This window comes from Liolophura sinensis, chromosome 1, assembly GCF_032854445.1.
Source record: "Liolophura sinensis isolate JHLJ2023 chromosome 1, CUHK_Ljap_v2, whole genome shotgun sequence".
In the NCBI taxonomy this organism is placed as follows: domain Eukaryota; kingdom Metazoa; phylum Mollusca; class Polyplacophora; order Chitonida; family Chitonidae; genus Liolophura; species Liolophura sinensis.
The window spans coordinates 13,503,248-13,625,143 of record NC_088295.1 but is presented as its reverse complement, the minus strand read 5'-3'; the positions used below and the strand labels follow the sequence as shown (position 1 = coordinate 13,625,143).

The following is a 121,896-nucleotide window of genomic DNA, read 5'->3' as shown; positions in this document are numbered from 1 at the left end:
TGTGGCAAGTTTTCTTCTTTGTTTAGCAACGACAATGAGATATTCCTTTAGCTTATTGATAATAAATATCTTGGCTCTTGTACGACTTGCAAAACACTATCGTATAAGGTGTCCCTTAAAAGAAAAGATGACGAAAGCATCAGGACTGGCGGTGTTAACTACCCTCATGGACTACACAGGACCAGGGCATTCTTCCACAGCCTCTGATACAATAGTTACAAAGTCAATGAGATAAAAATGTTATGAAGATAACTTCAAAAGGAAGTTATTCACCGTATGGAGTTTCACAAGTTTGAAAATTTACTCCAATGAGGATTTAAGCTCTTACATCTTCACAAGATAGGGTGAAGAAATTGTTCTTGTAAAACGTTCTTACATGTAGACCTCGCTATTTAATAGCAGGTATGTTACTGCCAAGTCAACCGCACTATCCTAAATCTAGTTTGCATTGAACAAGCTTGAAAGAGTTTCCAAATGTACACTGAACCAATTAAAGATGGAGGAGATCCGATCCTGAATGACAGAGTGCACCCTTGTACAGCTATAAACCTAGATCGCATGAAGCTCATACAGGTTGTCATTTGACCTCGGCAATAGATGCTCATAACGAAATGTCTCTGTGTACCCATCAATCCATCAATGAGTCGGCCTAAAGTCAGCAAATCGAGCACAGGCTCTCTGCGTCTTCCACAAGCAGATGACACAGGGAACAATCATTCAGGCTAGCATTAAACATTAATTTATATAAAAGAAATGAATTCGTTTCAGTCAGAGAAAACCACGTGCAGTTGTTTAGAAACGCCATACATTTATTGTTAAAAGTGAGATAAGATGATATAGCTCACACCATAACAAGAAATTTGATAAGAGCAAAGCTATAATGTCATACATATACATATATACAAGCACATTTCATATACGTAATCATATACGTTGAGTATATGGAACACATTTGGGAAAGGCACATTAAATACGGGTTGCCTTTTCAGCATTGTCCATGGTGATATATGCGGGGCTTTTTGTGGTAGCTGAGAAACGGAAGGATTATGGCATAAAAAGAGGAAAAAAATTCGTAGAGAATGTGTGCATTTTCAAGAATCTTAACGTGTAATTTTAAGGCTCGATTAATTTTCAAAAGTCGCAAGACACATGTGCATCCAAAGCAGGCTGCATTCCTTATTATAACTTTAATAACATATGCAAGGAAGTCTGATTTATATAACGTTAACATTAACATAAAACAATTGTCCCTTTGCGAGCTGACATCGAGGTTACAGAGAAAGGGTTCTTCAAATATTTAACAGAACCTCCATAAATTGACAGATAATATCAGTGTGAAGAATTGTCCTAGAATTGTTTCTCTTCTTTTTCACAGTTTCTGCAATTTGGACGGGTCTTAAACAGCATAAGGTTTTCCAATAACTTGTCCACGCTCTGCGCAATCCCCCAAGGCAAGGAGAAACCTTATATTACTTGTTAACCACAGCAAATGCAAACAAGGTTGTGATCGCACTATAAAGAAGAAAGTTCACTAGCACTCACTTTAGTGGGAAAGGTTACATGGGACAACAAATGCCCAAAACAAAGGACAAAATCAGTGAAGATTAATACGATAAAACAAATGCTTCTAGATTGTGAAGATTTTGTTACTAGATTGACACCAAAATGAATGTGATAATGAACTGTATTTTCTGTCCGTCCATCTTCAATTCATAACGTCATTGGCAATAACGTCGAGTCCTCCATAGCTAAACGGTCTTTTTGTGAGGCCAGTGTTCTGGTGTTCTGTAAATAGGTGATGCTAGGTTTGCCACTTTAGTAGATCAGGGTTTTTAGTATTCCCTTACTAACTTTTTTCTTCCTAGTAGCTACTAGTTTTACGTGTTTGTCTTGAGTTAATCAGTGTTGTTTTCTTCTGTATATCTGTGTTGCTAGCCTTATTCTTTCCTGAGTTCCCAGCTCAAGATCTTGTTGCCAGCTATGTTTCTCTCAGTAGATGCTACATTTGTCCTGCTCGTTTCGTCTTGGAAATCGGTATGTTTGGTTTTGTTTTAATCAGTGGATCGTTGCAAATAGCTTTGTCCGAATCGACTGACTGACATTGCTAACTGTTCATCTCGGTTGGTCGGTATTGCTAATTTTGTCCATCTCAGTAGATCGGTGTTGCAGATCCCGAAGGCTTACATCTCATCTCTTCGTCTGTATCGTCGTATATGTGAGCACTGAGCTGCAGTTTGTCCTCTAACCCTGGAATGATTCGGAGAATGTCTGATCGACGGGCATTCAAAGTGATGTGAACAGAAATGCACATAACGGCAGCCAGCTCCGAACACACAAACGATATTCCGACAAATACGAAAGACCATCCGTATTTGTAAGAGAACATTGACCCGTCTTTTGATTTAATCCCGTGGCCTACCTCATCATTTATGGCTGATATATACAGAATCATACCCACGGCCACCAGCAAACCTGAAAATATAGACGTAAGACACTCCATTAATTTTTTTTTTATATTTGGAATGTTTGGAACAAGCCAAAATAGTGTAAAAGAATACAACATGGAAAATAAAACCAGATCAGCGACGGCAGTGTGATAGTTGTCACATGGTCACAAGAAGAATTAGACATAAACAAGTGCAGATTGGTAATAGCAGTTCATTAGACTACACTGATCCAGAATTACTCAACATGCTGATTTGTCATCACATAATATGAATCCTACACAGTGGCTGAGATCTAAATTTAACAGCTGTCGGCGGTGGACATGAAACGTTTTCGTTAAGGTAGAAAATGAATAAATTTCAGATTAAATCGATGAAATGAAAACAAACGGCTCTCGTGAAACGCTGCGCAAACATGAATGTGCTAACCTGGATGAGAGCGTTTGGTCTGCATTGGTAGAAAGGTCAAATTCGACACCTTCAATGTGGATAAAAAGCCCAACCTACTGTCTATATATAGGCCTAAAACTAGTTTTCAAGGTAGACTACAAAATAACCACGTGAAATTCGTCGCATATGCCGGGCTATATAAAATGTATTAAGCAATGTCCATGCCCGGTGCGAGGAGGATCGGCTCTGGTTTATTTCCCGGAAATTGTGGCTGATCTAGCAGGCCATATGGACACACAGATACTGTATCGATACTGGCTTTGTCTTCGTATAACACCGCAAACCAGAGTGAGTGTCAAGCTGGTTTATCAGGGCAGCTGATTTGTCAGGGCAGCTGGTTTGTCAGGAGTTGTCACGCGACATAAGGCGATATCACAGGACGTTGTAAATTGACTCAAGTTAAATGACTTAGGTCGTCTCATTCTGACTGAAGCAGCACTGAACAGGACATGATTTTTGATAACTATATCCCTGTGAATTAAACAACATGGGATTCAAAATGTTCCCTGTTATTATCACATCTGTTTTAAAAATAACAAAATGGCATGCGATGTATACACTGGTATTATCGGACCTGCTTATAAAATAGAGCAGTCACATGGCATGTCACAGTATTACTTTATAATATATGAAGCTGGAACCAGCTTCATGTAAAACCAACAAAAAGTCTCTGTAGGAGAGCTGTCTACCATGCATGTATATTGTTAGCAATGCAGGCCAAGTGAACACTAGAGACACGCGAATTTGGCAGTTTTGGAATCATTGGACAAACGAGTTTTGGCTTAATCCCTGGCTGTTCGAGCCAGGGATTAAGCCAAAACTCGTTTGTCCAATGATTCCAAAACTGCCATATCAATGGGGTGACCGTGTCCCCTTGCCCAGTTATATCCAGCAATATTGATGTGCCTGTTTGTTCCAACTAAGCAGCTTTTATAGTTGTACTCGACTTGCATGTGATTCCACAAAGCCAGTTTTGACTTGAATCAAAATTTGAAATGTGTATTATGTGCATAGGGGGTAAAATTGGGAACACTTAACCAGTTAAGTTAAAATTCGAACCCAAATAAGCTGTGTATTCGTCGAGGTCTTCAGCTTTGACAGAACTAAAAATCGTGTATTTCAAACTCTTGGTAGTGGAAGAAAGGCTTACCAGAGAAAATGTACATGACGGCAGCTGCAATTATTGTGGCGTTTTGCTTAATTCCTCCGACCACACCTAAACTAAAACCCAGAACAACAAACACCAAAGCTGCCACCTGAGTCGGTGCTGACACTCGGATAGCTCCTGAAAACATGAAAATGTTAATGAGCATCATGTGAGTATTAGAGATAAACACTCATCACCATTTAGTGTGGATATGTATTGTTAGGGTGATCATCAGTAATCAACAGGTAGTCTCAGCCCGTGTTAGTTGTGTTTAAATATATGACGTGACAACGAAGTGTCGACTGAAATAGTTTGAGCACTTGTGCAGAAAATACAGAACAGGGTGTTTCTCGAGAGAAGGAATTCCATGTGAAAAACATGGACAAAAGCTAGCGTTGCATGTGGTTAACAAAAAATTGCTAAATTGCCGGTGAACTGGTTAAACGATGACAGTGTTGATAAAAGGGTCAGTGTACGTGAGTATTTTGAAACATATAGACAAAACATTGCAACATGGAGAATTAGCAGCAAACAAGCGATTTCCAACGTACTAATGAGCTATACTCGATGACAGTGACAAAGTGGCGGGTGTTGTGTTATTGTCATTTTCACCGTCAGCCAAATCTCATTAGGAACTGCTGTGTTGTGGTTAATGTGATATATCGATGAGAGTCTATGATTCCACGTTCACCTATCTGTCACTGCTCGTAATGGTTGATGTTTTTACACAGTTAAGACAATAACTCTTCTCATATAGACTAGGCTCCGGTAAGATAGAAACTTCGTCTTTAACATGGGTATGATATTAATATTTAGCCAAATGAAAATACGTTTCACCATATCTATTATATATATATTGTTCCTATGTGGTTTCAGGCTAAGAGGAACGGTTGTGATTTCCCAGCGGCACAAATATTCAGGCCGTAACAGAAATGATCATGGACTTCGCGTTATCCATATTCATGAAGACATTGGTAGTTTTCAGAAGCACTACTTTACGTGTTATCGAAATGGATATGGTTGCCTCGTCGTGTCGGTCCGAGTCTTGCTGGAAGTATTCTATGTGAGAACAAGCGGGTGGAAACTCTGCAACGGAAGCAAACATGGAATATCAATAAAATTAGAAAACTCATTGTCACTTAATGAAGTTTTACTATAAGGTTTATGTTTTGCTGGCAGTATTTCAGCCATGTCGTAGTGAACAACTGTATAATGCACAGGACCTGTAGGAGATGCACTTATCTCATGTTGTTTCGATCTGCAATAAAAGGGATGTATGTGGTATTTTGATTAACTTTGCTGTTTATGTAAACGGCTAAAATCAAATTATTATCCAGGTATACACCAACAGAGTGTCAAATTTCTCGTCGTCTTAGAAATTTAGGTTTTATTTGGTGTTTGGCTTTGGAAAAATAAAAACGAGTTGAGTCATATTTGGAGCACTGACATATTTTAGAGACCTAAAAGAGTTTCTGTCATTACGCAAGGTGTATTGGAGGCCAAGAGACGATGCATTATTTCAACGATGGCGCGAAGGCCATGCAGTGTTTCTGACACTATCAGAGAGGGTCTGTCAAACAATAAAAGTCTGATTCTGCCATTATTAAATCGGTTCCTTGCAAAGCCACAAGAGTTTGTGTTTCTGTCACTTTTCTGGCACTTCCCTTAACAGGCTACGGTGTTACTGTCAGTGTTTCATCGCCTTAGCCGAGATCGCAAAGTAATGCCTTCACCTCTACAGTGGTTCACTTGGAAATCGCTTTACACCCCATTCACTATTGTAACCTTCCATTGGTGTACGACAATAATCAAATAAATAAATAAAAAAATAAATGACAGCGATTCTGTTAGTTTGTTGTTTTCGCCTTGACAGCATTTTACTTTGAAATCACTTGGAACATCCGTTATCATTACAGATATTCAGTGTTTTTTCTAGATCACAAGATAACCCGTCACCTTAACATCAGTTTGCTTTGAAATCATTACAACAATTTTACGTCTATTGTGATCAGAGGGATCTTGTGTAAATATTACATAACAGCGGTTAATTGATTATCGTTTGTGTGTTATCGATACTAAATTTACTGCATAAAACCGTTCCGTTGCTGCTTATTCCACTTAATTCAATAATTAATATTTTAGTGTGTTGTCATGACCGGATGTGATTATGGCTTGTAAGTTGCCACTGGTTAAGAACGTACATTAACAGTAAGAACTAAACCCTAACTGAGGTATATTTACCCGTGGCCTGATTTCCTCGGTTACTCCTAACCATTTGCTAACATCACTCTGTCGTCGATGTTCTGAATGGCATCTGTGATGTAGTCTTTTATGTTGTATTCATGTATAAACACGGATTCTAATGGTGGACTAAGCAGTCCCGAGGCCTGATCCTTATGCATAGTTTTCATGTGATTGTTTATTAAATGTAATGACAACACTGACTTTTGAGTAATAATAAACCTAAGGTTTCTAATAAATTGCAATTAACGTGACAGCATTGTTTGATCATCCTACCTAAGTCTTGGTGCTAGAAATATTTAAACATTTTCATAGAAAAGATGCCCGATTTCATCGATTGCTTGTAAACATTTGCTAACTATTACACTGTCGTCGCTCCTCTGGTTTTACTCTCTATGTTATTGGCTTATATATTATAGAAATGGTTTGGTTTTATTTATTTATTTTGATTGGCGTTTTACGCCGTACTCAAGAATATTTCAGTCATACGACGGCGGGAAATGGTTTGGATTTTGAATTTTTGAATTTTTGAATTAAGTGCGGTCCATATGTAATGATCGCGTGGAACTGAATTAGTAAAGTCTTGTATACACATACAGTGTCAAACAATTTTACGTTATGTGTAATTTAGATTAGTATATAATAATTAAAATAAAAAGGGCATATCTTTATTTATTAACCTAAATGACTCTTACGGCACGTTGAGTGTCTGAAATCATTGTAGAAACACACACCTCTTTGTGTTAGATGGAATACATTAAATAAAATGGGCATATCTTTATTTATTAACCTAAATGACTCTTACGGCACGTTGAGTGTCTGAAATGACGTAATGATCATGCAATATTTGTGGTCATATGCATGGAGGCTTCTTACGTCATTGTAATCATTGTAGAAACACATACCTCTTTGTTAGATGGAATACATGGAGACGTTAATTGTAGAGACAGGCAATAATATGGAACCGTTTAACGGGAATCGTTGAAATCAGCGATTGTGTGGCAATACCATATAAGCAAAGGGATTAGAGGGCATAATAAATCCTGTTGGCAACGCAATAATCAGGGTCGTTATGGACCATGCGCCAATAATTGCAGTCATCATGGAAGAGCCATGTTCATTAAAGCTCTTGTTATTGCCCTCTTGTAAATTAAGCCCACAGTAAAGCTGGACCAAGCCGCCAGGCGGACAGCAAATCTTTGTTTTGACAGGCACGTAGTATTAGATAGGGTTCACAAATTCTAATATATACGAAATAAATCAGATATATGATCGAGATAAAGAAAAAGACGTCAAACGCCCAGATAAATCATTTTGACTTAGATCGCATGGAGTATGGTGTAGTGTTGGAGGAGACTGGATCCAAAAAAAAAACCGAGCAGGCTCAGAGCATAGTTCGTCTGGCTTTGAAAATCCGCTTTATATGTTTTATATTAACCGATACGGTGGCTTTGTCCCAGAACCGTTGTCTCGGCCCGGATAGTGTCGTGGTAACAGATGTTTCCAGATTAAATATCTAATCTCTTGATTTAATCGAAATTCATGCAGGGAATGTAGCGCTGTGATCCTTAGGCAATTTGGTTGACCGGTTCGCGTGGTGAATCCCACCCCATAAGGAAACAGGTGAAGACTTAACGGTGCTGGGGAGAGCAAGCTACAAACGTTGGCACCGAGTGCTTGTGTGCATATCAATAGCTCTTTGTCAAGGCGACATGCTGTAGCACAGTATTTCAATCGACGTATGATCGATGTGGATGATTTCAGCTTGATTCTCTTATCCCATGTATAGGCGGACCACTCGACCTTGGATTAAATGGCCGTTATATATGAGAATGTTTACTGCACTAACATTGCGGAGCATCACGCTGTTTCCGACGAGGGCTTTGTGCCCTTAACTCGACAGCTTTGGGGCCACCAATACATATATCGGTATTAAGTTTACTCTCATTGTCGCTTAACATTGATTTCCCGTAGGTGGTACAAGTCCACAGTGACGGGGAATATTCCACGTGCAGGGGACATTAGCGGGAGAGTGCCAGGAAATTAGATGAAGAGAAGCGGAATAATCCATTTCAGTTGTCCCATTGGAAGCCTATAATGTTGTAATATATTCATTCGGGCTATTAGGCTAACGTACCACTAATACTCTGGAGGAATACAATGGCGGAAATCTTAAGCTTATTGTTTTACACTTGAAGAAAGCTATTAAATTCTAGCCACTTAACTATACTGGATTTTCAGGCTGCTTCGTTTTTGTTGTAGTCTCATAAAAGGAAATAGCCGCAGAACGGACGCGAGAAACAATTCAATTTGGGTAACTTGTGAAACTTTGAATAGCTTCTAGAGATCTATATGGCTCTTAAAGCTTTTAACCCAAAGTAAACGTTTTCACAACACCAGTGAGGAAATGACAATATATATTCACAGGAACTCTGGAGAAACATACTGGTGGACATTTCCTCTTATTATGAATCATCCTGGATAAAATCTGTTTAACCTTCTGGAGAAACCCCAACAGCTCCTCAAATAAACACAATAATTATTGCTGTGATAAGTGCGAACTTACCTTCAAACATGACACACATCTTCCACAGGCCTGAGCGCATTTGTATCTGGGTCTCTATGGTAAAGTTCTCCATCATGACATTATTCTTGGTCGCCTCGGTTGTGTACAGCCAGAAGTCAGTGCTGACTCCCAGCGTCAGCGTGCACAGCGCCACGGCGCCCAGGCACAGCGATGTGAAGATGATGATTCGCGGGGAACAGTGCATCTCCGACATGAATCAACACTTGTCCGTATACCAACGCCAGGATACCGGGGTGTTCTAAAGCCAAAAATAGACTTTTCTAGACGCTAGGTTCAAATCCTATGAAAGATGCATCTCTTTCTTCAGAAGTTATTCATGTTTCACAAAAGTTTAAATCCATTTTTCGGATATATGGAGACTAAACTCCCTAATGCAAAGTATTAGTCGAACCATAGGGTCTAGTCTAACTATTTCCACAATCTGAGTCATGTACCTTTTTATTGTGTTCTCTGTTTCAAATTTTTAAATCCAGCTGTGCCGTCTTCAAAATTTAGTAAATAAGTTATACTCCAGCACAAAAGCTCCTCTTCAGTAAACAGCCATGCTCCCGCAATCGCAATGCAAACATTCAGTTTTTTCTACAAAATATGCAACTGTTTTAATTAAAGGAATCAAATGATACGGAATAATAGCGCACAACTATTTGTCAATGTCAGAATATTAAAACGCCAAGATCTGAACTTGCCATTAGAGATTATTCCATTTCCCTAATTATTTCCAAGGCCAAGAATCATTTGCTTTAGAACAGCAGTTCTCGTTATCTCCTACTATGGTAACATCTAGCTATCCAGCGAAGCAAATTCGGTAGCAACACGTGTGAACAGTACGGAAGCCGACAGGAAATGCTGCATGGCGCTATCTTGTAGTCACTCAGGTATGAAGAAAAGTCCCATACTGAGCACCTTAGTAGCTACACCAGACATTCAAGGGTGCTCATTGTTTCCGATAGAGGATAACCATGAACACATATCTAAGCCATGACCAAACTTAACTGTGGATAGCGCCTGCCAGTACGATGCGCACTTCTCCCTGCAGCAGACTATGATTCGTGAGCCCACCAAAGTTTTGCACACACCAATTTAATTGCTTTCTGTCACTTCAGATCGACGTCAGCACTACATCATTGTCTAGTACAGGAAACAGTTTTCACACATGGGTTGTTTGTATGCAAAAATGCTCAACACGTCCAGAAGTGGTGTCGGAAGACCTGAAGGCCCAAAATCCGCGTTCCAGCCCAAATTCTTCCTTGGAAATATACTTGTATGCGGGTGGTGGATGGAGTCCGGCTCTCAATGCTGGCTAAATGTTGGTAGCTGGATCAAGGCACGGAGACTCCGGCAATCAATATAACCGTGGCAGTACACAAAAGGGAGCTGCTGACTGCGGCCCGGCCATCGGCCGCCTATTTATGGAGTGTGGTATCCACAGTGTCCCGGCAGACCAACAGTATAGGTGTCAACCGTAATCACACATATGTCTTTATGCCCTGTAACCGACAGCTTAATATCGTTACGAGTTCTTCGCATAACAAATTGCCTATGTAAGAGTCCCAAATAGCGAACCCATTGCGTGCCATTCTAGTCCAAGGAAATTACGCCATAAAGCGATTAAACAGCTGTATCTGGCTCATGTCCAATGTGTATAGATATGGTCAAAGGAACTTAGCTAATGAGCGTTTGGTATGAAGGCTTTCTCCGCTGGTACAGTGACGAGGAAGACGCGGAAGGGTTTCCGGGGGTCCGTGCGGTTTAAATAATACAGAGAGCACTTACTGTGACGCTTAGCACTGCTATACAGCCAGCAGAATGATAGATGTGAGTGTTTTAGAATGATTATTGTGTATTGGGTATTTGTACAGAATCCCGGTTATTGTCATTTAATTTTACAACGTACGTGTATGGTCATGCTAATATAAACAGAATGCAAGGCGCCCTACAATTGGTATAAAGACCCTGCTTTCTTCCGGTTTTAATGCGCTTCGAAAAATTACGACAGGCGGTGGCGGAACGGGTGTTGCCCATTTATCACTTCAAACCGCTTAATGTTAGCTGTAGAAAAAGCTAGAGCCTCATTCTGTACATAAGACGTTATTGTGCTTACTTTTAGGTTCAGCTTGTAGGGAACCTATATGAAAAGGCATTTTTACCTCTACAATCGCGTTCTGTCCTTCCTGACGTTGATAATCAACAACGCACTGATTTTGCAAGGTATTGCCCGAGTGACACCCAAGTCAAGCATATTGGCTTATATTTTATTATGGTTATAAATATAGCTTTCTATTCGTACCTTAAACGAGAAGGTCGTACGAGAGTCTTTGAAAATAAATGTACATTTACTCACCGGAAACGGTTGTGGGCGTTAGTAGAAGTTTTCGTTAAAGGTTCCAACATTTGATTTGTTATATAAGGTAAAAGGGTTAGTTAAAAACTAATCTTCTTGTCATTGTTGGGAAGAAATACACAATTAGAGCACGTTCAGTTTAGTTATTGCATCACATTTTGCAGAAGATATATGTTTTCGTTCTGTCCATGGATGCAGAGAATACAAATTCGGTCACAGGACTAGTGTGTGACATGCTTCAAAGCTACCAATTACACAAATTAAGATTATGATATTTGAATCGGCCTGCTTTTGTATTTTGGGCATAAAAATGAAACGTTGATTATCGGTGGCAGGATGCAACACAAATGTTAAGGAATGCAATGATAAGGTTACATGCTACTGGCCTAGGTTCCCGTTCAATAAGACCTTATACCACAGGCGTGGTAATAACTATATTTGGCACTTGAAGCCGTGGGATGCCCACTTTGACAAAATGCAGCTTTGCAAGACTGTTGAAGACGAAAAGGAGAGAAGTCATTGGTTCCTGCAGCACTTTTTATGGCAATTTGAAAAGCAATTCCATTGAGGAAAATGATTCCGTAAAGGATTCCCGGATCAGATTTTTTACACAGTCTTTGTCGTACAACGCGCTGTATCTTTTGGAAAAGGTTGATCCAAAGTGAGGTTGCCTAGCAATCACGGTCAGAAAGACGTTAGCAACACATAAAGCTTGAACAATGACAACGAGTACATACAACACTATTTAATACACATGATAATATAGCTTTAAATCATTTCCTCTATCGTTTTATACAAACTGTTCTTTGAGGTTGTTTTTATAGGCAAAGTTGGAAATATTTGGCGTTTGCTGTCCTTGAATTCTCATTAACCCTCATACGCAGGACAGATTCAACTCGTCCTAAATAGGTTCAGATTATTCATGAATAAGATGGTAGTGGGGCATGGCTTCAAATAATAGTTCAATGCTGCTTTCACTTCAATTCTTAACAAATTTTGTTTTAATTTATTGTAACATATTTGTTGTTGGGGTCATAGCGTCTGTAAAAGGCGTGACTTATGGTAATGGTTTTCATTGGAATTTTATCTACATTTGTGACGATCTATTAACTTGACTATGGAATGGCGTGTTAAACTTTTACTCTAACTTGTAGACCGCTTTAAATCTCACGTACTTCACTTCATCCTTTCTGTTTGACGACGCTGAATTCCACATGCTGTTTGAAGGATCTAAAGTTGTTGACAAGCTTAGGCGTTCGGCCAGAATATTTCTCCGGAACATGTCGACTTTCAGGATGAGTATATGTCTTTAGGGATTTGAGACTCAAGACCATACCAAGCACAAAGCTCCGTGTTTTCGTCTCTATTACATTACGATTTGGGACCGGGCTTGGTCTGGTGTGGTATTTGTATCAGTTAGACTAATCATAAACACGCGTCAGTTCAGACGAAAGGTCACTAGCTCAACAATATTGACAATAACCCACTTATGGAGTCATTCGGCTATTTTTGTCAGACCCGTCAAATTCTGTTGCTATTCTTGGACTTATACTGCGACAAAACACCGAAGATCGAATCCTAATACAACCTGGAATTAATCATTCAGAAAATATCAGAAATGCATTGGTGTTTGAAGGGGCGTATATCGAACAGCTCAGGATATACAGAAATAGCGTAAATCCGCAAAATGAGATTTTTTTTCTTCTTAGAACACCGGGTGATAAATGCAGCAACTGTTAAAATTTGACATACTAAAAACTACCTCATTGCAGCCCGTTCTTGCTGCACATGGAAGGTTGGATCATTGAGCGTCACTGCATACGGAATCAGTCAAGAAGTGGGGCGTTTCAGACCAACGTTTGCCATCTATCAGGAGAGCTGGTGTGCAAAGCAAAAAAACAGGCGTCAGTATAGCAAGTGGCCAGAATATTTACACAAATCATTTTAGCATAAAAGGGGGAGTCCTGGAGCGGGATTCAGCAGCCTAGAATAGTGCCTATGAGACTACATGCTTGTACGGTTGAAAATGCAGTGTTCCGAACGGTTGAAAACACCGAGGTGTTAACGTGCTAAATGCAAGGTGGATAGATGCAAATAGCGGCAAACAATGGCGATGTCACAATAGCATTAGAATGAGATGAGATGAGTTTTATGGAAGTTACTTTCTGTATATTACTGGGTAGCAAAGTCTCGGTGTAGGCTTAATTATTCAAACCGGTCTCATAAGATTTTGATAAGTATTACCTCTACTTTTAAGAAGCTAACATTGATAAAACTTTAAGCTCTAACATTGCTCATAGTTTAGCAAAGTAAATACAATTAACATAAGGATATAATGACAACCAGCAAGGTAATCCACGTCTGTCTATAAACTGCTTGATAACGATAGTTTTTTTTTTACTTTTTTTTGTTTGATTGAAGGATCTAATGATAAATGTATAACTGGCCCAAATTACTCAGCGTTTAATGAATTATAAGAAATTAATACTCTAGTACATCTTGAATTGTTGTGTAAATGGGGGGTTTGACCTGTTGAATGTGTGAAGAATATGTATGTATTCAGGATCGTAATGGCAGAATGTGCCGAAACTGTGCAAGACGGCATGTCTGTAGAAAAAATAAGGTAACAGAGTGCATTTCAACTTTCTTAGTCTGGCTGCAATGATCGTGTTTTTTGCGTTTCATTTCTGGCCACCGTCCGTCATTTGCGAGTGTCATCAATGGCAGTTAATCTTCAAGCTTTACTACTCAAGCCAGTCTGACAAGGCTAGCGACAATGCACATGCGTTCATGAATTGCAAGAGATCCGATGTGAACGTATGAGTACGGCGAGTCGCTCTATTAATTGAAGATGTAAATAGTTGAAAACACTACAAGGTCATGTCGATTTGAATTTCACACCTATAGGAGGTTAAGTCGATTCATCATAGGTTTGACGATTGGGCGTATAGATGTCAGTTCCAGGTAGGGTTACGCTTAATTATGCTACCTGGGTGGTCATCGTGATGACATTTTCTACACGTTATAGGTGATAAGAACTGTCTGGCCCTTAAAAGTATGCAGATTACAGGTAGAAGCGACAAATTCACCGAAAATGCGCCTGCTGTAGAATGGTAGAAACCCCCAATGACAGATGGGAAAGTATAGTACTCGGACTGTCAGTTAAATAGTATTTGGATATGTCATAGTCGTCATATTCATGGCTGCTCAATACTCCTTAACCAATCATCAACGTACTTGGGCTTGGGAAAGTACTGCGCCTAATACCGTGGCTACATCATCTGTAAGGTTTCGCCAATGATGTGCGAAGTCGTGCCATCTGATCGTGAATGTATGAATTGTCTGTCATCAACCATCAAGGTGACAAGACCCTGCTCAATTAGAAAGATGAGACCGATGTAAAATATTAAGGCTTACAGATCAGCGAAGGCAGCATAGATTAGAATTCTAGGGGATGAATGCACTTGATCAAACATGTACATACATATATATCACAGTCAGGAGCCTATCCTCATTGCGGTCGCTGAGCATTATGTCTGCACGTATATGTTTGACATCAACCTGCGGATGGTCATGTGTTTTCCCAGGGCTATGCCCAGTTTTCTCCCACCTTTACCGATTGCAAAGGGCTGATGTACAAAACTAGTGAACGGCAAATTTGCGGAGATCATGAACGGCTGTATTACGTACGGAGATCATGAATGTCAGATTTGCAGAGGCTTTGAATGGCTGTATTGTTAGGAGGTTGTGAAGGTTCAATGTACATACGTCATAAATGGTAGATGTGTGCAGGCTGTGAATGGCTGTATTGTAAGGAGGTTGTGAAGGTTCAATGTACATAGGTCATAAATGGTAGATGTGTGCAGGCTGTGAATAGCTGTATTGTAAGGAGGTTGTGAAGGTTCAATGTACATACGTCATAAATGGTAGATGTCGGAGGCTGTGAATGGCTGTAGCGTAAGGAGGTTGTAAAGGATCAATGTACACAGGTCGTAAATGGTAGATGTGCGGAGGCTGTGAATAGCTGTTATGTAAGGAGGTTGTGAGGGTTCAATGTACGGAGGTCATGAATGGTAGATGTGTGGAGGCTGTAAATAGCTGTAGCGTAAGGAGGTTGTGAAGGTTCAATGTACATTGGTCATGAATGGTAGATGTGCGAAGGCTGTGAATGGCTGTATTGTAAAGAGGTTGTGAAGGTTCAATGTACGGAGTTCATGAATGGTAGATCTGGGGAGGCTGTGAATGGCTGTAGCGTAAGGAGGTTGTAAAGGTTCAATGAGTGAGTGAGTGAGTGCTTGGGGTTTAACGTCGCACTCAACAATTTTTCAGTCATATGACGACGAAGAAATCCTTAGGGTGCATGTACGTGTAATGTGCCTCCTTGTTGCAGGACGGATTTCCACCGCTCTTTTATTTAGTGCTGCTTCACTGAGACGACTTACCGAAGGCAAGTAAGTCGCCTCGCCCGAGCCATTATACTGATACGGATCAACCAGTTGTTGCACGAGGAAGTTACAACTTCCTCTTTTAAAGTCTTAGGTGTGACTCGATCAAGGATTGATCCTGAATCTACCGGCCCCAAAGCGGACGCTCTACCAAAGGTGTCAATGTACGGAGATCATGAATGGCAGATGTGTGGAGGTTGTAAATGGCTTTAGCGTAAGGCGGTTGTGAAGGTTCAATGTATGGAGGCTAGGAAGGGCCTCCAAGTTTTATGTTCCATGGATGTTATGAACGACTAGTGTACGAATGTGGTGATAGCAAGATGTGTGTGAAAAAATGAATGTAAGGATGTTATGAACACCTGAATGTACCAGGACTGAATGGTTTCATATAGACACGAATGAATGGTTTCGTGATGAAAGAATTATAATGTCTGTGAAGGCAAGACGCAGCTGTTGTGATCGTTGGGTTGAAACACAGGCGTACATCATGGTAAAATAAATCGATCGAAGTTTTCTAGGATGAAGCGCCTCCGTTCTTTGACAGTCAAGTGGCGAAAAGAAGAAAGATATCTGTAACAGATGGCCAATACAGGCAATTTTAGTTATTTACTTCATTGTTTATTTATTTCATGTTTTATGTTGCACTGAAGTGTATTTCACTTTATGCGACTGCGACCAGCATTATGGTTGGAGCAAACCGGCCCGGGCCCAGTGTCGTGCTAACAAAGTAGTCTCCCCTTACAGCTGGCGCTTTCATTGAGCGTTCATAATTCTCTGCAGTAAATTTCGTCAATTTGGTCGAAATCTCACAATAGCTCACTGACAGAAAATGGAAGTTGACATAATGTTTAAAGTTAAATGTTTTCCAACAAAACGTACATTATAGTGAGATAAATGTATAAATGAAGATAAAATGTTTTGCAGGGTGAAAGAAATAAGTGTGTTGGAGTCAAGTGGTAAAAAAGAGCAATTTTTTAAATTCACAATCTAGTTCAGATATCGTTCAGATTTTAGTGCTTTCCAATATTATGGGGAATTTTGTGTTTTCTCACAAAGATTACGTGGTTTACATTCGCCTCTATACGTCATACAGGTCAGAGGTTACATGTGTTAGTCCTTTCACCTCCAGTATAGCATTATATCTATTTAAAGCGGTAAACCCAGCTCTTCAAATTGGCAGTGTTCATTACTGCGTGAACGTGTTGAACACGCACATGAGTATATTTGTTCTAAATTATTCAAACGCCCAGTTCTATGTAATGAATGGTGAGGAGCAATCTTTCCCAAGACAGAACTCTTGAGTCACCGACCTGACTCGTGTCACAATTCTGGGTGAGGCTGACTAACCCCTTTAGATCAGGACGCCAATGATTTATCCCAGACTTCACCAGGATACACTTTATAATCGTCTGACTTAGACCTACGCTCATATAACACATGAGTAGGATATTATACCAGCGTAACTGATGTGACCAAAGGAACAAACATGGATTCCATACCCAGTATTTAAAGTTTATTTCACCTTTCTTGTTACTGCGTGCATGCAATATAGGTATTCTGTATTTATTCCATTAGCTGTATTGTGCGCACATTTTGCAGGCGTCTGATTTCGAAAAGAAACATTTAGTAACACTCAATACAATAAACAAACGCGCATGTATGTGGACAAATGTAAAAGAATAATGACACTTGATATTCCCATTTTAATCAATATTTCCAAGATACCATATTTTTTCATCAATCCTTTATTCACTATTTTTTCGTGTGTCTGTTACTGAGCTTGTTGCAGTGTTTAAAACTGTATGATATGCTCTTCCATCTTATTTTTGCAGATATAATGCAATCTGTATCACCTCACACTCGGGCACACTGTGCACGTATCTACAACGTTACGATACATGCTTTGTATCACATGTGACTGTATTTACCGTTTCCTGTCTGTCTGTGTGTTATTATTGGCATTGTCTACAGTTGTCCTCTAAAACATGTACATCCCGCCTACATCATGTATGATGTAACCGTCAACTCCCAGCATTCCGTGTCAACCATTATTCGGTATTTAACAAACCCTCCTATATAACAAGACTTAGAGCATAAACATTTCTCGTCATGGCACGACTGCATACAGCTTCATCAACGAGCCATACATATTCCACATGAAACTATGCCTAATAATATCATTATCTATGTTATGTAATTGTTCTATATTCGGCCAATGTGCTAAGTTCCTTTCCCGAGGTTTCATATTTCTTATCATTCGTGGTCAAAAACCCACGACTCTCTCTTCTTCGTGACAGTCGCACCTGTCTGTCTTTCTGTCAGTTTGTTCTGTCTATCAACTTTGGAGCACTTAATGTCAGGTTAAGGCTTCTTTTAAAACCTTAACATTGTAAATAGGTAAATACTAAGCCCTGGTTGTGACGCAACAGCGAGTGGCTGCGTGAATTTATAAGGATACATAATTAGAGCAACATTATCGCATGTAAACCGTGTGCAACATGTAGGCTTACTGCTGAGGGATTTTTATAGCACAGTATTCTGTCGTGTCCATGCCGCCTGTTTTACACTTAACAAGTACGGGACAGATAAAATGTTAGTTCTGCTTGGCTGCTCAGTTAATAACACCAGAGTTCAGGTACGGTAAGCCCAGCCAGCGGGATTGGGTAGTCTATTAACTGGGGACGGTACCCAGGTAGGCTCAAGTTTCCTACATACCTTACCTGACTGGCTGGCCTACTTGCCGCTGGAGTGACGGCGAATGGCCCGACTCCTATATTTAACATTCCACTCACCGAAAACCAACAAAATAATATCTCAGTTTTCTTGATACAAGGAGTTTTTAACGCTCCTTGGACGTGATTGCTCGAGAAAATACGAGAAGACTTTTTAACACTGAAAAGAGGGTGTGGCCATCCTGTGCTTATAGACTCAGGTGAGAGAGACTCTGACGGGTGGATTTACCAGCCTTACGGACATAGCAGGACATTAGCACGGCTTGGACACCTGTGGACAGTTGCAAACCATTTCCCGAAGGGTTAAGACGTTGGTGTGTTTCTCTGCGTTATCAGTGAGCTTCCCCAGCCTCACGATGACCAGGTGTTCGTCCGTCCTCGCCTGTGTGGCGAGTTTGCTTGGACCGTTTGTCTTGCTGTTCTACGCTCTGTCCTTCTCTACGGATTATTGGGTATCTTACACAGTGGATCGGACTCAACTGCCTAAAGATCTGAGAACTCAATCCCGTTCAGAGAAGAGCCTAAGGTTTTACCACTCACGAAACAGGGGGCTTTTCCGCGAGTGTGTTCAAGGCAACGAGACTGATTGTACGTATTGATGATCTTTATAACACCGAAAAGGCTAATGTATGTTATAAAGCCATAGGCCTATACGCGCTGAGCTAATAAAACACAGGCCACTGGGGTATGTTTACGAGATTTAGTAAACAGAGGTTGTGAGGACAGAAATCAAATAAGCGAAAACGCACCTCTTAAGGTTAACCACGATGTTATAGGGTTGATATACGCTGGATACATTATGATGTTATACAGAACGAGTTTACCATGCCAGCCCCGCTGTGCGCTGTATTCACACTTATGTAAACGTTAACCTATTAATATTTCAAAACGTCACGCAAAACGACCACAACGTGCTCAAGCCTTCATCTAATGCTAATTGATGAAACGAGTAAAAGATTGTATAAGATAATTTTAACACGGAAAACAGGTATTTTAAAATAATCTTCGACGTATGTGGTTGCTCCTATTGAGACACATGTAGGCATTTGAGTGATGTTTACAATTGTGTGGTATTACATTATTGTTGTCTTGTTCTAAGCGGTTCGTAACTTTTTTTATAAAGTATACAGACACTGTTTATTTTCAAAAACTTAGATACTGTATACGTGCAGCTTAAGCCACCAAAAGAAAGTTACTCATCGTGTGTTCAGATTAACGTCCAGCCCAAATCCAAATATATTTCTTTCTCTGTGTATTGCTCTATTTCTGATACAGAAAAATCATATAAAAGTGTTTTCAACTTGAGAATTAGTATCTTCACAACACGTACTACACGCAACGCTTGAAGTATGACGGTATTAAAATGTTCAGCTTTACTTTTATAAGTTGGGTCGACAGATCCACAGAGATTAAGGTTCTGGGAGTTCACCAGTAACTTGCCAAAAGCCTGTGGTTTACTCCTGATCTTTATGTTATCCATAAGCTGGTCGCTGTTGTATAAGTGAAAAATTCTTGATTATGGTTTTAAACAACGAACAATGAAAAAGCAGGAATTCACATATTGTGAATCTTTGCACCGCCTTCTCATAGCTATGGTACTTTCTAGTTGCCACGTGTTATTTTTGTGTGTGCTACCACACATGGCACTGTGCACGATATGAAGACTGATTGTAGAATGTTATAACTTTTCCATATTTGTCGTCTTGGTTTGATTGAGTACTCAGGGAAACAGAATAGGAAGAAAAAAAATGTAATGCGTGTTTTCGTAGGCTTGCTTTTCAGTAGAACACGTGATCAGTATAGTTGGCTTATTACAAAAAAATACGATTTGCTCAAGGCTCTCTAGAAGGTGTTTGTTCTTTGAAACACCTCGTGTTTTGTGATATAACCTTATGTACACCCAAATAAACATTCTGCTGTTATGAAAATCAAGTGGTTAGCGATTTGTTTAAACCCAGTCTTTGCTCTGGCTCCCTTTGTAATCTGTATAGCTCTGGCTCCCTTGTACTCTGTATAGTTCTGGCTCCCTTTGTACTCTGTATAGTTCTGGCTCCCTTTGTAATCTGTATAGCTCTGGTACACTTTGTACTCTGTATAGCTCTGGCTCCCTTTGTAATCTGTATAGCTCTGGCTCCCTTTGTAACCTGTGTAGCTCTGGCTCCCTTTGTAATCTGTATAGCTCTGGTTCCCTCTGTACTCTGTATAGCTCTGGCTCCCTTTGTAATCTGTATAGCTCTGGCTCCCTTTGTAATCTGTATAGCTCTGGCTCTCTTTGTACTCTATATAGTTCTGGCTCCCTTTGTACTCTGTATAGCTCTGGCTCCCTTTGTAATCTGTATAGCTCTGGCTCCCTTTGTAATCTGTATTGCTCTGGCTCCCTTTGTACTCTGTATAGTTCTGGCTCCCTTTGTACTCTGTATAGCTCTGGCTCCCTTTGTAATCTGTATAGTTCTGGCACACTTTGTACTCTGTATAGTTCTGGCACACTTTGTAATCTGTATAGCTCTGGCTCCCTTTGTAATCTGTATAGCTCTGGCTCCCTTTGTACTCTGTATAGTTCTGGCTCCTTTTGTAATCTGTATAGTTCTGGCTCCCATTGTAATCTGTATAGCTCTGGCTCCCTTTGTAATCTGTATAGCTCTGGCTCCCTTTGTAACCTGTGTAGCTCTGGCTCCCTTTGTAATCTGTATAGCTCTGGTTCCCTCTGTACTCTGTATAGCTCTGGCTCCCTTTGTAATCTGTATAGCTCTGGCTCCCTTTGTAATCTGTATAGCTCTGGCTCCCTTTGTACTCTGTATAGCTCTGGTTCCCTCTGTACTCTGTATAGCTCTGGCTCCCTTTGTAATCTGTATAGCTCTGGCTCCCTTTGTAATCTGTATAACTCTGGCTCCTGTTGTACTCTGTATAGCTCTGGCTCCCTTTGTAATCTGTATAGCTTTGACTCATATGGATATCCAGTTTTGCTTGCCTTTGTATTCTGCTATACGTGTATTCCTGAACACCGCGTTGTCTCAGTGACTAACAGTGAGCGTCTTGGAATGAATACTTGAAGTATGTGGGATGTTTGGACAATTGCAGACCTTGGGCAGTGTATTGTTGGTTGTCCATTACTGTACTTTGGTAGATCAGAGAGGTAAAACACAGACGCTAACCGGCCCACTTTGTCTTCTCTCCCAGATCAGGTTGTGTTTGCTAAGCTTTATGAGCAGAGGTAAAAATATAACCCCCACAGGAACTACCTTAATTCTTCTAATTTTTAGGACATCTTCATGAGGTCTGCGGTTTTTAGCCAGTACTCATGGAATTGTAACAGTAATACACAGTATCACTTTTATCACATTTGTTAGCCCATCTACTTTACCTTTCCGAAAAAAAAGAGGCCAAAAAATGTAATTTTTATCTTGCATAATATCTGTCCTTAAAATAAGTAGAATTACAGTGAGTCGTGTTTATGAAAGAATTTGTTGAAATGCTATTCAGCTAAACGGTTGCTATTCCTCGAAGGTGGCATCTGGTCAAGCCGTGATCAAACTATGTTTTCAGGCGCAGAGTAAATGCCTCGAACCAGACAGTATAGTGTAGCTGAGGGTTCGTTTTATTTTCCTTTTTTCGCCAGTTATATTGTGGTGATTATTACACATTAATTATAACTGGTGTTAGTAGTTGTAATAATATTGGGGAGTGGTGAAGGTGAAATCATCTATTTAGAGCTATTCGTCTATTCCTATTCATTTCTTTTATCATAAATTAAGATTCTTCTTCTTCTCTCATTCCAGTTGTGGACGACAACAGTGGTTCCTTAGACATCAATTGTTTCAACGTCAATTACGAACCGGAGATAAAAACTGTCAGTGACAGGTACAGTGGCCAGTATTGGGCTAGACTACGTAAGTAGTAGAGTCTGTGCATGTATATACCATAGTTTGTACTGACCTTTGCAGTTTTCTCATTTTAAATGTAATTTTCAAATTGAATTTTTTTAGGTATTTCAGTTTACGGATTTTTATGACCTTTTTTTTCCTACATGTAAACATGTGTTAAAGCTGATCACGATACATATTTGAGTGTAGAGCAGACTTAATATATTACAATATTAAGTGCGTATTCTTTTTATGTCTGTACGTAACGTATGTAACCGCAGGCGATTGCTTTTTCTTCGGTTTGGTTATATGGTTATGGTACATCTAGAATGTAAATGATTTTCATTTCACATGGATGAGATTATATGTTACTGAGAATGGTTCCTGGGGTAACGCGGAATATTTTCATGTACGTGGTTGTGTGTATATATACATATGTAAGTATATAGCTAAGGCCCCTAAGGCCATATGCACTAGTACGGCTTTAGCCACAGTATATACATGTACGCCACATGAGATATGCTCAGATGTGCATCGTTTGATTATACTTTGGTTTTCAGATTTATTGCGATGTCACTTGGCTTTCTTGGCCATAGGGCTGGTAACATATACTGTTGCCTTTGTTGTTGGAATGGTCATCTGTTGTAAGCGACATCCCGGTTTTCTTAAAGCCGCCGGTCTTTTCGCATTCACGTCAGGTAAATAAAAAAACTTTTTCTTCATTGGATTCAAACAATATGCAGTTTCAATGTTTTGAAACTCGTGCCTTTAAGGGAGGAATCTAAATAACCTTGGTTTGCTAGGTTTAAGCCGCATGCACCACAACAAACTGGTCCTATTGTTGACAGGTTTCTATACATTGGTCAGGCAGGGAGCATGTTTCATTAATTAGTATGCTGGTACGCTAGTGTCTTTGCCCACATGTTATCTGACATGTGACTTCGGATGAAAAATCAGCAAATTGTATTTATATATTTTTGTGCTTTATATTTTTTTCATATTTAAAGTAAAGATAAAGGCAGTCAAATCTATAAAAGTTTCACTTATTAAACGAAGATAAGAACTTTTCTTGAAAGGTTTGGATTCGTGTGAACCTTTATAATATATTCGGCCTGTGTTCACGCTCTGATTGTGCCCATCTGCTTGTTCATACTAATGTATAGAGACAAACAATTGCAACTCGATTTTTTTTTGTAGACTTGTATAATGTCGTAATACATTGCGTATTTAGGTTTTCTTACCTGGTCTGTGCAGATCTGCTTGCACTTCCCGTGTACAACGCAAACAAACGTTATTTGGGTGACACCCACTTTTACAAGTGGGGATTCGCTTTCACATGTTCAGTGAATGGTTTATGTCGTTCCATACAAGGGTACATAAGACATTGTCTATAAATGTACACAGTATATGTCAATGTAACTCTTTGCAGCATTTTCCACGGCTGCTGCTATAGCCTTCTTCCATGGCGCTGAGTACATAGAGAGGAACACGATCACAGATCGCTCTGACGGTGAACAGTTCTACCAGAATTGGCCAAAGGTGAGTTTAGGAATGTGTACATGACTAGCTTTTTTGCCCTACCTATCAGCTATTATACTGCATCGTGTCGTACCTGTGCTACTCTCATACTTCATCCGACTATCCGCAGACTCTTATATTACTTCGTGTGCCATTTACAGCCTCTTATACCACAGCGCCTCCTAGCTACAGCCTCTTATATTACATCTTGTCCCATTTACAACCTTTGATATTATATCGTGTCCTATCTACAGCCCCTTGCTTTTATAAAAAGATCTCCTAATTACACCCTCTTATATTACATCGTTCCTTATTTATAACCTCATGCATTGCATCGTGTCCTATCTACAGCCTCTTATAATACATCTCGTCCTAAGTACGGCCCCTTGCATTGCGACGTGTCCTATCTACAGCCTCATATTACATCGTTTGTGCTGTCCACAGCCTCTTATATTACATCGTGTCCTATAGACAGGCCCAGCAGGCTCACCGAGTTAGAGCCATGTTCTCGCCAGAGCGTACCGGCCTCTGAACAATGGGGCCGCAGGCACGACCCCAGACATGACCCAAGCTATCACTGGTTCGGCAGCGGCTTTAAATCAGGGGGTTTATCATGGAAATGGTGGCGTACTCCATGAACTCAGGTTTCCAGATCTGTTAATTTTAGTTCATTGTTAATTAACAGAGAGTCTGTTGTTTGAGTGATGCTATAATGTATTCATATCATATAATGTTGTCATATCATAAAATTTTGTCATATTCGACATAATATCATGTTAGTCTAATAGAGCATGTCGATTTAATACAATATTTGTGCTATATTTAACAGAATAACCTGGTACAATAACAGAAATACATTTCAGCATCACTCGGACAACAGAATTTCTGTTAAATTTAACAGATTATTTTCCACTCACAGTCCACTCCTAAACTTGACCTCTGTTGTAGCAGAGAAATTCTTCAGGCGCGGCGTTAAACAAACATCAGTGGGCTAAATAAATAAGAAGGCCTTTTCTGTATTAAGTATCACAGGCAAGAGAACTACCATCATATAGAAACTCATGAGAAACGTCTTAAACATCCTTATAGGTATGTTCTTAGAAAGCCTAAACTGTTCTTTAGAATGCACTGGTGAGCAATTTTGAGGTCATGGAAGGCCATGTACAAGTATACAATTTGTGATAGTTAATGAGTGCATTTTTTGGGTTACGTGGCAATATAGCCATTTCGCAATATGATGGATCCATGGACTATGATTTTAACATGATTAAAGCACTAGTGTGTATATTTAGAATTAGTGAAGTGTTTTGTTCAGATGTCCTTTATCACTGAGGACAGGACATTTAATACGTTGTAAAATGAATGGGTTTAGATGAATGGCCAAAGCTATTTGGGAATTTACAGACCATTTTTCAGAACTCACAACGAAAACAAAAATTCGTATATGGTCTGTATTAGTGTCTATTGTTAGCACTAAGACTACGTGTAGGCTACATGAATGTGACCATTGTGCTGTAGGAATTGAAAGACGCGTCCAGCAGACGTTACGACTGGTCTTACATTCTGGGCTGGACCGGCATGATTTTAGCGGCCATATGTGCAGTCTGCTACATTATTGCCGCATGGATGCTGAAAAGTGAACAGAAAATGGAGGACTCTGATGAAATCCTCAAACACCGGTATTCTGGCGGACCCATGTTAATTCAGGACCCGGGCTATGTGGAGGACCCGTACTATAACAAGATGTTTTACCAACATGCTCGTCCCGCGGCGGCCTACCCCTACATCGTGGAGATGTCCAACCGGCCAGCAGTGGCCTACGGTGAACACCACTGGCAATGGCAGTAATAGAAGGTACCCCATACCACATGACACTCTTTTGTGGAATTCAAGCAACAAGTCCAAGGAAGAGATCACACATCCAGTGATTAAACAGGGTTGCCAAGATCCTGGTTGGACATGTTTCGTCGTAAGGTCCTATTATTTTTAGAGTTTACTTCTCGTACGGGATTTAATCTACAATTTACCCCTAAACATTAGGAACAAAAATGCAGGCATGCACAGTTTCAAGGAATCCTTCTTGTATGGAAAGCAACGGTCGTTATGGTTACAGCTTAGGGGAAGTCAACAGTACTTATATACATATACTAACACAGATAACAGGTGTATTACAGAAATCCGACAAGTTGAGTAGAGCAGCTCGATTACATAGTTAACGTTAACAAAGGGAGCACCATGAGAGGGAAGATTTGCGCTTCTGTTTTTTCTGAATATCGGGACGTCATGATTTCATATAACGTATATGTACAAGTATAATTATCACTGCACGACAGGACTTTGGCATTCAGGTTTCTCCGTTGTAACAGATGACTATAGCTATATACGTTATTTGGTTACGCGTTTAATCTCATCTTCTCGTTGGTCTCTAGCTGCGATATTAGTAGTGTGTTCTATTTTACTACGCTTATGATTTTGCTGTCTTTGTCTCAAGAAGGAAACTAAATCATGCAATAAGTTTCCAAAACACACATTCCGATACTATACTTGTAATCCACGATAAGCTAACTTTGGCATTTATAACTTTTCGTATTTAACTTAGTTAGCGACTTGCATATATATCACGTGCTGTCAGGAGTAACGTATATGTGCTTTTCGGTTAACGTTACATTTTTGGTGTTGTATTATATTGTACGAGTGTACGACTTGACTTATCATTGGGTTATTCCGCAAACAGTTATTCAACGTAAACTGTGACTGTTGTTTTAGCGTTGTCCATATATTAGCTAATTTGTGAAAAAATGGTGAACTCTTTTCATAGTCATGCCTGTAAACATTGTTGACATAGTTCCGAGTGCGAAGTTCAGATGCGCAGTTTTCCAACACCCAAGGAGATCGTAAAATATTAACCTAGGACAACGCAGTTAGGGTAATATATTTAAAGGGTAGTTTTAGTAAATTTACCATGTATATTGATAACTGTAGCTAATGGTAGCTGTGTGTATATGAACTTATATATTCTTACCGTCCTGGTGCTGTGTTTATGTATCTTTGAAGGCCGTTCAAGTGTTAGTAGCAAGTCTGTTCTGCCAATAGCGCTATTTCACGATTTTAAGCCCACCATTCTCAATCTGTGTAATTTGATGTCGGTCTACGGCATAACTCAATGAGTTGCTGCCCTAGTTAGTTAGTGCTAACTTAATTTACAATTTTCTGTGTCTTGTTTATGCGATCCTATATAAAGTTTCTGTCACGTCTATGTAACAATAACTGTTAATTATCTGACTGGACAACACACAATGAGAAGAAATGATATCTGCGTGAGCTCCCCAGAAATTTTTACGGAATATAATATACCGTATGTTTTACTGTTAGCCATACTCCCGAGATATTGACTGAATAGCACCGATGCTTTTATTTTAACAACTCACCTTAAGTTTAAACGGAACTCAATGTCAAACTTTTCATATGCATTATGAAAGTCCACCTTACCTGTACATATCATTACGTATAGACATGTATAACTGTTTTGCAAGCGTACTATATTTTTGTGATGTTATCTTTAATAGCCAGATATTAATATTTCGAGTGCTACCTTTATAACTGACTTCCATGTCATATATTTAAGATTTACATGATACATATAGAGAGAGATAGAACAATAAAGTGCTGCCTATATTTAAGAATTTATCTATGCAATTGAAATCTGTCTTCAAATGTTGATACCACTGAGAGCAATAAAGTTCAACTGTTTGATGCTATATGTATCTGTGTCTTTTGTAAGGCACATTCAAATGGTATTACTTCAATTTTACCGAGGTCACAATGGCAAAGAAAATAAATTATCAGATGAAGACCATTAATTAAACACTGTCCAGGAAAATAGCTTGATTTACCCAAAGGGTAGTGACGTCACAGCAATACCTTTGGTGTTTTGAATTGTTGGTCAAAATTGGTCGTTATTCGACTCACCATGGGTTTAAAAACAAATACAACACTAAAATGAAGTATATATCAGATGAAAGACCATTAAAAAATGTCCAGGAAAATATTTGGATTTATTTCTTTGAATTTTTGTAACCGAGTAAAATGGTTAAAAATCAGATTCTACGGAGGTCTATTGTGACCCATCATATCCATACTTTTTGCCTGACATAATTCGTTTCAAGGTCAAACTGGCGAATGCATTCATAGATCTACATGTACCTGTATATGCAATTTGAGTGATGAAATGTAGCAGTCTTATGTGTGTTAAGTAGCAAAAACCTTATGTGACGTCACTGATTTAAACGTGGTCAAAAAGGACACCATATAAGCTGATAATTTATATGCATTTTAGTCCGTCAGAAAAATTATTAAAAAAATAAGCCAAATTCTTTTCCTGGACACTGTTTAATCGTCTTTCATCTTATACATACTTCGTTTTGTGGTTTCTTTGCCTTCGCTTGCAGGGAAATACACAAGAGAGACATCCAGGTGCCACACTTAATGTAGGAAATAGAGCGATTCCCCAAAAGAATACCTGTGTGTGTGACATGAAACATTGTCAGCCGACTGAATGAGCAATATTGAAAGAGTGTCTTATCGTATTACCTGACAACGATAATTACCATATATGCCATATAAAACAATGAAAAAGACCTCAAGCGGAAAGTTGGTGTCTGCGAGGGTACTTCCTTGACTACACGACTGGCCAGCAGTAATGTGGAATGTATGTCCTCCTTCGTAACATGCAATTAACATAATACACAAGAATGAGGCGCTGCATGTATAAGACTGTGCAGTATCAATCGAACTCACGTGACTAGCATTTGCGACATTATATCCACAGTGTACACACATTTTCTTCCAGGAGAAAATGGCGTCAGATCGTGAGAACAATATACATGATTTCGAACCACTCATAAATTAAACGCTGTCACAATTATGACAATCCCAAGGCGTATATAAAAGAAGAGGAAGTGATTCAGAGGTGTGCATGTACAGGAAGTCCCAATCCAGATTCGCCAAGTATCTAGGTCGCTCGGATCTATGCACAGTATCTCCATAAAGTCTATACACTGGTATATATAACCTCTTGATACTTTGCTTTCATGGGCCGGCCATAAAGCCTCTACGCACGTTCGCCAGGAATTTTAAAAGTGTCGACTTGATGTTGAGCATAAACAGCCAAGTTTGTTACTGAAAATAAAGCTGATTACTCGGATTTCAGAATAATTCTTCAGCCGTCTGGCTAACTTTTGTAGTTATACATTTGGCCAAGTTAATTCGTAAATGTGTCTAAACAGGCTTCCCAAACCACAGTCGTCTGTTTTTGTCAAGTCAAACTGAACCATTAGTGGGCGACCATGGTAAGCTTAAACACTAACTTCTTAACTTACCGAAAATCAAATTATTTCCAGTTGCACTCGTAGGATCTTGTATACTTTAAACACTGAGGGTACCATGATACAATTAATGACTGTAACATCCAATGGTTTGAATATCTAGTGGATTAGTTCATGGGCTTTGGGACCATTAATTATGCTGTATTCAATATCCACGTGGTCACTTATATAGTCCCTCGGGAGACGTGGAACACTTTACTGGACATTCCTGCCATCACATGGCCTTAAAGCAGGATTACGTTGCACACATGGAGTAATAATTGATGAACGGTTCTCTGGATCTCGATCTTTCACGTCGTATATGTAATCTCGTGTTGTCCTTCACTCTTTGTGAGACGTCCAGGTTTAAGTGCTCTGAAATGTACAATTGAATCTGGTCGACACTTGGCTTTCCAGCAGAAAGTGAAAACTGTTTTATTGACATACATGGATAAATAAACATTGTTTGAATCGCTATGAAATCCCCATTTATGTAGAAATCCACCGTCATCTCCCGTCTTACAGACAAATTATTTATTAGGCATACCATTACCTATGGAAGTTTCAAGATCTTTACAAGCATCAGAATTATAGAAGGAAAGTTTATCACGAGCATTTCATATCTCGTTCGAAGAAGACAAACTGTACACATCAACGAGACATCAAAAATATGCCCTTGTGAATCTTTACTACAGATGTACATGTGTATATATATATATATATATATATATATATATATATATATATATATATATATATATATATATATATATAGCCATCATTACATGTTAACACATTCCCCCGGGCTGAGCCCGGTTTCCACCCACCATAATGCTGGCTGCCGTCGTGTAAGTGAAATATTCTTGAGTACGGTGTAAATCACCAATCAAATAAATAAATAAATCAATAGCATGTTAAAACATGGTTCGCCCATGGTGCAAACCGTTCGGCAAGCTGTAGATCGAGTTGAATATAAATCTAATGGCCGACAAAAAGAGCCCGTTATATATATAGAATTACGTCTATCGTCTGCTTTCAAACGTTTCCTTAAGTTATACACTCCGCGCTCATCTAAAGATAGGCCTGAATACTGTTTTTGCTTCTCCTTTGACATTAATAAGATACAAGGTAAAGCACGAAAGTTTACAGAAATTATTGTTTTGATATTTTACCAGGTTTACAAGACACATAGATGAAGTAACCAGGCAGCTCATTATGTCATACAAACCGACAATGAAATTGCCTTAAAATTTATTTCCGCGCTTCAAGTGTTATCTTCACACCAGCCAGGCTTAAGAGTATGGCGTAAGTAATCTTACCTGGGACCTGCTGGCTGTTCGAAAATTTCTTCCACGTAATTTCTTTCAAGCATTAATTTTTAGCGAACTTTTCAGCGTGGACGTCTGTGTGACGTTATGTCCCAGCTATTGTTTATTTCTTTTCGCCAGTGGCTTATATTTAAATGTCTGTAAAATTAAAATGACAAGTAAGAACACAAGCTCTACACATTGATACGTTGTACGCCTACATCATTGCAAGGGAAATGCAGTTAGAATACTTTTAATAATTCATAATGTTAAACTCCTTAAGCCTAGTTTCAACACCAAGAATTAATTGCCTCGGGTGACGTCATAATTATTCAAAAACAAGCGGCATGCTGGGCAATGGACGTGGAGAGTAATTTGTTTTACCATAGATGCACCAACATGCGGTTAGAACAAACTACACGTGGTACCACAGCCTGCACCACTGGCTCACCGATTAGACTACATTGTTTTTCTAACAGAACTTTCGAACACCCAACTTTAAAACCATACTGACATGATATACTACTAGACAAAACAAAATTTAGTTATAAGGTTATATTATATTGAAACGTACAAATGTCAAGTTCTTGAGCTTTGAGTTCTTGCCGTCGAAACCAAGCTTATGCAGTTTAACATTATGAACTAGAAAAGTGTTCTTACTTCATTTTCTGTGCAAGAATATGGACTTCCAACATTACATGTGTACCTTGTTACGTGTCGCTGACTAATCGCAGTTTTGATAGCGAGTACGACTGATTTTACAGACACATAGAAACAAACTATAGCTGAGCTAGAGTGATGTCGACAGCTTGTTGTCAACAATGCTGGAACTGAAACCTCACCCCTTGTATCCCAGTGATCGAACGACATGTAACCACTGCACCACGGTCTGCTCCCAATCGTCACACTGTCTTCACGTCGACAAAATTACCAAGGAATTAAGATGGTTGATATTTCAGTACTTTAGATTGTATAGCATGTCTTTCCACTGTCTCTTGAATAAAAAAACGTATTTATGCATGCAGTTTGATGTGGCTGTCATTCCTTGCATACCCTGTTAAGAGAATCCAAATATGACACGCTGTGTTCAAGGAGTGCGATAGCGTGTGAACTTATTATACACACGATATATGCGTGACAGGATAGACCTGAGAACATTTTAGTTTTATAGTCTGGCATGTCAGGTTGTAATCCAGACGACTTAGTCTACAGGTATGTAATATATAGGGTGTGGTGAACTGACCTACATTATCCACCTCTCTTATCAGCACGATATTCTCATGAAATGCAGTGACAATACACATTTCGCTGAGTTTGGGTAACACATAGGATGCACTTAATATTACTCTCCATTAATATCCCTCCAGAGTACCTACACACACTGCATATCCGCTGATGCTGCTTGATGCAAAGACATGGATCATACGGTGGTTTGTTGAACAAAGTACTGACCCCTACTCACTACAACCAACCATGGTTGTGCTCTACCAAATCTAATTCAAACCATATGACTACAACAAACTTTAAGTTGACAGGCGATTTGGTCTGTTGATTAAAGGTCCTTTGAATAGACGAAAACACTGGACAGCAACCAGGTGCTGAGAAGTTATCAGCGTTTTACCTTTCATAATAGAAACGCAGACCTGAACATACAGGCCTACGTCCAAAAATGGGTAGTACCAGAAAACGTTATTTCGGAAGTTAATTTCGTACATTAATGAATGAATGTCTGTCTCCAGGGAACGACGAAATAGCCATGTGTCAGCCGCAACACATGTCGTCAATGTGTATGAAAATATTAAAATGATAATGCACAAAAATCTGTACATTCCCGTGGTATCCGAAAAAAGCCAAACGTCAGGACTCCTGAATTCGCTTCACTTATATAAATTAGTTCACCAATCCTACTAAATACATATATTATCACTGGGCTTAAGTTAAAAAGTTAAAAACTCGTCGATGTCTAAAATCATTGAAACATTTCTAACATAAAATGCCATCCGTCAAAAGCACGAGAATGGTACCATTTCAATCTCGTTCCTGATTTTCATATGGGCGTAACCTGAACCATCTTTATAAGCCAATCAAAGCCTCACGATGGGAAGAATCTGGCGTATCTCAATAGCAACACTCAAAATGTATATCTAAATAAAAAAATAAACAAAAAATGGATTAATGTATTAATGGTCTAAACCAATTTCGGTTTAGACGTTACGCCCAACCATAACCCAAGTCTTGACAACGTAAGACAGCGCTGCATTTGTTTTATTTGACTGGCGTTCAACTTTATACAGCACAATACAACCCAAGCATCTTCATTAAATGTTAATGAATAAGACCCTGGCTGTGTTTTGAAAGGGAATGTCATTTATTTATTTGATGGTGTTTTACGTCATATTCAAGAATTGTTCACCTATGACATTGCAGCCAGCCTTAGGATGGCGGGAAACTGGGCAGAGCTAGAGGAAAAGGGAACATGTGACCCAGTGACACTTATCACACTGTCTTAACTGCTTTAGCTTAAACTCCTCTCAGACTGCACCTGACAGATACATGTTTATAATTTTCTGCCAAAGGTTAGCTAGAACATCTTCGCCATATGGCAGAGAAATTACTTCTTGGACAGGGACAAAGACATAATCTGATCACATAAAAGACAGCTTCAGACATTACTAGTACTCTTTATCATCTGGGTAAATGCTACACAGGTGATATACTGTTTTCAGCACATTTAATGATGACAATGCTGCATCAGCACACCAGCAAATGGCTATACAGAGTAACGAATTGTAAAATAAATTAAAAGAATGTTTACCTACAAAAGCAGTTTCCGCTGATTCCCTAAACAATGTATGCAAACACTTCACAAATGTTTGTACAAGATAAATATAGAGTTATGTCAATTTTTACATGGTAAATATTTTGTATTGGTCCACCATTTGAGATTGCCAGCATGGAATGAGTATGTTCTTCGACCACTGATGACATTCACAACTTTAGGGTCACCGCTGAGACACATGTAATTTGTTCCCAGCTTTCTGGAGTTTGTCAACTGACTTGGCAAGAAGCTGCTCAGTTTCTATTGTCTCAGAACTCACAAAGTCATTGTCCCATTCTAAGTCATTGGAATTATTTGGGCTTTCACTGTAGGCCTTGTTGACCAAGGCTGATAGGTTCTCCTCTGTGCCTGACCGCCGCTTCTGCTGAGGAACCATGCCTATCAAAGAAGACACAGTAACACATAAAAAACATAAATTGTCATGAACATTCTTAATTGCATAATATCTGAGAGCTAAAACATGTGTGGTGTTGTCATATACATGTAGTTAGAACACATCAGTATGTCCAGTGTTAGTAAGGAAAACCCATTTGTGATTAATTTATATATTTATTTGATTCATTTTTTATGTCATACTCTAGAATATTTCACTTTTATGACGGCGGCTGGCATTATGGTGGGAGGAAACCGGGCAGAGCCTGGGGGAAACCCTCAACCATCCGCAGGTTGCTGATAGATCTTTCCACATATGGCCAGAGAGGAAACCAGCATGAGCTGGGCTTGAACTCACAACGACCCCACTGGTAAGAGACTTCTTGGTCATTACCCTGCGCTAGGGTACTAACCAACTGAGCAACTGTTGAATATCCGATACCACTGAACCTTGTTTCCCTAAACCCCTTGAATTGATGAGGTATGAAACAAGGTTCTGGCGTATGGGGTAACATAAGAAACACAAAGACAAAGATGTTATTCAAAAAAAATGAAGAAAATGTAGCAAAAACAGCATATTTCATGCTGCCATTCCCTCTTCCTCTCTCCCCATAGGTCATGCCTTTTGAGACCAATCAACAGCAAGCTTAGGTCATTGCAGCTGACCTAGATATTACCAATATCGACACGACCAGGCTGCTTAGGAATAAATTTGAGGTTGATGAAATTGTAGCGTGCATATTTGAGCAGGTCTGTACTTTAGCAAAAGACACAAGATAAGTGAGGTACAAGTTGGTGAAACTCTGGCACAAGTCCAAGGAAATCAAATAGAACACTGTATAGCTACCACTGTATTCACAAAATGTAGAGGTAAGTAGAGCTAATACCAAAATTTCCTTCATCTGCTCTGAAAAACATTATCCTTCATTACCCACATATAAGACCCTGACATATTCTAGGTATGCATGTACATACTGTTTACAACTCCCCTATAAAAGTAAGACGTTACAGCATAATACATTGTACTGCAGTCCGAAGTGTGCTAGGGGTGTAGCTCTAGCAATGGTACCTGCTTCATGTTCCCACTCCAGGTCTATGGAAGAGGCCTCAGTGTGGGAGCGATCCTTCGTCTGGGTGGTACTACTGCTGGTACTCTGCCCGTCCCCTGACCCTGTATAACAGAACAGTCACATACTTGGGTTATACATTGGTCACCCTGAGGGCATCTAGTACACAGGGGAATGGGGTCACATACCATCACAACCTCCATCATCAGCAATGCACAACACTGAACAAACACTGCCCTTACTCTATACCCACTAATACCATGACTGAACGCAAAAAATCACATTAAAGCCCACGTGAACCACTGGTACAACACACAATACATACATGCACACAGATCAGTTTCGGTTATGACAGTTAATATTAACCTATGTTAAAATGAACAAATGTTCTAGAAGCCAGAAATTGTCAATCAACGGCAAACCCACAGCTTACACAAAAGAGGCCATCTCCCAATAGATTTGGAGACCAAACAGGAGCCATTCCAATTAGGTACACAACCACATAAAGCTGTCAGACAATAACACATGCAGAATACACTCTGACTAGTCCATTCAGCTCAGGTAGGCCAACAGGTGTGAATTGGCTGGTGACCTTTACAGCTGTGAGTATCACTGGACATTTACACCTTGGTCAACAACACATTCCATTCTCAATGTAGACAAACAAGCTAATCAATAACTGGACACAAATACAGTAGCACAAGCAGAATAAATGTTGTCAAGCTGTTGCTGACACTGTTTAGTTGCTTTAATACTCATTTCCGTTGAGGTCACATTGAACAAAATTGAATCCAAATGTCATCATTATATTTCTGTACATCTCCCCTAAAGTGACATTACATCCCTGTAGATTTGTATAATTCAGAGATAACATTCATTGTTTTCATGTGAAGGTCTGGTGTTTCTTCGGGATCCAAACTCATCAATGTCATTTCCCACTGTGAAAATTATGTTATATAACAAAATCCTATTCTAATCTACGCAATTTTGGATGCATCTTAAAGGGCCTAGACAGTTTCCTCACACCATAATGCTGGTCACCATCATATAGAGAGTGGCGTAAAACTCCAATCAAATAAATAAACAAATAAAGGCCCAGAAACTCAAAGGCAAGAAAGTATTTTGAGAATAAAAAATATCACTCACCACGGCGCTGTTTTGCTCGTGTTGATATAGAACGCGCTTTCACACTGGCAAGAAACATTTCAAAGTCATCCTCTCCTCCAGCACTAAAAAGAAAAGGTTATATTTACATCAAAACACCTCATTCAATGAATTACATTAAACTAACATACAGAACTTATTATTCAAAGTAGTTTAAACATTATCCATTAGCAATATTAGTTGGAATGTGATTGGAATGTGCATTATATGTGTACTCAACTTCACAGTAACAAGTAACAAGACAGTCAGAAAATACTGAGAAATAGCCTGATTGAACAGTTGGTAACTGCATAATGTTCAAGCCATGTGATACGTTCAAATACTGACCTCTAAACCAAAATAAAATAAAACGACTGAAAACGAAAAAACGATAAAATTGAAATTATTATACTGTCACAACTATGTTAATTGTATGCATAAGGCGTGCAGAGCAGTGATATTGTATGTTTATAGAGTTGTCAATCATTGCAGCAGTGAAAGACATTGAGGGGAGTTTGTGCACAAATTTACTGCAGAGGTCTTTGATCTGCAAATCGCGAACTGCATTTGGCAATCCGTGTACTATGGATGGTAACTGCAACCCTGTGAATGGCTGATGAAATGTTGAGCTATGAAGTAAAAAAACTTCCCTGGTCTCTGATATGCTAATCACTACCAACAATTAGCTATCTGAGTACTATGGGTGGCAATTGCAACCCTATGATTGGCGCAAAGTTTCAACTAAACTGGACACTGACACTGCCACGGACAGCATCTGAACCCCCCTCACACAATATCTCTTATTACTTTGTACAGGCGAGCAAAAAAATATTATGGATTGTTTGAAAGACGCAATACAGTATTTACATACATCACAGTCAAGGATCTTTTTTTAATAAAAATCTTCATGCTGTAAATAGAAATTCATATCTGTGATAACAAAGTTTGCCCTTCAGTTCAGCAGAATTTTAACCCATCTCCTATTTTCAGAAAAAATTGCCATGAACATCAATAACAGCACTTTATTAATCTTTGGTACCATATCTAATCCCATTGAGAAACATGGGAGTGTATTTGTAATAAAACAAAATTTCCCCAAAGTCTCTGTGATTTCCCAGAAGGGCCTGTATTGACCTCCCTCTAATTATGCATGCGCTTAATAGTCCTGCTGCTGGTCGTATCAATTAGTGACACGAACAAAGGTTAGAACTTACATTTCCCAGTCACTGTCTCGACCTTCTGGCCACCCTTGGCTTGCCCCCACACCTAGCTTGGAACGGGCAGCCTGCTCCTTAGCGCGCTGGAGGCGAGCAAGGCGAGAAGCTTCACGCTTAGCCTCGTAATATGCTTCTTCCTCCAGCCGTAACTCCTCCTCCTGTCTAGCAAGCTGTCAATCACAATCACAAGGCAACAGCTCTCACTACTCAACCATGTAGCAAAGAGACAACTACTCAAGTAACCCAACACATGGATTATGTGAACTTGGTGGTATATTTAATAAATGTACAAAAGTACACAGCTGGGTAACATTTTTGTAATCGTATTGATATTAAATAATTATCTATAAATGCTACAGATTATTTAAAGAAGTTTGCCACCCTACTATTTCATTGGGATTTATTACAATATTACAGCAAGCTGAAAGAATGGATTGAAATTGAAAAAATATGAATGACTTACTGGTAACTTTACACATGTATACACTTGATTTATGTAAGTATTTGAACATGTACTTTAAATAAATATCCATATATTGATGTCTATTTAATAACTCGGATGTGGGAGAAATGTGCCATATATCCATTTTACTTTGTTACTCACTACAATAATAATCTACCCACAATACTATAAACAGCAATGTCAACAAGAAGACTTCTACTATCAGAAACACATTTGAATTGTGTTGAGAAACGTGATGAGAAGTCTTGAGCATGCTCATAATACATAATACACAGGGACATTTCACTTTTACAACACTTAAGAAGGGTTACAATACCTTGGACTCAATTTCCATCATCTAAACGTTTTTGCTCATGCACGATAGCATCATATTTTTTGGCGGTCAGTAACTGTTTCTCACGATCAGTCAAAGGTCTGACAATTACAAAAGATAAAGAAGCAAAATAAAAACTGAGCAACATAGGTAACAACAGTCATTATAAAAGAAGTGACAAGACATCCTGAAACAGTTTCTGGGAATGTATTCACACAGATATTGTGTCCAACAACAAATGACATTAATTAATACAAAAATGAATCTTGCCTTGGTATACACCTTCATAAATGTCTTGCAAAGAGGATGCATAATCACTGAAAATGCCATATTAATTTGATACATGACATCATAAAGTCTGTAAGCAACAGACAGTTGACATCAGTATTCTTGTCTGTTCTCCCCAGTGTAATCTCATGTTTCAGTCGAGTTTCAGATCACTTTACTGACATTAGAACCAAATTAGTGACATGGAATTTTCTGTTATCTTGGGAAAATGTTTACGTGTAGAGTAAATTCACATACAAGTAAAGTCAATATGCATTTAAACTGGTTACAATAAGCCTATAAAGAATAAATCATTCCTTATTTGTTCCACATCAATGAACATTGTTACCCTTGTAACAATTCAGGATTATACATGTACTGGTTCATTTATGATGTACTTCATCAGATCAGGTGTATTGTAGCTGTCAGTGGGAATGAGTACTCACAGTGGGGATGAGTATTCACAGTGGGAATGAGTATTCACAGTGGGAATGAGTATTCACAGTGGGAAAGAGTATTCACAGTTTGTATACGAATGTGCCCACAGCATCTTATTATTATTTATGTTCAATCCCGGGAAACAGTTTCAGGATACACAGATTTACTAACAGAAAAACATCAGTGAGTGCAGAGGGAATATGAACTGCGCCAGTGTCAGACAGAACAACACCCAGTAATCATCTGTCAGACATACCATCTTCAGATAGGAAGACACAGTGAACGGGCCATTCAGATCTAAACAGCCTCTGTAAAGTCACAATTTAAAGAGTTTCCAAATCACTTTAGTTAATACTCACAAACTATCATCATTCTGTATTTTGAAATATATGTTTGTTATATATAGACATTTTGTTTCTGTTGGGTGATATATAATACTAAATAAGTCAAAAGTGGAATAGAGTAAGTCATAAATTCTGCAATACTTCCATATAAACAAAAATATTTAAAAACATAATACTCTAAATCCCCAACAACTGTGACCAGTAAAGCTTTAGATTCAATTTGAAAACATTATTCATGAAACTTTTATGGTTCAGGTATGGATACACATGAACTTCACAGAAATTATAAAACAATGTGTCCAGATCAAATAGCACTTCTCTAATTGTTGAGGATTTAGTGTATTTACACTTTCAAATCCATGAACAGATTTTAACACAAAGATGAAGTATTATAAAGGTACTAATGGAAGTGGGAGCTCAGGTGCAAAATGAAGGAAGTATGTACACAATGGAGAGTAAACAACGGAGATCACAAAGTTTGACACAATGCCAGTACTTGGCTCAATGCCCAGAATGATTACATGGAAATGAACACTGTATAGTGTTCAGGTTAACAAGGGTTCATAGAGGTCAAAATCTTAACTACCCTATTAGAATTATTGGGCTTTTTTTCAAGGTGGTTTTTTTTTTTCAGATCTAACTGCCCTGCTACAGTGCCATGTTCACTTTTTCTTAAATATCTAACTACTCTAAGCCAAAATTAAAATATTGTTTGCTTGATGTTAGAAGCCCTTTATAACAAAAAAGGGTGGGTAGATCTTTTTTTTTTTACAGAAGGGAAGAACAATCATTGAATTCTTGTTCAAAATAACTGACTACAATTAAACTTCCTCAACATTCAGAATGCAGTACTTAATTATGTCACCCAATATTTGGCAATTCTCAAAATCAATATTCTTAAATCTTTACAATAAAACTAACAAGTAAACATTAGTTAAGCATTTTTTTACAATTTAAGTCAGCAGTTCGTGCTAGCAGTTTCGGGGGGATGGGGGGGTGAAAATGAAACCAAAATCCTGTCCAGCTGATACTTTTGACAGAGTGAAGTGAAACCTCATGACCTAGTAAACTTCGGTTGCGTAACATCTAACACATAGGACTACCAATATTTTAATTTTGGCCCTATAGCATAAAAAGACTATGCTATAGTGATATTTCTATGTCCCACCACATTACACTTATGAATTATTAGCAACCCGGCTAGCTCAGTCGGTAGAGTTTCCGCTCTGGAGCAATGAGATCCAGGTTCTATCCAGTGAACTATTTATATGAGCGACGTAAAAACATAAACAAAGAATATCAAATGTAATGCAACGATTAATATTTTAATTAACATTATTTCATAACAGTACATATACATGACAATTCTCTTACAAAATTTTTCCTTCAAATGGGATAAAACCAGATACTTTTAAAATGAAGAAAACATTCACCTTGTAAAATGTTAGAGCCCTCTATCTGTACACGGATTGGGCATATATGTAATACATGTAATCAGATGCTGAAATTAATACATGGGTTTGGGCTCCCATATACCTTTCTACTGGGTGACAACCCCCACATCACACAGAAGAAAGCAGTAGGTGACGTGCAACCGGCAGCAGAGATTATGATGGGGTGAATGTCATGTGGCCGGGAATGCGTGGTGCAAACTTTAGGACATTACTGACACAGACTTCCTGCCCTCCACTCAATTCACAAAAAGTGTCTTCTTCAAAATTAAGTTTTGCTGAAATACAGTTTTTCTCTAGCTTATAATGTACTTTTGCGTTTTTTAAACTCCGTATTCAATATTTTGAATCTCTTAACTATCGTTTAACGGTAGTGGAGGTCAACGTCTATGAATGGCTTACAACCTATAGCATGTGGTCTCCTCAAAAGTCTACACGAGGATTTAAATCATTCATCTCCACATATCACAAATTATCCTGTTTTTCTATATTTATGTATGGCATGTTATTTAACTAATGACATAAAGGAGTGACAACACCCCAGTAACAGTATACTGATTCTAGGTTGACTAGTATTTGGCCTATCCAAGTTTTGCCAAGCCTCTTCTGGACTTTATTCCTGATCTCCTATTATCAAACATCTTAATGAATAACTGTTCAGGACCAATGCAGTTTAACATTTTCAAATAAACAGTCACCATACAATTGTAATTTAAGGTACACAGAAAGAGACAAACACTTACTTCTGCATATCATCCTGAGGGTCCTGAAACAAAAAGAAGTCAGTTTATTGCTAAACTGTTTGAATTCATTTACTGGATATTACAGGTAGATTATGAGTACCGCAACTGACATATTGACACTTTTATCCACAGCAACAAAACCTCTGAAACACATTACTTGCAGTGTCTTTGGCACATGCCAAGCCCATACTACACCTGACATATACATGTAAGACATACTTCAGAAAAAGTTTCTGCTAGAAACACTGGACAGTTATATCCATGTACATGTACATTATTTCCAACTGTAACTTATCACTAACTACATGTTCACATCGTTTGAATATCTACATTACGTCTATAAAGAGTAGGTAACATACACTTTTCTACAGAGTAGAAATATCCAAAGAAACTTAACATGGTTTCATAAGTTAAGGTACTTACATCATCCATCAAATTTTCAAACTGAAAATGGACAGAAAAAGTACATGCATAAAAACATGTATATATACATATGTCATGAGGATCACGGTTTTACATATCTACTGGATTCACGGTATAAAGTTTCCCTTTAGCCTGACCTATTACAGGCAAATTTGAATTTATTACTGGCTGTATGTGATTTTGAAATCCAAGCAGTTCATCTGAACTTCATTTCTATCTTGCTTACTCAAAGGGCAAGTTCAAGCATCAGGAATAACTGCATGCCATGTGACTAACCAGGGGCATACAACTGAACAAAAATGCTTGAAACACAATGTTGAATAAGTAAGAATCTTATTTTCTTCTCTTTATGTAGGTATATATATATCTGTTGATTCAGCTGGAAACTAAACATAAGCACTTTCTAAAAAAACTTCATGACATTACAATGTTTAACATTTGCTGTGATGTATGCTCACACTCATTATCTATGAAGAAAATGAATGGAGTATGTAACATGACTTCGTTAGCATATTAACATGGTAGCAGCCAATTAACTACTGCCTGTATTATGTCAATAGTGCCTGAGTGCTATGACCAATCTCCATGCTGCCAGAATGTCATCTGAATATATGTACTAACTTTGATCGCTGAATTCAATCTTTTATCTTACCTCAATAGAAAAATCTCTTTCCACACTGTACCTTGTTCGCAGATATTTTCTGAAAGGAGAAAATTTAAGCCTGTTCAATTTTACAAAAGAATTTAAACAATTTCAATAATTTATGGATTGACTAACAGTTATAAAATACGCATATACCAGAGAATCAGATAAGACTCAGGGGAGACAACTTTGTCTGGTACACACAATCAACCAGGTGACTTTGGTGTGAGCCTTCCCAACTTTGCCATTAACACATTTCTGCAAATTAACTTGACTGATACCATCATGTGAGCCTTAACAGAGCCAGTTGTTGTGCACAGCTGTGACCAAAGCGTGGAGTCAAAGGTAATGCCATGTAACAGTCACCTTAATTGGAAGAGGTGGAGGGGTCTACAGTTGAATATTGTTGCTTATCATAGTTCGACACCAAAATCACACAGCCGTGGAAAGCATGTGAAGGTTTCCCGCATGACTTACGAAATAATGGTCACTTAGTTAATGGTCAGTGAGCGGGTGCTTGGGGTTTAATGTCGTACTTAACAATTTTTCAGTCATAGGACAACGAAGGAATCCTTAGAGTGCATGTAATCTGCCTCCTTGTTGCAGAGCAGATTTCCACCGCTCTTTTATCTAGTGCTGCTTAACTGAGACGCCTTACCGAAGGCAAGTAAGCCGACCCACCTGATCCATTATACTGATACATGTCAACCAGTCATTGCACTATCCCCTTCATGCTGAATGTCAAGCGAGGAAGTTACAACTTCCTCTTTCAAGGTCTTAGGTGTGACTCGACCCCGGATTGACCCTGGAACTACTGCTCCCGAAGCAGATTTTCTACCAACTGTGCAATCGGGGCTGGTCTGGTCCGTTAGAACAATGCTGTCACTACTGTATCTATAGATGTGAACAAGTCAGGCTACATGTGAAGTTTAAAGTAAAAAGTTGAAAAAATAACATGGTCTCAAATGTGGTACAGAGTCACTGCACAGTTTGTCACATTTCCAATATTTCTTCTATTTTTCAACATCTCTTGCTTACTAACCTATGAAGTGCACTGTACTAATTTACTTTGGGTGTGGAAATCTGCATTCCCCAATGAAATCTTCTTTACAAGGTTGACTCTTTCTACATTCAACATGTTCGAATACTCACAAAAATTAATCCCCAAAAACTGAAAGCATGTAAGGTTTGAGAACACAGTAAAAATATTACTAATGTCAGTGAGTCTTAAGAGGGTGCGGACCGGAGAAAACCACTGGTCTTTGGCAAGTAACTGATAAACTTACCCAAACATGGTGCATAAATTCCCACCAGCAATCAGTTCAGTGTGTATGTGTGTATGCTTGGGGTTTAACATCATACTTAACAATTTTTCAGCCATATAATGACAACGAGTCATTAGGTGTATGTATATATACTGTGTCTTCTTGTGTCTTCCATGCTGCCAAAGTGCTGTTGTCACTGATATATCATGCCGAAGACACCAGACATGACACTTCACCCAGTCACATTATACTGACACCTGGCTAACAAGTTCTCTTTCCTTGCTCTAATCTCTCAGTGCTGAGCTCCAAGCGAGGCAACAAGAAGTACCATTTTAAAGTCTTTGCTATGTCCCAACTCGGATTTTAGTGGTTTTGCCGACTGTGAGGCAGACACTCTAACCAAAGTGGTCCCATCAATATGTACATCCTATGTTAAAGGCAATTAAGAGATTTCAAACAAGTTTCATGTGGGACCATCTAACCTTATACGACAAGAGGTGTGTATCAACCCACTAACTTATACTCGGCTGGTCAGATGAAAACACTGTCCCATATGATACGTAGAATTCAACAAACTTGTGAATGTGGCAGAAAAATGCAGACTGTTTATTTTCATTTGCCTAGTCCAATTTGATAAGTTCATGCCCCTAATTACACAATGTTAACATAGTCTGAACTAAAATATTCAACTGGGGCCTCCGTGGCTCAGTCGGTTAGCGCACTAGCGCAGCGTAATGACCCAGAAACCTCTCACCAATGCGGTCGCTGTGAGTTCAAGTCCAGCTCATGCTGGTTTCCCTTCCGGCCGTAAGTGAGAAGGTTTCCTAGCAACCTGCGGATGGTCGTGGGTTTCCCCCAGGCTCTGTTCGGTTTCCTCCCACCCCAATGCTGGCCGCCGCCGTCGTATAAGTGAAATATTCTTGAGTACGGCGTAAAACACCAATCAAATAAATAAATAAATAAATAAATATTCAACTTAATGTCAGGAAGTTCCCAAGAACAGTGGAGACATTTAATGCTTCTGGCAGCTAGGGTACACGTGTGCACAAAGAAACTCGTATCTACGAGCCGTTCAGTTCAACAACAGACATGAGACCATCTGTCAACCCCCAACGCTCCCACATGTCACACCGACGACACGGCAACAACAACAACAGGTGTGTTATCACTGTCAATGTCTTACCTGCGATCAATTCGCCCAAAGCATCTTTCCCAACAATTCCCCATATCAACAGCGCACCTCGTGCCACCCACTTGCCACTTATAACCAGATATGACACCTAAAATACATCTGCTGCTGAAAATGTGACAGGACAGTGACGAATCGGCAACATTACATCCGCCATATTTTCCGGGGCTTATCTGCCGAGGGTGGCCGGAGAAGCCCGAGTGAAAATTTGCCACGCCCACCTGGGATAGTAGTTTTATCTCGGCACAGGATTACTCTGGTCAACATCAATGACAGATATATACAGATTCCATTTATGTGTACCTTGTCATATTTGATAGACGCTTAGAGTATTAGATGTGTGTGCAGTTTAGTTATCTCTAAATAGAGGCGTGTATTTTATGTTTGTATATTTAACATAATATTTCCAAGAATTCATAAATTTGTATACAGACAGTTCCCCCAAACCCACACAGCCACCATTGCATGTACGCTTTGCCAACTCATACTTCATCTGTAAAAACTGTTCAAAATAGACCAGAGTATGTACATAATATGTAAGTAATTCTAAAATATAGCCTATATTACGTAGGTAGTCGGTATTTTGACAGAGAGACACTGTGAAGAGAGCAGTCATGTGTAAATAATATATTCCCACTGACACCTCTAGCGTGCACGTGTAGTGTACACGTGATAGGCTGTCATGTGATAATGACCACGTGCTACTTTCAGATCGTCTTTTAAGGCGCTCGTCCTGTAAGTCCCGACCAAGTCAAACTCTCACCGCTAACATATCAACATGGCATGGGGTAGGCGGTACCCAGTGGCCCTGTATGTGATGTTGATGTCAGCTACTGGTATTTATGCAGGTAACCCTAAGCTTAGTAAAGCTTTCCAACCCAAAATCACAGTAATAACTTCATAGCCGAGTGGAGAAACATGATCTGGACCAACAGGTAGAGGCCTATACTGTGTCAAGAGTGATCGCAGCTGTACGCAGGAGCGTAGTTACTCTAGATGAGTTTTTTTTTTTTTTTGTTTTTTTTTTTTATATTCCATTTACGCGGAGGCGCACTCTGTATTTTACAGTAGGCCTGTAATAGATAGAAAGCCTACTTGATTGTAGGCAGCGTCTGGAGCTGTGCGGTACGAGTCGACATCTGTACTTCCGGGATGTCACCTAATCGTCAGCCAACAAAACTTCACTGAATTTGGCGCGAAAATGGTCGAAATAAAAGCGAGGAGATTGTGCAAGTATTAGGCCTACTTTCATAGTTTAGTAAAAGACAGGGCGTGAACCGTCGTCTGGTGGTACGAAAAGGTGCTACCCTTTCAATCGCCCATGCAGTGACCGAATTTACACGTTCCCTCGTTCTCACTGTTTGTGTTGGGGTTTGATGACAATAAGCCGTCGACGACATTGGCGTGGCTGTTCGCGCAGTACACCTGTATAACGTCCGCTGAAGATTACTTTTGTCCTCTACCATATACATGTATATATATATATATATATATATATATATATATATATATATATATATATATATATATATATATATATATCACACATGAGAAAGTTCGTCACTTAAACTTGTCAAAGGTTGTTGCTTTGTTCCAGCATGACACTGGTTTACTCCCGGCACTCCGGTTTCCTACACCCGTAAAACTGACCGCCATTGCATGAGTGAAATATTCTTGGCTATTGGCTAAGCAATTAAATAAAAATAAATAAGTAAACTCAGAATAGTTCAGAAAGAATGTATTTGCCTCTACTGCTATATGGTTATATATAACAGGCAACCCCTGTCGGCATCTAATGTAAGGTATAATTATCATTGATGCGCGTGCATAGTTAACATGCCTTGACACTGTTGAGGTGCTCAGCTCCAGGCCTAACTCAAGAGTTTCGAAAAGAAAAACGGTGAATACGAAATTAAATATACACGAATGCAAAATTCAATGTTCTTGATCATGACTCAGCATAGCGTACATATAATTCATCATAACCGACTGCTTCGGCTTTTCATGAATGAGTCTTCGACAGCATATCTGTTATTGACACACGGTAAATCCGTTCATCTAATTTATGAATATCAAATAACATATCTGGGCTCTGCCCGGTTTCCTCCCACCATAATGCTGACCGCCATCGTATAGGTGAAATATTCTTGAGTACGGCGTAAAACACCAATCAAATAAAATAAATAAATAAATCAAATAACATATGCGAAAGAGTGCTTGACGAAATCATATACACACGATAACTCTCTCCCTCCACAACATTCAAAGCTAGCTTGAATAAATCATGTACGTAACACTCTCGGTCAACAGTGTCCCCAAGCTTATGGCGGATTCGAGATCTTGTGGAACGACAGAGACGTGAGGAGATCCATCACCAGCTGGAGCTAACAGAAATACGCAATGGCGCCAAAGAAATCTTCATAACTCAGCCACTGGACCACTTTGACGCTTCCGAAGAGGTAGGCCTCCATTTATAAAGACCGAGTTATTCATATCATGTATAGTTTGTGTTCTTGAAATTTAAACTTTGAATGACTGACTCTTCGTTTACTCCTATCATTCACAGGGCATGTACAAACAGAGGGTCTATGTGAATGATCAGTATTGGAAAACTAATGGCCCAGTGTTCCTTTACATTGGGGGCGAGGGCAGTTTAGCTGTGTTTGACGTCCTTGGGGGTGAGTGTTGTCTTCATATCCATAATCTTTGGTAAAGGTAATTGGTAAATGGGCGACCATTTGTCAGTTAGACAATGGATGGGATTCTCCACGTAAGGCCGAGGACCTATAGGGACGGCTTTCTACTAGGATGATTGAATTTTATATCAAAAGTGGACATGTCGTGATGGAGTTAAACGAGGCAAATGGTCCTTCAGTTGTCATCACGTCACTCAGTGGCTGAGTTGCGACACGATATACCCCTGCTGGCCATCCCAATGTAGATCCACCAGTCCACCAGTCAGCATTTTCCATTGATGCCGGAAAGAGAGTAGATAGTCTAGACATGCATGATATCCAATTCAAATTTCATTTTCTTAGTCTATGAGTGATTTCCACGTGGAATACAAAGACGGCCTCTCAGCTGGACTTTGATTGCATTAACTGTTCACAAAAGCACCATGTTGATGTAATGAATATGAATGCTTATACAGCCCCTAGCCCCGGGTTATAGGCGGAATAAGAACAACTCTAACAACTAGGAAACAGATTGTTTGAGGTCCTGGATCAACGGTCTGTCAAGATTTGCCGACTAGGGTGTCATACTCACTGCAGAATCTTCGAAGCTTACCGTGAATCTAGTCGTCGAAACAGACATTCGTGTACCAGTTGTCAACCATAATGGATGTTCCAGGCCAGTAATCACTTCACCCATTTTCAATGCGACTTTCAAAACAAACCACCAGAACTAAGAAAATTTATAATAAGAACTTCGTTGATAAGTTGATACAAAGAGAAGCAGTCAACACTTTTTGATGATGACAGAGATTACCAATGAATGATAAAGGTGAATGCTCAAGGGAAGTGTACAGTTCGTACGAACTTGAATACCATGCACTTTAGGTAAGTGGCTTCATCGAATTTCATGTAGATATTGTTGATGAGACATTCTATGCCATTGCATGAACATGCCCTGAATGGTAACCTTTATAAATGTTAGAACTAAAGACGGCCTTGTTGCTGTTTACGGTAATGTTATAATTCAAACGAACAAGAATGGATGTTCCTGTGCCTCTGGAGATAATTCAACGAGGTTGCACGATTTTTCCCCGCCCTTGTAGATGAATCAACTTGCGATAAGCAGAAGCAATACCATTTTCCGGTACTGAAGAAGAGACGCTTGCTGAGGCCATAAGTTTGATCTATTCAATTAATAAATATATATTCAATATGTTTTGGGTCCGAAAAAATGTACTATTTGTATTTCTAGTCGTATGGGTTTTAACCATTATAGAATACTCCGCCGAACACTGGATGTAAACATTCGGACCAAATGTTGTTGTACAAAGCATATAAACGAATGAGGTTCAATGACATGTAAGCGTTAACTCATGTAAACGATTATACCAGTTATATCATAACTTAATTGTAAACAGGGGAACATGTGGATCTGGCGAGAAAATATGGCGCTCTGCTGTTTGCAGTGGAGCACAGATATTATGGAGCAAGCATAAATGACGACGGCCTTCGGTTGAGAAATATGAAATTTTTGTCCAGTCAGCAGGCGTAAGTACAGTTTCTAATGCAGAAGCACTAAATGTCACTAGACATACATTTCTTACACAATGTAGAATCAATTTTACGGGAATGTATAGTTTTGAATAAAACGTCTTTGTAGACGGCTGATGTTATGAAATCTCCAGTTTTTACGCTACGGATAGCAATTACTATACCCATAATGTAACATTATTACCAAAGCTTCATGGAAAAAAGCCAGTTGTTTAAAAAGGACTTGTTTTCAAAAATTGAAGCATGTGAAGACCAGAGAAAAGAGGCAATGAAGTCATCTCACATTACGGACATCTATACAACTTTTCAAAAAGATTTTCATATGGGGATATATTGTCTGTAGTGATAATGTTTCTTCTCGATTCTTCACTGAGGGTTCAAATCTCTGAATTACCATTCATCTAGCCGTCAAAAATCATTATACCTTTTGGAAGGACATCAGTGTGTACATACTTATCACTATTAAAATGAGGCCTATTTTTGAAACGATCATGGCATATTGTAACATGAAAACTGGTGTTGGAAATGCTCGCTCTTCATGCACGGCGCATTGGTAAGAACGTTGCAAATGTCTTTCGTTAAAAACAACACAACTAAAAAACACCCTATACTTATATGTACAGGTATTTACGACAGTTGTGACTGTCATGTATAAGCCCCTGTGATGATAACTCTGCCATGTGTGGATTTGTGTCTCTGTTGTAGGCTAGCTGACCTTGCGTCGTTCTATCAATACGCTGTCAACACCTACCAATTGACTCCCTCCAACACTTGGATATGTTTCGGTGGGTCATACCCGGGGGCACTCTCCGCCTGGTTTAGAGTAAAGGTGACAACAACGCTTTTACAAACTTGTTTATTTTTTAAGGAATTTACTTACAAATGACCTGAATAAAATACCAGATATTGTTCATCTATTTGCGACCTGTTTCCAAAGACGCCAACGTGTAACCATTTATATGCTCCATGAAGTCATGTTTGTTGGACTATTTGTGTTCATTGAAAAATATCCATCATATTCCCGTATAAACATTTCAGATGTGTACCCTAATAAAAACTTATTTCTAATGTGTGTAAGCTTGAATACACAAATGCAAACTTTGACTACTACATTCGCATTTGGGCTGTTCATGGGTATGTTTTAGGTATAAATAAAAATATTTTTAGCTGATTGTTTTACGTTATGCCGGGCGAAATATCTATTAACTAGAGGTTCTGTGAATCACAGTCTACCAATGACCAAATCCGTACAAGTTATGAACACTCTGATCAATTGGTAAATCCCACGGCCATCAAGGTTGAACTGTGCTGTTGAATGGGATTCCTATGCTTTCGTCATTCCAGTACCCGCACATCGTTTACGGGGCCGTGGCGTCGTCAGCTCCTGTGGAAGCCGAAGTGAATTTTGAGGGTTATAATGATGTTGTGGCGGCAAGCCTTAAAGACCCAGTCGTCCAGGGATCTGAATTGGTAGGTGTTTGTCATCAAAGCACGAAGAAACAATGTAGTGAACATATGTGACGAACTTCTGTTGTTCGAGAGTGTATTAGCTGATACCGGTGTCATGTGATCAAGAGCCACTGGAGTTGTCCAAAGTCAAAATATAACAGCAGCAAATTTAGTTTCTAATTAAATTACTTTTACACAATTTTTTTGAGCTAAGTATAAACATTTGAATACTTGGCTTAAATTTAAATCTGTTACGTCTTAAAACAGTTTTGAACAAATGGGTCCTGGAGCCTATAAACACATAATTTATATCTATTTCATGAAAACAACAAATACGCTCATGGTTATGCAATTGAAGACATGAATATATGTATAGACGAAATAATGTAGTCCGTTGATTGCTTGGTGTGTGTAGACTACCCCAGTTTGTCACATTCTTTTTTTATTGCAGTGTTTGGCAAATGTGAAGCAAGCTTTTGCAGACATTGACCAGCTGATAGAGAATGGCATGTTCAATCAGTTAAGGCAGGACTTCCTCTCTTGCAACGACATTTCGGCCCATTACGACATGGTGACATTTGTTGGCAATCTGGCCGGGATCATCATGGGCATTGCTCAGTACAACAACCAGGTCCAGTTCCAGAATATCACCACGTTCTGTAAATACATGACACAGGCATCCCAAAAGCCTTACCAGAATCTGGTGAAATACAATGAGGTATACTCAGACTCTGCTTTTTATCGTCCAGAACTTAAAAGAAAAATACAGTTGATAACCTGACACTGCAGGAAAAGAGAGTTCGAAGAAATTCACAATGCACCACGAGTAATTTGTGCGATTGCTTTGCATATTTCAATTTGAACCAGCTGGATCGGAGATTTTGACATGTCACAGATCGGAGATTTTGACAGGTCACGTGACAAAATATACTATTTCAGAAGAATCGAAGTTCCGTGCCCCTTTTTATAGTTTACTCTGAGTGATGTGAAACGGTTTCAGTTGTAGGTCTAAACGCACTGAGTGACGCACTGAGATGTAATCTTCTTTGACACGATATATTTTCACCTTCATTTATGGACTTTAGTTTCTTTGAACACTTGAACAAAGTTCAACAAGAGCAGGTGTCTGGCACACCCCTAATCATGCAAAGAACAGGGACACAGACTGCCAAGTATTATGAATTCCTTTACCTCCACATTCTATAATATAGCTGGACTTAGCCGAGGTGGCCTCCCGATATGGCCACGACAAGCGGCAATTTCTTACTCTCTCTTTCTCTCTCTCCCGTATAAGGTAAACGTAAAAAATGTATATATATACTTGTCGATTTAAAATTTTGAACCTTCATCTTTTCGTTTTGCGAAGAGTTCAGCTTGTCCATTGAACAAGCCAGTAGTTGAATGAAAACTCCAAAACAAGAGGTTATAACCCTTGACTTTTCAGGCTCAATTTTAATGGGAACTCCTGTCCCGCCTCTCTTTTCCGTGTTAAATTACCGCGTAAATTTTTGTTATGAAAATGATTACCAAGATCATTAGATATTTATCAAAGCTTTTTGGGATTCCAGAAACTGTTAAGCATGTCGGGGCGTAAATGTGCAGACAACTCCTGGAGCGGATTTCTGGCCAGTTTGTCTAACACGACAGTAGACAGATCTGGGTTTGGAGTCGGTCTCCGTCAGTGGTTGTACCAGACTTGTACTCAGTTCGGCTATTGTGAGTGCTCAATGCAAAACCAAACATTCTTCAATTTTACCCGTTAAATCACTTACGTATTCATTACTTAGTGTCGCTAAAATTTAAAGCCACAAAACTGTTTAAAACATCCTTTGCACTAAATGAGCGATAAGCACAGTTGCATGCAGGTGATAGGTTATGCGTGGACATGCTCAACGACCTTGTAATAATAGGCTATGGTCAACGTGAAAGAAAAGGTTTCTTTTACATGACTAGACCAATGTCTAGCATGTGGTATAAGTTTGGTGAATATGGTAACGAGCTTTCGAGTCATAGAAAATATACAAAGATATGGAAACGGACGACAGTCACTCTATTTTAAAGCCACAAGGCCATTAATGATCCTTTGGGTACTAAATGAGTGCACGGCATTAATCAAATAGCGCGATACAATTTTCTTAAGAACTATTTTCTTATTTATTCATATTTTGGTATTCAGATCAGACATGTGACACCAACACAACTTGTCCGTTTTCTCGCTTCATGGATCTGGACAGTAACACGGTAATTTGTGAGGAGATTTTCGAAATCCCCGCTGCTGAGGTCGCCAAGAGAGTTACATTTACCAACGAATTCTATGGTTCAAACCGACCCAGTGGATCCCGGATAATATTTGTCAACGGTAAGGGAAAATTAACATTAAAGTGTAAACTGCATGGTGCGAAGCATAACAGACTAATTGGTTGTGTCCTTAGCAATCAGTGTATACGGCGATTTAAAGAGGACCAGACAAACCAGGTATTTGTCAACAAAGGACGAGGGGCCACCGTAGAACTCCAAACAGTGGGAAATAAGACGTAAAAATTTGTGTAAGTCCAGCCAGTCTATACACGCAGTGTATGTTTGAAGAAGTGATATAATCACGCTGTACCGTGTACATTAGCTATACATACCATGCAAAGAAACATTAAACAGTCGTGTAGCAGTCGTCAGCTATAATGGAAGACAAGTCAATAACTGCAAGAAAGACGAAATTGTACACAAAATCACAAAAAGGTAAAGAAGAAAATAAATAAATAAATGCAGAAAATAGTCTATAGATGGCGCATTCAATATGATTTTCTGTCCATCCCTCTATCTTCGCAAATAGGCTCCATAGATCCATGGCATGCATTAAGTGTTCTGAAGAACCTCGCAGACGAAGAGATCGCAGTCTTCATCAACGGCACGTCACATTGCCAGAATATGGGTTCGAACCGTCCTGGAGATGCAGCTGCTCTCCGGGCAGCCCGAATGGTAAACACCCGATTCCTCAAATAATTAGACAGCATTTTGTGCTTTCGGTGCTTCTCTAACTCTAGACGCCGTCAGTGTGTAACGCAGTAAAAGGAAAAAGCCCGTGTTAGGGCTGTAGTTATATTGGTGGACTCACTGGATTTTCTAGAGAAACTACAGTTAAAGTAATACCTGTATATCACTTTGTCCATACTCTTTTAGCCTCACTGTCTTGCATAATGTTTCATGAAGTTTTTGATATTTGATTTCAGGAAATAGACACTATTGTTGGGAAATGGCTGGAGGAAGCGCAGAGTGGCTTGGATAATACACTATACTGGAAAGCGTAGATCACGTGATGAAAAGTCAACCTGTTTGATAATTATATATTATATCCATAATATTTTTACAAGTATTTTGTTATAGAGCACAGCTGCTGTGGGCCTTCTTGTGGTTCAAATGTTTTGTGTTTTCATATATTCGTGTGAAAAATATTGTCTAGATTCTAGAATACATTACTCAATTAACTTCCTTTATGTAAATTCAGATGAAACAGCTTGTATTGATCGTCCTGACAACCTTTCGTCTTGTTTGTTTTGTCCATTTCCCATCATGATCACTACATATTTTCAAACATGCTCAATAAATCCTCATATCCATGCATCCATGTAACTGATCTGTGTCAGGGTCAATAAGAAAAACATCAGTATATATACCCAGGATCGCTCGGCGTGTGGTATATAAATACAACATTCTGGAATTTTGATGAAATCCTACCACTGTCTTCTACAGATGACCCTCCTTCTTGTTGGAGTATTTATAACTTAAGTGGTATAAGAAAACAGGTCTTGCCCCATCGTTTGTCCATACTCAAGAAACTAAAAAATCATGTAGGGCCTGCGTACTTTATATACTGGTGTAATAAACGCGAAAACTTAAAATTGTATTCTTTAAAAACAGTAGTGAACTTGGATGCTGACCAGGATATGTTTATGTATAAGTCCAAATTTGTCAGCAGTAGGTCAAGAAATTGCTACTGTTAAAGCCCTTCAGAAAAAAAGGCAAAACCGAGATTTTGACCTGTTTTACGAGAAGATTTTCCAAAACGCAAAATCACTTGACGCAAGACAAACGCAAGACGCCATCACAATGCAAAGTTGGCGAAGGGTCAGAGCATTTCCCTCGGACGCCGCGAGAGGTCCACAGGCAACATTCCTTTTATGTTCTTGATCGTATCATTAAGGACATTCAAGAGAGGTTTGATCAGCCGGGGTTCCGACGATATAGAAATCTTCAGGATCTGCTCCTGAATGCCTGCAATAATAAAGAGTACAGTCAGCGACTAGAAGCCGTGGCAGCATTCTACACATCAGACTTTGATAGAGAGAGACTAAGTACTCAGTTAGATACACTTTCTGTAAAATTTGCCGAACGGGAAGACTCGCCTGTTAATTTGAAGTCTCTGATTTCTCTTTTTTCTGATATGTCACACCGTGGGAGGACCTTTTTCTCCGAGGTTTGCATTGTACTTCGTCTGATCTTTGTTATGCCAGCCACAAATGCAACAAGTGAAAGGTCTTTCTCTGCTATCCGTACGCTAAAAACATACCTGCGGCCCACCAGTCTAGGTTAAATGACCTTATGGTCTTGCATGTCCATAAGGATTATACAGACACCATTGATATCAAAACCGCAGTCAATCAGTTCGTTGAACTCTCCGACTAAAGGCAATCAATCTTCGGAAAGTATTGATATCCTAAATGGATCGGCAAGCAATTATACCAGCGTAATTATTTCAACTAATTGTGTGAGACTCATGCCCCCACTCAATGCAAACCTGTGTCAGAAAAGAGCCAGTTTCTGGTGGGCGAATACCAGCCCTTACGAGTCCGGTTCTCCGACTCGTTGTCTATTCAATAGACTACATTACCATTATATTGCCGCTTTCATGGGCAGCAGCCGATATGCCAAGCTTCATAATATAGTAGGCCTACCACAACGCCACAGCCATAAATACGGAAGTTATTGACTTGATACGCATTTGGAGTAAAAAAAAAACGCAATCTCTATTTATGTATATAGGTGCTGGATAATTTGTCTTCACTGTTGTTCTGCTTCTGTTCCTTTTTCAATTTTGTTTTGTTTTGTTTTGTTTTTTCGGGGAAATTATTGCCATGGTCCGGTTGGTCGGGGCGGTTCCACCGCCCATGTGTATGGCAAATGTATTTACACTTTCTGTTTCAGCGCAAAATTTCAATTGGTTGCTTTTATGCATGTTTCATCAATAATATGCGATATGCAACGAGTTGCGGTATCTACTTGAAGAATTGATGAGTGGTTAAGATTTATCGCTATACTGGCATTATTTAAGCTCATGGTGATTAAGAAAGAAATATAGTGCTACTCACTGGCGAAGAGTTTGCTATCCTATCGATGACCAATATCACCTACGATGTCTGAACCCACGAGAGCTCGACTTGCGTCTAATGTAATCTCATGTCTCACCAGTAGCAGCAAATTCTAATGACATAAGTATGCTAACTTATGAACACACTGTATACACACGTGTACACGCTCACATGATAGGCTGGTTATACGGGTTTATACATGCTTAGAAAGCAGGTGTTTATAGCAAATATAAATTTATAATTGAACATTTTTAGTAGCAGATAAAGGTTATGTTTAATACTAATTATAGCAATCAACTGTCGAACGGACCCATGCTCTCTTAATTTTATTAAATATTTGATTGGAGATTTACCCCATATTACATTTCACTTAGATGCGACGGTGGCCCTCCTTAGGTCGGGAGGATAGCAGGCGGAACCAGAGGGAAGTATTAATATATCACACCCACACACCCACACAGTTTTGTGGCATATACCATGCTCCAAATGGCGTTTGTTCAAATCCTACCGCAGTCAAACATGAAGCTGATGGGATGAGAGTGCAATATACCAAGGGAGATAATCTTGTACCTGCTTTCTTTCAATAACCGTGACAAGGGTGTTCCATGTTTTAACAATACATTTGGAAATTTTCATTTAATGACGAGATCCCAATATTACTGATTTTAGCGCATCAAACTTTACTATGAAGTTCTTTAGGCTCGTTAAGGTTGACATTATTGATAACCTTGTTTTGTGTTTTGGAATGGGGGAGAGGTGAACAGAGGGGGTTGCATGGTTCAGCCGGAACAGCCATAAGAGCCGTGACGTCAAAGGCTAAGGGTTACAGTGCGAGAAGAAAGATGGCGGACCTCGGCCCGAGCTGGAACTTAAGACAATTTTTGAGTTCCTTTGCTGCCTTGTTGTTCATTCCTGGCCCAGGCAAGTGTCTTTTTAAAATCATTTTCACGTTTACCTTTCATTTTGCATTAACGCAGTGTGCATCGTTGTAACTTATATACTGTGATGGGTACAAATTATTTATGTCCTGTGATTCGTTCTCAAAAAAACAACAAAGTCTGCACAAACTGAGCTCTTCATTGGTTAAATTTTGTTGTAAAAGATCGCCCTATAGGAATCTCACATTAGACACCTTTTCCTTTAAATTATGTGAAGTATTTTGTCAAATTTACTGGGAAAAGCTGGCCACCAAGTCAATGTCAACTTCACGCCTTTCGTGTGTACACAAACACTGGACGAGCAAACCAGCGTTTGCCACTGATTTTTTTTTAACCCTGGCCTCCCTCAGCCTGCCGAGATTAAGATAGTTTGTGTTCATGCGACCTTCAGCTGGAGATAGTGTATGAAGAGAGCGAACGCTTAAAACTTCCTCACGGTCTCTGTTCAGTTGTGCACTATTTCTCCGAACGTATACATCAGCTATCAGTGGTATTTAGAAGTTGGTGAGGACATACATATGTATTTACAATGTGGATAGCATTGATTTCATCAAATCACAACACATCAATATCAGTGTGCGTCTGTTTTCAGTGATTGACAAGTCAGTGCTAAGGGGTTAAATTTGACATTATATACCTGATGTGTATGCTTAATCTGCTCTTCTAGCATTGTCAACTAGACTGAGAATGTTTACTTTTTCAATTGCCATTATATTTAACTTAATTTTCCTTAATTTTTGTAAGGCGCAGTCTGATTGGTGAAATATTTGCATTAAACCTAAAAAAAAATGAAGCCTATGTTGGACTATTTTTTGTATCAGTAGAACTGAAAGAGATTGAAGACACGTCATGTAAAATGACAAAGAGAACACTGTAAATATATCTGCTTCCATCTTTGTTATGTTTACATTCACAAACAGAAGCATCAGTACTGTTGATAGCCTTGAAGGAATTAAGACTATCTTAGTATGAGCTTGATCATGGTGACATGAGCACTGACAGTCCTGCTGAGTGCATAGCTGAGTGCGAGTGACCTAGCCAAAACAAACCAGTTTGATTTAAATGACTTTCCAACTGATGTCTAAAATACACACTGTTGCTCTTGGACTGGTAAGATTGACATAATGCAATATGTTACATCTACATGCGTTTTGCAGCTGACATGGCAGAGTCACCTGTGTGCACACTTCTGCATATCCTCAGTGTACATACCAACAGCAATAGCTGTCCCTCTGGACACATGAAAATTTGTCTCACAAAATAAATTCAACTCATTCTGCATTTTCTACACCCAAAGTTCTCCCGGATTTCACTTTGTGGGGGGTCTTGTTAAGTTATTCACGATTCTCTTTGAAACAGTTCACAGAGGTAAACTTAGCCTTGTTATTTCGCTTGCTGGGCATTTGACGTAGCTTAGTAACAATAAAACATTCATCACCAATTCCCTTGGTCCAAAGAATCTCATTCATACCATGTATATTGGGAACCTGCAGCTTTCTGTTCTTCAAAACAGTCGACTAACATTTATCATTGTTTGGAATGAGAGTAAACATTAGATACTGGTAACATTCTTTTATTCATATCATGATAAAGGCTAGTTAGTGAATGTCACTGGGAGTCACCTGAAGTTAAGATTCTTCTTGTTTTTGGATACGGGGGTTTATTGTCAAAAATGATCACTGGGTTATAAGAAGTGTAGGTTCAGTCCAGGCTTTGATCCTGGAATTTGTGGATTTCCTCACTCTTGTTGTTTGTGGAGACATCGTGATGAAATGATGCTGTTTGCTCCATCTAACATTTGTTGAAGACAGTCGGGAGACCTGGGATCAAATCCGTTTTGGGGTTGTAGCAAAGACTTCAAAAATAGTACTTGTTGCTACCTCACTTGGCGCTCACCACTGAGAGATTTGAGCAAGGAAATAGGACTGGTTAGCACAGTGTGCATATAATGTGACTGGGTGGGTTGTCATGTCCGGCGTCTTCTGTATGATACTTCAGTGGTGGCAGCACTTTATCGCCATGGACCTACCCTGCCACAAGAAGACACATTATATGTACACACACCTAATGACTCCTCGTCATATGACAGACTGAAAAATTGTTAAATATGAAGTTAAACCCCAAACATTCATTCATTCATTCATTGAGTGAGTGAGTGCTTGGGGTTTAATGTCGTACTCATTCATTGAAGACCACATGTGTGTATATATATATATATATATATATGTTTATGTGTGTGCAGCACATAGGGGTATGTTTGTCAGTAACTCATTAATGGTTTAGACCCTTTTCCTCCAACTGTTATTGTTAAAGTGAAAAATTCTTAAATTGTCATAAAACAACAATAAAATTGGTAATAAGTAAAGAATATATAACTAGTACAAGTTAGTATGAAGTGGTATGTTTCAGTTATAAAATGCCAATCTATTTTGAAAAAAATTGATGTAAGACCAAAGTATCCTGTGGTGATGGTTTCAGTGATCTTACTGGAAAATTAGCACTACATGTATTCATAGATCGAGCCACTCAGTTGTTCACAAGAAGCAGGAGGGGATGTATGACATGGAGCTTAATAGGCAAATTGCTGATTTTTTAAAAGTTTAAAGTACTTTGACAGAACACTGAAACTGTCATATTTGAATGCTAAGTAGATAGTGATTACTTTTCTATCAAGAATTTCTTACCAAAAACCTATATATTTTTCATGTTTTATGATAAACCTGTCTGACCTGGGGTTAAATTTGTTTTGATTTCACCTCCAGTATTCTAGTCATGTGACCGAAGAGTGTCCTGATGAATGGCTCCTAGTAGCTATTACATCACTGCAAAACCATGAATATCATATTAACTGAAGTTTTATTAACAAATTTGTTTTTTTTTCTTACCTATCCTACCCATAAGCTCACACATACAGCTTTGTTTGCACACAGCTCTGGAACCTGCCACCTTTAATCAGTGCCTGATATTTTGATACCTGGTAAGCGGGTATGCAAAGGGGTATTTTTATTCATGATCACTTAACACAAAGTGTTAGATTCTCTCAAACTGAACAAAAAAAATAAAAAAAATGACAAAAGTGTGAATATTTAATTATCTTCAACCTGCAGAATTATAGATCAGATTCTTCAAATACAAGTACAACTCAGTATGGTAACAAAATCCTAGCTGGATTTTTGCCTTTTTGGAGTGCAGGATCTGATTTTTTGCAGAAATGAAAAAGCTGGAAGTTAAAAGCACCTGAATTCCTGATTTTGCTGTAATTTAGAAGACTAAAACATACAGTAGACATACAGTAGTTCAACTATTAGAGCCTTGTTCCATGTAATATGTCAATAAAGGAGTAATGCCAGTGAGGATATCTTTGTTTAGGTTAAAGGTATCAATCATGTCAGATGAATGTGTATTCCTACTTTTTCCTTGGAAGCTTTTCCCTTCAAACCTATACTGAAACATCTTTTGCATAATGGACATAAACCATTGGAACTGAAATTGTATTATGAAAGGAGAAGAGGTTCAAAGTAAGTAATACACAGAAGAATATTTCTCTGATGCTGACCAGAATACATCTTTGCTGCTCACAAATATTATCATTTAATGTGTTTGTCTCCTTTTTTGCCAGGAGTCAGGGCCATCTGTAGAGGAGTCATTTTAAGAAACTGATAAAGTTGTATTCAAATTAGCAAGAATTAAACAAAAATAAGATGATTTAGCACTAAAAAAGTTTTCAGACAAATTACTTTCATTCACAGACTTAATAGCTCTCAAGTCAAAAGGTCTCATTTTGATTTGCATTTTATGGAATTTCTTTGTGAACAGTCACACAAAAGTTTGGGATCCACAAGCTTCAGTTTTTCCTCTACATTTGGCCACAGGTATTATATATGAAAATTTTACAAAATTCTGCAATTTCATACCAGTGTGATATTATCATCCCTCAGATTAAAAGTATGTTATTATTAGAAGTTCTTAACTGTGATAAAAAGTCAACCTTCGGTGTCTACAGTTACAAAAGGGGACATCATTATTTCTCTTTTACCAGACACCTACCATTTACTGCACTGTAAGTTTTTTGCATACATGCATAAAATATGCATGCAAGTTTATGAAATGATAAATTGTGGTGGTGCTAGAATGTAGATAATTGTTCTAATTTGGTATCTGGACTTGTGTGTTGTCATGAATTAAATCTTATGTTTCTTTATTTGCAGCACTGAGTTTAATCTGCTACTGCAACCCATGTCATGAGACACATGTCAATAGCACATGTGTGGCCAAACCACTTAGCAAATGTTTTACTGCTATAGAAGTTACCGAGGAGAACGGCCAGAAAGTGGATATCTGGACATTTGGCTGTTTACCACCTGATGAAAGTACATTGTTACAGGTAATGCATTACCATGCATTTTGCATTCTCTCTGATGTATTTGAGTGAGTGAGTGAGTGATTGGGGTTTAACGTCATGCTTTACAATTTTTCTGTCATATGACGACGAAGGAATCCTTAGAGTCCATGTAATGTGCCTTCTTGTTGCAGGACTCTAGTTCTTCTTCACTGAGACGCCTTACCGAAGGCAAGTAAGGAGCCGGCTTGAGCCGGCATTCGTAGCACTGTCCCCTTCATGCTGAACGCCAAGCGAGGGAGTTACAACTTCCTCTTTTAAGGTCTTAGGTGTGACTCAACCCAGGATTGACCCTGGATCTACCGCTCCTGAAGCAGAAAATCTACCAACTGTGCTGCGGGGCTGGTCTGATGAATTTGGGTGTTTTGGCCCCGAGTACTGATACGGTCTGCTGATCCGTTGCCATAATGTGAAACATTTCTTGTTCAAATATACATTTCTGTCAATGCTTTGATGTATTGCCACAATCACTTTTATGTAGGCTAAATTGGTATGGTTAAATAGCGTTCAATTTAATTATGAATAATTAAATTTCCTTCATGATCAAGCAATAACAAGCTTTCTGATTGGTCAATTTTTTGTGTTCATACCTCAATGGACCTAAAAAATATTTACTCTCCGCCAACTCCGGACTACTTTTGCTGAAAATAATCACAGCCATATCTGCTTAAAACATTCATTTCCCATCTGGTGTACACAGATTTTCAACACAAAATAATTTTCACACCAGCAGCAGTCTTCATCCTACATAAATATTTGCACAAATAAATTGATGACCATAAGTGGAAAACTCTTGGAATATCCAAAATATTGAAACAAACAAATACTTATTACTAATTAGATTTTTTAATTTACTACAGAGCTCCAACCGAGAAGGGAAAAATTTAGCTTACGAGCAAACTCTACTGCTTCAGTTCAACGATAAAGCTAAATCAAAACATCTTAATAAAACATCCACTGTCATAAATCTTGTACAGACGTTTTTCTGAGCACTGACATCATTTAACATTACTAAAAATGTCAGGTTAGCCCTAACGAGACATCACAGAGCTAAAAACAAACATTTAATGTCAGAGCGGGATTGTCTCCTGTCACAATCACAAGGAAATTATTCACGATTGCGATTTTGTAAATATCAGTTCCTACCTGACTGCAAACAACACCGATACTGTGATACAAAGATTTAAGGTTTGCTATGAACTCTCCATCCATTTTGAATGTCTTGGTCCCTCACCGAGCCAGCCACAGATTTTCAAACAAGGGACAACAGAATGCTTATAAATGGTCACAGATATGGAGGTTCCATCTGAAGTTATACAGTAGGAAATTCTCCATAAATCAGGAGAAGATCATCAACCTGTTCATTGTCTGGTGAGAATCACACCCCTTCACATCTACTCGCGAAGCCACAAGCATGGCATTCACAAGCCATGGCCATGTCTTAGCTCCTCGCATCATTCCAAACCTGTCGTCGTCTTCTGTTCATGACACAACAGTTAACCTCTCCGCTATCAGGTAGCTACACAGCAAGTAAATTCCACTAGTTCTGCATCATCTTGATTCTTCTGTCATGGTCTGTATGTTTCAATCTTCTCTACAACTCAGGCAGTCGTTCAGCCTTCAGCATGCTGCTGATTTAACTTCCAGCTGGTTATTGACTGTGTTTGTGATGTCATGAAAGAACATTGTAGCGTTCCATGTTTTTTGTGCATTTCATTGATAAAATTGTATTCTAGTGCCTTCTTTGGAAGAACAAACGCGCCCTTATGACAGTTGTAGTTTCTTGTACATCATGTAATCCAGTCAAATATTTTGCATTTTTCATTTAATTTGATTATAAGGATTGACTAACTTTTTTTCAGTTCATTGAGGTATGAACTGTAAAATTGCTTTTCAAACTTTTGTGTGAACCACTTTGAGGATTCATACAGCTTGCACGGCAGTTTTTTTTTTATTTCGTACCCCCAAAGAAATGAAAAAAAGTTAGTCAGTCCCTAAATGAGGGTATATACTGTGTAAGTGGTCATCAATGACAGCATGAATAGTACCTCTGTAACTTGCAGCAAAATGAAAAAAGTTATGATTGAAAGCCTAGTAATAAAACAATATGAGCTTCTATGAATATTAAGGCAAGTTTGAAAGTAATTAATTTTAATTCCAAAAAAAGAGAGAATTTCTTTAATAACGTATTTTGAAACTTTTGTAAGTGATCCCTAAATACTTATAGTTGTGTGGATGAAGTGATGTTTTGATGTATGGTACTGTGAATGAACTTTGATGTAGTGTTTTTGTCAAGTTTGCTGGTCTTGCCATTATAAGAGATGGTAAGTTGCCACATTTTCTCAGGTGGAGCCTCTTGGTGCCAGTGGTTTGGCTGCTGATTTACCTCACTCAGGTCCTTCCTCAATTCCTCATCCCTTAAACTTAATCATTGTTGTACAGGGGCAGTGTTCTTGAATACAGCATAAAACATCAACTACATAAAAGAAATAAGGTAATACTCATCTGAAATGCTTGGTAGTCCCTATATGGACTAGGATTGTTGTGCATCTGACACACTCCACGATGTTGGTCCAAATATCAACTCCCAGAGGGACAGTAGTTTTCTGTCAGAGACATTGCTGGAAAATACCAAAGCCCTGTTCCTGGCATACCTGCTGGCAAATGCTTTTCAGAAGATAATACAATCTGACTTGAATCGTCACATTCACTATACTATTCTGGTAAGGGATAGAGCACATGTACATGTATGAACATACCAGCAATAATAAAATAAAGCCTCACTGTTTGAGAGGTCTGCATGGGAATGTTCAGTTTTGTGGAGCTGCTGGAGCATAAATTCAGTTTTGTTAAATAAGATAGGCCATGGTGTGTTCTTTGCGTAAACCTAGATATCTCATGACACCGGAAACTGTTACATATACATGTATTATATATATTGCATATACAAATTCTGGGTTAGAAAAACAAAAATGAAGGATGAGTGATGTTGTTTTGAAAGCGCATTTATAAGAAGGCAAACAAATTATACATATGGGATCTATTTTCTGTTGCCACAGTGTAAAGGGGACAGAGTACCCCATGAAAAACCTCAAACCATAGAATGTTGTGATGATGCGGATCAGTGTAATCTGGACCTTCAGCCTACCTTTCTTGAACGAGCCACTACACTTTCACCAGGTTTGTAGTATCCACTTTTAAATGTAGATGCAGATTTGTAGGTACAGTTCAGGTACATTTGTATAATTTTCTAGAGGAGCCTTTAGCTCAAATATTTAAGTCACTCTGTTCTTCTCATATTATTAGTTGACTGGGTTTTCTTGCCTTGTTTCAAGCTTTGTTTTCTGGCTACTTGCATTAGTTTCATATTTGTATGAATTTCTTTCAGGGTGAGTTTGCTGAGTAGAAATATTCATAAAAGAGAAGGTACCACATGTTATTCTTAATGCCGTCTTTGTTCTGCTTTGTAGGCTATGTCCCACGTACTTATGATGGTTATGATGAAAGCATTACGCAGATTGCCCTGCTCGTCTCTGTCACACTATGCCTCGTCATTCTAATTTCAACCCTCATCTTTGTTTACCTTCGGTGAGTATAGGCCTGCATTCCAGAAGCATTCCACAGCAAACTCATCCCTATGTCATTCATGTTGTAATGCCCATTGATTACGACACCTGAAGATACAGGAAAGGAAACAAAATGCTATTGATAAGTACGGTATTATGTATGTGTATGTAGAAAGGAGTGAAGTCAGATTTGTGTCACTATGTCACTATAAATGTTAACATGGGATATCTTTTGCACATATGTTGTAGGTACAAGAGGAGGGAAATGCGCAGGCAGCAGTATCTGGAAGAAGCTGAGCATTGTGATACATTCATCGCAGCAGATGAGACGCTTAAGCACTTGATTGATGCATCACAGTCCTCAGGCAGTGGATCAGGCCTGCCCCTGCTGGTAAATTTGACAGAAATTACTTTTTGAATATTTTCAAAATAAGAGTTTGCTTTTGAGGTATTATTTATAATAAAGTATCCATGAAATGTAACTGCTCTTCCTCTAATTTGAGACCATGGACATCCGTGCAGCTCGCTCATCAACAGCAGTGTCAAGCAGGCAGCAAGGTCACTGATAACACAGGGAGATATCGGGAAATGAACAACAATGGACAGTGTTTTCAGAACTATACCAGATAATAACTGGAAATTATTAGACTAGACAACACACAAGCTGCACAGCATACATATATTGTGTGTGTCAACAAACCATAGTTTTGGACTTCTTGGCGGTGAAGCTGAGTTTTGTATTGGCTTCCATGTTATTTAGACAATGTTTTCACTGCTGTGTTTATGCGAGTTAGGCTTGTACATCTAGGTGTAGATCTTCAAGTTACTGCTGGGATGTCCATGGTATCAAGTAGTGGATTAGACAGCATTCACAATCTATGTCATTGGCCTAACTCATGAACAGTTGGGCTGACTCCAAATATGAAATGAAAAAAGCTTACTTGTACCCAGAAATATTTTACCATATGTCATAAACAAAATATAGTTCAAGAAAACATTACATTTCATGAATCCTGATTGATTCTAGGACTACCTGTAATGTTGTCAAAAGTGTTTCTGATTAATTTTAGTCACAACACCTGTGGAGTGGAAAAAAACGGCTCTATATATTTCTTTCCAGTGGTAGAATTTTTCACACTTAAAAGTTCAAAATTTAAACTCAGAATATTTGACAGGTAGAAATCATGGTAATAATGATCTGAAGCAGTCCGATGCCGTTATGGTTCTTGTGCCCTGGCATGGCTAGTACTAGGCAAATTGTTTCAGAAGCTGGTGAACATTTCACTCACTGCAGCCTTAAATCCAACGTCCTTAAACCCAATGTCCTGGCATTACCACATATTTATTCAGGCTACCAATAATGAGAGCTCACTGTCTGACTAGCTACCAGACTTTCAGACTGCCCATCGAGGAGGCCGATCATTCTAACTAATGTTGGCATGGTGCAATGAATGAGTGTTGAAAGTTCTTGATATTTAATGATATTAATATATACAACACAGCACACCATAATGTGCAAGTTTTTGAAGAACCAATTTCCTGTGCTGAAGACACATACAAATGTTGCTAAAACAAAACTGTGTCTGCTTACCTTTCCCAGATAATTCTGAAGGCCTGTTTGTGACATAGCATTTCAGAAAAGACCTCTGAGAACTCAAAACAATTTTTGTTTAATAAAATGTGCAAATCATACTTTGCTGCTTTTATAAAATTATTCAGGACAGCTTTATACTATACAGTAGCAAAGCAAGTGCTGTAGTTTTACAATCCATTTCTGTATGAGAATATTAAGTGCTCATCTGTATGGCAGTTACTGTTTCCAACATTGAGACCAGTACAGGAACCAAATGACAATCTGAATCATAAAACATTTTATGTCTCTTTTAGTTGTAGTGACAATTAGGTATGAACAAATTACCTTTCATAGAACTACATTGAAACTGATTCATATGTCTTAAAGTGAATGTTAAGTGAATTTAGTGATTTAGTGAAGGCTGCTGAAACGGCTACCAGATTACAAGTATGCCAAATTTTGTTATCCCCGGATGTAAATGTCTAGCCAAGTGATGAGAAACACTTATCCAATATTATGTACATGTACAGCTCAAGCAATGTGTTTTGCAGCAAACTAAAAGTTTTCTGAGTAAAGTCCTCTCTCTTAAAGGTTTCTTGGTATACATGTATGTGTACATCCATGGCCTGACTGGGTCCTTTTGTACTTCACCTGCTCTAGGACTCCTTAAGCAGGTCAGATTTTTTTGAATGCTGTTGGCTTACAAGGATAGTTATTTCCTTCCCCATGGAGTTCCATTAACAGCTTACAGTCTGCTGATCAGGGGCTATTTCCTTTTCTCACAAAGTCTAAATCTGCACTGTACTTTGGGCTTTGATTTCATCTTGACCAGAGTTTAATCAAGGTGTGTTTTTACCGAGCATTTGAACTTGTTAGATTGGGACTGGGAGATTATCAGTGTAAAGAGCAGGTCCCACAGTGTACAAGAACTTTGCCTTGGGCACCTAGTTCTATCTAACGGTGGAGATTGTATCCTAATCTAATGTGGCCTCTGTACAAAGTTTATGTCTCTGGACAGACACGCTGGCACCTCGTCGCATTCTATGGCCTGTGGCATCTTCTCACATTTAAAATGCTTAGAAGTAGAAACAGTAATCAATTCAGCCTTCATTGTCGTTGAATAGAAAATAATCGAAGGGCTAGAACATACACTAATTTCAGGACTTTATCTTAGATCTAAATTGAACGCTTTGGTAAAATTTCTAGAAACACATAATTGGGCATCAATTGGTTGCATCACTCTCTAGAGGAGTAAGCTTAGAGTAATCACAGCCTGCATTGCCATCACCTGTTTGATTACAACGGTTGTAGAGCTCCCCTCATGTGACCGCCAACCGATAATGCATTTGCTGTCTGATTTAATTGAGTTAGAGTTAACACTTTTTAAGATCCATTGACATGTTCTGAATCCTTGGGGTTGCTGTTTTGGTGGGTTTTTTTTTTTTTTTTTTTTTAGGAATGGAGTAGAGCTTTTGGAGGAGAAAATGTTTTTAGTTTAAGCTTTCTTTGTGTATGATGGGTTAGTATGACCTTTCACAGTAGCTTTAATAGAGTAGAGCTTTTGGAGGAGAAAATGTCTTTAGTTTCAACTAGCTCTTGTAGCGATCTGTGAACATATCACAGTATGATGTCTTTGATTTCATGCTTTGTGCCTCCATGGGCGAGGTGGTTAGCACGTCAGCCCAGCGCAATCACCCAGGAGCCTTTCACCAAGGTGGTTACTGTCCAGTTGATGCTGACTTCCTTTCCAGTCATATGTGGGAAGGTCAGCACAGTGATTTCCCACAAAGTTTTGGGATAATTGTTGATAGAGGAGTGTCAGATATTTAATAAGTATTTTCAGTTTCCTTGATGTAAATCTCTACCAATGATATAAGAATGAAGCAAATCCAAAATAAAAATGAACTATTTACTCATGTATTTAATGAGCATAAAGTTTTTCAACATGGCAGCACCCTAGAAACACAGCATCAGAAGAGAGCTTGACGAAGTAATCGCATATGCCAAGGCAAGCAGTGGCGTTCCTGTAGAGTTGAAGACAAAGCAAGTCACCGTTCATTGTGCGGCATATGAGAAAAAAAGATATCATTGCAGTCTGATCGACTGGGTCTGGGAAAAGTCTTGTATATCAGCTTATGCCTTTTGTCATCCAGTGTTGAGAATACAGTGACAAGCCCATGATAACTATTTTTGTATCCATTCTGAATTCTGTTGGGCAAAATCAAGTGATTTGAATCAAGTGGTTCAGCTTGAGCACAGATGGAAATGATAATAATATGTGATGTAATGTAATCTCAACAGAGTTAGTAGGTACATGTCTATTTTCGAATGCCTCCTGCTGTGCTCGGTTTCCTCCCACCTTAATGCTGGCCACTGTTGTATAAGTTAAATATTCTTGAGTACGGCATAAAACACCAATCAAATAAATAAGTAAATATATTGCACATTTTATTAGGCAAACCTTATTTTCCAATAAAATGAAACTGTATATCAGTAGCACAGAATGGAATATGATAGAAACTAGCAACCTTAGTGGTCCACTAGTTAAATGACTTCAGTTGAATGAGCAATGCCCCTGTCAGATTTTTTCATTATTATGAGTCTATTGGTGAGAATTGTGAGTCCATTATAGAGGCAAGAAAAAATATGAAGAAATTGCCTGAAGTAGTTTCACCCAAGTATGATGTGTCGTTATGCTTAATGACATAGACCGTGTGCTACAGATAAGGGCCATGTAGGCGTATATGTTTATAGAAATTATATGATGCACTTCTTAGGTTAGAGTGTACAAAATACACATGACGATTTGTTTGTTCGCCTTAATTCCCTAAATTCCTGAAAGCCATAGCGTACATGCGAGAAGAAAAATAAAAATAGGAGAGCAATAGACCCATTTCACAGCCCTTGGGCTCTAGTTTTTGAATATTGATTCATAAATGTCACACAGAGACATTGTATTATGGTGATACCTTCTCTATGTTGCCTTGTACAGTGTTGCTAGAAAGTTTAATGCTTTAGGCTCCTTGTGACAGATTGAACATATTAATGCGCACTGATGTCGATAGGTTTTCAGTGGAGTAAATCTAGGGACTCGCAGGTGGTCATATGACTGGGTCCTTAAAACTTTTTTGTGTGGACAAAGTGAAATGTTGAACTGGAGTTTCATGTTAATAATTGATTCAATAGCTGTTGAATGAAACTATGGTCATAAGCTCTCTATGTACCTGATAGATGCATGGCCATATCTAGAACGAAAAACAATGTTCTGTTCCCAAAGTGTAAAGCTTAGTGTTTCATAGGGATTGCCTCCTAGACCAAAAACAATTTCGGGTAAAATTCTGCATGCTGAATTTTTCTTCTTTAAATTTTAAACAATGAAGATTCATTACAACATTTACAAAAATTTTTTTTTATCCAAAATAAGTGTAAAATGCAAGATATTAGCAGATGGCTGTTTAAAATTACCACTATGCAATGTGAGCAATTCAAAATATTTTGAGAAGACAGTCTCATGTTCTTAAAATTATAGTTTACAAATAATATATGTAAATCATTTTGGACTATTTTGTATGTGTGTTGTGTTATCATATTCATCATTGTACAACAACTGTTTGTTATATGCATGGAGTCCTGAAGGTCTGGAATTTCCACACAAATCTTGTGGTCTTATTCAATAATACTCTAGTTTGTCTTTGGTTATTTGTGCTCCTTTGGGCTCCAAAACTACTTGGTAGATCACCGCTAAGATCTTGAAACAGGCATAATTTCACTTGACAATGTGCGGGGCTCTCAGTTCTAAGTGCGTCCCTAGGAGGCATCGTTACGGTGTTTACTGTGTCCTTTGCACTTTTGTTGTGTGCAGGATGCATACCTATCAACATAACTAAATAGTATTTTGATTGATTTTCACTGATTTCCTGTTGTGATGCATCTTTTAGGTTCAGCGCACAATAGCAAAGCAGATTCGTCTGGTGAAGAGTATCGGGAAGGGTCGTTATGGAGAGGTGTGGAAGGGGAAATGGCGAGGAGAGAATGTTGCAGTGAAGGTCTTCTTTACAACAGAAGAGGCCAGTTGGTTTCGGGAAACCGAGATATACCAGACTGTACTACTGCGACATGACAACATTCTAGGTGAGTCACTACATTGCCAGTAGAATCAGGAGTTTGACCAGCATGAATGTCATTGTGTATGTATAAAAGATTTACCTATTAGAGGTTGTGCAGCAAAGATTGGAATCTTAAGCACTGTCATTGTTACGAGATCTAGCATATACAGCTGGGCATGATATGGATTCACCGCTTCACCTTATGTAAGGCTTTCATGGACAAGATATTGAACATTTTGCAAATCACAGTGCTAATTTAGAGCTCTGCACTTGACACTCAGAGGAAATATCAATCAGTTAACTTTGCTTGTGGAACATGGACCTGTCCCAATGGCTCAGTTGGTAGAGCGTCCACTTAGCGAACGGTAGATCAATCCTGCGTCGGGTCACACCTAAGACTTATAAAGAGGAAGTTGTATCTCACTTGGTGTTCACCATCAAGGGGATAGTGCATCGACTGGTTGACCTATATCAGTATAATGGCTCGGGCGGGGCGGCTTACTTGCCTTCGGTATGTTATGAAACAGCACTATATAAAAGAGAAGTGGAAATCCACTTGCATAGAATTGCATGCATTCTATGGACCCCTTCGTCGTCATATGACTGAAAAATTGTTAAGAACGATGTTAAACCCTAAGCACTCACTTACATGGGGCATGAGGAGTGAATTGATTTAACAATAGCATTAGTTCTACAATTTATAACCACTTGTATCAGATTTGCATTGTTTTGAAATTTAAAACAAAGCAAGCCTGATATAGCTGTGCATGATTATCACTTTGTTTTCATGGTAATATGCTTTGTTTGGCAGGGTTCATTGCAGCTGATATTAAAGGGACAGGTTCCTGGACCCAACTCTTCTTAATAACTGATTACCATGAGAATGGCTCACTCTATGACTATCTCCAGTGTCATACAATCAACGCCTCAGAGATGATGGAACTCTCTCACTCAGCTATATGTGGACTGTCCCATCTACATACTGAAATCTTTGGGACAAGAGGTGGGCTAATGAACTTTTCACTTCCATAACATTGTCGTATCAGATATTACTCTTCGAACAGCACAAGGAAGGGCCCCCGTGGCTCAGTTGGTTAGCTCACTAGTGCAGCGTAATGACCCAGGAGTCTCTCACCAATGCGGTCGCTGTGAGTTCAAGTCCAGCTCATGCTTGCTTCCTCTCCAGCCGTAAGTGGAAAGGTTTGTCCACAACCTGCAGATGGTCGTGGGTTTCCCCCAGGCTCTGCCCGGTTTCCACCCACCATAATGCTGACCGCCGTTGTATAAGTGAAATATTCTTGAGTGCGGCGCAAAACACCAATCAAATAAATAAATAAATCGAACAGCACAAGAAAAGCCTGAATGTCTTGGCTCACTCTTTGTTGCAAACAGCAATAATGAAAGTCTTGAAAAACACAATATAATTTTACTTGATTTATTTGTGATAGCAGGCACTGTCTAAAGTTCATTAGTATGTACCTGTACCATAGTGTTTTGCTCTAACACATTTACCTATAACATTGTGTACAGTCTTATTTCCTGTGTTCACAGGTAAACCTGCTATTGCACATCGAGATATAAAAAGTAAAAACATACTGGTGAAGAAGAATGGAAGCTGTTGTATTGCAGATTTGGGCTTAGCTGTGAAGTATGTAAGGTAAGATTTATCCAAGTTTGTCCACCATCAGTGATACTATGCAGGATGGCCTACAAGTGACATGTACACAGACATATGTACGCACACCCATGTAACCATACAGTACAGTATTCTATATGTAGTCAGTATCTCATGAGAACTATTTTGTTGTAGTGAATCCAATGAAGTAGACATTGCTCCGAACACTAGGCAGGGAACAAAGCGGTACATGTCACCTGAGATCCTGGAGGAGACCATCAACCCCACCCACTTTGATGCTTACAAGCAGGGAGACATGTACTCATTTGGACTTGTCATGTGGGAGATTGCCAGGCGATGTGTCACTTCAGGTCGGTTTAATACTACCCTAATTACTTTACTTTTACCCCTTTGGCTAACTATCGTTAAGGAGTTTTTGTGTCATTGTTTACATGTGTATGTTAGTCAGCCCACCACTTATTGCTGTAAAATCTTGAGAATATATTCAAGTCTATGTATAAAATTTAGCTTAAAAACTAGCTTATCTCATCTTCAGTAAAGAAACCTTTGTGTAATGCTAACAGTAATACAGTAGTTTAGTCTCAGTGAAATTCCATACATTGGCTCATCTGACCTAAATCATACATGCATTGCCACTAAATCAGACTGCATGTAATACCCTTTTGATAACAGAAATTTTATGCCTTTCATATGTTAACTTTGATGTAGGTTTTGTGCACATCATACTTTTTGAAATTAAGTTCGAGTAAATTCTGAAAAATTGTGCTGAAAATTAAGTGGTTAAGATTTGTGCTGATGTATTCAGGTTATATACATGTTCTTTTATCTGCAGGGATTGTTGAAGAGCCGGAGGTTCCATACTATGACTGTTTGGCCATGGATCCTAGTTTTGATGAGGTGAAAAAGGTCGTCAGTCATGATCGAAGACGGCCAGCAATACCCAACAGGTGGAGTGGCGATGAAGTAAGTCCTGGTCATCCTAGCCTCTGTCACTGTCTTGTGTCTTGGTGAATGCAGCAGAATAGTCCAGTTCATCGCCATAACTGTTCCTTATTTCTTTGTACATATATGGGCCAAAAGAAACTCCTCATTTAATGTATTACATCCATGTTACATAACAACTAATGGTTTACAGATCATTCTCAATGTGGTTAAAACACTTACAGTAAATCTTTGTAATAACTCTGGTTTTTTTATTTTCTCTTTTCACAGACTCTAAAGGTCATGTCCAAAGTGATGACAGAGTGCTGGACGCATCACCCAGCAGCCAGGCTTACATCTTTACGGGTCAAGAAAACACTAGGTAAAATGCAAGAGACATTGGAGAATAACTTGAAAATATGAAGATAGGACTTAAAATGACAGAAGGGTAGTGCTATGAAAGAGTGGCCTGTCAGCGGCCAGTGACCCTCTGTTTCTGGGTAAGTGTGCTCAGGTGTGGAGGAAATCAGACTATTAACAGGCTGATCACACAGAGTTGAGCAACTCAACAGTCCACCCAGGTTAGCACCTCAGACAAGGGATGCTAATGCCAATATAGCCTTTATTGTCCAGCACTGAAGCAAGGCCATCTTATGGGACTTCAAGTAGTGCTAAACTGTTGTGGCAGGGCTGCAAGGGGCATATCTTTCAGACAAATCCAAGAGAAGAAGTGCTGAGGAGAATGACAAACGTTCAATCAAGTTGAACCTGTCAGTCATTCAAAGTTTATTATCCTGATGTCAGTGGACTGTTTACCACTTGTTTTCGTGTAGAGCTATGAAAGAAAACCAGCCTTCTATGTCCATCTGGCCAGGTACATGTGCTGCAAGAGAACAAACTCATATCTGCAACAAATCTGAGACTCTCTCACCCGAAACAGCCATCGGCACAGTGGTTTTATCATGAAATGACAGTATGTTAAAATGATGTATTTTACTTGTGATATAATCAACATTTACGAAGCCAACTTCTCTTCTTATGTCCTAATTAGTGCTGGGTATTTTTCAGTAGTGTTGCACTACATGTACTTCTTAAACTTGTGTGTTGTGCTGTCAGATTAAAGAGGGTCGGGAGTGTATCTTACATAGAGGTGACTTAGTGCAAGTCACCCCATTACATGTACTGATAAAGCTGTGCCGTTGTCGTGGAGAATTGCTATGAGCTTACAGTGTTGTCCTGTTTTATACACGATGCCATGATTGTTTGTTAAATACCTGGTCACATGGATGTGATTAAAAGGATGTATATGTGATGCTCCAAGTGATGCAGTTGTTGGAGAAACAGTGTGAAGATTGTAGAGTGTGTGGTTGTTTGCAAGGGATTCTAGTGATTGTTAATTAATCAAAATTGGTGCAATTGCGTGGAATGATGCATATGTTTCATAGCTATGATAAGTGTGATAGATAAGCGTTATTGTTAATGTTACATGTGATTTTTAGGTAAACCATTTTATTGTTAGATGAATTGATCAGTGATATATTTGAAGTAAGGCATGCCACAATCAAGAACTAATTAGGTATCATATCCCACCCTCCCTTGTATATCCTGACACTGTGTTATTACCCATATCTTGTTTTAGTTCTTAATTCTTTTAACAAGATACAAGTATTTAGAGAATGTACTGTTGCAGTACATAGTGTTTTTCAAGTAATGTTCCAAGTTTTTCAAATAATGTTCCAAAATTGTTTTACATTATCATGTAAATCACAAGATTTTACTTTCACTGATCTGGTGATCTCTACCCTTGCCCTCAGATGTTTTACATTGTTTATCAAAAACTGCCAGCTATTGTTTTTACGTCTTTAAAGTCTGTAACATTTCTTTTATTAACATTTTAAGTTGTCGCTGTCAATAATTCTTAATGTTTTGTATAGTTTTTATACAAGCTAAATTTGTTGCATCTGTCAGGGCCATTTTATTGCAGCATTTCAAGTGGTGAAAATCTTGTGCAAGGGGAGGTAACTGCTGTTTACCAACACTTCATTCACCTGACTTAGGTACACATATACTCTTGTGACCTAATGCTCAGTTTATTTATTCCACTTCAATAATTATCCCACAGATGGTGTCGCTCAAGTGTGTGTTATTCATATGCTCTTGTAACTCACTCACCAAGTTTTCTTCACAGTCATCGAATTTTCATTGTACAGTTTGTTATTTATGGAAGGTTTCTGTATATATTTAGACTGTATAGGTTTTAGAATGTACATGTACTCATCTCTGCGATTTGACCTACTGACTTTTTGTACAGGCTAGTTCATTTAGTAACATATTCATCATTTAAAGTTTCACAATATGCTTGACCTGAGTTGCTCGTTTTCTACGCAATTCTCGTTTGTTATCTATTTTTCTTTTGCTACTCAGAGGTTTTTTTATTGTTGCATACCCAATGATTTTGTAGACAATATTTTGCAATAAAATGTGCATACTGTATAGTTACAAAAGTACTCTCTTTGATATGGGTGCATAAATGAAGATGAATGCATTACTATGAGGATATATTTTGGATTTTTAGCTTGCCTGTACAGAGTACTAGCATAGCTTATGTCATACCCTGAGACTCAGCGCCCAATAACAGGGAAAAGTAGTGCATAAATTGAATTGAAGTTTTACATGCATATAAAGCACAATAACCCGAGTGGAATGTTTCATGGCCCAAGGCTTTATGAATTGAGCTGAAGTTTTCCATTCATTTGTCTCCTACAGGCGAGCTCTTTGTTAACCTTGCTACCAAATCTTAGTTGAGTTTGTGATAAAGAGGATCTTACATATCTTTGCACTGGTGTAGTTAAATCTTAGGTATGTTTGACAGCAGAAGTGGATGATGACTTTCACTTATTTGTTGTTGAACCGCTTATGTGGCCTAATAGTTAGTGTCCACCTCGAAGTCAGGAGACCTGGGATCAAATCCGCATCGGGTCATACCAAAAAGACTTTAAAAAGGATGCATGTGGCAGCCTCGTTTGGCGCACAGCACTGAGAGGTTAGAGCAGGGACAGGACTGGTTGGCCTAGTGACAGTATAATGTGACTGGGTGGGATGTCGGGTCTGGTGTGTTTGGCATGATGCGCGAGTGACGACAGCACTTTGGCGGCATCTATTCGCCCTGCCACAAGAGGAAACAGTATATGTTCATACACTTAACTCCTCGTCAGTGCCATAAAAATGTTTAAGCATGACCTGAAAACCTAAGCATACATTCATAGACATACCTATTTGTTGCAAGTGTATAGCATATACTCTTCCAACATATGGCTAACACAAGGGCTCATTGGCTAATGGAAGCAGATCTGCTTGACAAAGCTGGGACATACAGTATATATATATATATACACTTGAAGACCATCGGAGAGCGTTAGTTGTCAGCTACTTTTTAGCTTTCTTTTCGTCAGTCAAGTACTTGTTAGAATTCTTTGTAGGCACATTGTAAGGTATGGAGAAAAGTTATTTGAGTATATTTGTCAGTTATAGGTGTGGAAACTACAGTGCCAAGAGTAAAGTGACATTTCTATACACTTTCGACACGATATGGCTGAAATATTGCCAATGTGGCGTTAAGCCATAATCATTCATTCATTCATTTATTCCATGTTAACTGGCAACACTAAACTCCAGAAGTAAATTGTATCTGATATTTCAGAGGACAGAAACAATGAAGTCAACACGAGAAATCACATTGAACTTTCCTTTAATATAAATAATTTGCACAAATAGATAGTAATGCTACTATACAAACAAGCAGAAATTTCTATAAAATCAATAATCATAAAACACAAAAAAATGGTTTGAGAGATCACACCCTTTGCACAAGTTAAAATTAATCATAAAGTCAATGCTGACAGTCTCTGATCCAAAACCACACATTTAGTGCCACATTCAGGTAACCAATTATTTTAGTGGCCATGCCCTGACTAATTATTCAGCTTGTGAGGCAAACTTTGCTCTTTTTCCCCCATAAATCAACTTATCACAAGTAATTATTATTATCATGATCATAAAGAGCCCTTTGGTTGCATAGCTCAAAATGTGCAAATACATGTATAAAGTTGACATTTTCACTTGCTTCATGAAGTTTTCCATTTGGCTTGATTGTCATCTCTGTTTACCACATCTTCACACCTAAGTGAAATGGTGTCACTAAGACAAGAAAACAAGATCACCCGATGTTACTCTTTAAATGTAAACATGGGTTTACCTACCTTATGCATTTGTATCACTGGAGAAGTCTCCCCTCCACCTTAATAAACACGTAAAAACAGTATTTAATTTTCTTGACAAATAACAGGAAGCACAGGGTACATCACAGTACATGCATGTCTGACACATACTTAACAATCAATAGTTTAGAAGTACAAACATAGTGAAGGTGCAGAACACACAGTTGCTCCTAACATGACAGTAACATATTACAGTACTCTTCCATTAGTGTGTAAATCACTCAATAGATGTAATATTACATCTGGCAGTAGAAATGCAATAATGAACACTTATCAGTGGTAACATTTCTGTTGAATGCCACTTAGTGGCAACGTTGTTTCTGTTTTTGGTATTTCATGCGGATATTATAAAGTTATAAGATTTACACTTTATGAAACTTGTTTCTTTACAATTTGAAACCTGAACAGTGGGTAGGACTCCACAAGCAATGCAGGTGTTAAGCATTAGACAGCCTATATTTCAGTGACAACTAGATGTAGTAATCATAATCCCTTCTCAAGATTCTGACAGCAGACAACACTTGGTACATGTATGAACACAAATACACAAAAGTAATACATAGTAACATATACATGACTGCTGTACAAATAATCAGATTATGAGGAGCATATCTCAAAAGAATACAAAATGGCCAGTCTTAAGTCATGAATTATGCCCACGACAGCTTATTACTTATTTCTAAGGCCCAAAGCCTGACAACACCTGCTATTTATAGACAATGATCACATGCTCTTTGTATAAAAGTATACAAATATGTCTAGACAAAACTTTTCTTCTGTATATTTAGTATTTTTTTAAGATGAAAATATGAAAGAATATTCAACAATGCTGTTATCATTTACATGTTTATTATTATTTTGAGTTATGTATGTTATATCTTAAAATACATTAGATCTTTTACAAAGCATCAAGCTTAAGTACAATGTCTATAAAAACCCAAGGTAAGGGTACCAAAAAAAAGGCCCTATGGCCCAAGCTACCAGACCTATAGCAATAGAGAAGCGCAAACAGACGACTAAATCACAAATCCAAACTATAAGTACACGAAAATCACAGCAGGGGCATCAGCCTCCCGAAACTAAATGCAGCCACAGGATAACCAGGACTCATGGGCTTTGTGGTGACTTAGAGGACAGGTCATTTCCTTGATGTCAAACAGATGCACTTTTGAGCCTCTGATCCTCTTAACGGCCCAACCACAGAGATTCACTCCCCTCTATCATCCTCAGTTTAGGGACGCATGTGCTTCTTACAAAATGGTTTACCTCCCTTGGGGAAGAATGGCTGACCCTCGAGGTTCACCTGGCAGTGCTATAAACAAATATCACCAGTCACTGAAAACCCTTTATAAAATTCAGCATTTCACTCCATGTCATCTTTCACATTATTAACTAGCAATGGACAGAGATAGTCAAACTTTAACACACACATAAACTCAGTAATCTTTGCATATATATCATGATGGATAGTAAAATTAATGCATAAATGTTTCACAGTACAGTAATGCAATCTGCTGTCTGCTACACGTTATGATCAACACTGTTGGCAGCAATGCTTGCCTGTGAAATACTCAACTGTCCATTCCTTACCTGGCAGTTAAAGCACTCGGCATGCCAGTTCTTGTTCATGGCCTCTACCCAGCGATCGCCAGGCTCAATAGGGAAGTCACAGCCATAGCACATGGTCTGGAACATGCGATTCCAATCTGAAACATAACATCAAATTTCACAGGAAACTCTTTTCCAGCAATGCTACCCTTAGACCCATGCTCCTTGAAAAATTTCCTTCCCACAGCAATACAAAGTGAAAACAAATGCAGTCACATCTACACTTTTTGTTTCCATTTACGGGTATGTACAATGGATGTCTTAATAGTTCCATAGCAGTTATACCAAAATACAGTATCCTATGCTTCCAAGTGTATACGTACATATAGGTCCTACCATAAACACAATTCCAGATGGTTAACCTGCACATACCTCTGATAAAGGTGGAAACAACACTGATGTAGCCTGATATGAACTCAAACCATCTTGGGCAGGCTTCGTAATTAGACAAAATATTCTTGTCAGTTCCTACTCTAGCAAAAAATTACGATCATTGACGTGTAAAAGACTGACCATCTTCACAATAAGGCTTGCCATCCTCCTGGTGAAAGGTGTTACCCCCAATAGGCTTCTTACAGTGGTGACACACAAAACAGCCAGGGTGCCACTGGCCACCCAGGGCATTCACGCACTCCTACAACACGCATGCAAGTAATGTGTCAAACACTCAATTACCAGTTAAGGGCATGACACAGCAGTCATGGCATGAATTGTTACAACAACAGAAATATCCCCCCTTCCCCATTTCTCTCCTTCCTTCCTGAGCACATGTATATACTATGGCAGGGCACTTCCATGCCACTGCAATGCTGCTGCCACTAGAGTATCATCATCATGCTGAAGACAATAAACTATCATACTGACACTGGACCAACAAGTCGTGTTTCGTTGTTCTAACCTCTCAGTGCTTTATATTCAGTACATGGTATTCTTGAGCAACAGTTCAGAGGAAACAGCAGAAAGGCTACCCCAAACTTACCCCAATGATGGCAGCACTGCACTTCTTGCAGTGAGGGGCAAAGTGCTGGGCATAGTCACGCTCACAGTACAGAAAACCTCCCTCCTCTACAAAGCCAATGTCAATTAACTTCACCCCGCACTGCGGGTTGGCACAGACAAAATGATCAGGGCACCAGGTTTTCCCCATCGCCATAACAAATGGGCCTCTGCAACAGTTATTCAAAGGTTATACATCTGCTTAATGTTAGCATACTCACACTTCGTATGTTATTTTCAGATTTAAGCTCTTATTCACTCATAAATGATTGCTACTATCTGTTCATTTTCAATTTACTCACTCACATAAGGACAACAAGATGTAATAGATTAAATGCACAACCTGAAGAAATACTAATGTATTCAATGGAAGTGAGGAGGATGAAAAATGTCAAGGTCCGAGTTTGTTTATCTAAATATTTTTGATTGGTATTGGATGCAGTACTCAACCAGTTTTTTTTCTATACAGCAGCCATCAGGTTCGTGGGTGGAGGAAACTGGTCCACCCAAATTAAACTACTGCCCTTTGCTAAATGCCTCATAAACCTTTCAACTTTAAGCCACAGGTGATCCACACTGAGTGACCTAATTGGTCAGAGGTTTTGGCCAAGCGAGCCAGCACTCCTCATTGTGTGAAAGAAATTAACAATATCAGTATCCAATGTGTAAAGAAAAAATAATATTTGCATACAGAAAATAATTATTGACTCCTAACATGTCAATTGTCTATCAGGACTGAAAACAGAAAAAATTAACAAAAAGGGGGTCACACTTGAGCACAGTGAGCTCCCTTACCTAACAGGCCCTCCACAAGACGAACAGATTGGCTGTCTACCAACTTGTCCAGGATTGGTGACAGCGTCTCCCTTCCTTCCCCTCATTGGCCCCTGCCCTGAGGATTGGGCTGCACCTGATTTCATGGCAGATGAGGGTTGCCATCCTCTGTTGCTGGATGGAGCTGGGGTGGATTTGGACTGAGCCCATGGTGGTTGAGGGCCTTCAACATAAGGGAAGATAATTCAGCAAACTTAGACTGGCCCTGTGCGTAAAATGCATAGAGGAGATGGAATATTTCATATTACATTCATGCAAGAACTATTTAAGAGTTAAGAGCTAATCAGTGAAGAATTCTTTTCTGATATCTGCTAGGATCCACAATACTGAAGGAAAAAGAAAATATAATATTTCAAGAAATATTGAGCATGCTTACCAGGTGCTGGCGGAGGTGGTGGATTATTTCTACAAAAATAAATCAGAGAAAAAAATAAGCATAAAATGTGATTAAAACAGATACAGTGCTCTAAAGGTTCTCTCTGGACTTTTGTCTTGAAGCTTCCCGATGTTTGTCACAATCAGTAAAGATGGATTAAATATGAAAATATTTTTTGAACTGACATGTATTATAATGTGCATCACATTTTCCAAAGCCCATCAACTGGCCATCCGGTCAGAGTGCATCCGTGTTTCCCATCAAGACAAGTATAAGTGCTTCTCATGCTGAACAGTGTTTGCATGCTTAGTATCAATGCTCCTTGAGTAAACTCAAGAGGAAGTGGACTACAAGAACTTCTAGGTATAGCCTATTACATCTAACAACCAGCTTGTCCAATACTTCTCCCTACCCATCCCTACACTAACTGGATTTCTAGGTATAGCCTATTTCACCTAACAACCAGCTTGTCCAATACTTTTCCCTACCCATCCCCACACTAACTGGATTTCTAGGTATAGCCTATTACACCTAACAACCAGCTTGTTCAATACTTCTCCCTACCTATCCCCACACTAACTGGATTTCTAGGTATAGCCTATTGCACCTAACAACCAGCTTGTTCAATACTTCTCCCTACCTATCCCCACACTAACTGGATTTCTAGGTATAGCCTATTGCACCTAACAACCAGCTTGTCCAATATTTCTCCCTACCCATCCTCACGCTAACTGGATTTCTAGGTATAGCCTATTGCACCTAACAACCAGCTTGTTCAATACTTCGCCCTACCTATCCCCACACTAACTGGATTTCTAGGTATAGCCTATTGCACCTAACAACCAGCTTGTCCAATACTTCTCCCTACCCATCCCTACGCTAACTGGATTTCTAGATATAGCCTATTGCACCCAACAACCAGCTTGTCCAATACTTCTCCCTACCCATCCCCACACTAACTGGATTTCTAGGCATAGCCTATTGCACCTAACAACCAGCTTGTCCAATACTTCTCCCTACCCATCCCTACGCTAACTGGATTTCTAGGTATAGCCTATGACACCTAACAACCAGCTTGTCCAATACTTCTCCCTACCCATCCCTACGCTAACTGGATTTCTAGATATAGCCTATTGCACCTAACAACCAGCTTGTCCAATACTTCTCCCTACCCATCCCCACACTAACTGGATTTCTAGGCATAGCCTATTGCACCTAACAACCAGCTTGTCCAATACTTCTCCCTACCCATCCCTACGCTAACTGGATTTCTAGGTATAGCCTATGACACCTAACAACCAGCTTGTCCAATACTTCTCCCTACCTATCCTCACGCTAACTGGATTTCTAGATATAGCCTATTCCACCTAACAACCAGCTTGTCCAATATTTCTCGCTATCCATCCCCACTCATCATACCCACAGGCAACCCATCATCCTACCCCTCTAATTTTTGCTCCAGTAGTTTGAAGGCCTTAGAGCGTCCCTGTGTGTCAGGCTCCTGTGCCACATGCCCTGACTCCTGCTCCTGAACCATTCGAAAAGTCTCTGATGGATGGTACTTTTTCCGCCCAAACTCATCCATATCCTCTACATTACCATTGGACGAATTCTTGTTGATGTTCGATGATGCTTTCTCGTCACCCCTACATGTGAATAAAAATTCTCAAATCATGCACTCATGCCACAGCAAAACCAGGTACTTGCAATTATTGCAACAATGTAACATGTAGCATACATACACACATATATATGTATTAGTGTAACTCACTATCTGGAAAACTGATGCTCAAGGCATATGGAATGACAGATTAATGGAACATAACACATTGTACATTCATATAACATAAACAAAATTCGAGATGATATGAAGAAAGGTACATAAATGTATCAAAAAGAGCAAAGGACTTCTCTGCTTCTTAGTCTACTAGAAGACCAATTTATATGCAGTCCAATAAAACTACATCCAAAATACTTTGTGCTGAGAGGTTTTAATGTAAATGAGTGAGTACAGGGAACAGTCCTTAACCCCTGATGAACATTTGAAGTATAACCAACATTTATTAGCATGTCTTAACATGAAAAGAGCCTTTACCCAGGAATGTATACATCCTCCCCTGTTAAGGCCTTAGCCTGCCCTTTGAAGGTTGTTATAACATTAGCCCCCGAGTAGAGCCCAATGGGTGTGTTGTACTGAGAGTTCATGACGGCTTTCACCGTCTCTGGGGACTTCGAGAGTCCACGGTTCTGAACAGACGAACTTGACGATTTGGGAATGGGTCGAAGGGCAGAGCTTGGGGCTGGAAATGAAACACCACACCACAAAGTTTTAGTGACAGTCCTCACAGTGTAAGCCATTCAAACTCTGTGTTTCAGTGAATCTTTTATACTATATATACTGGTACTGAAGTTGTAGAAAGAGAGAAATATAACTTTATTTTTCCACCTGAAATACAGGGATAATTCTGCAAAATTGTGAGTTACTGTGGACACAAATTTATCAAAATAACAATTTGGAATGAATCAAAATGGTCTGATAAAATTCCAACTGTGTCCGATAAAAAAAGTGGGAACACAACTAAAAGGATCTCTGTAGTTAGGAAAAACAACCAAATCATACAAGGCCAAAAATGTACACACTTCAAACCATGCAAAGTAGGAAGAAAGTAATAAACACTACCAATAAAACACACTGTATTCACATCAACTAAAGGGCAAGTGAATTGTGAGCTACATGTATGACAGTGAACCTGAAATAGTATAAAATATAAACAGCCTATATATCTTAGCTGCATGTACACTTCTGTGTGCTATAGTGTCTGAGCCAGTTCTCACAGGCTTACTTTGGAACTCTGCAGAGTTTAAATATTACTTATGACTGTGCGTATGAAATACCTTTGAATTCGTATATATGGTACAAAGATTTTTCACAACTATTTTCTAAAAAAAAAATAATAATAAACCTTTACAGGAAGGGTAACAATAACATGGGTTGAGTTATGTGAAAAATTTTCATGATTGTGTAAGTTTCTAAAGAATGAACAGAGCTTGAAAACAATGTGAATATTTGTGTGTTTGGTGATGAAATCTATCAGTCCTACCTTCTCCGCTTTCCATGAGCCCCTGGAGACGTTTAAAGGATTTCCCCTGGGGCTGGGAGCTGTCCCTCTCATCATCCAGGTCAGCGTACTTGTCATAGGTGGCCTGGTATTTAGGTTTTGGGGACTGGGAGACTGTGTTAGAGGTGGATAGGGAGGAGTTGATCTGAGACTGGAGGGGACTGTCAATGGGAAATTTACACTATAGCTCTGATGATCAAAGTCCGGGAGCAGTGGAAATGTAGTACAGCAAAACCTAGACTATCTGTAGTCTAGAGCCAGTGAATACATACACTACAGCCCAGACTACCTGTAGTCCAGGACCAGTGGGAATGTAGTAGACTAAAACCTAGACCATTTGTTGTTCAGTCAATACATATACTACAATCTACACTATCTGTAGTCCAAGAGCAGTGGAAATGTCGTACACCAAAACCCAGACTATCTGTAGTCCAGAGCGAGTCAATACATACAGTACAGCCCAGAATTCATATTTTAATTATATTTTAACTTCAATACAGTTTGATTGTGCTATCAATGATTACAATTTGGATACATCACATTCCTGAAGTTGAGGCTGTACTTCATGTACAATGTTATGGTGTTTGATAGCTTCATGATGCTTTGGTCAGACTCTTCACTACCTCGTGGTGTCTGTCCATAGCCGGTCAGGGATAGCATAAACCCAAACAGCCACCAGACCAAAACAAACTGCAAACAAACCTAAATTATGATAAGATAAACAATCACAAGTCAAATGGTTGTCAGCATCAATCAACAGGCTGTGTCACAAACACAAATGCGCAATGCAGAAGTGCGAATGCAAACACACGCTTAATCGACTCTACCAAGCTGAATGATTCTCATGCTCAAATCCTCTATAAACATACATATATATGCCAAACCAAAATAAACAGGTAAAATGCAGATGGAGTATGACAGAATCTGTGGCAATGAATTGACAAATTACAGGTGATATTCTGAATTAGAGTTATAATACTTTTATCATCTATAGAATATAGGTGTCGCTCTTAGGAATCCAGGTGAGTATCATAGCAAGCTGACATAAGTATGATACACCAGGCACTGATGTAAACTAGCACAATTTTTGGTAAGATGCACAGATAGTATCGCATCAGAATATAAACAGAATATGTATAAAAGATGTCAGACAGAAAGTCTCTCACATACTCTTTATAGAAAACAAGGCACAAGGACTTTTTCTAAATCCTGTAAATATCACGCTCTGCACAATCCAGGTAACATGCTATGTTATGTGCTCTACAGAAATTTTGGTGGCTGTGGGGTCAAATTAACTGTTTTCTAACTTAACTCCTCAGAAGACACCATAATAAAGGAGAGATATCACTTGTATGGAGTCAGTTCACTGACACAATTGAGCAGTATAACAGTGAAGAAGGTTGAGGCTTAATGAGCCCCTACCAGACACCTGATAGGTTACCTGTTGAGGGATAGTCCCTGAGTGAGGCGTCCACTCAAGTTATCCACTGCACTGCCTCCCCCTGGGGTGAATGGCTTAGGGGCGGCATTGTAATTCTGAAACAAAACAGCTCTGATATTACAACCTCTTGTCATAAGACAACTGGAAAAAGTGAGATTATGACACCATTTTTCGATTAAGTTTTGAATGATACATTGTGTGCCAATTGGAAAAATAACTTGCAAGGAAACTATTATGGCATTTCCTTCACAGAAGAAGAAATGATGCTACATACATTATATTATCACAAACCTTCATCTGAGAACAAGTACACTGTGCTATATGTTTTACATCCTTGATTTGAGAAGCAGTAAAACAAAATTTAGTATTAAAATCAATTAATATGTTTGATCTAATGTATACATTCACGCACACAAAACATTGATATGGGTCCAAACTACTGAAGATGAAGAAGAAAGCTAGAGTATGGTACCCACTGTTGTGAAGATGAAAAAGAAAGCCAGAGTGTGGTGTCCACTGTTGTCAACAAAATTCCACTTTGATGCATTTATGATGTATGTTATTGTGTGACAAAAGCTGTCAGTTAACATTATGGTATTGTCATTATGAATGATACTCTTCTCCCCTACCTTGGTTGCCATAACTGTGTGGCAAGCATTTATGAAGGCCCTTTGGAGTGGCAATTTTATAAGGAGGGATATACAACCCAATGCCACAGCTTCCTGAACTGTGTAAGGTTTACAATATTTCAATAGTATTATATAAGATCAGTCTATTTGTTTGACTTATTTAATTGATTGGTGTTCAACGGCATACTCAAGAATATTTCACTTAGGTGGGAGGAAACCTTGTAGAGCCATTGGGAAACCCACTGACATCCACAGGTTGCTGCCACACATTCCCACATGGTGCTAACCCCCTCGGCCACAGCGCCTCCCCCCCACTCCCCGACTCTATCTGTTTGATTATTTATAAAATTCTGTTTGATTGTTTATAAAATATACACTTAAACATTTCATGAACAAATTTTGCAAAAACTTTCAGCCAATTTTGCAAGTTAACTTGGCTTGAATTTTGACTTATTTGACTGTCAGCGGACTGACATTATTACATCCTCCATAGAACCACAATGTCTGTAAATCCTGCCTTATACCTGTAATTTCTATGTCAAATTAAGACAACAGATAAACTGTACTCAAATAAGTCTCTGAAATGACAAAAAAAAGCTGAACACCAAGGTATGCATTTATGATGAACAGATCCATAACTGTCAGTAAATAATCCAACATTTTCTGCTCTCCATACATACTTTTTGTCTACATGGCTTATACGGACCTGTTGAGAGGAATAAGGTGTTTGCTGATTTTGAAGAGAAAATATAGATGGAGCATTGAACTTCTCATAGGTAGCTGGCGCTTGTTGCCCTCCTCTGTAAAACACAAAGACACAAAATGTAGGTTTATTAGGATTTTCAATTCACTGATCATATACCATGTGAATCTAAGCATAATTTAACTCCATAGCTGCTTTCTCAGCTTAAATAGTTATTCACCATACAACATAAAGACACAGAGAACTTTTTGAAAGAAAGAGTTGAAAGTTGAAAGAGTTGAAAGAAACTCCTTAAAAACCACTAAATTATTATTTGCCTGCAACCATAACCATGTGACTGATTTTTTTTATTATTATTTGATTAGTGTTTAATGCTGTAATGAAAAATATTTCACCTGTATGATGGCGGCCAGTATTTCAGTTGGGGGAACCCAGGCAGAGCCCAGGGCAAACCCACCACCATTCGCAGGTAGATAGCAGACCTTCCCACGTACAATCGGAGAGCACCATGTCATTGCGTCTGTATAGCCTAGTCATATATACATGTATGTGCATGTACTTCAGTACTATCTCCCTTTGTAACTAATATCCATGTGCTGCTAAGCATGATGGTAACCAGATGATATATATATACACACAACTGTATATATAGCTCATTGGCTATGTACATCTGCAGCCATCACATGTGCATACATGTGGACTGCAATTTTAAATAAGGGGCATTTCCATACAGTGCTTCAAATGTAGAAAATCAAGTGAGTCGTGATGGTCAGTGGCTTATGAGTGGTGATCGTGGCTTATGATTGGTGATCGTGGCTTATGAGTGATGGCTCATCAGTGGTGGTTGGTGCCTTATGTATTTATGTGGGATTTTACGTTGTACTGTTGACTTATGATAGGTGGCTGGTGGCCTTTGGGTGATGGTGGTTCGTGGCTTATGGTGGTGGTGGTCAGTGATTTATTGTTCGTGGGGGTCAGTGCCTCACTGTTGGTGGATGCCAGTTTCATATGAGTGGTGGTGGCTGGTGGGTTATGGGTGGTGAATATGGGAACTGGTGGTTTATGCATGGTGGATGTGGTGGTTGGTGGTTTATGGGTGGTTGATGTGGTGGTTGGTGGCTTATGGGTGGTGGATGTGGTGGTTGGTGGGTTTATGGGTGGTGGATGTGGTGGTTGGTGGGCTTATGGGTGGTGGATGTGGTGGTTGGTGGCTTATGGGTGGTGGATGTGGTGGTTGGTAGCTTATGGATGGTGGATGTGGTGGTTGGTGGCTTATGAGTGGTGGATGTGGTGGTTGGTGGTTTGTGGGTGGTGGATGTGGTGGTTGATGGTTTATGGGTGGTGGATGTGGTGGTTGGTGGCTTATGGGTGGTGGATGTGGTGGTTGGTGGGTTTATGGGTGGTGGATGTGGTGGTTGGTGGCTTATGGGTGGAGGAAACCATCACACTTTACCGGGTACCTGTACAAATGTATGGAGGTAAGACCACAGCAGGAATACCATACTCTATGGTCTATAGTACTCTGCCCAGACCAGAGTAACATGATTATACACACATATATACACACTACAGTACATTGCAGGCATTGTCAGTCAGGATTTGCCATGCAGAATCAAATACAACTGTGTTCAGACCAACCAGTAGAGAGTACAAGCCTCACACTAACACTCTCACACCCACATAATTGGATCAGGTTTCCAATCACCTGGCAAAAGACCACGAAAGCTTAGCCAGCACTTGTTATCAATGTATAGGTATTACTGTCAATATATTTGCCATTCATCTGTTCCCTCTCTAACTACATCAAAGTCACTTATTAACATGTCGCAATAAAAACCTTATATGAAAACAAGGTGACCTAGCTCTGTGCACCCAAGACCATAAATCTTGACTAGACTGGACCAGACTTCAAGGGTGTTTGTAGCATGATTGCCAAGATATGAAGGGCTTAAAAGTAATTCTTCTGACGTAAGTTTAACAGCTAGGCCTTGTTTTTGTTGTGGGATTTATTTTCTGCCCATATCAATGGATCAGAAACACATGAACCTTGACTAACAATTGCCATATCCTGCACTGTCAGAGAAGACATAGGGTCTGTAAAGTGTGGTGTACACTGGCTGGAGTGTGGGCATGCATACAAAGCACACACACACACACACACACACACACACACACACACACACAGGTATACAGGTAGCATACACAATGACTGACGAATGACACACAAAAACACTTTTCACACTACAATAGTACCTTGCTGTACATGTCATATACACCTGAACGATTACTGAAAATGCTGTATAAAGATCTCTGGTTTATCGCAATAGATCATTCACATAAAACACAGGCGATTGTTATGCAGTGTCCTTCACGATGCGCTTCATGCACCATGGCTTATAAAGGGCTGATGAAAAGATAGTCCACCTAAACTTGACATTCTTGGCTTCTGTGATCGTCCTTTAGGCATAATATATAAAGTTATCTCCCCTTGAAAAACTGGCTCTCGCGGAAACTTATGCTTGACAAGAACACAACATGCAAAATGTTTTACACTAGCCAATATATCTGAAGCACAATGTGTCAAAACTCAACAATTTTGAATACAGCACTACATTATAATATTTGCTATTTGAATCTGTAGACAATCTCTGATCACCTATCATTTCATTTAGTCTGCAGGTATAAAGTAATGCCAAAGTGGAAGATAAATGGTTTTTGCTGACTCCTAGTAGATTGAATTTCATTTACATTCAAGATTAGCTTTGTATATGGTATAAACCATCAAAATCTGCCCAATATATACCATCAGTTATCAGCCATATTCACTGCCACTTTAGCTGTACTGGTCATATTTGTTGACTGGAATGTCCTGAAGAAAACACATGCTGAAAAGACTGATTCTAACAGGGAATGGCTAGCTTGTTACCTCAAGTTTCCATGCATTGTACACATCAGAAATATTCACTGCTCAACACTGACAGTTCAGACAGAAGCTACAGAATTTCTGAGCTTCCCTGATTTGAAACTGACAATATATTCAATGATACATTAACTGGTTAATTTGACATGCAGTTAACAACACATGTGCCTGTTGTTTGTGGGTGCTGGTGTATAATGTTACAGCCCGTCTAGTCAGATAAACACGGGAATGTACATGGTCTTAAACGCCTGCCAAAGTGGACTGAGCCTGCATGCACTAGATCACTATTTATAGAGCTCCTCTTTGGCTGGCTTTCAATATAGCATCATGTTCACAATTTACATGTGGGGTTATATATATTTGTCAATTTTTCTGGTGATTGATTCATTAAGAAGTACGTTGTTCAAACAGAACACACAATTAAATCCATGACTACATACATGTTAATGAATTTTGTATCCCAGATTTGTTTTTTGTTTTGTTTTTTCTTCTTTTCACCTGTTTATCATGAAATGAATTGTATTCTTGTAGTCAATATGCTTTTATCCATTGCTTATAGGTTCTTATTTGCAGGTATTTCATGTAAGTTGTTAAATTGTTAGCACTGATCAGTTCTACTCTAGCATGTACGATGACAGTTCAAACCCTAATGCAGTCAAGGCACTTACCTCTGGCCTAACTGGGATTTCTCACGAATTCTTCAATCATAAAACATAATACCCTTCTTACAAAACCTCCTGAGGATCCTGATGACAGAGACTTATATGTTCCAGCTACTTCTGGTACAGAACTATATACTGTTCAAGCTGTGTAGAGGCAATAACATCAACAAACACCTATGTACAGCTAATTTTTGACATCCTTTGTAACTTAATACTGGTATAGGGGCCTCCGTGGCTCAGTCGGTTAAAGCGCTAGCGCAGCGTAATGACCCAGGAGTCTCTCACCAATGCGGTCGCTGTGAGTTCAAGTCCAGCTCATGCTGGCTTACTCTCCGGCCGTACGTGAGAAGGTCTGTCAGCAACCTGCGGATGGTCGTGGGTTTCCCCCGGGCTCTGCCCGGTTTCCACCCACCATAATGCTGACCGCCGTCGTATAAGTGAAATATTCTTGAGTACGGCGTAAAACACCAATCAAAAAAAAAAAAAAAAAAAAAAAAAAATAATACTGGTATACATATGTATACTTTCACTTCTTGATTTTCATGAAAAAAATATCAACACTAGCAACACCTTGTAAAGGAAAGGTGTCAAGCAGCGGGCTTATAAACCATAAAACTCTGGGTTTCAAAGTGAAAGCATGGTTATTCAACAAACAGATAAGCTACTCAACCAACATCAGGGGTGATTAACTAAAACCTGGCATATCCTTTACAATAAATGCGCATTCACCAAGTACACCAAATATTCATTTGACACACTGGGTATACTGAACTGGAGAAAAGAATGGGTATTCAACTGAAACCATGGGTACTCAACTGAAACAATGGGTACTCAACTCAAGCGAAGGAGTGTTCAAATTGCACACTGGATATATTTAATAAACGACTGGGTATTCAACTTAAGCAAATGAACATTCCAAAAGCACACAAAAATGGTCAAATAAAATACTGACTATTCAACGAAAACAACGGTTATTCAATTAAAACAATACATACTCAATTGATAAAATAGGTAGTCAACTCAAACATTATCTATTTCACACAGATAAAACAGATCTTCACACAAAATCAAATATGGGAAAATAAATTGTTTAACAATTCAAATAGGATATATGTATTTTGATCCAGACGGAAAAGCAAAAATATTTGATTTAGATAATAAAAGCAATTTCAGAACATTTCAAGACAACAAGTTATATAATATTGAGCAATGAAAGTATTAAAGTTTTATGACAGGCACAATCATCATTGTGGTTGTAACCTATATAAAATTAACTTCCATACCAGACAAACTTTACTGTGCATGTTCCAAAGAAAATGGGCATGAAATTCACATTGCATTCAGTTCAACTCACTTTTCACAAAAATTTACTAACGCAGAATTTTTGATCACATGAACGCCATCACAGAGAGTATCATTGGGCCTGTACCTAACAACATTCAGAGCCTCCACCATGTTTTATCACAGCCCATTTTTTTATAGAAAACTAACCAAAACTTCCAGAAAGTTTTTTAGTATATGGCCTTATAATTGTCTAGGTGAGAATGCCACAGGCTGACTTATTAAGTTAATTCATTAGGAAAGTTACCAAAATCTTCAATCAAAGTTTAACTGCTATAGTAGGCCCTACAACTGGATGGCAGCACAGGAAGTTACAGGCCTGCGAGTAGACAAGTCTTCATTTGTGGTGTACAGTAGCTGGAATTGCTGTGAACACTAAGATTTACCTCTGTAGTAATAGATCAAGCTTATCCCCAGAAGCTATGATCATATCCTGGGCCTCCTTGTGCCGGAGAATGTCTGTGCTTATGTTCCCTATTTTCAAAATGATATCTCCCACTTGCAGGCCACATTTTGCTGCAAGACTTCCTGGGTTAACCTACAATGAGACAGAGAGATAGGGGTGAGTTTGTTAGCAGGCTGTAAGTAAGAGAACATGATAAGGGACTCGCTGAACATCCAGGGTCCATTTAAGGATGAGCATTTATAGCAGTATGTACTGATGTAGTGCTGCAGTACAGGCTGACAAGCCGGCTACAAACCTCAGCCTACTGCTGTATACTGCAAATAACACTCAAGCACGTGTAGGCGGAGAAACACCTATGTATGTACCGCCCGTTATTAAGACCCCACCACTGCCATGAGGTCATTTTTCTTTCTTGAATAGATATTCTGGAATTGATACTATCTTTCCAATTAGAAAATATATATTCCGAAATTATAAGTTTTACAAGCACTAATTTTGAATTTGAAAAATAAAAAGTCTAACAAGTCCTTCATCCATTGTAGCTATTTTAAAACACCACAACAATGACATAGTAATTACACCATCAAACTGTGATGTCACAGGGCATGGGGGATGGGAGTGGTGGGTCCATGTCTGTTCTGAACAACCAGCACATCTCTGGCGAATGGTGCATACACCTGGTTCACTGAGTCAAACAAAAAGATGTATGAAATAAGCACACTTTTCAAACAACAATTTTGCTAAAACAGAAAAACTGTGCATTATTGAGTTGAATTTGTCATGCAGTCATCAGGATTGTCCTCTTGATAGCAAGTAGCAAGTGTTTCAGTGAAATCATCAATATTTGGCAAACTGTGCTATCATGATAACTGTGCCATTCTAGCCCAGCCACACACAATGATACATGTGGTTACATTAAATTACAGTGTTGCTAAAATGCTTCAATAAACAGCTGCCAATTTATGGATACAAAGTAAAACACTATACATTTGTATTTTCTTGTGTAACCTGCTTCATCAACATAGAATATGCATACATTCACAACAGCAATATCATGGAATGAATCCAGTTTTGTTGTTGAACACATGTAATGTGAATGAATCCTGTCTGACCCAGCCAGCATTCTCCATGAACATGATGAATCAACATCCAATCTTCATGAATAGACTTTTTTCTAAAACTAACTGAATATGTCATGCCATGTGTGTTTTTTTACCTTGCATTCACAGGCAGATATATATTACATTAAAATCACAACTAGAGTACCAAGGTTTTCATTCAAGAGAATTCTTTCATCTTGAACTGTACGCCTTCAACCTGACATTCAGTTTATACGTGTGTATATATATGTAACTTGCCCTGAGCTGAGGAACTTTTTAATGGGTGGCTAAATTTGGGAAGTTTACATTCTGCATATCCCTGAAGGTGGAATGGAATAACACTAAGGTAAACACCAAACTCTTCTAACAGCTGTTATACACTATCTGAGCCAGGACTTCATTTACCCGTACAAAATGCTTGATTAATCAGTACAGCGGCCAATTACAAACACTGTGCTCAATTACCCAATCATTATACTGTAGAGAGGGACAGATAAGCCTGCGCTGCCAATCCTTCAGGACAATAGCACCAAGCACAACATTATGTGTGCACTCGTATAGGTTTACCAAATCAAGTCAATACAATATATATATATATATATTGAAACAGTGTGAGAAAAAATTGACCATGGAGTAATATTGTCCAGTATTGTCATAGTACTAGCTACATGTATAAAATGTTCTCCCTCTCAAGCCAGCAATGAGACACTATATCTGCACGCTCAGAACCATCTGTTCGCACAGACAAGTAACAAGGAGGGGGAGTCTACAGTTTGCCTTGAATACCAGCCACCTTGTAATCTATGTAACACATCAGAGGGGGCTGTGCACAATGGTCTAACATCTCGCTGCACCGACATTAGCAACATCACAAGCAAGTTATATGCTAAACAGACCTTTCATGAAGTTGTGTCAGGAATTCCTCGGCCACTATGTTCACACATGCAACATTTATGGTGTGTATAATGCACATGGTGTGTACAATGTGCATGGTGTGTATAATGTGCAAGGTGTGTACAATGCACATGATGTGTATATTTTTTGATTTATTTGATTATTACTTGATTGGTATTTGATTTCACTTATACAATGGCGGCCAGCATTATGGTGGGAGGAAACCGGGCAGAGCCCAGGGGGAACCCACGACCATCCACAGGTTGCTGGCAGACCAGATAGGAAGCCAGCATGAGCTGGACATGATGTATATAATGTCCATGGTGTGTATAATGCACATGGTGTGTATAATGCACATGGTGTGTACAATGCACATGGTGTGCACAATGCACATGGTGTGTATAATGCATACAGTGTGTATAGTGCACAGTGTGTATAATGAACACAGTGGGTATAATGCACATGCTGTGTATTATGTACATGCTGTATGTAATGTACATGCTATGTATATGTACATGCTGTGTATCATGCACATGGTGTGTACAATGGGCATGGTGTGTATAATATCCATGGTGTGTATAATGCACACGGTGTGCATAATCCATACAGTGGGTATAATGCACATGCTATGTATTATGTACATGCTATGTATAATGTACACGCTGTGCATAACATACATGCTGTGTATATGTACATGGTGTGTAAAATGTACATGCTGTGTTACAATGCACATGCTGTGTATAATGTACTTGCTGGGTATAATGCACATGCTGAGTCTAAACTGCAATCATTGTCAAGAAATACATTTTCGAAGTCCTATCTATTCTATGAGTTTAACATTCATAGACGCCAAGGCTTCCATAACAAAAACCATAATAATACGAAGATGGTCAACAGTAAATATACTTATATATCTGACCAAGTACATGGGTAGTAATGCAAGATAACTTTCCTTTCAATGCGAACACACACACACACAGCGTGCATACAAAGTTGGAATAATTACCTACCTGTGAGTCACATACAACAAAAAACGTACATGTCAGCTTAAACCACAGATTTACCTGGTCAATGGTGTTCTTCCGATCATATTTATACTGTTTGCAGATACATGCACACCTGGTTAACTTCATCATCCCATCATGACGAACAGTTTCATGAAGTAATCACATCAGACTCATAGTATTAAAGCTATCTTACCACAGATAAAACAGATTTGTAGATTTGTAAATCAAAGTCTTCCAGCCAAAGTGTATGAGAGGTAAGGTGATGATAATACCTCAGTTATCCCACAATTCCCTATATCCCACAAAACCAGTCAGAAGGAAGATGTCAAAAGTTAAAGGTAAGAAATGATAGAGATTATGACCAAAGAAGAAATTTTAAGATATAGCTTCTCTTTACTCATACAAAAGAAGCTGACGGGCTGGGGAATGATAGGAAAAATAGTGAACTAAACAGCATAGTGAAATGCACAATAGTGCGACATCATGTAAAAAGTCCATGCCCATGTTAAAAGTTAGGGTGTGACCAATTTAACCAAGCAATGCTGGACTGAGTGACTGTTTGTCAAAATGTCAAAAACATGTATGAACGAGTAAAACAGAACAAGGGTATTATACTCAAAGGAGACTTACAATAACAAGCCGGTGAAGTGCAGAATATTAATGTGTTCACCAAGATACGGTAATATCCATGTCTGTCTGGCATAAATTCATTCATAAGATTTCCCCTCACAACCATAATCATTGTTTTAGGGTTCCTTTTCGTGTGTCCTTTAGAAGGACTGCGGACAACAACAGCACTAAAATATAATTTTTATCCGTGAAAAGAAAATCATATTTCACTTATTTATATGAATAATAAATGATCTTCATGCCTCACAGAAAGATGTAATGCATACGCAGAATGACAGGATGGTAGCTTCAAACGCACAGCTGTATTGACATTTCATCGGCTGTCATCGATGGTTGATTCAGCTTGCTAGGAGTTTTTTTATAAGTACATCTGTGAATCTTGCAGGGATATCAGAATGACTCAGACTGTGATGACACAAGACAGAGGGGCATCTTCAAGTTTCCTCTGAATGCACAATTACAAACTGACAAATGAACATAAGCACATTTCCTCACCATCCTCACTAACGCTGCACATCTGGTACATGTACACATGCACCATCATGCACATCAGGGACAGTCTCTTAGCCTTATCACATACCCATGTACAATATTACAGACTTCATAACATCTGTAAATCACTATGACTGCTATCAATTCACATCTGTTGAAACACTATCTACATAGTTTTTTAATCAGGTATATTTGAAGAGATCGGTAACATACTTACCATTAACACATAGTCTGACAACCTCAATTTAACACACCAGTATATGTTCTCTTAGCTCAAGAAGGAAAAGAGATTACAGTTATCAACAAGATGCATGTTCAAGAGTATGGGTGTGGACGATCTTACAAGGATCTTATCCCCTTTGACCAAAGGTCTTGATTTCATAATTAATATGAATTTAAAGCAGATTTTATACATGTACATTAATAAAATATGAAATCAGTACTGGTAGGTCTATTAAAGTGATTTAAAATGAAAATAGGCTGACACAAATTTCAGAGATATTCCAAAAAAGCAATGTACAGATTTAGGATATTTGCGTATGCTAAACATCTATAGAACAACATAGAAATAAATCTTTACCAAAAAAAAAAAAAGCAGCTGATGATGTACATACCCGTACAGATATAATATAGCAGATCACTGCAAATATGGAGTCAGCATCAAAACAGATATGTAACATCCTAACCTTAGTAACCTCAACTGTGACCTTAGCTACATGTAAAGGTCGCTGTGACATGACATCAATAAACTGACAGAGAGCTATGCTCTAGGCTTTGCCATGATTGTCATATTAAACAAGCTTTGTGGTTCGGCCATATTCAGGAGACATTTGTTTGGAAACTGACAGATGTACTGTCTGATATGCTTGTAAAATCTGATCACAGAATCAGTAAAAAATAACCTTTTTAAGGAAAAAGCCTGTCATTGGTAATTAACTGCAATTTCTTTCAAAATGAGCATGCACATTCTGTCATTATAAATAAATAGGTAACTATAGCCTTCTGTCAAGTGGAAACTTATTTAAAATGATGATGAGTTATTACAATATTTTCCTTACAGCTTCCATGCAATTTGATATAATAAAAAATTGCACTGTTGCCCAATCACAGCTAACTGCATGTAAAGACAATAATGTCAATGTCATCTCATTTTCCAATTTTATCTTATCACAGGCCAGTATAAATTCTGATTATGTTACCATTATTTTGCTACAATATCAAAACTACAACTCACAGTTAATGTTACTACAGTAATTGACAAGGGCAATTATGTGGGTAATTTTTAGTGGTATCAGATGCAATGTTTTGAGGCCCTATAAATCATTTTGGACAACTCCGTCCACTTGACACAGCCCAATAACCTCTCATGATGAGAAGTATAAGCTGTATTAGATGTCTCTACATCCCGACAAGTGCCCTTAAGCTGAAGAACAAGCACCCTGTGGCCAAAACTATGGTGTGTATTTCCCTGTATGCAAACACTCTACCAGTCACTGTTAGTATTAATCTACTCTACTCCTGGTGCGACCAACACCTACAGTCTTCACTCACACAGTGTGCCTTCCACTATCCAAGCCCTGTGACCCTAGACTGAACTAGAGTTCTCAGCCTTTTTGGGCCCTGAGATATGGGGTGAGTAAATTCTAACGAGCCTTTATGTGTAACCTAAGAAGGGTAAATGAATTTCAAATTCTATTTCACACTATTTGTGAAAAAGTCATACCATAATGCCATCTATAGTTGTCCATGCATGGTCATACTAAGTTGTATAAACACCGAAATGATCTTATTTGTGATATGCTTGATACACTGCATGTATCAATGTACAAGTTATTGAGGATGCCTCAGCTGTAAACCCTGCATCTGATTTCAAGTATATGAATGCATTTTACTAGCTGTTTTCAACTTTTAAGTAAGCTTAAATAAGCCAAGGTATTTAGGTAGTTTTCAACAATATGGCTGCTTTTAATGTTGTCTACTTTCTTTTAAGCCTCTGCACACAATATAAGTCCATAATCTAAACAATAAAAATCACCTCACTTTACAACAGTTAAATTAGGAAAGCTGTCAGTTTGCAGGAAAAAAAGAGTTACACAAGAAGAAAAAGATGGAGGAAATGTGTCAAAAATTTATGATGTGTTTGTATTTTAATTTAAAGGGGCAAATGCAGATTAGCTGACACCAAATGTTATAGGCCTATAACTCAAGAGTTCTGCATGCTGAGTGCACACAAACATGCACCACCTATTTCCTAACTTTATGTACAATTCAGCTAGGCCTTGACCTTTTTCTCACACCACACAGCCAATCAGCATCAATTCTACACGCATGCAGACAGACAGATATACAAACTATAGACACACAGATAATAAACGCAAATTTATTTATTTATTTATCTGATTGGTGTTTTACGCCGTACTCAAGAATATTTCACTTATACGATGGCGGCCAGCATTATGGTGGGAAGAAATTGGGCAGAACCTGGGGGAAACCCACGACCATCCACAGGTTACTGACAGATCTTCCCACTTACACCCTGAGAGGAAGCCAATAAACACAAATAATCACAGACATACTACATATGTACAAAAAAGCAAAGCCTAGACAAAGCTATTTAACAAACAGATGGGCACTCACAAGACATGGGCAAACATTCAAACCAGAAAAACTGTCAGATAAGCAGAAGATCTGGATGTCATTTGTATCTGTAGGCTCACTCTACTTATCATCACTGATGTAACAACTACGTGTCTTTATAAATAAATAATTGGTCACATAAAGCACGACAATCTGACTGTAGGTGACAATGCCATGGACAAGCTGTTCTCATTTATTGCCTAATTGAATTTAATCACATGTGGAATGCATGCATATTTAGGGCTATATTCAGGAACAAAACACCTCCAACAACAACAGATAATAATATGTACTGCCTAAATAGACATATGTTTCCACTCTTGAGCTTCATACGGCTCGGTGAGAATAACAAAAAGTGCATACTTCACATTGGCCAATGGATGGCCACATGACAACTAAGTAATGTGATGGTCAAGGTGTGAAGTGTGAAAGGAGGCAAAAAGGTCAAAGGCCAATTTTTCTGTATGTCAATTGTCATCCGTGGTCAAGATTTCCAAACAGGTTTAGAGACCCCCAGAGAATCAGCTTAGTCTCCAGCAGGTTAAAACTTTAATTCAGAGAACGAATGTGCAAGGTGATGGGATGTAGGCAAATATAGGCATCGAGTCTATAGGGTCCTACATGAGATATATGCTGACCTATGTGCGAGGGGAGGGGATGGGATGGGATGGGGTGCGAGGGGGTCACTTAACCTGTATGACGTCACACGAAGTATTGTAAGAGGAGAGGTCATAGCCTCTATTAAGGACACATGCAGTGTACACGGCCGCCCGTCAATGGAGGTAGGCGACCGATGACGTCCGTGACACACTTCTACACCGGCCAGGAATGAGAGGAATGTGATCAGAATTTTCCGCAATTTCTCTCCTGTCTCATGCCTCCTATCACCGAAGTAGTACCTCTAAAATGACACTTCTTCATAAACTCACAACCATATAGTCTGCTAGGCCTGGAACAGTCGCTGTAACTATCATTATAGCTGAACTGTTAGTAGGCTATAAAAGGCAATAATGAACAAGTCTGTAGCTCGACTCCAGCCAGCGCGAGGCTCAGTCACTGTGTATCATATACTCACTCTTTGTATTGTCAAGGCACTGCTAAAGTCTTTTCCTCCTTGCATTCGAAATCCCCATGGCGTCGAAGGGTCCACCCGTTCTAATTTCGCTTCCAAGTTCAACACTGACATGGTTATGCCGGTGATTTTACACCTCTCTGATCACCTTCGACCGTCCGCCACTGCTTGTCTGTAGTTGAGTCACTTTTGCACACGGCCCTTTAGCCATGGCCCACTCAAACCTCCGCTCAACCGCTCAGCTATATAAATCTAGCAGGTTCGATGCATTCACTGTCAACTGTTTTCCGCCTACTCTACATTCCGTCAATTAGAAAATCCCATTTTGTTCAGCTATACGATTAAAAGCCTTTCAGAGTATTCACTTAAAAAAAAAAACAAAAAAAAAACCCCACCTAGATATTATTCTAACAGCAAATTAACAAGTTCCATTCTTACGCAAACTGTCCAATTCATCTAGATTTGCTTGGATTTACTCTTGGTATAAATATGCTTTTAAATTACTTAAGCTGAGTGTGAAACTGACTTACTTAATGCATGGAAAATGCTGAAAATACCAAACAATCCAACCAGAAATTCATATGCATGATCGGAAAACTGACATTCCCTCACATGTAGAACCTGAATTAAGAAATTAATCATATAAACTGGTACTGTAATTTTTCCCGTTATTATCGGCTAAGTGAACAGCATTTTTACCAACCAAAAACTTAAAATAATATTTATGCATACGTTATCTTTATACATACCATGGATATATTTATTTCAATTGAATAATAACTAATATAACTAACATAAACAGTATACCCGGAAATACCTTAGCGTATACCCAGAAAAGATAGATTGATATATAGATGTACGCCCATGGATGCATACGTACATCTTATGGCATGTTATGTTATGCACACGAGGAAATGATCTCCAGCAAATGTGTTTCATGCATACATCATGCAATTATTTGGTAGAGCCACACAGAATCACGGTAGTTGTTTGTGCGGTCGCTGTGAGTTGAAGTCCAGCTCATGCTGGCTTCCTCTCCGGCGGTAAGTGGGAAGGTCTGCAGCGATCTCCGGATGGTCGTGGTTTTCCCCTGCCCGATTTCCTCTCACCATAATGGTGGCCGCCGTCGTACAAGTGAAATATTCTTGAGTACGGCGTAAAACATGAAATGAGTAAATAAAGAGTTGTGTGTGTGTGCGCGCGCGCGTGTGTCTCTCTCTCTCTCTCCTCTCTCTCTCTCTCTCTCTCTCTCTCTCTCTCTCTCTCTATATATATATATATATATATATATATATATATATATATTGTTACGACCCAAACTGTCTGTATTATAAAGAGATGGCTTGTTCGAAATACACGACAGTTTAGCCGCACAAAAAAGTAACCAAAATCAGCAGATTTTATTTTACAACAATTTATTAGGTTTAACAAGAACAGATAACAAGACTTTTACAAACACTAAAGTACTTATGTTTAACAAGAAAGGATAGCAGTACCTATACAAATGCTAAAGTACTTACATGTACAATGGTGTCAAGTCCAAACGGGGGCCTCCGTGGCTCAGTCGGTTAAAGCGCTAGCGCAGCGTAATGACCCAGGAGTCTCTCACCAATGCGGTCGCTGTGAGTTCAAGTCCAGCTCATGCTGGCTTCCTCTCCGGCCGTACGTGAGAAGGTCTGTCAGCAACCTGCGGATGGTCGTGGGTTTCCTCCGGGCTCTGCCCGGTTTCCACCCACCATAATGCTGGCCGCCGTCGTATAAGTGAAATATTCTTGAGTACGGCGTAAAACACCAATCAAAAAAAAAAAAAAAAAAAAAAAATCAATCAAGTCCAAACGGACGCATATACTCCACAATGCTTAAAAATTGCACAGAGGCAATATTCATACGAGGGAAAATCCACGGTATAACTGAGTGCATGACGAAATATACACAAAATTCCACTAACAGGGTCCGTGTACTAATAAGCACTGTGTACACAAGAGCACAAATTAAATATACAAGTTCAGACTGAACAAGTGCTCGGTGGAGATAGGATATAACAAAGCCAGAGGCTATAAAAACACCAAAATTCAGCACAAAAGGCCTACTAAAGTAACACACAGCGAAAGCATCCAAAACTCTCAATAATTCTCCTTTCTCCCCCTTGACCTGCTTTCATAGGTCTTATATAGACTGGTGGAATTTTCTAGAATAAGAAAACTCCTGAACACTAACAGGCCCCGAACTGAGGGTATTCTGGAACATTCTAAGGCAGAGGGAGGCAGCAGGCCCTCAACTCAGCATATGTAAACAGTGGCAAGCTAAATTTAGAAGCTGGCGGCAGTTGTGCACATAACACACCCACCCTTCAACAAAAAAAGTTTTCCTAACTTTTTTTCTACTTACAGTATATGTTAAACAATATATGTTAAACAATAATATATAAAACATTGTAAAACCACATGCAATTAAACATTTTATACACAACTTATACACGAGACAAGCAATCTGCAATAACATTATCTTTTCCCTTAACATGTTTGATTTCAAGATTGTATTCCTGCAACAATAAACTCCACCGTAACAATCTCTGATTCTTTTCCTTAACTTTCTGTAGAAACACAAGTGGGTTGTGATCAGTATTTACAATCACAGGTTGTCTCGAAGCTGTTACATAAACTTCAAAGTGTTGCAGAGCTACAACATTTCTTTTTCAACATTTGAATAACTTCTCTGAAACTTGTTAAGTTTACGGGAAAAGAAACAAACTGGAGGATCAACACCAAAATTGTCTTCCTGAAGCAAAACAGCACCCACAGCAATATCGTGAAAAATGACATCAGTTCTTGATGGTACATCCGGAAGCAAATGTGAAAACTCATAAACAAGTTCAGACAGTTGCTGTTGCTGAATGGGTTCCAGCCGTTGCAGTTTAGAATCAAGTTGTTTTAAGACATCTGAATTCTGAAGCTTCAAAGAATTGAGTTTAGAATCAACCGTTTGCCAATATCATCTGTATTACAGCTGCTCTGGTCAATGTCAGCAGCAACAACATTAACAGAATGCACAGCAGTGTTGTCAGTGTCATTTCTGCTTACATAGGGTTTCAACATGTTAATGTGACATAACTGACTTGATTTGCGTCGATCAGGTGTTTTAACAACATAGTTAAGCTCACTCAGCTTTTTATCAACAACATATGGACCAAAATATCTGATATCAAAGCATTTACCAGGTACAGGTAACAATACTAAAACTTTCTGACCAGGTTGAAATGACCGAACAACAGATTTCTCATCATATCTACGTTTCATATTCTTCTGAGTACATTCAAGATTGGCTTTAGCTAATTCACATGCTCTGACAAGCTTAGCACGAAAATCAGATACATAATCCAAAAGATTTACATTACTTGTGTCATCATTGAGAAACTGTTCCTTGTAAATTAACAATGGTCCTCTAACAGTATGTCCAAATACTAAATCAAATGGACTGAAACCCAATGATTCTTGTACCGACTCTCGAACAGCAAACATAAGAAATGGACTACCTTCATCCCAGTCTTTCTCTGTGTCATAACAATAAGCCTTAATCATGTTCTTCAATGTTTGGTGAAATCTTTCAATTGCACCTTGACTTTCTGCGTGGTAGGCAGAAAACTTGTATTGTTTAATGCCTATCTGGTACATAACTTGCTGAAAAATACCAGACAAGTTTGAACCTTGATCAGACTGTATGGATTTGGGTAAACCAAACAGAGTAAAAACTTTGTTAAAGCTTTGACAACAGACTTGGTGTTTATATTCCTTAAAGGAAAAGCCTCGGGAAATCTGGTTGCTGTACACATAATAGTTAACACATACTGATTCCCAGACTTCGTCTTAGGTAGAGGGCCTACACAATCAATCAATATTCTGCTGAATGGCTCTTGAAAAGCTGGTACAGGCTCTAATGGTGTCTTAAGAATAGTCTGATTAGGCTTACCCACTACCTGGCATGTATGAAATGATTTACAAAACTGGGTACAAAACTTTAATCCTGGCCAAAAGAAGTGACTCAGTATCCTGTAGTAGGTCTTGTTAACACCCATGTGACCAGCTAATGGCATTTCATGTGCCATACATAAAATTTCAGTTCGGTAGGTACAACAATCTGATGTTTAACAGCCCAGTCATCATCAACAGATACATCAGGTGGTCTCCATTTACGCATAAGTATATCAGACTTGACATAATAACACACAGGTTCAGATGAAATAACACAATCGCCGAGAGCTCCGTCAAACAAACATGAAATGTCTCGGTCTTTATGCTGTTCAGTTACAAGCTGATGTTTAGAAACTTGTGATATGTCACTAGGTGTACAATGGTCTGATTTATCATTATCAATGCAGTCGCCTTGACTAAACATTTGTGTGAGAAATGTTTCTTGTAAGTCCGTTACTGTGTTTTTGCCGTTATCAGAAAGTTTGTTTGACATAGACCTCGTTACAGCACAAGAGGGATACAAATCTGGAATTTCTTTCTAAACAGGATCAACAGTTTTATTTAAACAAGGTTTATCAGTTACAATAGGATTAACCATTACTTTGTCACCAGAAAGATCATTACCAAGTAGTAGATGAATTCCTTTAAAAGGCAAAGTAGGCCTAATGCCGACAGTAACAAGACCCGAAATAATATCTGATGACAAGTAAGCTTTGTGAAGAGGCACAGATTCAAATTCAGCAGAGCTTACACCCCTAATTAATACATTTGATCCAGAATATGACTAATCAGAAAATGGCAAAACATTTTGTAACAATAAAGACTGAGAAGCTCCAGTATCTCTTAATACCCTGAATTTGTATCACAAGACATGCCACTTTTAAGTGAGACTTTACCGTCACAAATAAATGGCTCAAAAACTTTCATAAAATTATCCTGTGAATTCTGTGTACAATATACTGGTGGAGTCTTAACATAATCAAATGCATCCACGTTGTTCACTATGTCAGACTTTTTAGCGGTAACACACAAACCAGTAGGCTTGGAGTCTCCTGTTCTTGTCTTCTCTTTAAAGCATAACAATTTGACATGACATGGCCTGGCTTCCTACAATAATTACATGTAACCCTGCTAAACCGTCTATCAGTAAATGTATGGTCAGACTTTCGCTGAGTAGTGTTCGAATTAACAGGTCTTCTTTGCTCATCTGATTTGTCAAAATTTTGAGTCTGTTTCGGTGGGCCTGAGTTTGAGCTAAATGAACTGCTGGAAAAGGGTTGAGGCTTTCTAAATGTAGACGGCTTTTTCTGAAATGAGACCTTATGTGTAACCGTGTAAGTATCGGCCATTGTGGCTGCTGCTTCTAATGTATCAGCCTCTTTATCCTCAATGAAAGTTCTGACATCATCATTAAGACACCTTTTAAAGTCTTCAATCAGAATGATCTGCTTTAACTTTTCATAATCTTTATCTACACTTTTAGGAGAACACCACCGCTCAAACAATTGTTCCTTCTGCCTAGCAAATTCAATGTAAGTCTGATCTCTTTTCTCAAAATTTCTAAATTTGGCACAAGTTCATATCTTTTTAAGATAACATCTTTCACAAAATCATAATCTGCAGCCTGTTCTGTTGATAACTCTGTGTATATATCCATAGCTTTGCCAGTTAACAGACCCTGTAAAAGGGTAGTCCAAAACTTTTTAGGCCACTCTAAATTTTGAGCAATCTTCTCAAACTGTTGAAAATATTTATCTACATCAGTCTCACGAAAATGTGGCACCAGTCTTATGTTTCTAGCGACGTCAAATTTTGGAGGCATATCAGAAAAACTTAAGCCAGACCTATCTCCTTCTAGTTTCCTCGCTTTAATTTCGCTCTGAAGTCTCAATTTGTCCAATTCGAACACTCTTTCATTTTCCCTTTCTCTAAACAACCTTTGTTTTTCATTTTCCTTTTCTCTAAACAATCTTTCATTTTCATTTTCCTTCAGTTCTAGCTCCTTCAGTCTTATTACAGTGGAATCACCGCCCTCAGGCCTGTACGCATCTAATGACGCATCTAAGATTCAGGTACTTGCTTAAAGCATACAAATTATTCTTATTTAACACATAACAATATATATATATATATATATATATATATATATATATATATATATATATATATGAATGATAACTGAAGTGCTAGTAGAATGCATGGTATAATATACATATTTATACAGGTATATATGAATATATATATATATATATATATATATATATATATATATATATATATATATATATATATATATATATATGTTGTTTATAAATGTATGTCACTGTTGTCGGACTCTGTGGTGTATTTCCTCGTGCTTTTTTAAACTGACCTCTTGTTTAAACGTATTATCACCACCATACAGTTGCAAGACTGCCCAAGTGGTGTTAAACCATAATCGTTTATCCACTCATTCTTATCCATGTCCTAAACAGTCACATTACATTCTTCAAGCAGCTGAATATGTAGGTGTGAGGGGTTTATAAAGATTAAAATGTAGCCATATATAGAGTGTAATAGCGTCGGTGGTGAATGGATTTATGTAGTTCTCAAATACACATACAGCAAAGCGATTAAATGAATTGTGTATTCCGCTAACACTTACCTCCCCTTATTCATTGTGCAGAAATAGTGCAAACAATTGTATGGCTTGATACTTAAATTTCTTTGGTATAAGATGATTGTTGCTTGGTTCCTTTTTTCAACCTAACTTGCCTTTTAGTTTAACAGGGTTTAATAACTTGATGATTATTATACACCAACATCATTCATATAGAATGAATATGAAGACGAACTCGTGAGCATTTCCACAAAAAACATTTTTATACTATGACCAGCTTGCCCAGAACTTTCTCAAGCGTAGATGCTCATTAAGTCTCAAGTCTCGTATGAGTCTCAAACAATTAATAAATTGCCGATATCATTCATATCATCACAACCACAATAATGATGTCCACGTATGTATTCGAGATTAAAGATTGCATTTTCGCTTCTCAAGCGCAAAACTGTAGAAGACTTGAAAAAATAAAGTGTCTCGTGATGAGAAAACAAGCTTCTAAAACTCGTGAATTATTTAGACATTCAAACCCTGACCGACTGAATGCATGGTTAAGGTTACAACGGTTTACTGCGGACGGAGCATACCATGTTTTATTAATTAATTAATTCTCGTTAATTATCTGATTTTCATACGCATGCTTCCTCTCAGTTAGAGTCTGACACTGGATCTTGGTAAGCTGCTATAGTTGAAAAGGAGCCATGCACAGCATATAGGTGATAAGGCTATTCAGCAGTTGCACTCCAGATCTAATCGTGATAGGGGTCAAACAAGCTAAGATGTGGGTTCCTGCTATGCAAGTGGTTAAGGAACTCGTGTTTAAATCAAGGCACACGAGATGTGGGTTTAATACCGACCTTATATACAGGGAATTTACCGATTTCCCCCACTGCCAGTGTTCACATAAGGCCTGTCTGTTGATAAAAGCATGCAGTCCACCTAAACTTGTCTTCCACTAATGTGGGAGTCATATAACACGTTAGCAGATTCGTCAGCAAGCATACAACTACTAGCCAAAGGTCGATGGTTTACGCTTGACGGTTTCGGTTTCCTCGAGAGGACAACTTTGATTCAACTTTATTTAACCTAAACCTTGAGCGTCTTGTGGTTTGATTAGCGCATCTTACATACATGTAATGTAGGCCATTCTGTATAGGTGCAGTTTACATAAACCTATATATACGAATGGGAAATTTATAGTTTGTAAAATTAAAAACTCCAATACATTTTTTCAACATTACTTTTCCCATTGTATTGGCGTTTTTGTGTTGTGTCTATTTATAAATATGCCAGGATAGCAACACCTTCTGAACATTACATGCAATGGTTTACTTTATTAAGTTGGTGAATCATATATATTTATTTATTTGATCGGTGTTTTACGCCGTACTCAAGAATTGTGTAGAACCCGGCGGAAATCCACAACCACCCGCATGCATACATATAAGCCTATGCAGAGTCCGCCATCGAATTGTAAAACAAAACTGCATGCGTATGATTAAATTATTTACAATATAAAGATTTATATATTTCGTTTTGCCATTCAAGCCTGATATTATAGTTAATACCATATTAGGGTACAATACATACACTGTGGCACGATGTTTGATGTTTTACCTCAACACCCATCAGACTGTTGTAAGGGAAAAGTGATGTTGATATGATTAGTGCAGATGAGTGACGATCACATATAGCTGTGGCTGGAGCTGCTCGCCACTGTTTTTCCTATGTGTCATGATGCTATATGCTTACATGACCCCCCATATGTGGCCTTTTGTCGCCACCTTTAACCACAAGTTACATTCCTGGTCACAAGAAATATTTCCGGGAAATTCCCGGTATAGTGTTAATCTCGTTGATCCTCCCATCACTACATGGCTCGTATGCACCCAGCAAGTGATGTCGTTCCGCATCGAAGGACTGGTCAAAAGGTGTGGTTTCCCACCAGATGCTATATCGATAACAGACAACATAAGAAGCCTTTGTGTGTGAAGCCTATACAGATGTAATCCGTGCAGGAGTTGAAACAAGTGTGTGTAGTAGATTTATGCGATCTTGGGCGGGGATCTCAGGACATTCGCTGGGATTTATATTAAACCGTATGGATAGAATATGACAGACTCTCTCAAATTTACGCGACTACTCCCCACCATACATTAACGTATCCAAAGGTGCTGATATATACGTTCAAGTAACATGCTGCGGCGCTTATTATAAACTAATAAATAATTAGGAGACACGGGCATAAAGGTCACTAAAGAACGAGGGGATTCTTTTGCATGACGTGGTACTTTTGCATTATGTGACATACTGCTAACAGCGTATGTGCCGCTCTCTGAGCTCGCTTTACATCACTGCCGCCAATATAGACAGTTTTGATAACTGATAAAATTGAATCAGGTTTTGGTTAGAATCATGTTGTACGTACTGCTAGTGGTAACTGATGTAAATCGAACGTAAGGAGCGACGCATGCACATTTCAATGAAAAACAGAAAGTTTTCTCCGCATGATTAAGTGCACGTAATAAAGGTGTGATGAAAAGTTCATAAAAGATATCATGTATAGGCCTACAAACATGCCACAAAATATAATGCCATCAGTGAACCTGAAGGCATTCCCCAAGGTCGCAGTGAATGAATTAGATTTGTTACAGATATGATAGCTTGTGATAGGATATTGGACAATGCTCAGGGAAACACACTCTCCTTGATCGCCTGATATACCCAACACACATAAGAGTGAAGGCCGCAGTCTGAACGGCGGCAGACTAACATTACTGAAAACTCGCACATGGAATATCGTACATACTCGACATCTGACATCATTGGAAACTCGAACATGGGATCTCGTATATTCCACCTCTTATATCACTGGAAACTCGCACATGGGGTATCACGTACTCGACGTTTGACTTCACTGGAAACTTGCACGTGGAATATTGCATACTCCACGTCTGATATCACCGGAACTTGCACACGGAATATTGCATACCCCACGTCTGACATCACTGGAAACTTGCACACGGAATATTGCACACTCCACGTCTGACATCACTGGAAACTTACACATGGCATATCGCACACTCCACGTCTAACATCACTGGAAACTCGCACATGGAATATCAGATATACCCGACATCTGACATCATTGGAAACTCGCACACTGAAATATCGCATACTCGAAATCTAACATCATTGGGAACTCGCACGCTGAAATATCGCATACTCGAAATCTAACATCATTGGGAACTTGTACATGGAATATCGGATATACTTGACCTCTGACATCACTGGACACTGGCACATGAAACATTGCATATACTCGACGTTGACATCAGTGGAAACTCGCATATACTTGACGTCACACATCATTGAAAACTCGCACACAGAACATCGCATACTCGACTTTGATATCGGAAATTCACAAATGGAATATCGCATATACTTGATATATTGATTGACATTATTGAGACATGTTTCTCCACTTTAACCATCCTTTTATTTGGGAACAAATGTTTTCTGTGTGGACTATATACGGGATACATTTTAGGCTGACTCGCATCTCAATGCCGAGTTATCCGTCAGTATGACACAATGCGTAATGGTGTCCCCATGTCCGTCTTATATGACTACTGACTTTCAGAGCTGACCGCTGGTCTGCCATTGTCAGAATAGTCATGGTTTTATATATCTGAATGTTGGTTAATGCCATAGTCAGGAATTGTTCGCTTATACACAGCGCTAAGTTTTATGGGTGCAGAAAACCGAAGTGCCCGGGGTAAACCATATATCCTTAGCATGTTACTGACAAAAGTTTCCCACCAGCGACATTAGACAGCACACTAGACAGCACACTGGACAGCACAGTAGACAGCACATTGGACAGCAGATCAGACAGCACATTAGAGAGCACACTAGACAGCACACTGGACAGCACATTAGACAGCACATTGGACAGCAGATCAGACAGCACATCAGACAGCACATTAGACAGCACATGAGACAGCACATTTGACAGCACATCAGACAGCACACTGGACAGCACATTGGACAGCACATTAGGCAGCATATGAGACAGCACATTGGACAACAAATTAGACAGCAAATTGGACAGCACATTAGATAGCACAATGGACAGCACATTAGATAGCACCTTGGACAGCACATTAGACAGCACATTAGACAGCACATTCGGTCAATTCACAAGCGTCGTCAACTGCTTAATTATTCTCACCAAGGACCAACGAACAGCGAGAGTGGAATCAGGGTTTTTGTTGGCAGGCGGAATGGCACTGTCACACACACTGACTTTTTTGGCTGCCATATAGTATGCCAATGTTAGAAATAAAAACTTCCTTCAGCTGGCCGGTGGTCTACCTATTTTTTTTTTTTGGGGGGGGGGCAAGGTTGTATGCAAATATTTGAATTAGAAGAACAATGCTTTTGGTTGACAGGTTGTATACTAATGTTGGAATTTCCGCTAATGTAATTGCAAAATCTTTGGGTTGATCGGAGGTATGTCAAGGTCGAAATAACCGCCAGTTTGTTTGATGGCTGGCATACCTGGGTTATTTCCAACTAACCGATGATATATTTATCAACGTCAGAATAGAAGATTACACTGATGGCTTCTCATTCTATAGTCTTGTTTAACCATAGCAACCTTGCGGATAACAACATCCTTTTATATATACTGGCCAACAAATTAATTATGGCTTTACATTTTAGTGAAGAATTAAACATCTGCCCTCCAGTGCTCAAAGACCAAATCTGAACCTATAATAACAGCAAATATGTACAAGCCCTGAAGTTTAGCATGCATGCACATTTAGATCTGTACAGACTCGACAGCAACACAATCAAGGCTCATAACATAACATGTAAGCACGTTTGATGAACGCAAACAGTTAAAGGAAACCAGATAAAGAATGAATTTGAAATTGGCTTTTCATCTTCACTCCTCTTCTTTTAATTTGTCTTGCATCATTTACAACTATAGCCATGGCTATAAAAAAAGTATGCCTTAAATATAGGCCATAAAAACAAAGCAACACTCTAGGTGGCTTAGCTTTATGCAGGCGGTCTTTGAACAGCTGCTATTCAAGGACAGTAAACGATTTAGTCTGTTTCATGATAGATTTGCATTGTTAAATTAATTGAACTATAATAAAACTTCTACAACAAAGTCTATCAATATAAAATAGCTATACAGCTAACCATGCAGAAGACCATAACATAAATGACAGAAACTGTCAAAAACAAATGAAACTTTTATACATGTACATGCAAAATAATTCTGTCTTAAGAGCACAAAAAAGAACAAGCAAGGTTTGCTTTCTTTCTCTGGGATGTGAAACAATGTGTATAAATAATGCACATACAATAAAGTTAAAATGAAAAAAAAAACATAGACCAAATGCAGTATGACAATTTTTATAATTAGAAATAAAATAACACAATATAAAGGGTGACAAAAACAATTTGGAAAAGGTACAAATAAATTTATAACAAAGCTTGTTGAAATATTTTCCATGACAACACCACTATAAGCATTTTTCCAATTTTAAAAGCCATTATGCTGGAATATGCCACACTTCTTCAACTATGCCTTGGAAAGGGTATTTCTGCTTTCTTTAATTATCACTTTTTTTGCATCACTTTTTTGCACGCATACATTCTACCAGTATTGTGAATGTATATATTCTGGAATCACTGACAATAAAACTGTGTTTTTAATGAATGTGTAAAATGGATTACAGTATTAACTCTGAACACATCTTATAATATGCACCTATCACAAGGACCCTCCCTAGTCGAAACAGATGTTTCTAAATCTTACCAACAATGAAACAAGAATTCTATCACTAACCATACTGTGTTCCACAGAATATGATGTTCTTATTAATACCAATAATGTAACAGATCAACTGCACACCACAAACAACACTAACGACCCTCTTCGTACAACCAGTAAGAGATGCTACAGCAATAATATCTAGCTATTTTATGTGAACAACAGCATGTGTAGAATTTGTTAAAAAACAACAAATATCATACTTGCACCATTTGTCTCACACAAAACTGATTTCGCACTGATTTCTTCCATTATAGCACAGATGTTGATAGCAAATTGATGATGGGCATACACAATTCTGTCCTCCTTACCATATGATTGCACCACAAATCTTGCACCGTGTAAGCAAACTACAGCAGCATGGTTCTTCTTCACCCCAGCTTTCGCTCAGATCTTCTTCAAACTCAGGAGACATAAGTTTTAGTGCACGGTAATATATCTGTAGGCCACACCCTTAACATCACTGAACTAGAAGTGAGTATGACGCATTTAACAGCGTTTTATCTGCAAAACTCCGGAAGTGTGACTTGTAACTAGTATATTCAGATGGTTGCTTCAGAAATTAGAAATCTGTTTTACTCAGTTCCAACAGTAAAAGTTGGAAGAATATGTAGTTTATTCCCATGTGAATTATACTAATTCCCATGTCTATACTAAATTTAGAGCCCTGTGTGAAACCATGTGATTTCCACGGTATTCACATCATGAGTCATGAATAAAATAGCTACAATCAAAATAAAAACCTAATTCACCACAATACTTTTTGAAAGGAATGGCTCCTTTTCTGTTCTCGTCATCCAACTCCCTACTTCTAAACCTATCTGTCAATCATCTTGTAAAAGGAAACACTGCACAGAAATTAGTACATCTTTAAAAAACACAGAATAACTTGTGAGATTAACTTTTACAACATAAGAAATATGAGTAATCATGTGGTTTTCAACTATTATACGAATAACTGTGTTTGTCCACATGGCAGACATTAAATACAGACATCAGAAAATAAATCTAGTCAATGTCAATTGCACATATACGGCAAAATTTCAACTTAAGTCACACTGTACAAAAATACAACCTCACTAAAAACAAAAACATTTCTACTTGTCCATTTAGGTCCATGTAGCATTGAGTGACAGAGAATTTCAACCTTACAAAAACAATTTAAAAAACACTGATAACAAAATGTATACCTTTACCAAAAAAAGAATTATGCCAGAGCACCTATCATTCTACCATATTCACTAGAACATAGAAAAAAGACATAATTAATTTATGACATGTATGTGAAAAAGGTTTGAAAAGTGTGAACTGGAAACAAATATATAAACGGCTTGTTTTAAAAAAAAATGAAGAAAAGAAATGTCACCAAATCCAAATTTTGTCGTCAAAGTTTGAGGCAAGTTAACACAGGAAACAACAAAACATGGAGTAAACTCAGAAAAATATGCATCCAGAATATCAGATACAACACTGAGACAAACTGTTGCAAAAATGCATCCTGAAAAAATAAGAGACTCATTTCAAAAGTGTTATTATGCCACAATTAAGTCAGTACTGAAAGTCAAGAATCTGAAGAGAACATAAATTAATGCACAGAAAGTTTGAATTGAATACTCAAATTCTGAATCAACTGCAGAGTCCATATATGAAACTTTTATGTCTCACAGTTGTTGTGGTTATACAGTCATTCTTTGGCATCTATCTTGAACAATCTGATCAAAGATCCCAGCATGAGGATGGAATTATCTGTCATCTGATACACTGTCAAACATGTGTCTCAGATTTCTGGGGTTTGCTGCAGACATTTACCTGTAAGAAATAAATTTAAATGCTGAAGCCAACAGCAGTCAAAAATAATGCTTAACTATAGGTAAAATACAGAAGATACACATACATAGGCATATCCTTTTCTGTCACTGAGACATTACATTTATAAAAAATAGGGCATTTTTTTATTTCACCTGCAAGTATGGGCCTAGAAATGGCTAGCATCGTCAAATGGAGAAAAATAACAATAACCTTTTCAATGTTCTGAGTAAAATCTCTTAGCAATTTCTCCTCTTAATTTACTTGACTGTCCACATCCTTGTCTGGTAGTGCTCATACATGCTATTCACATTCCAGTTACAGAGGGAGTGGCACACCGTAACTATAGCTACATTCCCTTGTATGGTGGTCAAAAGCTAGACTATTATCCCACACAACGTGACATCTATACACGTCACCACAGTTAAACTTGAACTACAAAGGACTAACAATAGTCCTACCATCTAGGGCTAATGCCCTTCACAACCACCCTGAACTCACACGAACATTTCGCACCATGGCAGACTCCTCTTCATCAGCAACAAACATGGTAACCATACATAAGGTGACAAAATGGCACCAACACTTTTTTAAAGGAAGAACACCTGAATCTTACACACTGTTGAAATATATATATAATAATAACACAGACAATGTAATCCAGTCTAAGTACCTGCTACACTCATTCCAAGTAACAAATTCTGGAGCATTCTGGATATTAACCCATAATACTGCCCTCAGATTCAATATTAAACAGTACCATTTTCAGACTTTAAATTATCTTAAAATTTCACCCACTAAAATACACTTTTGCAGGCAAATAAACACCATAAAATATGTCTTTTGGTGTTGAAAATTACATTATTCCAGCTGGATATCATACTAGTTTGTAAACAAACCTAGAAGCACATCAGGTCAATAGAAAAAAATGTGCTACATAGTCACTGGCGAAATTTTAGGTTATTGCATAAATAGACACAAGGCACCTAATAGCCAACAGTAAGCCACATCTTACAGCTGACCTGATCCTGTGTAAGGTCAGTGTTACCTGTAGACAGCAGTAGCCACAAGGTTTTCCGACGGAGGTTGTGCCACACGTTTGGCATGAGTTTCACAATACAGCTTGCCTTCCACAACAAAAAATCCTACAACAGAATTTTCACTGAAGTTAAAATACAACTGGACATAATCTGCAAAAAAAAAAGGAGAAAATGCACTGTTTTCTTGAAAAGAAAAACCTTAAATTTCTACATTTCCTCACCAATGCAGCCAGTGTTGCTTTGACAGAACATTGATTAAGTCTGATTTTTGGAATAAACAAACAAAATTAACATGAATTTTTTGCAATGAATTGAAGCAATGAAGGGCAAAACTTACCTTTCTGTTTCAGGTTCATTCCGCATGACGTGCATTTAAAGCACTGGACATGGTAAGGGACACCAGAGGCTCGGACACAAACACCACTGTGAAAAATGACCACTATATTATCACAAATGACTTCTCAGGCTCATCCCACAAACACTACTGTGACCAATGAACGATAAGACAAGTGACTCCAGAGCCTTATATTATTACTGTTAACATAAGTGACTCCAATGGTTACTCTGGCACAAACACCACTGTGAACAGTCATGAGTACAAGAATTAGGTGCCTCCTGATTTATAACACTATAAACAGTGAAACCTGTATGTACAGACAGATGTCAGACAAAACAGATGGCAGTATAACATTCTACAATGAGTACAATTTTAGTCTGGGGTTTAATATGACACGGTTTCTATAGCTGAAGTCACTGCCAGCTCATGAGAAGTTTGGTTTTCTTGAAGAATTAAAAGAAAAACTGTCAATGGATGCCTGTCAAAAGATTCAAAATCTTGCTTGTCATTTTGAAGAAGTTGCAATTGATGTATTCTCTCACACAACCAGTGTAAAATGCTTGTGCTTGAAGATGAATGCTTGACAATGTACATACTTACGTCACCAGCATATCACAACCACCACACCTCATCAACTGTTGCTTCTCCTGCTTCTTAACGGACGGGTCATATTGGGGCGCTTTCACAGAGCGGAAGCCACCTGGTCAGGAACCAAAACATGGACATCAGGCACAAGCCATTTTACATGCAGTGAAAACATGACATGTTCAAGTTTTATTATTATATTTATGTTATATGTGTTAAATACCATACTTACAAATTTTTGTTTTAATTTTTAATACTTTGTAATATTCACAAACCAGATCGACCAGCAGGTTTGTTGAAATCCATTATACCACAAAGACGTATATTAAGTATTCCAGGTTGAAATATATGTTATTCTACACATGAAAATGGTGTGCAAATATTAGCAGGTCACGTAACCTACTGAAAGGTCACAGTATCCAAGTCACTAGACTGTAGATTGTAGACTGTAGACTGTTATAAAACAGGCTAAACCAGTGATGAGGCCTACTACATCTACTATACATGTAGAGCTTTATCTATGGCAATGTTATTAAAAATAAGTTGGATGGGTTGTCTGTAACATGAACATGCTATATGAATAGTAGACAAATACCACATGTAAGTTACAAAAATCATCAGTTGATAACTCTGGGGCTTATACTGTTGTTTTTACAACACAACATGCAGACACACATCTGCATGCTACACCTAAATACATACAGACTACTTGTGCATATTATTAAATTGTCTATCATGCATAATTGCATTTCTGCGTATATCCATGCCCTGACGAATTACAACAATCTTGAAAGAAATGCCATTCAAGTCAAAACCCCCCACATACAAATGTGCAGCTAGACACACAACTTAATTTAATGACCAAACCTTGCCAGACAAGCATTTGAAACACAGTGGAATATGTATACCCACATCTCTTTCTTGGACCAGAAATACACATATTTGAGCCCCAGAAATTTAGAAATGTTCAAACCTGCCAATAAAACCAATAAGACATTCACATATCACAAATTAGCTTATTAAACAAGGACGCTTTCAATTAGTCACTATTCGTGAGAACCATTTCTATAAAATATAGATTACCGGTAAGATCAATTCCCATAAAAACATTCATTACACAAGATATATAGCCAGATCAGGGGGTTGGACGAGCTACAGCCACTACTTTCCAAGAATGAAATTCTTCAAAACTTCAAAAGTCCAAACTACTATGTAGTCCAATCAAAGATCTCTACACATACATATTGTCCTGCTAATTATGCATAGTTTTGTGTTTTCAATAGAGTCAAAAGAGTCCTTAGATAAAGACGTAGACACTGTCAAATAGAGCAGAATGACATACATGTACTTCCGGAAGATCTAACTCATTTAGAATTAAACCACCAGGAAAAAGTGACAACACATACTGATGCAACATGATGTGTATAACACACTACCGTATACAAACATCAGTGTGTATGGCAAACATATGTAGTCACAAATGAGAAGGCATGACAGTCTACACTAAATACGGTGGTCCAAGAGCGACACCTCAAACCAAGAAGATTGAAGTCTGACCATAAACTCCATATGAACAACTGAGCAAACACAAAGGCCGAGAGCAAAGAACCCACACTATGTACTCTTAATCTTATATTCTCCAGACAAACAGGGTTGGTATAAAATGTTATAAAAAAAAAAAAAAAATCAAGAAGACTTGCCAAAAGGCAGTCTCATTGTTATGTCAACAATATGACGATTTAAACCACAAAATGTTTTGCCAGCAGATATTCAAAGTACACGTCTGAGAAAGATCTCATATGTTCCATGTGTCTACTCATACACAACACACCTCATGCTCAGGGGTTATGAACACTTTACAGACTGTTGCTTTTGTACACATTCAAGTATATATACATATGCCAACCATACTTACCTGTGCTCTTGTCTCCAAGAAAATAATTCTTTCTTTTTCTAAAATGTTTTTACAAATTCTTCCTCAATTACAATATAACAAATTAAACTAAACTCATAGACACCCAATGAAGAAAACCATCCATCCACCTAACCCACCCTGCTGAAAATACTGGCATGAAAAACACAGAAATTATCATCTATAAGAACACACTATGAAATTTTTCTCATAACAAATAGACTCAATCTGAATATTATCCTGAATATCAAGTATATGCATTGGTTAGTATTAGTCAAGAATAGATTACAAATATTGGACTACCGTATATATAATAAAGCATAAAAATATAACGTACTTTCTTCAGACAACTCATCCTGTATCTTTCTAAATGATCGAGACTGTGCATGCGAGTTAGTAGAAAACCCCAATCTGTTAACACCAGAGTTAGGGCTAATGTCAGTCACAGGGTACAGCGATTCCGTGGAAGGTGGTTCCAATTCATTCTGGGAAGGACGTGAAACATTCTGGGGAGGAGGTGATGCATTCTGGGAAGATGGTGAGGGGGTTTGTTGTTGGTCGTTGTCACCTGGTTGTTGCCCATAGCTTGAACCCACTTCCGTCCCTCCTTCCCCTAACACCTGATATGTGCCAGACATTTTTGTGCCAACATTCTTATCATCCAAGTCCAACCTATAATGGGAACAAAAAAATATAAGAGACAAAAAAATGTAAAATAAAATAAAAAAGTCCAAGATGACACCAATGATTGTCATGTCTCAAACAAAAAACCTTTCTAAGAGTCTAACTTAAAATTTCTACTCTTTAGCATCCAAAACGTATTCCAAAAATTTTAACTTCTCAAACCAACAGGTGGAAGTCCTCTCATCATACAAAGCCTGTGGTGCATTGATTATACTGGTGAAAATGCATGTTTACAAATTACTACCAAGCCAACTGAATATTAGCAGAAATCTGTATACGAATCAGGTGAAGACTCACCCTTGCATCTGATCAGCCACCCCTCGGGCGGTATTTGAGTACGTCTGAGCGATATTCTCCGCTGTATACAAACCCATGGGACTGTTGTACTGGGAGTGGGTGAGGGTGGGGTTAGCTTGCTTGCTCATACCAAATGGCTGGGCTGAGCGGTTGTGACTGCTGCCAATATTCAGAGGTTCCTGAACACAGAGACAAGACAAACATGTAAACACTATAAGCCCCTCTTCATTTCTCGCAGGGTTACACACATAATGCATGCTTTATTGTTTTCATGCAATGACGCACGGGGTATTTTGTTTTTGTTTTGTCAAATAAAAAGATCCATCAGTTTTGTGAGCAAAATGCAAAGACAGTGTCAGGCCTATGGGTAAATTAATTTACAGTGAGGAAGATAGATTGCAATGAAAAAATGTCACAAATTTTCCACAATATAACCTACAATAGTGTTTTGTTTAACATGCTGCATATAACATTTCATTATGAATCTGTAGCTCAACCAAAGAAAAAAGATTACAAAGACATTAGAAAAAAACAGACAAGGCCATGATGAAAAATATGAGTATGTGTGCTAAATAGGTATATCATGTTCAACTTGTCATGAAACTAATTTTACTATTCTATAATGTGTTAATTACACACCTGTGTTTCATCAGTGTGTTATGTCAATTGCTATATCTGGGATATCTTAATATATGTTACTTATGAATAGAACTCTTTCGTCCCTAAAAGTAAAGTCCTCCTTTGAAACTTCTGATGACGTTAATTTACTGATCACCTATCCCCCCATGTTCTGAAGGTACAAATGACATCCCTTTCATTTAAGGACTTCTTAAGTTAACAAATGCTCAGCTCCTCAATTTCTCAATCGTTCATCTACTCTAAATAACTTTTTGTGAAACTTTTTTCAGGACACATGTTATTGTAAATGTGACTCGGCCAAAAGTTATCTGTCCCAGATTTAATAAAAAAAAGTTGCTTAACATATCTGACAGTTTGCATTGTACAAGGGCATTGTTTACCTCTTTTTTCTTCTCTAATAAAACAGTACGTTCCAACTCCAAATTCTCTACTTGCAAGTGTTTAAGTAAAAGCATTGAGGCCTATCCTATGGCAGCCTAGAGTACCTGCACCCAGCAAAGTTCACCATGCGGGCAATGTGAAATACTTCAGTGCAGGATGTCTCTTCACACTTAGTTCATCCAGATAATGTAATAATGACACTCTATTATTTTTCCCTGTCAAAGTTCATCTGTTACAAGAGGTCATGCACTGAGTTCAACCAGCTCCTGTATGTAGGTCATTAGAACATTATACACCATACCCAGCTGTTCCAATCATCATAAAACATTTTCAGTTTATATGACAGCAAATGGATAAATTAGCACACTTCACAAAAGCATGTGGAGAATCACTTCATAATTCAACATTTTGTATCAGCCTGAACATTCATAAAAATAAAGGCCGATGATTTGAATACTGCTCAGATGGTGTACAATGCATATTAATTTCTTACATCTTGGGGTTTGTTGATGACTAGAGATGTCTTCTGCATGGGCATGATTTCTTCCCCTGTTGCCGTGGTAACCTTACGGAGCTCTGTGGGGCGGAGTTCTGACAGAGGGGTGACCTGAGGTTTCCAGATTTTAACTGCACCTCTGCATCAAAGTATATGAAAAATATGTACATTTAAACTCAAAATTCATTCACACACTATCATCACACATAGAGTAATTCATACATGCAGATACATAATCCATACATTTTCTTCCACTTTCTTCAGGTTTATTTAAAGCTCTTAAATAATTCTTCCAGTATTTGCAAACATGTGCCAACCATTTATGTAAATATCAGTGTCACTTGACACACATGATTACAAAATTATTGGTCATACATTTTCAAGGCTTTTTTTTTTCGTCCACTTGTACAAAGGGGAAGTAACTAAATCATTAACTCTGTCTTATTGAGTTCAGGTGTCCTATAGTTGATATAACTACTTGGTTATTTACTACATGTAATCAAAGGTACAGCTAATACCTTTACACGAATTAACACATAACCGATATAAGATGTGCGTGTCAATGTACATGTTAACATTCATATCTATCTATAAAATCTGAATTATTAAAAAGATTAATGCATTTAGTCACTATATAATCAGCAGTGGGAAATTTACCAAACCCAATAAGATGTTTGTCCCATGTTATTTAAAAATACTGTATGTACAGCGTGTACTTGTATATATGTATGTAATAACTGTGGAGAGCTTGGAGCAGTTGCTGCAGGTATCTATGTATAGAGGCTCTATACAGGTGGGCATCAAATCTTCAATTGGCATGCCTTTGGAATGAAGTTATTCTGGTCAGCAGTAGACTGTAAGTGTGGATGTGGGTTTTCTTCTGAAGTTCTATTCAAATAGCAGACAGATGTTGGATAAACAACCAAATGTGGCCAGTCATCCTTCCAGGCAACCACGATGCTAGATTGTTATATTGGGAGACAGGCATTATAAATAACACTGTAATATTAGATTCTCTCCACGTGTGATTTGACCAACATTTATATATAACCCAATGAACAGAAGGAGTAAAATGTACATTCCCAACAAGACTTTCCCACTCATGAAGAGAAATACTTCACTTGAATGTCCATGACAGCATCTTCTACAATAATTAATGAACCAAACCATCAACCCAAGCATTTGTTTTTGTCTTACATTAAAAACCACCTTTCACTGACACCTGATGGATTTTGAAGCATCATTTACGTGATAAAGGCACAAAAACCTGTTGGTGTATATCACAGGTAAAATCCTTCCTGCTGTACAATTTAGTACTACACTTGTAAAAGCTACCGTGTTTCACAATTCTCTTGAATAGACATTGTCCTT

The 121,896-nt window shown here is 38.5% G+C and overlaps 7 protein-coding genes across 10 annotated transcripts in view; 3 read left to right on the top strand and 4 right to left on the bottom strand.

Moving 5' to 3' along the window:
- Nucleotides 1–806: 806 nt before the first annotated feature.
- On the bottom strand, nt 807–9,210 carry LOC135482082 (voltage-dependent calcium channel gamma-5 subunit-like). The gene is made up of 4 exons (XM_064761917.1): nt 8,849–9,210; nt 5,041–5,127; nt 4,045–4,179; nt 807–2,472 (listed from the first exon to the last, which is right to left on the bottom strand). Exons 1-4 carry the CDS (start codon nt 9,060–9,062, stop codon nt 2,150–2,152), a joined length of 759 nt encoding a protein of 252 aa, XP_064617987.1. The 5' UTR covers nt 9,063–9,210; the 3' UTR covers nt 807–2,149.
- Nucleotides 9,211–18,490: 9,280 nt separating this feature from the next.
- LOC135475313 (uncharacterized) lies at nt 18,491–27,516 on the top strand. Its single transcript, XM_064755165.1, has 5 exons — nt 18,491–18,975; nt 22,164–22,274; nt 22,808–22,945; nt 23,677–23,786; nt 25,284–27,516. Exons 1-5 carry the CDS (start codon nt 18,744–18,746, stop codon nt 25,611–25,613), a joined length of 921 nt encoding a protein of 306 aa, XP_064611235.1. The 5' UTR covers nt 18,491–18,743; the 3' UTR covers nt 25,614–27,516.
- Nucleotides 27,517–32,688: 5,172 nt separating this feature from the next.
- LOC135482252 (AP-1 complex-associated regulatory protein-like) lies at nt 32,689–44,768 on the bottom strand. Its single transcript, XM_064762140.1, is given in 10 exon segments — nt 32,689–33,652; nt 34,716–34,817; nt 35,860–35,942; nt 37,071–37,243; nt 37,853–37,870; nt 37,872–37,950; nt 41,093–41,115; nt 41,516–41,536; nt 42,168–42,216; nt 44,607–44,768. Coding segments are annotated over 10 exon segments (807 nt in total). The 5' UTR covers nt 44,651–44,768; the 3' UTR covers nt 32,689–33,437.
- A 557-nt stretch (nt 44,769–45,325) lies between these two features.
- Nucleotides 45,326–53,998, top strand: LOC135476302 (thymus-specific serine protease-like). Its single transcript, XM_064756293.1, has 11 exons — nt 45,326–45,460; nt 46,923–47,071; nt 47,179–47,290; nt 48,706–48,835; nt 49,544–49,667; nt 50,183–50,308; nt 50,739–51,005; nt 51,856–52,003; nt 52,464–52,646; nt 53,115–53,260; nt 53,512–53,998. The coding sequence occupies exons 1-11, from the start codon at nt 45,391–45,393 to the stop codon at nt 53,587–53,589; spliced, it is 1,533 nt and encodes a 510-aa protein (XP_064612363.1). The 5' UTR covers nt 45,326–45,390; the 3' UTR covers nt 53,590–53,998.
- Nucleotides 53,999–55,478: 1,480 nt separating this feature from the next.
- LOC135462171 (bone morphogenetic protein receptor type-1B-like) lies at nt 55,479–75,284 on the top strand. The gene is made up of 11 exons (XM_064739547.1): nt 55,479–56,568; nt 60,794–60,969; nt 64,044–64,164; nt 64,455–64,572; nt 64,800–64,941; nt 70,062–70,254; nt 71,041–71,232; nt 71,781–71,886; nt 72,040–72,215; nt 72,698–72,828; nt 73,078–75,284. The coding sequence occupies exons 1-11, from the start codon at nt 56,490–56,492 to the stop codon at nt 73,207–73,209; spliced, it is 1,566 nt and encodes a 521-aa protein (XP_064595617.1). The 5' UTR covers nt 55,479–56,489; the 3' UTR covers nt 73,210–75,284.
- Nucleotides 75,285–76,517: 1,233 nt separating this feature from the next.
- LOC135470081 (PDZ and LIM domain protein 7-like) lies at nt 76,518–100,113 on the bottom strand. 2 transcript variants are annotated; one of them, XM_064748826.1, is made up of 14 exons: nt 99,934–100,113; nt 92,079–92,230; nt 90,358–90,387; nt 86,773–86,866; nt 85,438–85,532; nt 83,979–84,157; nt 82,973–83,177; nt 82,320–82,523; nt 80,878–80,906; nt 80,463–80,664; nt 79,651–79,837; nt 79,185–79,305; nt 78,654–78,769; nt 76,518–78,375 (listed from the first exon to the last, which is right to left on the bottom strand). In XM_064748826.1, the coding sequence occupies exons 1-14, from the start codon at nt 100,042–100,044 to the stop codon at nt 78,295–78,297; spliced, it is 1,806 nt and encodes a 601-aa protein (XP_064604896.1). In that variant the 5' UTR covers nt 100,045–100,113; the 3' UTR covers nt 76,518–78,294. The 2 variants fall into 2 exon arrangements, with proteins under 2 accessions (XP_064604896.1, XP_064604904.1); XM_064748834.1 differs by lacking the exon at nt 90,358–90,387.
- An 11,801-nt stretch (nt 100,114–111,914) lies between these two features.
- The window catches only part of LOC135480907 (PDZ and LIM domain protein 1-like), a 16,180-nt gene continuing 6,198 nt past the window's right edge, over nt 111,915–121,896 (bottom strand). The window contains exons 3-9 of one of the 3 annotated variants that reach the window (XM_064760839.1): nt 120,523–120,664; nt 119,010–119,188; nt 118,366–118,700; nt 116,132–116,231; nt 115,532–115,617; nt 115,203–115,299; nt 111,915–114,157 (exon numbers count right to left, since the gene is read on the bottom strand). In XM_064760839.1, coding sequence (XP_064616909.1) covers nt 114,154–114,157; nt 115,203–115,299; nt 115,532–115,617; nt 116,132–116,231; nt 118,366–118,700; nt 119,010–119,188; nt 120,523–120,664 — 943 coding nt within the window. In that variant the 3' untranslated portion in view covers nt 111,915–114,153. Of the gene's footprint in view, nt 114,158–115,198; nt 115,300–115,531; nt 115,618–116,131; nt 116,232–118,365; nt 118,701–119,009; nt 119,189–120,522; nt 120,665–121,896 lie in introns of those variants that run through there. The other 2 variants (XM_064760855.1, XM_064760848.1) reach the window with 2 other exon arrangements.

Bases quoted from the DNA above. Each gene is read 5' to 3' on its own strand.
- LOC135475313 (XM_064755165.1), top strand. From the start codon at position 18,744: ATGACCAGGTGTTCGTCCGTCCTCGCCTGTGTGGCGAGTTTGCTTGGA. The intron at 22,275-22,807 runs GTAAGTAGTAGA...TTTGGTTTTCAG, and splicing joins CCAGTATTGGGCTAGACTAC to ATTTATTGCGATGTCACTTG. The intron at 23,787-25,283 runs GTGAGTTTAGGA...ATTGTGCTGTAG, and splicing joins TCTACCAGAATTGGCCAAAG to GAATTGAAAGACGCGTCCAG.
- LOC135482082 (XM_064761917.1), bottom strand. From the start codon at position 9,062: ATGTCGGAGATGCACTGTTCCCCGCGAATCATCATCTTCACATCGCTG. The intron at 5,128-8,848 runs GTAAGTTCGCAC...CTTCCGTTGCAG, and splicing joins GATGTGTGTCATGTTTGAAG to AGTTTCCACCCGCTTGTTCT. The intron at 2,473-4,044 runs GTAAGCCTTTCT...CTATATTTTCAG, and splicing joins CGTCATGTACATTTTCTCTG to GTTTGCTGGTGGCCGTGGGT.
- LOC135476302 (XM_064756293.1), top strand. From the start codon at position 45,391: ATGGCATGGGGTAGGCGGTACCCAGTGGCCCTGTATGTGATGTTGATG. The intron at 52,647-53,114 runs GTAAGGGAAAAT...CTTCGCAAATAG, and splicing joins CCGGATAATATTTGTCAACG to GCTCCATAGATCCATGGCAT. The intron at 53,261-53,511 runs GTAAACACCCGA...ATTTGATTTCAG, and splicing joins CTCTCCGGGCAGCCCGAATG to GAAATAGACACTATTGTTGG.
- LOC135470081 (XM_064748826.1), bottom strand. From the start codon at position 100,044: ATGTCAGTGTTGAACTTGGAAGCGAAATTAGAACGGGTGGACCCTTCG. The intron at 92,231-99,933 runs GTGAGTATATGA...GTCTCATTGTAG, and splicing joins GTGCCTTGACAATACAAAGA to GTTAACCCAGGAAGTCTTGC. The intron at 90,388-92,078 runs GTAAATCTTAGT...TTATGATTGAAG, and splicing joins CTTGATCTATTACTACAGAG to AATTCGTGAGAAATCCCAGT.
- LOC135462171 (XM_064739547.1), top strand. From the start codon at position 56,490: ATGGCGGACCTCGGCCCGAGCTGGAACTTAAGACAATTTTTGAGTTCC. The intron at 71,887-72,039 runs GTAAGATTTATC...ATTTTGTTGTAG, and splicing joins TTAGCTGTGAAGTATGTAAG to TGAATCCAATGAAGTAGACA. The intron at 72,829-73,077 runs GTAAGTCCTGGT...CTCTTTTCACAG, and splicing joins ACAGGTGGAGTGGCGATGAA to ACTCTAAAGGTCATGTCCAA.